The sequence below is a fragment of the Dendrobates tinctorius genome, unplaced genomic scaffold (assembly GCF_039654945.1).
Source record: "Dendrobates tinctorius isolate UK_male_01 unplaced genomic scaffold, ASM3965494v1 ptg000004l, whole genome shotgun sequence".
Classification (NCBI taxonomy): Eukaryota; Metazoa; Chordata; class Amphibia; order Anura; family Dendrobatidae; genus Dendrobates; species Dendrobates tinctorius.
The window spans coordinates 32,096,462-32,240,640 of record NW_027361672.1 but is presented as its reverse complement, the minus strand read 5'-3'; the positions used below and the strand labels follow the sequence as shown (position 1 = coordinate 32,240,640).

The 144,179-nt window shown below is 43.9% G+C and overlaps 2 protein-coding genes across 3 annotated transcripts; one reads left to right on the top strand and one right to left on the bottom strand.

Annotated features, from left to right (window-relative positions):
* Nucleotides 1-31,024: 31,024 nt before the first annotated feature.
* Nucleotides 31,025-44,766, top strand: TMEM14C (transmembrane protein 14C). The gene is made up of 5 exons (XM_073566729.1): nt 31,025-31,217; nt 32,057-32,133; nt 32,801-32,902; nt 34,185-34,272; nt 44,604-44,766. The coding sequence occupies exons 2-5, from the start codon at nt 32,058-32,060 to the stop codon at nt 44,659-44,661; spliced, it is 324 nt and encodes a 107-aa protein (XP_073422830.1). The 5' UTR covers nt 31,025-31,217; nt 32,057; the 3' UTR covers nt 44,662-44,766.
* Nucleotides 44,767-46,529: 1,763 nt separating this feature from the next.
* MAK (male germ cell associated kinase) lies at nt 46,530-131,814 on the bottom strand. 2 transcript variants are annotated; one of them, XM_073566708.1, is made up of 14 exons: nt 131,637-131,814; nt 86,483-86,753; nt 85,334-85,388; nt 82,920-83,041; nt 78,918-79,000; nt 75,553-75,685; nt 75,181-75,352; nt 71,645-71,812; nt 68,936-69,229; nt 63,037-63,218; nt 58,333-58,460; nt 57,620-57,748; nt 54,587-54,706; nt 46,530-49,621 (listed from the first exon to the last, which is right to left on the bottom strand). In XM_073566708.1, exons 2-14 carry the CDS (start codon nt 86,581-86,583, stop codon nt 49,473-49,475), a joined length of 1,836 nt encoding a protein of 611 aa, XP_073422809.1. In that variant the 5' UTR covers nt 86,584-86,753; nt 131,637-131,814; the 3' UTR covers nt 46,530-49,472. The 2 variants fall into 2 exon arrangements, with proteins under 2 accessions (XP_073422809.1, XP_073422817.1); XM_073566716.1 differs by lacking the exon at nt 78,918-79,000 and adding an exon at nt 80,330-80,409 and having other exon boundaries at nt 131,637-131,810.
* Nucleotides 131,815-144,179: the final 12,365 nt, after the last annotated feature.

Genomic DNA, 144,179 nt, shown 5'->3' with positions numbered 1-144,179 from the left:
GCCTGCATAAAAGCATTGTTGCAGGCCTGCATGACAGTCAACTGGAGGTCAGGGGTAAGGTGTTCCGCCGTGTCCCGAGCTATTTGGGTATAAAAATGATGCGCTGGTCTGGCGAGGTCGACTTCCAGGCGCTCAAGGCGACCCTCGATAGACTTGTAGCGTTGGTCCAAAAGGAGGAAACCACTCTCAAGTCTATCGGAGAGTGCCTTGAGGCTACTCTGAAAGACCGAGCTCAATTCAACGAACTCGGGCATGAGAGGCCTGTCCGAGGTCCTCTGCCGCTGCTGGCGGGAAGTGCCCGCAAAACCAGTGGCAGAGACCTGGGACAGGGGAACACCTGAACGACCAGCTTCCTGGTCTCCAGATGACTGTGGTACAGACCTGCAAGGTGCTTCCTCGCTGATGGATGGCTGGGAGGGGTCCGGGGCAGCTTGATGAAGGACCGCTTCGGGCCCAGGTTGCAGGGTGCTGCTCCAGGTGCTGTGAAAAGAAAAGAAAGAAATTACTACCATAAATTAACAATCGCCAACTCCTGTGGAATAGAAAAGCACAGAATAAAACACAATACAGCTAGAAAATACTTACGTTCGGGAGGCAAGGACCGGTCTTAAAAATGCCAAGGCACGATGGTATCTGTACTTCGTGCCGGTCCTTGCCGCAGCACCACTGCGAACCTGCTTCTCCTGACGGATATCCCTGTTGAAGCGGTCCTTCATCGAGCGCCAACGGGTTCTGACTTTGTTCACTGTGGTGGAAAAAGAAAAAAAGTAAGACTATGCACTGGAGGCTGTGATCATCCAACTGTGTGTGATGATAGAAACTCCATGGAGTTAATAGCATCACACACAGTTGGGTGATCCCGGCCAAGATCACTGCTGCATCACACTGCATTTAAATACTTACGAAAATCCTTGCGGACCCGGGGAGAGGCGTTGTCCCAGCCATCCATCAGCGATGCGGCCACCTCGTTCCAGAGCCGCCGGATCACCACGTTGTCCGAGTGCAGTTGGTGACGGGTGTCCCACAACGGGACTCCGCTCCTGGACTAGACGGATGAGCTCGTCGTTGTCCAGGGCGAGGTCCTCCTCCCGCTGTGGAGCCTAGAAAAGAAAGACAAACATTAATCTTTGAAAGATTTTAAAATGAAAAATCTAGAAAATAAAAAATACAATACAATACAGTTCCAAAAAAAAAGAAATTAAACCAGCCTAGAAATTAAGTTTAAAAAAAATCTGTAACCAAAAAAGCAGCAAAAAAAACTAGGAAAATTACCAAAAAATACTAATAAAAATTTACCAAAAACATAAAAAAAATACAATACAATACAGTTCCAAAAAAAAAGAAAATAAACCAGCCTAGAAATTAAGTTTAAAAAAAATCTGTAACCAAAAAAGCAGCAAAAAAAACTAGGAAAATTACCAAAAAATACTAATAAAAATTTACCAAAACATAAAAAAAATACAATACAATACAGTTCCAAAAAAAAAGAAAATAAACCAGCATAGAAATTAAGTAAAAAAAAAACAGTCCGTCTGTACTTACATCACGTCTTCCCGCCCGCACTTGGCCTTGCTGCTCCTGCCGTTCCTCCGGTGGTGGTGGCGTGGTGGAGGGTGAGGTCTGAAAATTAAACAAAAAAAATTAACCACATGTGTTTATTTTTACCAATCCATACGGAAGCATGGTACTCACTTCTTCTGCCTCTTGCCCTGTCCCGGGGACATATTCCTCACCAGATGAAGACATGCTGCAATAAAAAAAAAAGAGACATAAGTACATAGAAATGTATTGAAATTTCAGCCAGACATTAGGTTTTTCATACTTACATTGGTGCAGCTTGCTGTGTGTCCACTCCTTGAGCAGTCTGTTAACTATTGTGGAATCCCAGTGCCCACACCATTTTATCACCTTGTTTTTTGTTTTTTTTTACTGTCTAGACCATATTCCAGACATGTTTATCTTAGAAACGCATGCGCATAAAAACGCAAGCGTGCGCAAGACCATGCGCACGCATGCGCTCCCATAGGCTCCAATGTGGTGTTTTTGCGCATGCGTTTTTTTGACGAGACAGGGCGGAACCAAAAATGCAACATGCTGCGCCTGGCGCAAAAGACAAAAAAACGCATGCGCACGAAAACGCACGTGTGCGCAAGACCATGCGCACGTCATGTTAAATATAGGTGCGCAGTGCGCATGCGCACGATGCGCTGCGCACAAAAACGCTAATGTGAAACTAGCCTTAATGATGCAAACATTGACATGGAGTAAGCACACACCTCAGGTTTTTGAGATCGATTAACCAATTAAGGACTGTGCAATTTTCCATCACATCAGATACTGTTGGTTGCCGGCTAAGTAACACAGCTGGTTACTGTGCCACATGGAGCTGGATCAAGTGAGCCTGGTCCACACAATGATGGCGCAAAGCAGTCGTCACTAAGGGGTCATACAATTTGTATTGTGGCATAATAACTGGTCACTTATAATGAAAGGGGCAGATCTGCTGGCAATGTCTATATAAGGCCACGTTCCCACTATGAGCTTTTGATGTTAAGAATTTCTGCACCTGTTATTTAAATTCTATTTTTCATTGCGTTTTGTGTGCATTTTTTTTTACTATGCGTTTTTGTCGATGTTTTTTGGCTGTTTAATACCAAAGACCAACTACAAATGGTTTGAATACACTTATTTCAGAAAGTTTTTATATACTTTTTCAAGTGATATCTATATTTAGCTCCCCATATTGCAAAGACTGGTGTGGTCATACTTATAAACATATCACCAATACAAAAAAAAGTTTAACCGCAAAAAAATATATAGAGGCTATAATATAGCAAATACAGTATATCAATATATATAATATATTTATATAAAAAACAATGTATGTGTTTATCACCAACCAATCACGGAGCATCTTTCATTTCGCCAGAGCTGTTCAAAAGAAGCTGAGCTGTGAGTGGTTGCTATGAGCAACAGTTTTCCTTGCAACCAATCACTAAGCATCTCTCATGTCACCAGAGCTGGTTAAAAACTGAGCTGTGATTTGGTTGCTATGAGCAAGTTTTCCCACTTGACAACATAAGCTCCCAGCCATTGTCTGCCCCACAGAAAGGAGCACAGAGCACTTTTTGGTTTTGACCCCATTCCTCTCTTAAAGGGATCCCCGGTATGGAAGTTAAAACTGTTCCACTCAACTCTGTGATTCTGACCCCAGGGTCTCTTAAAGGGATCCCCGGTATGGAAGTCAGGGCAATTGCCTTCAAATGCTCTGGTACTGACCCCAGGCTCTCTTAAAGGGATCTCCTGTATGCAAGTCAGGGCAAATCCACTCAGCATTCTGGTTCTGATCCCAGGCTCTCTTGAAGGGATCTCCTGTATGCAAGTCAGGGCAAATCCACTCAGCATTCTGGTTCTGATCCCAGGCTTTCTTAAAGGGATCCCCGGTATGGAAGTCAGGGCAATTCCACTGTGCTCTGATTCTCGCCCCAGGCCTCTCAATGGATCTCCGGTATGGAAGTCAGGGCAATTGCCTTCAAATGCTCTGGTACTGACCCCATGCTCTCTTAAAGGGATCTCCTGTATGCAAGTCAGGGCAAATCCACTCAGCATTCTGGTTCTGATCCCAGGCTCTCTTGAAGGGATCTCCTGTATGCAAGTCAGGGCAAATCCACTCTGCGCTTTGGTACTGACCCCAGGCCTCTCTTAAAGGGATCTCCGGTATGGAAGTTAGGGTAAATCCCTCAGCGCTCTGATTCTTACCCCAGGCCTCTCCTAAAGGGATCCCTGATATGGAAGTTAGGACCGTTCCATTCAGCGCTCTGGTTCTGACATGGAAAAAGGTTGTCCAGCTCCACGATGTAGTGAAAACAAATTTCTTTTATTTACTTCAATCGATACAAGGTAGAGGTTAAAATGCCAGCATAGAAGATATAGATGCTTGCGTTCTCAATGCGTTTCTGGTGTCTTAGTCACTATGCCTGGGCAGCGCCGGACTCTTCAGCTAGTGTTTAATAAAGGACAAACAATTAAACTGAATACACACTAGAGAGCGACAGACCGCAGGAGGAGATACAAATATAATTAGCTGAAGAGCCCGCTGTTGCACGGCCATAGTAACTAACTGTGGTTAGTTACAACAAATTATTATCCTCCATCCCATAGTCCAGTGCCCATATACCCATCATACATATCCTTTATCCCATAGTCCCATACCAGTATACCCATCGCACATCCTCCATCCCATAGTCCCGTGCCCATATACCCATCATACATATCCTCCATCCCATATACCCATCACACATCCTCAATCCCATAGTCCCTTGCCCATATACCCATCATACATATCCATCCCATAGTCCCGTGCCCATAAACTCATCACACCTCATCCCATAGTCCTGTGCCCATATACCCATCACACATCCTCCATTCCATAGTCCTGGGCCCATATACCCATCATACATATCCTCCATCCCATGTCCATGTACCCCCCATACATATCCTCCATCTCATAGTCCCGTGGCCATATACCCACCATACATATCCTCCATCTCATAGTCCCGTGTCCATATACCCATCACACATCATCCCATAGTCCTGTGCCCATATACCCATCACACATCCTCCATTCCATAGTCCTGTGCCCATATACCCATCATACATATCCTCCATCCCATGTCCATGTACCCATCATACATATCCTCTATCCCATACTCCAGTGCCCATATACCCATCACACATCCTCCATCCCATAGTGCAGTGCCCATATACCCATCACACATCCCCTATTCCATAATCCTGTGCCCATATACCCATCATATATATCCTCCATCCCATAGTCCCAAGCCGGGTGGTGCTGAGCAGGAAGTTTCTGGAGATGTGCTGTTATGTAACCTGGCAGTGTGGCTCTGTGTGCGGGCGCTGATGATGTTATTTTCAACACCGGTAGCAATAGAACCTGGCAGTAATAGAGGAGACTATGATTCATTTATATCATGTGCTCTCTGCTCCTTTCTGGGGGGCAGACAATGGCTGGGAGCTTATGTTCCTGGGGATGCTAGATTTCTCCCACCCGGACAGTGTCTGCTGAGGTGTTGTGGACCTGTAAACCTGTTGCTCGAGTCATTGCAACCAATCACAGCTCAGCTTTCATCTTTTAAACAGCTCTGGTGAAATGAAAGATGCTTAGTGATCGGTTGCTATGGGCAACACAGGCAGTGTAATCTGTTGTGGTCAAGATGTGCCTATGCAATAGATATATTAGATATTTATTATATAGATATTTAATATATGTCTTTATTATACGGGGCTTTGCATGTGGAGTGAGTGTGGCAATGTGGAGTGGGCGTGGCTTGATACGCACACATACATACACTAATTGTTATAAATATAGATTTGAGATTTGTATATCTCTATATATAAAACTGAATGTGTGTGTGTATATCACCAACCAATCACTAAGCATCTCTCATTTCTCTAGTCACCTTCCACGACAGCAGTATCGGAGGATGTCTCCCGCCCTAATGGGGGACAGGAAATGCACAAGAGGTTAAATAACCCTCCCCTTCCTATTACCTACAGTGTTTTTCCTGTCCCCTATGGGGCATGAAGACGTCCGATAGTGCTGCCGTGGCCGGCGACCGGAGGCACTACATCACTTACCTCAAGCCGGGCGGCCGACGGTCGGGGACTCCGCTCTCCATGGGTCAAGCCGCTCCCGTCTCCGCTTCGGCGCGACTCGGGACCCTCACCCACCTCTCTTGAGGCCCCTCCGCGGGGTAAAGCAAGGCGGCGACGTGCATCTGGGGTCCTCAATGAGCTCCCTGGCGTCCTCCTCCCCACGACGGCCGGCGCACACGCGCACCGGAAGTGACGCGGCGCTGTACTTCTGGTGAGTCATTTTCGGCGTTCCCGGTGGAACGCTCAGGTGGCCAGCATGGCGGCCACCAATAGAGGTGGGCGTCGGGAACGCTGTCTCCCCCCCCCCGCGATTGACTACAGGACCGGCCGGGGTGCTGGGCGGCATCGGGGGTCGGTGGCTGGATCAGAGGAGCCGAGGGGGATCGAGGGGGCGGATCAACGTCCCAGGCGAGACAACTGCTGACAGCCCTGGAAAAACAGCCGTAAGGAGGGGTGATTACGATTACCCCCACCTGTGGACCAGGGGAGGAGGAGAACAGAACACGCTGTGGACCTCGGCTATTTAGACCCTGGTCTGGGTACGTCCAGGTAAGGCCATTTCTGCACTGGTGACTGTGACAGACTGACCATGGACAGTGACAAGCCCTCGCATTCTGCTTCTGCGGAACCCAGCGTTCACTCTCCTACTGTAAGTAGCAGGGTGGGTCCCCCTTTATTCTGTCCAAGTGGTTTGAGGTGACTTAGTATACCTTCTCTCTCTGTTTTAGGGAGACAAGGCCCCTGACCCCATAAAGAAACCAAGCCGCAAGTGTGTGTGTGGTACCAACCTCTCCTCGATATACAGGAAAATACTATGTCAGCCCTGCACGGATGACGTAATACGTGCAGAACAACCCTCCCTTCTGGACAGTATAAAAACCCTCATCAAACGAAATGCAATCTTCTATGATGACTAGTGCCCAGACCCCGACACCAAACCCCCTCCGGGTAGGAAAAGGAAAGCGCCCCCCTGCGGAGTCGGACTCGGGCGAAATTGAAACCTCTAACTCAGAGGATGCATGGGTTCCACTTCCGCCCCCAGGCTCGATAAAAAAAAAATACTACTTCTCGTCTGAGGATATGGGGGACTTAGTATGGTAAGAGGCACCATGGGATTGGAAGAGGCGGAGGTGGAATACTCGGTTCAGGATGAAATGTTTGGGGGGGGGGGGGCTGAGAACCAAAGACCAAAAGGGGTTTCCCATTCATGAAAACATCCGAAACCTGGTTATGCAGGAATGGGCCTTCCCCGAGAAAAGGCTTACTATCCCATCAGACTTGAGGAATAGGTTTCCTTTAGAGGGAGATTGCTCCCTATGGGAGATTCCTAAAGTAGACGTGCAGGTGTCCAGAGTGACTAGAAGGACGGCTCTTCCATTTGAAGACTCATAGAATCATAGAATCGTAGCGTTGGAAGGGACCTCCTGGGCCATCTGGTCCAACCCCCTGCTCAAAGCAGGATTCGCTAAATCATCCCAGTCAGATGTCTGTCCAGCCTCTTTTTGAAGACTTCCATTGAAGGAGAACTCACCACTTCTCGTGGCAGCTTGTTCCACTCATTGATCACTCTAACTGTCAAAAAGTTTTTTCTAATACCTAATGTGTCTCCTCCCATTCAGTTTCATCCCATTGCTTCTAGTCTTTCCTTGTGCAAATGAGAATAAAGTTGATCCTTCTACAATGTGACAGCCCTTTAGATATTTGTAGACAGCTATTAAGTCTCCTCTCAGTCTTCTCTTTTGCAAACTAAACAATCCCAAATCCTGCAACCTTTCCTCATAAGACAGACTTTGCAGTCCGGTCACCATTCTGGTTGCTCTTTTCTGAACTTGATCCAGTTTGTTGATTTTTTTTTTTTTTTTTAAATGTGGTGCCCAAAACTGGACACAATATTCCAGATGAGGTTTGACCAAAGAGGAGTAGAGGGAAATAATGACTTCACGTGATCTAGACTGTATGCTTCTGTTAATACATCCTAGAATTGCATTTGCCTTTTTTGCTGCTGCATCACACTGCTGACTCATATTCAGTCTGTGATCTATTAGTATACCCAAGTCTTTTTCACATGTGCTGTTGCTTAGGCCTATTCCTCCCATTCTGTATATGCTTTTTTCATTTTTATTGCCCAGATGTAGTACTTTGCATTTTTCCCTGTTAAAAACCATTATGTTAGTTGCTGCCCACTTCTCCAGTTTATTTAAATCTTTTTGAATCCTCTCTCTCTTCTCTAGTATTAGCTATCCCTCCTAGCTTTGTGTCATCAGCAAATTTAATCAGTTTACCCTCAATTCCTTCATCTAAATCGTTGATAAAGATGTTGAACAATACAGGGCCCAGGACAGAGCCCTTTGGTACCCCACTTGAGACATTCTTCCAACTGGATGTGCAGCCATTTACGACCACTCTTTGGGTCCGATAACTAAGCCAGTTATGAATCCACCTAACAGTTGCCTTGTCCATTCCATACTTAGTCTCAGCTCAAGGACCCCATGGATCGTAAAACGGAGAGCCTGCTTAGGAAATCCTAGAATGCCTCCACAACCCTGCTCAAGGCTAATATAGCCTCTACGTGTGTAGCCAGGTCCCTATTTCGCTGGCTGCGTACACTGGAAGATCACCTCTCTCAGGGAACCGCCAGAGAAGAGATCCTCGATTCTCTTCCTCTATTACAAAAAGCAACAGGGTTCCTAGCCGATGCCTCTGCAGAATCCATTCGAGTGGCAGCAAAGTCGGCAGTCCTCTTCAACTCAGCCAGAAGAACACTGTGGCTGAAATCGTGGGGGGAAGATGTCACTTCAAAATCGATACTCTGTGTGATTCCCTTCCAGGGTAAGTACGTGTTTGGCCCAGCTCTGGATGATATCCTGAAGAAGGCCACGGATAAGAAGTCGCTTCCAGAACAGTGGAAACCTAGGAAACGATTTTTCCGTTCCCCCCGTGATCAGCCCTCCCAGAGAGAGTTCAAAGGGAAAGGTAAAACGGGCAGGTGGAGCTACCCGAAGGGAGGTAAAGGCAGAAATATTCTGGCCTCCCAACAACAAAATCCCACAGACAAGAAATGACGGTATTCCGGTCGGGGGCCAACTCTCGAATTTCGTAGATCAATGGCAGTCCATAACCTCAAACCAGTGGGTTCTTCGCACCATCCACGACGGACTGAGATTGGAATTCGAGAGTCCTCCCCCTCAATGCCTGAGAATAACCTCCCTACAGGCACACCTCCATAACCTCCCTACAGGCACACCTCCAGGGTTCCTTGCTATCGGACATAAAAACATTGCTGCAAGCAAGAGCAATCTCCCCGGGTCCACAACGGGAGATAGGCAGAGGCCACTACTCTCGCCTCTTTGTAGTAGTAAAACCCTCGGGGAAACACAGGGTCATTATAAACTTGAAACCTTTGAACCAAGTGGTAAAATACAGGCGGTTCAAGATGGAGTCGGTCAAGACCGCAATCCCCCCTCATAGGACAGAATTGGGTGATGGCTACAATAGATCTGAGGGACGCCTACCACCACGTCCCGATCCATCCATACCACCGAAGATTCCTCAGGTTTGCGGTATCCCTGGGGTCCCAGGTTAAACACTACCAATTCAACGTCCTGCCATTTGGGGTATCATCAGCCTCTCGGGTATTTACCAAGGTGATGGCAGAGGCAATGATTTTCATTCGCCAGCAGGGGATCTGCATTGTCCCATATCTGGACGACCTAATAACAGCTCCGTCCATATCTCACCTGAACCAGGATGTAGAGAAATCTCTAGAGATTCTAAAATCCTTGGGTTGGATCCCCAACCTGGAGAAGTCAAACCTTCATCCCTCAACAAGGAAAAAGTTCTTGGGGATTCTCCTGGACTCAGGGAAGCGAACATCCTTTTTACCCAGGGAACGGCAACTCGACCTGGCTCAGAGGGTCTCCAAGTTCAGGGACCAAAGAGCACCGACCCTGAGAGACTCAATGTCCATGCTAGGTTCACTTACAGCATGTATCCAAGCCGTCTCCTGGGCCCAAGCCCATACTCGGGCCCTGCAGTCCTGCGTTCTTCAGTGTTCAAGAAAACACCAGAATCTACTGAGAAGGAGAACCCCTCTTCCCGGTCATGTGAAAGCCTCTCTTCTATGGTGGCTGAAACACCAGAATCTTCAGCAGGGAGTCAGCTGAGATCAGCTTCTCCTAAAAATCGTCACCACGGATGCCAGTCAGAGAGGCTGGGGCGCTACAGTGGAGAAATCTCACTTCCAAGGGTTATGGGGCCCAGACATCAGATCCAGCTCCTCAAATGCGAGAGAACTAACAGTGGTAGAGGAAGCACTCAAGGCAGCATCAACCCTTGTCCAAAACCATCACGTACGTGTCTACTCAGACAATATGACTACGGTGTCCTACATCCGTCACCAGGGAGGCACGACATTTTTCAACCTAAAGCCGGTGGCTGCAAGAATCTTTTCTTGGACAGAGAAGCATCAACTGTCCATATCAGCGGTGCATCTAAGGGCATTGGACAATGTGGAGGCGGACTTCCTCAGCAAGAAGGACGTTCATCCCGGGGAATGGAGCCTAGACCAGACAGTATTTTTGTCGCTGGTCTCAAGATGGGGATATCCCGAGGTTGGCCTTTTCGCCAGCGGTCAGAATGCGAAGGTGGAAACATATTTCTCCCTCAGCCCCACCGACGGAGCGTGGAAAGTGGATGCCTTCTCCCACCCGTAGCACTTCAATCTAGCCTACGCCTTTCCTCCAATCCCCATGATAGCAAGAACGCTACAGAAAGTAACTTGCTCTGCCCGTACCACAATCTTGATAGCTCCCTTGTGGCCAGGAAGGGGCTGGTACGGAGCCCTAAAAAACATGGCTCAGGATGGCCCAATACTCCTACCCCAGAGGGCCAATCTCCTTCACTAGGGCCCTCTACTGCACCCAGACCCATGCAAACTGAACCTGGCAGCCTGGTTACTGAAGCCAGAATTCTAAAAGCTAAAGGTCTATCGGAGAAAGTAATCCAAACCCTACAAAAAAGTAGGAAACCAGGGACTAATGCCATTTATGGGAAAGTCTGGAAGAAGTTTTCACCTTTGTGCTCCCCAAAGTCTCCAGACCCCTTCCATCCTAAGATTACACAGATCTTAGAGTTTCTCCAGGACGGTCTAGATCTGGGTCTCACACCCAGTACCTTAAAGGTACAAGTGTCATCCCTTAGCTCATACTACGATCAGGACTTGGCAAGCCATCGATGGATTAAACATTTCTTGACCTCAGCGTCTAGGATCCGTCCCAGACTCCGAATCCAGATTCCCCCCTGGGACTTGAACCTGGTTCTCAAAGGCTTGACGGTCGAACTATTTGAACCTCTGGCTTCCACAACTTTGAAAAACTTGACACTAAAAACTGTGTTCCTGGTAGCAATCACTACCGTAAGGCGCATAGGAGAGTTACAGGCCCTTTCAATACAGGAGCCATATTTAACCGTCATGGAGGATAGCATCATCCTGAGATTAGATCCCTCCTTTATGCCTAAGGTAGTCTCGAACTTTCATAGGTGCCAGGATATTGTATTACCTTCCTTCTGTCCATACCCCTCCAACGCGAAAGAAGAAGGGTTCCATACCCTCGATGTCCGCAGAGTAGTCCTCTTCTACCTCCAGCGGACGGAAAGTTGGAGAATTGATCAGAACCTATTCATTCAGATTTCAGGCCGAAATAGAGGCAAAAAGGCGGCAAAAAATACAATTGCAAATTGGATCAAGCAAGCGATCAGCCTCGCCTACCCGTCACAGAACGTTTCCCCTCCTACATCGTTAAGAGCCCACTCTACTCATTCTGTAGCAATATCATGGGCAGAAAGAGGGGACGCATCTTCGGAGCAGATATGCAGAGCCGCCACCTGGTCGTCTGTCCATACATTCACCAGACACTATAGACTAAATTTTAACAGGGATTTAACGCTTGGCAGACGTGTTCTGCAGGCTGTAGTCCCTCCTTAAGAAATTAGTTGTTGGTATTTCTCCGATACTGCTGTCGTGGAAGGTGACTAGAGAAAATAGAATTAGTCTTACCGGTAATTCGGTTTCTAGGAACCTTCCACGACAGCACTAATTTCCCTCCCTACCTGATACTCTACTGGATGATTCCTGCACTTTGGCGGTAACTATACATGCTAAAAACACTGGAGGTAATAGGAAGGGGAGGGTTATTTAACCTCTTGTGCATTTCCTGTCCCCCATTAGGGCGGGGAGAAATCCTCCGATACTGCTGTCGTGGAAGGTTCCTAGAAACCGAATTACCGGTAAAACTAATTCTATTTTCACCAGAGCTGTGGAAAAGAAGCTGAGCTGTGATTGGTTGCTATGAGCAAGTTTTCCCACTTGACAACACCTCAGCAGACACTGACATGGTGGGAGAAATCTAGCATCCCTGGGAACATAAGCCATTGTCTGCCCCCCTGAAAGGAGCAGAGAGCACATGACAGAAATAAATCCCCCCTCCCTGCCCATATCCCCATCACACATCCTCCATCCCGTAGGCACATTTTCCCTCTTAAAGGGATCTCCGGTATGGAAATCCATCCAGCACTCTGATACTGACCTCATGGCCTCTCTTCTTCATGTGGACGGGGAGGGCCTCTAGCTATGGAGGGTGGGGTTGTTGCTATAGAGGGCATGTTTGGAGTAGAGTAGCAGGTTACGACCAGTTCTCATTTCAATGCCATAACACCCCTCCCCTTAGATGTTCTGTTCAGAATATCTAGAAAACCGTGCAAACTAGTGACAGAAAGTAAATTACTTATTGTCATAATTCTGCAGCCCTGATATGTACTGAGATTATGTGAAAAGCCCGGACAACCCCTTTAAAGGGATCATTGGTATGGAAGTTAGTGCAAATCCCTCAGTGCTCTGATACTGACCCCAGACCTCTCTTAAAGGGATCATTGGTATGGAAGTTAGTGCAAATCCCTCAGTGCTCTGATACTGACCCCAGGCCTCTCTTAAAGGGATAATTTTTATGGAAGTTAGGGCAAATCCATCCAGTGCTTTGGTACTGACCCCAGGCTCTCTTAAAGGGATCTCCTGTACAGAAGTTAGGGCAAATCCCTCAGAGCTCTGATTCTGACCCCAGGGTTCTATTAAAGGGATCATTGGTATGCAAGTCAGGGCAAATCCACTCAGCGCTCTGGTTCTGACCAAAGGCCCCTCTTAAAGGGATCCCTGGTATGGAATTGAGGGCAAATCCACTCTGCGCTTTGGTACAGACCCCAGGCCTCTCTTAAAGGGATCTCCGGTATGGAAGTTAGGACCGTTCCACTCAGCGCTCTGGTTCTGACCCCAGGATGACGGGATGATATGGGATATTAGGGGGAGTAGTCCGGTGGCTCTGGCTGATGGGATGATGTGGGATATTAGGGATAGTAGTCCAGTGGCTCTGGCTGACTGTATGATTAGGGATATTAGAGGTAGTAGTCCGGTGGCTCTGGCTGACGGGATGATGTGGGATATTAGGGGGGGTAAGTCCGGTGGCTCTGGCTGATGGGATGATGTGGGATATTAGGGGTAGTGGTCCGGTGGCTCTGGCTGATGGGATGATGTGGGATATTGGGGGTAGTGGTCCGGTGGCTCTGGCTGATGGGATGATGTGAGATATTAGGGGTAGTAGTCCGGTGGCTATGGCTGACAGGATGATGACCCATATATTATAGTAAATGTGGCTATGTGAAGTGGGCGGGGCTCTACTCTCTCTCTGTGTGTGTGTGTGTGTGTGTGTGTGTGTGTGTGTGTGTATATATATATATATATATATATATATATATATATACATATATACACTCACTGGCCACTTTATTAGGTACACCATGCTAGTAACGGGTTGGACCCCCTTTTGCCTTCAGAACTGCCTCAATTCTTCGTGGCAGAGATTCAACAAGGTGCTGGAAGCATTCCTCAGAGATTTTGGACCATATTGACATGATGGCATCACACAGTTGGCGCAGATTTGTCGGCTGCACATCCCTGATGCGAATCTCCCGTTCCACCACATCCCAAAGATGCTCTATTGGATTGAGATCTGGTGACTGAGGAGGCCATTTGAGTACAGTGAACTCATTGTCATGTTCAAGAAACCAATCTGAGATGATTCGAGCTTTATGACATGGCGCATTATCCTGCTGAAAGTAGCCATCAGATGTTGGGTACATTGTGGTCATAAAGGGATGGACATGGTCAGCAACAATACTCAGGTAGGCTGTGGCGTTGCAACGATGCTCAATTGGTACCAAGGGGCCCAAAGAGTGCCAAAGAAAAAATTCCCCACACCATGACACCACCACCACCAGCCTGAACCGTTGATACAAGGCAGGATGGATCCATGCTTTCATGTTGTTTACGCCAAATTCTGACCCTACCATCCGAATGTCGCAGCAGAAATCGAGACTCATCAGACCAGGCAACGTTTTTCCAATCTTCTACTGTCCAATTTCGATGAGCTTGTGCAAATTGTAGCCTCAGTTTCCTGTTCTTAGCTGAGAGGAGTGGTACCCAGTGTGGTCTTCTGCTGCTGTAGCCCATCTGCCTCAAAGTTCGACGCACTGTGCGTTCAGAGATGCTCTTCTGCCTACCTTGGTTGTAACGGGTGGCAATTTGAGTCACTGTTGCCTTTCTATCAGCTCGAACCAGTCTGCCCATTCTCCTCTGACCTCTGGCATCAACAAGGCATTTCCGGCCACAGAACTGCCGCTCACTGGATTTTTTTTCTTTTTCGGACCATTCTCTGTAAACCCTAGAGATGGTTGTGCGTGAAAATCCCAGTAGATCAGCAGTTTCTGAAATACTCAGACCAGCCCTTCTGGCACCAACAATCATGCCACGTTCAAAGACACTCAAATCACCTTTCTTCCCCATACTGATGCTCGGTTTGAACTGCAGGAGATTGTCTTGACCATGTCTACATGCCTAAATGCACTGAGTTGCCGCCATGTGATTGGCTGATTAGAAATTAAGTCTTAACACACAGTTGGACAGGTGTACCTAATAAAGTGGCCAGTGAGTGTATATTATAATCATTACAATTTGTTATAACTAACCATAGTTAGTTACTATGCCCGGGCAGCTTCGGGCTCTTTAGCTAGTAAATGGGTAATAATCAAATAGACAAAAAGAAGGACCAGCACATCTATGCTAGTGTGAATAGGGGCACACCAAAGAAAGCATATACATCAAAAACATTAAGGCTGTGTGCGCACACAGCGTTTTTTTTAGCTTTTTTTTAACGGATTTGCCAATAAATCTGCTATAAAAACGCTAAAAATAAGCTTCCCAATCATTTCTATGCATTTTGCACTTTTTGTGCATATTGATGCGTTTTTTACTGCGAAAAAAACGCTTTGCGGTAAAAAGCGCCGCATGCTCATTAATTTCGCGGATTTTTCCGCATTTCTGGTCATTTCTATGGGTCTGGAACCGAGCGGAAAAAAGCGCATAAAAAAGCGCGTTTTTTGCGCGGTTTCTGGGAAGGGAGTCTGCTTTTTAAGCAGAAATTTTCTGCTACGTGTGCACATAGCCTAAGATTTGCACCGTAACTTACCAAGAATGATTATTCTAGAACATAGGAACTGCATTGCTGCCATAGAAAATGGGGGGGGGAAAGTTGAAAAACGCGCTATATAGTATATATGAAATATGCATCCGCAAAAATTACTATGAAAAAAGGAAGGTTCTTAGCGATAGATTTGCCAATATATTGGCTATATATTACTATATAACGGTTTTTTCATATTTTTATCCCATTTTCTTTGGCAGCAATGCAGTTCCTATTTTCTAGAGTAATCATTCTTGGTAAGTTGTCGTGCAAACCTTAATGTTTTTGACTTGTATGCTTTCTTTGGTTGGCGCATATTCCCACTAGCTGAGGCCGGGTTTCACACATCAGTGTCTCCAGTACGTGTGGTGACATTTTTCACATGTACCGGAGACACTGACACATGTAGACCCATTCAAATGAATCGGTCTGTGCACATATCTTTGTTTTTCACGGACCGTGTGTATGTGTGCACCACACGTAGACATGTCCGTTTTTGTGTAGCTGCACGGATCACACGGACCCATACAAGTCAATGGGTCCATGTAAACACATACTGCACATGGATGCCGTCTGTGTGCATTTTAAAGGTATAGGGTTAAAATTGAATCAAATTGTTTCAAAACTATACTCTGTTACGTATCCACATGGATAGCACACGGATGTGACAAATGGACACACGGACATCTCCGGTACCGTTTTTTGCGGTACCGGAAATATCAGGACGTGTGAAACCGGCCTTAGATGTACTGGTCCTTCTTTTTGTCTATTTGTATCAAAGCCTTTTGGACATGTGTACTACCACTCCTATTAGCCACAGGTGATTTTAACCCCTTCACAACCTTTGACGCCACGTAGGCGTCATGAAAAGTCGTGCCAGAACGACCCATGATGCCTATGTGGCGTCTTGACTTTAAAGCCCCCCTGTGAGTCGGGTGACCTAGGTCACGGAAAGGTCACCCAACCCGCAGATACAGGGGGCTTTGTTCTTCACCACAGGGGGCGTGGCTTCGCCCCCACGTGGCTACGATCGCTCTGATTGGCTGTTTAAAAGTGAAACAGCCAATTAGAGCGATAGTAATATTTCATCAATGAAAATTGATGAAATATTCCAATCCAGCCATGGCCGATGCTGCAGTAGCATCAGACATGGCTGGAGACCGTGATCCGACCCCCCCGGCTCACGGGGCCGATCAGCCCCCGATACCGACTGACGGCGGCAATGTGCCGCTGCCGTCATCATCAGCTCCCCTCCCCCTTCTCTGTGCTCCCCCCCTCACCCCCCCCGGTACCTCCAATGTCCCTCTCCACCTTCCGGTGTCCCGCGGTCCTGCTTCATAGGCGCCACCATCTTGAAAATGGCGGGCGCATGCGCAGTCTGTCCGCCGGCTGCAATTTCCCTTCATTCTATTTTGATCACTGTGATAAACTTTCACAGTGATCAAAATAGAATGAAAAGTAAATAAACCCCCCCGTTTATCACCCCCATAGGCAGGATCAATTAATAAAATAAAGAAATTATTTTTATTTTTCCATTAGGGTTAGGGTTGGAAAGAGGGTTAGGGTTGGAATTAGGGTTAGAACTAGGGTTGGAATTAGGGTTACGGATAGGGTTAGGGGTGTGTTGGGGTTAGGGTTATGGTTAGGGTTAGGGATGTGTTGGGGATAGGGCTGTGGTTAGGGGTGTGTTGGGGTTAGGGTTGGAGTTAGAATTGAGGGGTTTCCACTGTTTAGGCACATCAGGGGGTCTCCAAACGCGACATGGTGCAACCAGTGATACCAGCCAATTTTGCGTTCAAAATGTCAAACGGTGCTCGCTCCTTTCCAAGCCCCGACGTGTGCTCAAACATTGGTTTACCCCAACATATGGGGTATCGGCGTACTCAGGAAAAATTGCACAACAACTTTGGTGGTCTAATTTCTCCTGCTACCCTTGGGAAAATAAAAAATTGGGGACTAAAAAATTATTTTTTTGGAAAAAAAATCATTTTTTTATTTTCACGTCTCTGCGTTATAAACGTCTGTGTAGCACTTGGGGGTTCCAAGTGCTCACCAGACATCTAGATAAGTTTCTTGGAAGGTCTAGTTTCCACAATGGGGTCACTTGTGGGGGTTTCTAGTGTTTAGGCACATCAGGGGCTCTGCAAACGTAACAACAACCGCAGACCTTTCCATCAAAGTCTGCATTTCAAAATGTCACTACTTCCATTCTCAGCCCTTACGTGTGCCCAAACAATGGTTCCTCCCCACATATGGGGTATCAGCGTACTCAGGACAAACTGGACAACAACTTTTGGGGTCCAATTTCTCCTGTTACCCTTGTGAAAATAAAAATTTGCGAGCTAAAAAATGATTTTTTTGAGGAAAAAAAATGATTTTTTATTTTCCGGCTCTGCGTTATAAACTTCTGTGAAGCACTTGGGGGTTCAAGGTCCTCGCCATACATCTAGATAAGTTCCTTGGGGGGTCTAGTTTCCAAAATGGGGTCACTTGTGGGGGGTTTCCACAGTTTAGGTACATCAGGGGCTCTGCAAATGTAACATGACGCCCGCAGACCATTCCATCAAAGTCAGCATTTCATAATGTCACTACTTCTCTTCCGAGCCCCGACGTGTGCCCAAACAGTGGTCCCCCCCACATATGGGGTACCAGTGTACTCAGGACAAACTGGACAACAACTTTTGGGGTCCAGTTTCTCCTGGTACCCTTGTGAAAATAAAAATTGTGCACTAAAAAATAATTTTTTGAGGAAAAAAAAATATTTTTTATTTTCATGGCACTGCGTTATAAACTTTTGTGAAGCACTTGGGGGTTCAAAGTGCTTGCTATGCATCTAGAAAAGTTCCTTAGGGGGTCTAGTTTCCAAAATGGGGTTATTTGTGGGGGAGCTCCAATGTTTAGGCACACAGGGGCTCTCCAAACACGACATGGTGTCCGCTAACGATTAGAGGTAATTTTAATTTCAAAAAGTCAAATGGCGCTCCTTCTCTTCTGAGCCCTGCCGTGCGCCCAAACACCCCACATATGGGGTATCGGTGTACTCAGAACACATTGCACAACAACTTTTGTGGTCCAATTTCTCCTGTTACCCTTGTGAAAATAAAAAATAGCGTGCTAAAAAATCATTTTTGAGGGAAAAAAATGATTTTTTATTTTCACTGCTCTGCGTTATAAACTTCTGTGAAGCACCTGGAGGTTCAAAGTTCTCACTACACATCTAGATGAGATCCATAAGGGGTCTAGTTTCCAAAATGGGGTCACTTGTGGGGGGTTTCCACTGTTTAGGCACACAGGGGCTCTCCAAACGCGACATGGTGTCCGATAACGATTGGAGCTAATTTTCCATTCAAAAAGTCAAATAGCGCTCCATCACTTACGGACCCTGCCGTGCGCCCAAACAGTGGTTTATGACCACATATGAGGTATCGGTGTACTCAGGAGAAATTGCCCAACAAATTTTAGGATCCATTTTATCCTGTTGCCCATGTGAAAATGAAAAAATTGATGCTAAAAGAAAATTTTTGTTGTAAAAATTAAAATGTCCATTTTTTCTTTCCACGTTGCTTTAGTTCCTGCGAAACACCTGAAGGGTTAATAATCTTCTAGAATGTAGTTTTAAGTAGCTTGAGGGGTGCAGTTTTTATAATGGTGTCACTTTTGGGTATTTTCTGCCATATAGACCCTTCAAAGTGACTTCAAATGTGAGGTGGTCCCTAAAAAAAATGGTTTTGTAAATTTTGTTGTAAAAATGAGAAATCGCTGGTCAACTTTTAACCAAAATTGCGCTGATGTAAAGTAGACATGTGGGAAATGTTATTTAGTAACCACTTTGTGTCACATAACTCTCTGGTTTAACAGAATAAAAATTCAAAATGTGAAAATTGCGAAATTTTCTAAATTTTTACCAAATTTCTGATTTTTTTCACAAATAAATGCAAAAATTATTGACCTAAATTTACCACTAACATGAAGCCCAATATGTCACGAAAAAACAATCTCAAAATCGCTAGGATCCATTGAAGTGTTCCTGAGTTATTACCTCATAAAGGGACACTGGTCAGAATTGCAAAAAATGGCCAGGTCATTAAGGTCAAAATAGGCTGGGTCATGAAGGGGTTAAGCAGATTAGCTGGTCCATTCCTGCGCCATAAATTGTAGACTTTTTTGCCCAAGAGATGTGACATACAGGATAGGGACCCAATTTTCGAAGGACGCCTTGACATGGTAAATGGGCTGACATCTATTGGCCAATCTATGCATCAAGAACCATAGCGCTTTTGTAAACATTTTCTCCCATTTTCTATGGCAGCAATGCAGTTCCTATGTTCCAGAGTAACCAACCTTGGTAAGGTATGGTGCAAACCTTAAGGTTTGCGACTTAGATCAGGGTTCCCCAACTCCTGTCCTCAAGGCCCACCAACAGGTCATTTTATCAGGATTTCCTTAGTATTGCCCAGGTGATAATTGCATCGCCTGTACAATACAAGGGAAATCCTGAAAACATGACCTGTTGGTGGGCCTTGAGGACTGGAGTTGGGGAACCCTGACTTAGATAATAATCAATTCATGTCTAAATAAATATAATCAATTCATATGGGACAAATTTGTTATAATAAAGTGCATCAAATGTAAACAAAGAAAAAGATTTAATCCTGCTGGAATGGCACGTAGAGTCGCTTGTGGCGCCATTCCAGCAGGAGGAGATGCCCTCAGGTCAGTTTATATGATTGTTTTCTATACCTAACACTGTACTACATTATGGCCTGTACATATGAGTGATTGTGCGACTACACCTTACATTGTGTGGCTAGTATGCGATATGGATTGTTTTGTAACTTAGTGTGTAGTGCATGGTATATAGGGATTGACCCATTATAGCATTAAATCATAATCTTTGTCTAAATTTGATGCACTTTATTATAACAAATTAGTTCCATATGAATTATCTAGTTATATTAAAATCTTATTAACTCTATGTTCTCCCCGTGTTTGCGTGGGTTTCCTCCGGGTTCTCCGGTTTCTTTCCCACACTCCAAAGATATACTGATAGGGAATCTAGATTGAGAGCCCCAATGGGGACGGTGCCGATAATGTCTGTAAAGCGCTGAGGGATATGATAGCGCTATATAACAATGCACAATAAACTATATTTGTGTCTCTTCCTGCAGTCTGTCGCCCTCTAGTGTGTGTTCATTTTTATTGTTTGTCCATTATTAAAGATTTATATATTTACTATATAATAACCTCTTTGTAATTTTTTTGTGATTATACTCTTTTGTTTGTATTGATGATATGTTTTTTGTCTCTTGCTGGCTTGTTACGCTTTCAATAAAGCTGCATTGTTTATGATACTTCCTGTTTTTGTTTTTTTTTTGCTTTGACAAACTTTACTAACATACTTAGGTGCGGATTACATGCCTTTCTACCACGGCAACGCACTGAAAATACATGTTTCTTTGCTGCATATTTTTTTCCATCTAATGTAACTCTGACTATGTTCACTCGTTTATTTGCAGCGAGTTTTTTTTAAGCAAATTTTAAGCAGTGTTTAAGCTGATACAAACAGTAGGATTTGCTTAAGGCCCTTTTACATTTAGCGATGCACCAGCGATCCGACCAGCGATCCGACCCGGTCAGGATCGCTGGTGCATCGCTAAATGATCGCTAGTGAGCTTTCATACAGAAAGATCTCACAGCGATGCAGCAGCGACGCAGCGCACGATACTTACCATTCACACACAGCGATCCAGACGTCCTCCCGCCCGCCTCCACGCGTCGCTCGTCGTCACAGCAGGAAGTCTCAGCAGGAAGCAGACGACGAGAAATGGAGCCGGACATTCTCGCGCGATCAGCGATGGACAGCGGGGGAGCCGGTCGGAGGTAAGTATCACACACAGCGATATCGCTAGCAATATCGCTATAACGTCACAAAACCAGTGACGTTTTAGCGATATTGCTAGCGATATTGCTTAGTGTAAAACCCCCTTTAGTCTTTGCTGCTTTTTTTTTTGCTCACAGTGTGTTAGGCGTCAGGTTTCTGCGTCTGCTCTGCAGGAATCCAGAGCCTCCCATTCTGCGGTCTCCTGCTGTCTATCTACTGCAGAGGAGATTACTTTGCAGCAGACGGCTCCAGAGACAAAGTCCCTCTGTGCTCCTACTGGGCATGCTCACGAGACTATCTCCCATTGAAGATCGGGAGTCATATGCTCAGGTCCTGTTTCTGATCTCATTGGTCCATCTCAGAGATCTGGAAGGTCCCGCACGGCTATAAAGAGTGAGCATGACTGTTCGGCCATGCACTAGTATAGGCTATACTTGCTAGATGTGTGAATGGTGATGGATGTATGATTCTGGTGACTGACTCATTTGGAACCCCTTCCCTCTGATATTACGCATGTGGATAGGGAATTAGTTCAGCAGTCAGCGCCAGTCAGTGGCAAGCCTTAGGCCACTGTGCTCACCGCACCTCTACGCTAGCGTCCGACATTGCGCTTGCTTTCTAGCTTTGTCGTCGAGCGGCAGTGTCCTGCGCCGCGCTGCAGTTGCAGCCCTTCTTGGTGCTTGCAGTAGCGATGCCGCACACGGTAGGTCTAGACGGATGCAGCTTCTTTGTCTTAGGTCCTGCTCCTGTGACCAGATACCGTGTGTTCATTTACCTAATGCCTGTGACACTAACAGGCTCAGTGTTTTTGTATATTTATGTTGCGGCGCCTCTGTGTGTGAACAGAGCCCGCTCTGCGCACTTCGGGTGAAGTTGAACCCGTGCGCATTATACCGCCATATTGCTCCTGCCACCACTTAGCAGCGGTTATATCACCTACTGCACGGTGGACCCCGAGCAGTGAACGCACTTTATTATTTATTTTTATTTAGTGCCTTCCGCCGTTCCTAACACAGTGGGCATGAGATCTCTATAAATCCCATCCACTTTGCGAGAGCAGTAACTGCGTTTTTCTTGCAGTGTCAAAAACGCACCAAAAGCTCATCGTGGAAACGTCGTCTAATGGCACCTGCAGACGAGCGAATGAAAAATTCCTGGTTTCATCCAGAAAACTCGGGGGGTAATGTTATCTAATTTTCATCAGATTTTCGTCCATTTGCCGTGTGCTATCAGTGTTCATACAACTACATTAAAACACGTGCATGATCACATACAGTTTCTGAGGTTTGTAATAGAAATCTATCCAGAAAACTCGGATGCCACTCAGACGGTCTGTGTGGGATACAATTTTTTTTTTTATCACACACCCATGAATTTCAATGTGTGATTCTGACCTGAAACTCAGATGAAGGTAGTGTATACTGCAGGTTTTTTTTTTACTCGGATAGAGAAAAAAAAATCATTTATCTGAACAACCCTATTGAATAACATGGTTATTAAAAATCAGATGTCACACGTCCGATTTATGTGTTTGTCTGCTTGAGCCCTATGGGTGGTTTCAGTGTACCAGGACTTACTGCCCGTATAAAGGCAACACTGCTAACAGACTGCAGTGATATCCCTTTTCTGCCAGTAGGGGGCACAGTGCTCCTGCATTGTTATATAGAATTCTAGAATGGTAGAGTTGGAAGGGACCTCCTGAGTCATCTGGTTCAACCCCTTGCTCAAAGCAGGATTCACTAAATCATCCCAGACAGATGTCTGTCCAGCCTCTGTTTGAAGACTTCTATTGAAGGAGAACTCACCACCTCTTGTGGCTGCCTGTTCCACTCATTGATCACTCTGTCAAAAAGTTTTTTCTAATATCTAATCTGTGTCTCCTCCCATTCAAACTCTTTGGAATAAAATTCTTGGACTTAAAGTGCGCTGCCGGACAAAATATCAGATCCAAATCATGTAGATGAATTAACCTTTTAATTCCCAATTCATCTACATGATTTGGATCTGATATTTTGTCAGGTAGCGCACTTTAAGTCCAAGAATTTTATTCCAAAGAGTTTCATGTGGCGGTCCCTGTGTGGACCGTTGGACGTGCAGCAGGCTGACAAACTGATCTTATATGCTTGATTCTCTCCTGGAAAGGGTGAATATATTTCTTTGTTATCCCTTTTCAATCACCCGGATAAGACCCTATTGCGCTCTTGTTTCACCTATAGTTTGGACAAATTCTTCCCATTCAGTTTCATCCCATTGCTTCTAGTCTTTGCTTGTGCAAATGAGAATAAAGATGATCTCTCTACAATGTAACAGCCCTTGAGATATGCCCAGCAGGGCCGCCATCAGGGCATTACTGCCCTGACTGGCGTATGGGGCCCGGTCTCCTTTCCTCACCGGGCCTCTGCCGGTAGGTAAACCGGGCCCTTAGTGCGGCGGCTAAGCGCTATTGACATGCGGGCCCACACGTCAATAGTTAAGTTGCCAGCCAGTCGGAGGCTGGCAGCTGACGTCAGCTGCAGCGCGCACATTGCCGGCATCTGACGTCACTGTCAGTCGCCGGCTAGAGCGCGCTTCAGCAGCTTTTTTTTTTTTTACAGCGGCGATCCGGGGACAGAATGCTGGATGGGGCGGAATGCCGGAGACTGGGGCAGAATGCTGGACATGGGGGCAGAATGCTGGACATGGGGGCAGAATGCTGGACATGGGGGCAGAATGCTGGAGACTGGGGCAGAATGCTGGAGACTGGGGCAGAATGCTGGAGACTGGGGCAGAATGCTGGAGACTGGGGCAGAATGCTGGAGACTGGGGCAGAATGCTGGATGCTGGGGGCAGAATGCGAGACACGGGGCATGATTGGAGACACTGGGCAGAATGGAGATTTGGGGCATGATTGGAGACAGATGGTGCAGGGTTGGAGACAGATTGCACAGGATCATGGGGCAGGATGGATACGATGGAGACAGATGGGGCAGAATGGATACTCATGAGGGTGGGGATGTGTGAACATATGGCTAAAGCCAGGAATGAGACACACGGGGGCCAGGATGGGGGATATTATTACCATAGGGGCTAATTAAGGGATATTATTACTGCAGTGATGTATTTAATTTTTTGAGGATACTGTTTTAAATGGGGGGACGGTCCTGTTACTGTGCAGAGCGACACTATGTCGCCTTTTTTTCTTCATGTGGTGTAATGTAGAAGTTGGGAAAAAATAAGCAATGTGTTCTGCAAGCGGAGCTCTAGTTAACTGTGTTATTTCCTGCAGAGACAAGCCCTGGCTGGAAGACGTGATGGCGATCTGTGCTGGATGAATGAAAAGCAAGGATGAAGGACTTCACCTAGAGACATCACTGGTGAGTTAGTGTGTTACCTGCACACTGACACTATACATTGTATACTATATACAGAGGTCCTGTGTATCATGTCACCAGTGATACCTGTACATTATATACAGAGCTCCTGTGTATAATGTCATTGATCACTATATTACCTGTACACAGACACTGCATACTAAATACAGATCTCCTATGTATAATGCCACTTATGGTGATAGTATTATGTTTTTTTTATTAATGATCAGTATTGTAGTATTCAGTCACCACGTGGTGGTAATATGTGGTCTGGGCATGGTGTGGTGGTATTTGTTGCTTGTATGTGGTATTATAGGTCACTGTGGTGGTAATATGTGGTCTGGTCATGGTGCGGTGGCATTTGTTCCTTGTATGTGATATTATTCGGTCACTGTGGTGGTAATATGTGGTCTGGTCATGGTGCGGTGGCATTTGTTCCTTGTATGTGATATTATTCGGTCACTGTGGTGGTAATATATGGTCTGGACATGGTGTAGCGGTATTTGTTCCTTGTATGTGATATTATTGGTCATTTTAAAAATTGAAAAATAAATAAAAATATACCTAAATTGTATTGCATATTTTAACAAATATTTAATAGGTTACAGTAGAGTAGAGCCTGGCCAAAAGTGTCTACCCTGCTATGGTGGCCGCTTAAAAAAATCTTTTGTCCAAAGCAAAAGCTGCCGGCTATATGTGTGATCTGGTGATGGGAACTGTTAATGTGTGATAGGTGAGAAGTGGAGTTTTTCCAAGAGAGAGTGGTGGGACTGTGGACAGTTTGAGGGGTAGAGGCAGGGGCGTATCTAGGGGGGGCAGCCGGGGCAGTTGCCCCGGGCGCAGCCGGCAGGGGGCGCAGTCGTGCTGCCTAATGCAGCGGTCCGCAGTGTCCTCCCTGGTGGCTGCGTTCTGCCGCCCCCCCGGCCTGAGAGTCGGCGGTTCTCTGTGTCAGCTGTCAAGCTGACAGCTGGCGCAGAGAACGTGCACGTGCCGGCTCCCAGGGAACAATTATACTGGCGTCTGTATAGACGCCAGTACAATTGCAGCTCTGACCGCTGGGCCAGAGCGACGTCAGCAGCGTGACATGTCATGTGATCATGCTGCTTACGTCACTCCCCGGCGCCCAGAGTGAACGCTCAGCGCTGATGGTAAGTGTTCTCCGATGTGGAGCTGAAGAAACCACCGAAGATGGGGGGTGTTAATGTGTGGCGATGGGGGTTAATGAGTGGGGATGGGGTTAATGTGTAGTCGGGTTAATGTGTAGTGGGGTTAATGCGTGGGGGGGTTAATGAGTGGAGATGAGGTTAATGTGTGGGGGGGGTTAAAGAGTGGGAATGGGGTTAATGGATGGGGTTAATGAGTGGGGATGGGGTTAATGTGTAGTGGGGTTAATAAGTGGGGATGGGGGTTATTGTGTGGGGGTAAAGAGAGGGGATGGGGTTAATGTGTGGGGGTTAATGAGTGGGGATGGGGGTTAGTGTGTGGGGAGGTTAATGAGTGGGGATGGGCGTTGAGTGGGAATGGAATTAATGTGTGGGGGGGTTAATGAGTGGGGATGGAATTAATGTGTGGGGGGTTAATGTGTGGGAGATTTGGAGTGGGGGGGTACATAATGTGTTGGGGGATTTGGGAGTAGGGACGAGGGGGTTAATGAGTGGGGATGGAATTAATGAATGGGGATTATTGTTTGGGGGGTTAATGAGTAGGGATGGGGTTAATATGTGGGGGATTTGGAGTGGGGGGTACATAATGTGTGTGGGGGATTTGGAGTGGGGATGGGGGTTAATGAGTGGGGATGGGGTTAATGTGTTGGGGATTTGGAGTGGGGGGTACATAATGTGTGTGAGGGATTTGGAGTGGGGATGGGGGGATTTAATGTGTGTGGGGAGATTTGAGGACACAGAGTATGTATGAGGAAACAGTATGGGGAGCGAATGGGTTAATGTATGTGGACACAGTATGGGGAGTCGGGTATGTGTGAGCAGACAGTATAGAGAGTGAGGGGGTAAATATATGATGAGACAGTATGGTGAACAGAGGGATGTTAGAGGAGGGAGGGGAATAGTGTGAGGCGACAGTATATTGCAGATATTTTTATTCAGGAGCATTATAATGACACTTCTATCTTTAAGGGCATCGTGTGGAGAGTTGGTGCAGAAGACCGGAGAAGATGGAAGTCTGCAGAGACAAGATGTGGATGAGAAAACTCATCATGGGGTTTGGACAAGAAGAAAAGGAGAACGACTCCAGAGACGTCATCTATATGTTACCTGGATGTAAATGTTATTTGTGCTACTGACTTATTCTCATGTTTTTAATTGTTAGCAGCATTAAAGGGGTTGTCCAGGTTTGTGCTGAGTCTGCTGTCATTCTATGTGACTGCAGACTTCTGAATTCTCACAGTGCGCACTGAACGCTGTTAGGATTCTCTTGTGCCGGTAATTTACATACATACGGTCGCATGATGACTAGACGTGTGTGGCCTTACTCAATGAAAATGAACTGAGCGAGGCCGGGCACGTCTAGTCGGAATGTGGCCAGAAGTATATAAATCGCATACTTGTGCTGACATGACTGTACAATGGCAAGGGAGAATCCTAAAAGTGTGCAGTGCTTTAGTTGTGAGAATTCAGAAGCTGCAATGTCAGGACTCAGCTCTGCAGGTTCCAGTGGTCATCACATGGACACTTCACTCATATGCGATTTTCATACTTGACAATGAGCTTCTCTTCCTGCTTTCAGTTTTTTACTGAACATTGAGAGCATTAGGGAGAGCAGCTGGTGGGTGCATGGCTAAGTGTGCAAGTCGCATATGTCCTTGATGGGGCGCCAAACCAAATTCTGCCCCGGGTGCCAGGAAGCCTAGATACGCCTCTGGGTGGAGCCTGGGCGGAGTCTCAAGGGGGCCCCGAAATTCCTAGTGGCAGCCCTGATGCCCAGTCCCTATATTTTCCTGCTTAGTTGAGTCACTTGGCCGTGTTTCCATGTTGATGGTGAGGCATCTATGGCCACATTTCTAAAAAAAATCCCTCAGAAAACGTGCAGAGAATAAGGAGCAAATTACTCCAGAAAAATGGAGAAACAACGACGAGTAATGGGGACCCAAATTTGAATTTTGTGGGTCTCATTTGAGGATTTTTCTGCTCCAAAAGGCTGAGGTTACACATGAGAGAAACTGGCACGAGTCTCTCATCTCAATACTCGGCACTTCCGCCGGCACTCAGACCGGAGCGCTCAGCTGCATAGAAATACATGGAGCCGCACACTCCGGTCCCGAGTATTGAGATGCGATACTTGTGCGAGTTTCTCGCATGTGTGACCCCGGCCTTCAAGACGCTCTTCCCATCAGGCCATGTTCACACATTCAGTATTTGGTCAGTATTTTACCTCAGTATGTGTAAGCCAAAAACCAGGAGAGGAACAATCACAGGAAAAGTATAATAGAAACACGTCACCACTTCTGGATTTATCACCTACTCCTGGTTTTGGCTTACAGATACTGAGGTACAATACTGACCAAATACTGAACATGTGAACGTGGCCTTAGAAGATGCTTCAGGAAAAAAAAAACTGCGTTTCGTGCAGGGCTGTGGAATCGGAGTCAGAGTCGTGGAGTCGGAGTTAGTTTTGGTTGGAGTCGGAGTCGGTAGAAATGTACCGACTCCGACTCCAGCTTTAAAAAAAATGTATTAATATTTCATAATTGAACTTTCATATGAATTTTATAAATGTTACTCAAATATATATGTTCTATCAAACTATGAACAACAGTGATAAGCAGTTCTGCTGGAGATAGAGACATTTCTTACTTCTTGTGTGTCACTGTTCTCCACTGCCCTTATCTAATCTTATACTTGGTTAACCTCATGCTGCCCCAACCCCCCTACTTACAATGTATGAAACTGAAAGTGAAAATGTGTTGCAAATTCTTAGTAGTAAAGCTCCTCCTCTAGACTAGATCATACTAGGTGTGTGTCTTCCAAGCATCTCACAGCTGCCTGCTACTCAGAAGAGGAAGACTGTAAGAAGTATTATCCTTTCAACAAACTTTGCATCAGTTTAATGTGAGTACATGAGGAATAATAACAGTATTACTGACCACTATATCAGTTGTACGACCTGGCAATAATTTTGTACAATTGTTTTTAGGAAAAACAATTGTCATTTGGATTGTGAATGCAGAATTAAAAACCTGAGAATGTCAAAGAAGCATCACATTAAATCAGCTGTATTTGAACATTTCACCATCACTCAAGATAGAAAACATTATGTCTGTCAGTGTATGACAAATGATCCAGACGAAAACAAATGCTGTGAAGCCAAGATGAGTGCATATTCAGGCAAAGATAAAAATGCTCCTACCAGAGCTTCTAATCTAAAGAGACATTTACAGCGCTTTCATCCAGAAGTACTGAAAGCAGTGGATGAGAAAGACTGCATCCAAACCAATGAACCAGTGCCCAGCTCTTCCAGCCAAACAAAGGAGCAGAGAACTTTGCAGCCATCAGTTGCAAGATATTTTGTCAGTGACAAAGTTACTGTGACAATGACAGTAGATACATTTAAAAAACAGATCATAGAGTTTGTTGTAAAGGATAGTGTGCCTATTTCATTATTTTCACGACCAGCTTTTATGTGTCTGAATGGGGAAATGGCCCGCAAGCTTGGTGTTTCTCTGGAGAGAGAGAGTATTAGAAAATTAGTAATCGAAGAAGCTTTTAAACAAAAGGAAGAACTTAAAAAAACTCTCAAGGGACGCTTTCTGTTTCTTAAAATGGATGCCTGCACACGTCACAGAGTGAACTATTTTGCCATCAATGTCCGATTTGTTTGTGACAAAAATGAAATAGTTACCAAGACATTGGCAGTAAAAGACACCAAAGCTCATCACACCAGTGAGTTTCTCCAGGTCTTGGTGGAAAAGGTTCTGCAAGACTATGAACTTGAAAAAGAGCAAGTTCTTTCTGTCGTAACTGACAATGCTTCAAATATGATAAGTACTATTAAGCTAATGAATGAGAGTAATGATGGTGACCAGCAGCTAGAAGAACATTCTGGGTCCACAGACACAGAGATGTTTGAAATAGAGGAACACAGTATTGTAACTGAGGAGCAAACTGAAGTTGCTTCAGATGAACAGCAACATGATAGTTTAGATGATCTTGTTGAAACTGTGTCAATATGTTCTTTCATTCATCACATGCGCTGTGTTGTGCATATGCTACAGCTGGCTATAAGAGACAGTCTGCAAGAAGGACATGCTGCTGCACTGATTGGCAAGGTGAGAAAATTGGCTACTGTTGCCAGAACCCCTAAAGTTGACTCAATTTTGAAGAGACGTGCTGGAAAAGGGGCAATTATTGATCAAGCCACACGATGGGGCAGTACTTAATGATTCAGCGCTTGGTTGAACTGAAAACCTTTCTTGTAGACATGGCTAACCCTCAACTGACGCTAAATGAAAGTCAGTGGAATCAGGTGACTGAGCTGGAAAAATTGCTAGAGCACCCATTTACAGTGACTAAAAAATTACAAGCAGAGGACTTAACTCCAGGTATTTTCTTAAAGGAGTGGAAGAACCTGATGTTTCGCCTGTCCCAAAGAGGAGGGTTAATTGCAAGTGGCATTGCTACATCAATGAAATGGAGAGAGGAGCTACTATTACAAAATAACATTCTTTTGGCAGCTGTTTATGTAGACCCAATGCATCGGATTCTTCTAGATGATCAACAGCTAAATAAAGGAAAAGAAGCTCTGTTTGAAATAGCAGTAAGGATGAAAGGGTTGCAGAACAGTCAGGAGGAACAAGAAGAATTTGGTCATCCTGCCACATCTTCACCCTCATCAACTGATGAAGAATTTAATTTCGAAAAATATTTGGATCACAAGGACCGTGCAAAGCGTTCCCGCATAGAAGAGTCATCCCCATCAAGGAACACAGCCAGTACATTTCAGCAGAATTTTTCATGTGCACTAAAAGAAATTGAGAAATTTGACTGTTCATCAAAAATAACAGTGCAACAAGCGATTCCTCTGTATCCTGACATTGTCAGAGATGTTGCCCGAGTGGTTACTGCTTTGCCACCAACACAAGTTAGTGTAGAGAGGTTGTTCTCTGCTCTCAAAATAATTAGATCAGATTTGAGGGCATCCATGAAGGAGGATCTGACAGAGCCAATACTCTTTCTGAGGACAAATTTATAGATTTCTTCTTATTAACTGCATAAAAGTGTTTATTGCATATTTACTTACAGTTTAGAAAAGTTTATAAAAGTTATTTGCTATATTCTAATTGTATTCTAATAAATGTAGTTTTTGCTCTAAGTGGTCTGATTACTTATATGATGGTGAGAAACTGAATAAGCACGATGTTTAATATTTTACAACAGTAAATTTGTTGTTATGAATTGGCCATTTATGAAGGAGTCGGAGCCTGATAAAATCCAGGAGTCGGAGTCGCAACTGTGGCTTACCGACTCCACAGCCCTGGTTTCGTGACAAGGGGTGACGCGGTGTGCACATAACCCAGGGCTGCTGGTTGTGTAGAGCCCTCCCCCTGTGTGAGAGAAGCCGCTGTGGTACACGCGGGCGAGGCTTGTGCTGGGGGACTGCCGGTTTAAGCGGGCTGGCTCCGCCCACAGGGGCGGACTCTATACACACGTGCATCGGGCGGAGATCATGTGACACCATTCCACCATACTGCGCTGCCTGGCTGTCTGTGCGCCAGGATCACCGACCTCACAGGTAACGTTATGTGCTACTATGGCGCCTGCCGCCCCGTCCTCAGTCACATGACCGGCAGCCCATGACACCTGTACTGACCGCCTGCAGCGCGGTGTAGCAGAGTGACCCAGAGCACAGCCCTCACCATTACTGTGCAGGACGGGGTCCTGTCACCACTCGGCGCTCTGCAGGCAGAGCCTGTGCGACCTGTCCTCTATCCGGGCCCTAGTATCTGTTCCCTGTGTGTAGCTGTGTCTGCAGCCGGGTGGCCACTGCCTGTATGATGCGGGGGGCTCCACGTGTTCTGGGGTACCCAGTGTCATCACTGTTCCTATCCTGACAGAGGGGCGGGCTGCTGACCTAGAGCCAGCGGACTGACCTGAGGCCCCGCTACGTCCTCTGACCCTTGTGTCTGACAGTCACAACCAGAGCGCGGCCCACGATGATCAGACACTGCAGACCCCTGACCCCAACTCCATAGCTTCATACCTGCCTATGAAGTTGGGATCCGGAGACCCTCGGCCGGTCTGGACATGGTGGTCCGTACTCTGCTTGTAAAATCGGCATAAGAAAATCCACGTTCAGCGAGCGCGCGGCATTTCTGAGTATTTTCACCTGACGTCTGCTCAGATTTGTCTTTCCGCACCCTCCATGTCCTCTGTCTGCCACTTACTAATATACTATGGTGCTGTACATGTTTGCTGACGAAGCTCCGTAATGTATTCCAAAAAGAAACTCTTTGTTGCCCACCCCCTAGGAAAAGACAAATGTGAACGTGTTCTCCTGAAATGTAGCCCCCCGGACTGTGGGGGGCAGTGCTGGTGTCTGTCCGTTCATCTGTTTCTGCTCTTCTCTCGTAGAATGGGCGTGGAGTGGTTTGGGTTCGGATACGCGGCTCTGGTCGCCTCAGGAGGGGTCATCGGCTATGTGAAAGCTGGTATGTTTGCCAATGGATATTGCGTGTTACGTTGCTCATGTGATACCAATATGTACAGAACATTGTCAGAGGGGCCGGTGTGAGTTCTTCTAGTGATCAGACATAGAAAAGATTGGCAGGAATTAACCCTAAAAGTTAGGAAACCCTGTCTGATTTTTCAACAGCTTCCATCATGAGGGTCGGCATATCCCCTCACACATTAGATTGTCCTCAGCTCTGCCCACCTCAGATCTATAGATGTCTGTACACGAGATAGGTGGGCGAAGCACCACTGTCCAACACTCGGGATGCCACCCTGTGTACCAGAGCACATATAGTACAGACCCCCTGAGCAGCGTTAGTGTATGTGAGACAAGGAGCTGGTTATTTATACAAACATCCAACAGTAGAGTGTTCCATGTTCTCCCTCTCTGGCACGTTTGGTATGGTCCATTTGTGACTGTTACCAGCAGTAGATGTCTGACCACCTGCAGCTTCTCTCAGTGCTTCTGTGGGTTCCCGATTTCTTATTCTATAAATACAAATCAACAAGTGATGTTATTGTCCCGTAAAAAATCAGTTCTTTTTTCTTAATATACATGTAATTCTAAATGGTGTTGTTGTCTGTGTAATCCGATGACTCTACTGCTCCACATTTACTGTCCAAGGGGATTATGTCTCTGTTCAGGCAGTGTGCCGTCTCTCGCTGCCGGTCTTCTGTTCGGAGGTTTGGCTGGCCTGGGGGCTTATCAGATGTCACAAGACTCAAAGAACATCTTGGTTTCACTGAGTAAGTACCTTTTAAAAAATAACTGGCAAGAAGACATCTTACTAGTGATGAGCGTGGGTGCTCAAATGCTAGTAGAGCATCTTTGGCGTGCTCGAGTCGCCCATTCACCGTGTAGCTGATAACTTGCTGACCGGTGGGGGTCCGACCACTGGTACAATTTTTATGTCTGCGCCCAAGTGCCACTAAGGTCATTCTCTATGGAGCTGCCCAAAAAACCCTAGGGCAGAGCTTGGCAGCCCCATAGGGAATAAACGGAGCAGTTGCTCTCTGTTCCGCAGATCAGTGCAGGTCCAAGCATTCGGGCTCCCACAGATCAACACGTTATCGCCCATCATTTAGATAGGTTATAACGACATGTCACCGGACAACCGTTTAATGTTCGTTATCATTTCTAAAACTATTTTAAAAGATGATGTGTGAATAACGGGGGCAGTTCTATCCGGACAACATTGGGGCATATGGCATTACATGGGGGACCTGTGGTGTAAGGGATGTCGCCCTCACTTTCCGCACTGCAGATCTGCAGCTATTTACAGTACAGGTCAATAGGGTTTTCAAAACCTTGTTCACACTTTGTGGAAAAAATCCATAACAAAAAAAAGAGCATGGTGCAGATTGTCCAATCTACAGTACTCTCTTTTTTTTTTTTTTCCTGTATATTTCCACCATTTTTTTGACTCTTTTCAGTGCTTTGTGATGGAGTAGGGTGAGAACTACAGCCAAATCTGTAATGAAATCCACAAGTCACACAAGCACATTTTGCTATGGATTCATTGCAGCTATGTGATGAAATGTTCCATACCATGTGTACGTGGTCTAAGCCATGGCCCCCCTAAATCCATACAAGTACTACGCCCAATAATAAAGCATTACCCCCCTACAGGCAAGCAGTGTACCCCCTGGGTGTATTTACAAGTCATTTTGTAGAGGACATGCTCATCTGTCCTCCAGTTACCCTAATAATGTCACCTTATCACTGGCCACTGTCTTCTGAGGTTTGGCTGATATGCCAAGGACAGATGAGTCTTTTATCTGAAGGCTGAATTGCCCTTTGATGGCAAATTCAAAAGGAAAAGCTCTTCTAGAGATAACTGTGGGTGGAGAACCTCTACCTCCCACTGCCTCCAAAGATGCACAAATCATTCACTAATTTCCACCATGTCTGCAGAATAGCCTGCGACAGAAAACAATGCAAGGTTTTAAATGCTATTTTATCATTGAATACATTGGGTTATATCGATATATTCAATGTTGTCTTTACTTTTTTTACTTTATATTCCAGTTGCTTCAGGAACATTGGCGGGAGTGATGGGTTACAGGTTCTACAACTCCGGAAAGTTCATGCCTGCTGGATTAATTGCTGGTGCCAGGTGGGTACAACCTCATTGGCGATGTAGATTTAACACAGGGTTCCCAACCCGTAGCTCGGGAGCCACATGTGGCTCGCGGTCCCGCAAATTGTGGCTTGCGACTGTCTGCCAGCTTGGTGCATTAATTAGTTCCAGGTCTAGCAAACTGGTATGAAGAGTACATCTCAAAATGGTGAATTTTTGAGTAGCCCTGCACAGAAGAGCACATATGGACACATATATACTGGTCTTGGAGTTTAGAGATGTTTTAGGTATGGTACGGTGGATGATGATACTTCCTGTTAGAGGAGGTGCTCAAAGCTGGATGCGACAGTATGTTGGGAGTCTTTGATGGGAGAATACTGATTGGGGATATTGTGGGAACCCCTGGATCTCAGTGTACTGCTTTGGAGTGATTCCTGTTGAAAAGCTTCAGTTATCATTATACCCGTAATGGGGGCTTTGATTGACACTACTTTGAGAGGGACAGGAGCAGGATGTTGCTCATGACCCCCACTCAGTGCTGAATGTGGCTCTCAAGGTCAAAAAGGTTGAGGACTGCAGATTAAGCATGTAAGCTTTAGTATGTAGGTAATAAACCTGATGCCACGTATTCACTTATCATATGACTGGGACATCTACGGAAAGACCATATGTGTAGGGCACTAGTGCTCTTGTGGCACAGGGGGAGGCGTACAATCTACTCTTTCTTATGGCTATATGTAAAAAATTGTCCTTTTTTTATAAAACTTTGCTTATAGTATTGTTAGATACAACAGTATCAAAGCAACTTTACTTAAAACGTGACATACCAAAAAGAATTTAAAAAAAAAAGACGCAGTCTGAAAAAAGCTGTAAAAATGTAATTAACATTCGCTCTGCCAGCACCATAATAGACTATGGCTCCATCGGCACATTCCTTATCTGCACTCCTGCAGCATTTCTGCACTGACATTTCTGCACTGAGCACCACACCCTCTGCAGAGCTCGCTTTGACCGTTATACTTATCTACGTGTATAGTGACTGTATGGGATTGGTGAGGAGTTTATTCTGAGCTCTCTAATACTATTTTGGATCCTCTTCTTAGATAGTATTATACTATACATTGAGCAAGAGATCTGATTTGGTCCCTGATCCAGATTGTGATATGATGATCTGGTTCAGGTCTTATCCCACCGCTCAGTTTTCAGCATCTGGTAGCCACATCACCACAGGCATTCTTCTCTCTATTGTTGTGACAAGTAACTAGTTCTCGAGACTCCACCAAAAATACTCTGCTGTGGGCATTGTTATTTCTGTGGGGAGGGAGCTGTGGCTTCTTAGGCCGGGGTCACACTGCGTTATGGCAGTCCGTTACACCGCAGTATAACGCGGTATAACTCAGTCCGTTAACACCGCCATGGACCCCCATTATGTGGCGCATCGCGACGTATGCATTAAATCGGCTCGCGTTCGCGACGTGCCGTTATTCACTGACGGAGCCTTGGAGGCGGGCTGCGGCGTCTGAGGCTCCTTCACCGCTAGCGCTGATGAAGCATCAGCGCTAGCGGTATAGCAAAACGCATATCGCGTTATGCTATAGCGTTAACGCAGCCCGTCAATGCTATGCGTTGAACGGGCTGTGTTAACGCTATGTGAACCTGGCCTTAGCTTGTGGTCGCAGATTATCTCCATTGGGAACAAAGGTTCAGTCATATTAAAATCCAGTGTGAAGCAAAAAAAGAAGAAATATGCAGCACTCACCAATGTAGCTGAAAAACTGAGTCTTTATTTCACATAATTTCCATCAAATGTGTGAACATGCAGGACGTGGAGGAATGCTAGGGGAGGGAGGTGCCGGACAACGACCGTTTCGCGATTACTCGCTTCTACGGGTCCACACATTTGATGGACCCGTAGAAGCGAGTAATCGCGAAACGGTCGTTGTCCGGCACCTCCCTCCCCTAGCATTCATCCACGTCCTGCATGTCCACACATTTGATGGAAATTATGTGAAATAAAGACTCAGTTTTTCAGCTACATTGGTGAGTGCTGCATATTTCTTCTTTTTTTGCTTCACATTGAAATATTCATGTTTTTTCATGCAGGCACCTCCATTTTTGACTGAATCATATGCCGCAATACTTCAGATAAATAGCTCCGTCTGGTAATGTGGTGATTTGTGTGCCCTAGTATGCCGTTCATCTGTTTGCTCTTTGCTGGGATCATATTAAAATCCAGCCTTCTTGATCAGTCTTTTATCCAACATCTGCTATCATTGGAAAGGTAAAGGGGTCCCGTATACAGTTGAAACCAGAAGTTTACACACTATATAAAAAGACACATATGCATGTTTCTCCAGTCACCTTCCACGACAACTACATCGGAGGTTGTCTTCCCCGCCCTCCCTGCAACCACTAGTGTTTTCCTGTCCCCTATGGGGCATGAAGAGGTCTACGATGGTGCTGCCGTGGCCGGCGATCGGGAGCACTCCACGTCCAGTACCAGCTGGGATACCTGTCGGGGGCCTTGCTCTCCTCCTCCGGTAGCTGCTCCCTCCTCCGTTGGCTGCTCGCGCCTCCGCCTGCATGGTGGGACTCAGGAATCTAATGCGCCTCCTTCGGGGGTAAAGCGAGGCGGTGATGTGCGCGCTGGGGGCCTCCAGATAGCTCCCCGGCTTCCTCCTCTGTGCTGCTGGTTCCTGGGGGCTCACGCTGGCCGGGGGTGGCGTTCCTCCACTTCGGGCATTACTGGGCTTTCCACTGGGGCGTGCGTCACTTCCGGCGGTCACATTCTGGGGCGTCCTCATGTGGTTCCCCCCATTGGGCCAAAGGGAGGAGGAGGTGCACAAACAACGCTGGACCCTCGATCTTTCAAGGTCCGGGTGAGATCACCAGGTAAGGGTGGTTTCACATTAGCGTTTCAGGGCGCAGCGACGGCCGCCGCTAAGCCCCGCCCCTGCCGCGCCTCCTCCGGTAGCTCCGCCTACGGGCGCATGATGCTGCATGCGTCCTGCGTCCCCTATCTTTATCACTGGGGATGCAGGCCATGCGCAGTATGCGTTTGGCGGCGCACGCGTCCTTTTGACGGTGCGCCAAGCGCAACCAAATTGCAACAGGTTGTGTTTGGCGCTGGTCGGTGCACCGTCAAAAGGACGCATGCGCCGCCAAACGCATACTGCGCACAGCCTGCGTCCCCAGTGATAGGGCACGCATGCAGCGTAATGCGCCCGTAGGCGGAGCTACCGGAGGAGGCGCGGCAGGGGACAGGGCTTAGCGGCGGCCGTGCGCAGGCCGTCGCTGCGCCCTGAAACGCTAATGTGAAACCACCCTTAGACACCTGTCTGACCCTGACTGTAGACGGCATGGAAGGTGACAAGCCCTCTCTCTGCGTCGGCGGAGCCCAGCGTACCCCCTCCTACTGTAAGTAGCAGGCATCGGCCCTGGCTATCCAGCATTTATATACTAAAATGGCGTAGCATACCTCTCTAATATGGGGAGAAAAGGTCTCTGACGCTATGAGGACCAGCCACAAGTGTAAAATGTGTGCTGCCAGACTCCCTCGACATACGGGGAAAGCTCTGCCCGTCCTGTACGGAGAGGTCCTTCGCGCTGAGCAGCCCTCTCCTGGATAGCATCAAATACCTCATAATACAGGAGGTTCACTCCTCCATGGCTCCCTTCTCCCAGACCGCCTCCCTCTAGGAGGAGGAAGAAAGCTCCGATAGAATCTGACTCAGACTCAGGCGAAATTCAGTCCTCGGATTCAGAAGACGCTCGGGAGATTGAGGGTTCCTCTTCCACGTCTACCCCTAAAACTAGGGAACAAAAAATATCACTTAGTTCCGAGAATATGGGTGAGCTAATCAGTATGGTTAAGAGCACCATAGGGGTGGAGGAGGAAGAAGTTAAATACACGGTACAGGACAAGATGTTGGGCTGAAGCCCAAAGAAGGTGTCCGGTACACGAGAACGTACAGAATCTGATCCTCCATAAAATGAGGCCTCCCTCTATCCCTCCACGAGAAGGAAGCTTCTGGGAGTTCTCTCGGACTCAAGGGGAAAGAAATCCTTCCTACCTAAGGTTTGTCAGGTCGACCTTGTCCACAAAAGAACCTGGTTCAGGACCAGCGGGCACTGACCTTCAGAGTCGATGTATGCTCTAGGATTTCTGACCATATGCACCCAGTCGGTTTCTTGGGCTCAGGCCCACACCCAAAGTCTACAAAGCCACGTGCTTTTACATTCCAGGATCTGCCTGGCCTACGCAGCGACAAATTCCATTGTCCTGAAGGATTCCCCTCCCTGGTCAGGTTAAACCGGCCCTGCGGTGTTGGTTGAACTATCGAAATCTTCAGAAGGGAGTCAGCCGGATTCAGCTTCCCCTGAAAACACTCCGCTCAGATGCCAGCCAACGAGACTGGGGCGCAGTAGTAGAGAGATCCTATTTTCAGGGGCGATGGCTGCCGAGCATCAGCACCAGTTCCTCAAATCTGAGAGAACTGAAGGCGGTAGGAAAAGCGCTAAAAGACGTCATCATCGCTAATCCAAAATCGCCACGTCTGCATCTACTCGGACAACATGACCACAGTGGCCTATCTCCAGCCAAGGGGTACGAAGTATGCCAGCCTGAAGGCAATAGCAGCAAGGATCTCCTGGTCAGTGCGTCTGAAAGGATCAGACAACACCTAGCCAGATTTCCTCAGCCGAGAAAACGTTCATCCGGAGGAGTGGCGCCTGGACCAGACGGTATTTGTGGTCCTAGTCGCCAACAGGCAAAATGCGAAGACAGGGGTATTCGTCTCCCTCAACCACATGGACGGAGTGCAAGGAATAGATGCCCTTCACTCAATGGTGGGATTCCAACCTCGCATATACCTGCCCACCCATACCGATACGGGCAAAAAACATCTCAGGAAATCCAGACGGACAGAGTTTCCCTAATACTAATCGCCCCTCTGTGGCCCGGAATAAGTTGGTACAGTGCCCTACTTGCCATGGCCCAGGAAGGCCCTGGCTTCTACCCCAAAAAGGGCGACCTCCTTCACCAAGGTCCTCTGCTACACCCGGACGTAGGCAAATGTAACCTGGCAGCATGGTTATTTTGAGGCCGAATTCCTAAGAGCCAAATGGCTCTCGGATAGGGTAATCCAAACCCTTCAGGAAAACCAATAACCAAGGCCATCTATGCCAAGGTCTGGGAAAAGGTTTACGCCCTGGTGCTCTCCAGGCACCCCTGATCCCTTCCATCTTAGTGCAGCACAAACCCTAGACGTTTACAAAAGGTCTAGAACAGGGCCTTATCCCCAACACACTAAAGGTATAAATATCAGCTCTTGGCACCTTTTTTGATCTTGACCTGGCCAGCTACCGCTGGATCAAACTATTTTATGGCTTCGGCAGCCAGGATTCGTCCTAAACTCCGCAGTCGGGCCTCCTTGGGATCTCAACACCGTGCTCAACACCCTAACCTAAGATCCATTTGAGCCTCTAGATTCCATGACCATGAAAACTTAAAGGGGTTGTCCGGGCTTTTCACATAATCTCAGTACATAATATAAAAAGTTATGGAAGAAGGAGAGGGAAAAAACGAAAAACAGAAAATTGCCCGGAGGTGATGGGAAAATACATAAATTGCAGCTTGTCTTTCCCAGCACTGGCAGAGGTGTCTGGTCCGCGTGCACCGGTTATGTATTTCTGCTAGAAACATTATAAAGTGATAGGATATAGGTACACACCTTAAACAGGCTGGAGGTATGCCAGGGTCAGAAAGGAATAGTGAAAAGCTAGGAAGGAATGGCTCCTCAACACAAACAAGCCCTTTATTTATAGTATCAGAATCCTTAGTATCATATATATCTCCATACATACACCCCCCAACACTTCACACTGTTACAGCTGCTGATTGGACAGGTTGCTCCCATCAGTATTTGTGTCATTAGAGACACTGCTCACACATACACTGCACCAAATCTGCTGCTGTGTGAAGACATCAGTGACACAGAGCTGTCTCATTCACACAGCAGAGGCTTTGTCACACAACAGATTACATCAGTGACTGCCATCCCCTGTGCAGATTAGAAGCTGCAGACCCCCATCACTGGCCATCACACAGTCTGTTCTCACTGCTGCCAGCAGCCTGGGACAGTGAGGGAAGGAATTACTGATAATGAGTTATGTATTGTAATCATAGAGTGGCCCAGAATACAGGACTATTTTCCCTCACTAGATTCACTTTCCATAGATCAGTGTTCAGCATGTGTCTGGGGGAGGAGCAGCTCTCTGCACTGAGGCTGCTAGAGGGGGAGGATTTGTTACTGTGTGATGAGGGCTTCTTCTTGTGGTCGGGGAGGGCCTGTAGCTATGGAGGGTGGGGTTGTTGCTATAGAGGGCATGTTTGGAGTAAAGTAGGAGGTCACGACTAGTTCTCATTTCAATGCCATAACACCACCCCCCTTGGACGTTCCGTTCAGAATATCTAGAAAACCGTGCAAACTAGTGACAGAAAGTAAATTACTTATTGTCATAATTCTGCAGCCCAGATATGTACTGAGATTATGCGAAAAAAGCCCGGACAACCCCTTTAACCGTCTTAGTCGCAATTACTGCGGCTAGACGTATAGGAGAATTGCAGGCCCTGTCAATTCAAGAAGCTTACCTTGCAATCATTACAGATAATATCTTGAGATTAGATCACGCCTTTCTACTCAAACTTTCATAGGGATCAGGACATTGTACTGTCCTCATTCGGCCCAAGCTCTTCCAACTCTAAGGAAGAGACCTTCCACACTCTCGACAATTGCAGAGTGGGCCTGTCTACCAACAATAGAGTGAAGCCTAGCGCATTCACCAGAATTTATTCATCCAGTTCTCAGGATGAAATAAGGGCAAGAAGGCGTCAAAGAACACGATCGCGAATTGGATCACACAATCTGCCTGACCTACGCATCACAGAAGCTGGCTCCACCCGCCTCACTGAGGGCACATTCTACCAGTGCGATAGCAACATCATGGGCAAAAAAGGGGAATGCTTCGTTAGAGCGGATATGCAGAACAACCACCTGGTGGTCCATCCACACGTTCACCAGGCGTTACAGGCTAAATTTCAATGGGGATTTAACATTTGGCAGACGAGTGCTGCAGGCTGTGATTTCCCCCCCCCCTCCCCTAGAGAAATTAGCTGTTGGTATTACGCCGATGTAGCTGTCGTGGAAGGTGACTGGCGAAAATAGAATTAGACTTACCGGTAATTCGGTTTCTAGGAACCTTCCACGACAGCACTAATTTCCCTCCCTATCTGATATTCTTATTGGATGATTCCTGCACTTTGGTGGTAACTATTCATATTGGTGTCCAGGAAAACACTGGTGGTTGCAGGAAGGGGAGGGGTATTTAACCTCTTTGTGTTCCTGTCCCCTGTTAGGGAAGACATCCTCCGATGTAGCTGTCATGGAAGGTTCCTAGAAACCGAATTACCTGTAAGTCTAATTCTATTTTTTTTCTCACTATCTGACATGAACTCTGAATAAACCTTTCTCATTGTTAGGTCAATTAGGATTATCATAATTATTACTATTTGCCGAATGCCGGAATAATGAGAGAGAGAATGTTTTAAGGCATTTTTATTACCTCAAAGTCAAAAGCTTACATACATTTCATTAGTATTTGGTACCTTTGCCCTTAAAGTGAATGACTTGGGTCAAACGTTTGGGATATCGTTCCACAAGCTTCGCACAATAGTTGGTCTGAATTTGGGTCCATTCCTCCTGACAAAATTGATGTAACTGATCCAGGTTTGTAGGTCGCCCTGTTCGCAACTGCCTTTTCACCTTTACCCATTTTCTATAGGATTGAGATCAGGGCTTTGTGATGGCCACTCCAAAACATTGACTTTGTTAGGCCGGTTTCACATTCGCGCTTTTGAGCGCAGCGACGGCCTGCGCATGGCCGCCGCTAAGCCCTGCCTCCACCGGTATCTCCGCCTCCGGGCGCATGACGTTGCATGCGTCGTGCGTCCCCTATCTTCATCACAGAGGGCGCAGGCCGTGCGCAGTCTGCGCACAGTCTGCGTTTGGCGGCGCATGCGTCCTTTTGACGGTGCGCCGAGCAGCGCCAAACGCAACCTGTTGCATTTTGGTTGTGCTCGGCGCACCGTCAAAAGGACGCATGCGCCGCCAAACGCAGACTGCGCACGGCCTGCGCCCTCTGTGATGAAGATAGGGGACGCATGCAACGTCATGCGCCCGGAGGCGGAGATACCGGTGGAGGCGGGGCAGGGGGCGGGGCTTAGCGGCGGCCGTGCGCAGGCCGTCGCTGCGCTCAAAAGCGCGAATGTGAAACCGGCCTTATCCTTAAGCCACTTTGTTACCATTTTGGCAGTATGCTTCGGGTCATTGTCCATTTGTAAGTACCATTTCCACCCAAGCTTTAACTGGCTGGTTGATGTCTTGAGATGTTGCTTCAGTATTGCCACAATCTTCTCATGATATTTTCATTCTCTCTCAACGGGAAAGGTTTATTCTGATTTCGTGTCAGATACTGAGAAAAACATGCATATGTATCTTTTTAAATAGTGGATGTAAACTTCTGGTGTCAACTGTACATAAGCTCATTGGCCCATCCCCTTGAAAGCAGTGTGATTGTCCAATAATTACCCGACGTGTAAGGCCAGGTGCCCACAATCCAGAAGTAGCAGCTCTTTGGACGCAGAGCATGTTTGTTGCATACAAAGCGCTGTCGTCCATTGAATGCAGTTCAGTCTGCATGTGTTCACTGAACAGTGTGGTTTCACCGCATCCAATACATTCTATTGCTGAAATTTCTCTTGAGGGGACTTGTGTTTCTGCAAGATAAATAGACATGCTGCGGTCTGGAGAGACGTGCCTCCTGTCAGTCTACGCGATGATTCACAGGTGTCTATGGACGCATAGTGGACATGGGATTTCTAGAAATCCCATCCTCTATACTGTAACATCTGGCCGATGTGGGTTTGACGCTGCATACGTACACAGCATCAAACCTGCAGCGATTTACTAATTGAATTGAGGAGTCAGAGTTGGAAGTTTGGCTTACCGACTCCATAGCCCTGGTGATAAGACAACCTAGGGTATTTTCACATGACCATTTGAAGAAGATGCACTCCAGAAAATTTTTGAAATATGGTTCATTTATGTTTTAAAACACAAACAATTTTGTTAATACATTCAAGGTTTTGAGCATTTTATTGGCTTTAGCTTTCCAAAATGGCAAGCAGTTAAACAAGGGATGGGGAACCTCAGGTCGGCGGGCCATTTAGGGCCTATGATGACCTTTTCTCCTGCCCATAGGCAGATTCCTGGGGACTGCAGTGGTTGGGCCAGCAGTTCCGTTCGTTACTAAACACTGCTACGTGTGCAGTGAAAGATCACGTCGTTGTGTGTGCAAGCGCCAGGACTTAAATAGTACGCTTCCATCCCAAAGTAGAATACAGCAGCGGCGTCTCTTGTGATCTGTTCTGCAGATCTCCCACTGCTTACATACATCTGTGTTCGGTACGATTCACTGCTGTGAGTTCTTTACAAAACTTACCACAAAGTGTCACCTGCGCTCCACCCTAAAACAAATCTAGAAAAGCAGTTGCAAGTAGCGTCATCATCCATACCACCTAACATCACAACCGCACCAAAGGGAAGCCGCTTCAGCCGTCCCATAAGGTGGGAGTTAATTAAATGTTTCACCAAATGTGGCAGGGTAATTTAAGTTGATGACTTTGTACATCCCCAAAGGATGTTATAAATTTTCAAATGGCCCTTGGCAAAAACAAAAAGGTATACCCACCCCTGGGTTACATGAAGTAACCTGACCATTTTTCAAGTGTATTCTGCTATGAACCAGCTCCATACTTTACAATAGAAGTGTATGGGAGGGCTAAAAACACACAGAAAATGTCAAGGACAGCTATTTTGTAAACATTTTATTCATTGTTCAATTGATTTAAAAAAAAAAAAAAAAAACAGAACCCCAAAAATGCTTAAGAAAAACTTAACACAAACTCTTCAGTATAAAACACAGGCGTGTCTGGAAGTGGCTACTAGTTGTGACTGGATACTCACTACTGTTGGAATAGAAGATACGTTTTCCCTGAGTGCTTCTTTTAGATCTCAAATATGAACCATTTTAGTGCATACTTCGAGGTTACAGGTCACCCCGTTTTGGGGTCCACATTACAGCAATGGTGGTCTCTCATCTGACTCGCAATTGTCTGAGGGGATATTGTAAGTATCCACAGCTTCAATACTACAACTCCTAGTTTGGTATGTAGGTGGATTGTGATTATAAGGTTTTATTTTTCTTCTTTAACTGTTTTTTTTTTTTTTTTTTTTTTTCTTCTCCAGCCTATTAATGATGGGAAGACTGGGCCTTAAGATGTTGCAGAAGCCTCACAAGCCTTGACAGATATCTAGGAACCTGTAAATGCAGTCTGTGTCCCGATCCTGTGCAGCATGTGATGGAAAGATATTAATTTTCTAAGTAAAACAAACATGCTTTCACAAAGTCCTCATGTGAACGGAGTCATTTGTACAACACATTTCTATACGTATGTGGCTAGCCTGACAAGTTTTACATATTCTTTAACACAAGGCTAACTATGTACTAACAACCAAGTGTACTCTGGCCAGAAACTCTATTTTTTTTTTTACATCATCTGAAGCACTGAGTTTGTGTTTAGACCTGCTACAACTTTCTCACTGGCGTTATCTTAAGAGTATTCCAGTGTTTAGGTACCAATGGTGTTATGCCATAAATGTCTGTATCAAAGGCATCTCAGTCGGCCGGCTAATAGGCTGCTCTACTGACGAGAGCAAGAACTTTGAAACCGCTATCTACACATGAATGTCCAGTGTGGCTGGCACCTTTTTCCATTAGCTTACAAAAAGCAGTGGCTGGTAGACGGGGCTCACCCCCTTTCTCCTCCACGCTTAGCATTTCATTGGAGGCTTCCTTCTCAATACTTGGATAATATCTTTATTCAGTTGTTTCCCAGATGTAGCTGTTACATTAAGAGGTCTCTTACCAACACAAACAGAATACTTTCTGTAATATGTCTCTATCTCTTAAACTAAATATGACTGGTCTATGTCCTTTGAAAATGCATGTTTGAGTGGGTGTATAATCCTGATATTATATTGAGCTTTTTTGTGAGCCCAGCTAAAGTCTGAGTCTTCATGATTTCAAGTATATTTAGTCTGTCCTCCACCTAGAAAAAACGCAAAAATTAAGCTTGGTTTGAGTTGGTACACATGCAGCATATAAATGCATGTTCACATGGCCAAGAAGCATACAAAACCTACAAAAGACAGAATGAAAAAACCCCTGCTATAATTAAATAAGTAAAAAGCAAAAGTGCATTTAAATCATACAGAGTTCTTAGTAATACTGTATGATCAAACATAGCATAAAAGCCATCCCACCATCGACAAGGTGTCTCTGTGGTCTGGGCGGTCCTACACTGTCTAGTATTAATAACCTTATCCTGTAACAGTAAGAAATTCAAGACCTGCACCCACATATCACCAACAGATAAGTCCCCATACCCAACACAAATCAAGACTAAGATCATAGACTATTTTTCATGTACATCCTCCAATGTCGTGTACATGATACAATGTACAAGGTGCAATGCAGGGAGAAACGAAGCAAAAACTACAAACAAGGATGAATCTGCATAGACATACGATAAAAAATGAGCTGGACACACCTGTAGGAATACACTTCTCTAGACCTGGACACAGCTTGGCAGATTTAAAAGTCCTAATATTGAAAGGTCATTTTAATAGTGACAGAGAAAGGAAAATTTGGGAGTATAAATATGTTTCATTCTCTAACAACAGGACTGAATTTGACACCCGGATTCATGACTCATTACATGGACACAGTTCATACCTCCACAAGAAGGTCTTCAGATCTCTAATAGAACACCGCCACCTCATTTACATGTGTAACAAAAACCTGATTTTAATTTCCTTGGCCTGTATCACCTCATGTCCTGTTGTAATTTCTTTTTAAATGTTGCCATCTCTTCTCAGTAATTCACTTGTAATCTAGCCTGATGAAGGGGCCTTTTGAGCCCTGAAAGCTTGCTTGCAAATATTATTTCTCTGGTTAGCCGATAAAGGTATCACTGCTTGAATACTTTTCTCAATTTTTTGGGGGGACATAAGTATTTACATCTATTTTTCTGGCTAACACTGTACAACAATATTTTGTATTGTACATCAATTAGTTGTAGAAATTGACGAACACTTATGAAAGTAGAAGACTTCTATATAAATACTTTTATTATTCTGTATACAGTACAATAAGGTTTTAAATACAAATTACATTATCCTATCTTAAAATATTAACAAACCTGCCTTATTTACTTATAAATACTGTACACTACTGTAAACGTCTTTACAGGGCCGTAGGTGAGGTCTTTGTCTTTACTTTCTGGACAAAAAAAGAAAAGTGGAATGACGTGGAAAGTCATTCCTGTGGAATTACCCAAACTAATAGTACTAGGGGAGAACATAGACCCCAAATACGGCCATTACAGTCCATACCCAAAAGAAAGCTAAAAACATCCACTTTAGGCTGACACATAGAATAACAATTAGAACAGATCTAAAAAGGTTTAATTTTATAGTTAAGAAATGGGGTGATCAGCTTCTTTTCAATAAAAAAAAGGACTGCTGGAACACACAGACCACAACTTTAAAGGCCCCCTCATACATGGACTAATGTAGGCCAAACACACCAGTATCAACGGTTCATCCCACAGTTCGTGTGTATGGAGGCACTGGCTGACTGAAAGTCAGGTACGTTGTTGATCAGTCATGTCAGATTTTGGACAGACTATTATTGTTCTCCCAGAGATAGGCCGCTGGCAATTATGTCGGCTAGCGGCTTTCTCATGGAGAACCCAGAAGCGCTCATCCGACTGAGAATTTGTGTATAGGAGTCGACTGACATAGCTGATGGTCATCTTATTTATATGGCTGGCTAAAGTCTATTTAACATTACAGATATGGATACTGTTAAGAATGTTGTAAACATTATAACATTAGTATTTTCATATTTAGCAATTGATGCTACTTGCTGAAAGGGAAAAATCCAAAAATGGCTAGAAGCAAAAGTGCCGTTCTGTAATGTAACAACTTCCAAGTAAATGCAAAAAACCTTATAGTATCAAGGGTTAAACAAATAATTGAAGTAAATGATCAGACTGAAAATGTTGCCTTGTTTTACACTTGATCAATGAAAAGTTGTTTTTCAGGCTGATATGAAGAGTCTGCAGTCACTTGGACTGCCCAGCCGGACGCACTTTTCCCTGGTATGTACAGCGCGAGTTGTGCGAACAAGATTCCACTTTACACCTCTCACTAGAACAATAAAGTGACTGCACACTCATTTTGCACATTCAGGGGCACAGAGTGACTTGCAAACTTTTCATTTCAGTCCAACTCCTATAAACCTGGATTACTATAAAGTATCAGTAGAGACAAGTGGTGTTCTTTCCAGGTGCTACAATGGCAGCATGTTCCCTGCTGATGCTCTAACCAAAGTGATGTCACCACTGCGGCCGGTTATTGGTTGAGGACAGTCATCTTACAGAACCAGTCGGGCTGTAGAAAGATATTTTTTTCACACGTAAGAACATAAATACATCACAGTGTAGAATTGAGCAAATCCGGACTCTGGTCTAGTGGCCACATCAGTGTTCGGTTGCTGCTGGACTGGAGCCCTGGGACCTGCCTCCACTTCTGATTATCCAGCGCACACAATGTCAAGCCAGGCTGGCTAATCAACAGAGGAGCAGGTAGGTGTGAGGCGGTACGCAGGGCTTCTGGCTGGCAGCCACAAAAAAAACTGATGTGACCATTGGAGCACAGTTGACAAATTCACTTGTCTGGATTATTTTGCAATTTTAGCAGAGAATGTGAACATCAGTTAAGAACCTGCTGTAAATAACCTGACAACCTCTTTCTAAAATACCTTTTTCTGTAGGTTCTATTTTATTTGCACTTTATGGTGTGACCAGTAGGGTGCACTACAGGATAACCAGTCCCAATGTGGACCAGCTCTCTGTTTGGGCAATGATAAGCAATTTGTCTGCAAACAGGTTGTATATTAATGTAAACTCAAGTCCAGACTGGCAGGAGGAAGTGCGCTAATTTGCTGCTGCATTCATATGCACTGGTATATAACAGGTAATGGTGGCCACAGTATAAAGGGCCTTCGCCTCCTGGAACAACCCGGTTTGCAGCCGGTGAGGACCAGCATTTCGCCCATCATTTCGGTCCTTCCTGATGAGTCTTGTTCTTTGGAAAGATAACTGCAGGCTTCAGTGTAATACAGATGGAGAAACGCTGGATAATCCTTCTACTTATCTGATCAAGTAGCCATACGAGGTGACTTCAAAAGGAACTAATCCAGCCTTCAGGCCACTTTGGCATTTTGATTTATTTTTTCTTTGTACCATTTGACCATCTCCAGTACTGTGTCCTATTGGGTAGCACTTACACCTTGCTATACCGATGCAGTTGTTTTCTAAAGTTTCTTCCCACATTCCAGAAATATAATACATTTGTTCACAAGGCTTCTTTATTTTGCTATATATTAGAATGGCCTTTTTGCTTTAATAGAAATGACCAACATATTTCCCCTTTTCTTAGAGGGACTCTGTCAACACTGCATGACTGTACAAACCAAGTCCTGCTGCATCATGGCGGGGCCAGTCAATTATTTACCTTCCCACCTGCTTGTTTTCCATTTAGTCCTCACCACTCTACTTTGATTGACAACTCTGGCTTTATAGAGGTAGAGAAGGGTGGAGATGAACGGAAACCAAGCAGGTGGGACGGTGTGTATAAACGATTACCTCCACCATGAAGCAGCGAGCGCCTGTACTGGCACAGAATGACGGTTCGAAACAACAGTCCCTTTAAGAACATTGGATACATGTACACTGCACAAAATCTAGTATCTGTGAAAAACAGCATTTTTGACCACTAAAATTTTTGCTAGTCAACACTTCCATAGCCTCAGAGCCCTAAAACATTGATCTTTTTCATGAACGGGTAATTATATATATCCAAATTTGGTACATAAAACAATACCGCATCCAGGATGAGCATTTTTCCCATGTATTAGTAATGCCTTTTTTGAGAAGTTTTGGCAGGCATATTTATACTTATGCCCAAAACGGATCATAGAAGCTACTTCTAGCGATGCCCACCATACTTGGCAACCCAATCTGTTCTTCCATGAATTGGTTGTTGGCGGTTTAACACAGCAAGGTTTTTTGCAACTGGTTTGTAAGCCGGAGCAGGAAACTGGGTACGCACGGCTTTTGTTTTCCACGTGTCATAATCTGAAATGGAAGATCAAAAGTAAATAGAAGTTACTGAATCTCATGTCTTCTACACACTTCTTAAATCAGTGCTGATGCTGCTGTGATCACAGGACTCAACGTCTCTCTACAGACACACAGGTCCTCATCAAATCTGTATAAGCTTTCAGTCACATAGGCGTTGCGGCACAGCTGCAGTCGCTGCGCACAGCATTGTCAGTACGCCCAAGTACTGTAACTGACAGCCAGCTCTGGGCTGCTGCACTGCAGAGCAAGCTGTCTGGGCCGGAGTGTGGCTACAGCTGCCACTCACTATTGAAGCAGAGTTGGCACGCCTGTATGACTCGCTGAGAGTCGGTGGCTCCTCTCTAACGCTACTTAACTGCAGATTAAAAGGGAATCTGGCAGTAGGATCAACCCTCCTAAGCCATCAATATAAAAGTTGAATAAAATGATACTTTAATATCTGTAATCTGATACCTTATTTCAGAGAAATCCAGGTTTGTCTTATATGCAAATGGCCGTTAAGATCTATGGGGCTGATACTGATCTGCATGAAAATCTGCCTCCAGAGCTTATGTTACCTGAAAGGTGATGTTACCAGTGTGATATTGTATGTAATGGCTGACACGTGGCTTTCATAATCGCACACAACACTGCAGTGAGATCAAAATTAAAGGGACTGTCAGGACAGAATGACTGCTGAAACCAAGTAAAAGGCGCTCGGTGCATCATGGCATGGCCAATCAATTATATGCACCGTTCCGCCTGTTTGATTTATATTTATCTATGCCCGCCTCTGGCTCTATTGAAACCAGAGCAGTGATTGACAGAGGGGGGATGGGTAGAGATAGTTGGAAACACACAGGTGGGAAGGTGCATTAATTGGTTAGAAACTGCATGATGCACTGACCGCCTGTGCTTGGTTTCAACAGTCACTGCTGCCACAGTCCCCTTAAGGCAACGTTCAGTATTTGGCCATTATTTTACATCAGTATATGTAAGCCAAAACCAGGAGTGGGTTATAAATACAGAAGTGGTGACGTGTTTCTATTATACTTTTCCTCTGATTGTTTCTCTCCTGGTTTTGGCTTACAGATATTGATGTAAAATACTGAACTTGTGAACGTGGCTTAACACAGAACTACAGAAATGTCTCATTACAAAAGTTTACAGTAGCACTTGTCTTCTGATAGTACAGTCCACTCTGCTGTAGAGCTGTACCTGATTAAAACCAACGCAGTACAGCAGAGTTAAACATTGTCTCATTGCAGTGCAGTAAGTTCTGCTGTACTGCCCCTACACACTATCTGCCTGTGAGATGGAAGATGAAGCACCATAAGAGGACACTGGCAGTGCAATGTGTTAGTACATCAGAAGTGAACTTTGTCTCATTACTGTGTTCGCTCTACTGTACTGTTTGCTCTCATAATCACACACTGCGCTGCAGTGATATCGGAGCTGACTATCAGTCACTACATGTCTCACACTGGTAGCCCCCCCTCTCATTTACAATAATCTCTGGATCAGATTCTCATGTAGGTCAATGTCCAGCCCATAGATATTAACACCTCACTGAAATAGAAGAAAATTGGATTTTTCTGGAATAAGACATCGGATCACAGATCTCAAAAGGTATAATTTTATTCAGCTTACTGTGACATGCCCATGTAGTCATCTTATGAATGTTGATCGTACCAATAGATTACCTTTAACCCTATGTCTGCATGTAAATAGCATTATCTGATGTGATCGGTTCCCTTTAAAGGCTAAAATCACAAAAAAGGCTAAGAAAGGAATAAACCGTAAAGTTTTAGTAATGACACCCTTTTCTATGCTATGACCAAATACCATAGGATCTAAGGGAATTAAACATCCATCTCTGATATATCTGGCTTAGATCAGGACTGGTGTTTGGGGGAGGTTTCACCCATAAGCTGTAAATATATACAAAGCACATACTACACGTGGGAACTGAACGTACACATTGGATCTACGATACAAGATGGATTCATAGTGTATGAGTGAACAGAAAGAAAGAACGGAATAATAAAAAAAAAACTGGGGACTAAGGATGTGGCAAACAGACTATCAATCTAGAGATTACCTGGGACATTCTCAGAAACTGCTGTTTGGCAGGTAGGTTTTGGTTTGATAATTTTTGGCTTACTGTTTACAGCATCATTGCTGATGGGCAAAGCTGATTGAGTAGAGAGAGAAACAGAAAAAGAAATAAAGAAAAGAAGGTAACAATGGGCAGGTTTCAGAATAAGCTTAGTTTCAGGAAACAACTTTTCTTTGCATAGGAGACCATGATTTCTGCCTTTTAAAAGAGAAGTTCAATGTCCATAACCATGGCCTTTGCAGATTTACTAGAATGTGGTAAATATGGCTCAATTTGAATCAGTTGGTAAACACTTACTTTTTTTTAGTCACTTTCCAGCACATTTTACAAGCGGGTGTGGCTTAATGGCAAAGGGGTGGCCATTAGAGATGAGCAAGCGTGGCTGCTCTGATAAGATGTTGGTGTTATCTGAGCATGCTCATGTGCTTGAATTCTGTATTCAAGTCGCTATGGCCAATTGTGTCACGGTTGTCCGACAGCCGCAACACATGCAGGGATTGCCGGTTGCTGCACTGTATTTCAGGGGCCCGACTTCACCATGGCTGAGCTCACAGCAGCTCATTCTTCAGTGGTTCTCAGCCTGGATGGTCGCATCTTGGCACCATCCAGGTTGAAAACTATTTAGCGCAGACCTGGATTACGGCATCAGACAGGTGAGGGATATGGTGTCTTTTTTTTTTTTTACAGGAGACGACTGATTCAATCACATGGGTGTTAGGTGAGAATAACTTATTTTTAAATAAAAATAAGTTTTTTTATTTCAAATAACTAAGCCGAGGGCTTGATGTCACTGTACAATACAAAGGTGACATCAACCCCACAAATATGAATCCCACTTGTCACCGCCACAGGGCGGTTGCAATATCCATGGCCCCTTACCAGCCCCCAGCTGTCTGCTTTAGCTTGGCTGTTTGTCAAAAATTGGGGGGGGCACATTGGTTTTTTTTATCTAAATATATTTAAAAAAGCATGGGGACTAGTCTATTCTTGATAACCTTGATAATTTTTGAGGGTTGCAGTCCAGAGCCTTCAGTTTTGCTGGCTGGTTATCAAAAACAGAGGGGAATTCACACGTTTTTATTGATCTATGATATCTATGATAAATATTCATCAGCTGCCGTCTGCTTTCGCAGTTATTAGTGGCAGCAGAGTAGTAGTCCCATCAGCAGACGCCTGTGACTGGTCACAGCTGCGGGCTCATGCTGTCATCTGACAGCATGGGAGCCGCGTCTCTCTGACTGGCGGTAATGATCTCACCACCGTTCAGAGGCAGTGTTTGCTGCGCTGTCATGCATATGACAGCGTGGCAAACACTGGATTTTTGGGCCCCCAATTCATGTGAATAGAGCCTGGGTTCAGGTACTGTTCTTGTACCCAAACCGTTTTTTTTTAAACTGTTCAGCCAGACCCGAACATCCAGGGGTTCGCCCATGACTAGTCATGGGAAGTGTTCTCATAGTAAGTTACTGCAGATCTTTCATTGCAATATGTGGGGTTTTAGAGAACCCAATCACAAAGTTATTATAAAATATTGGATTGTAAGGGATTGCTGTGATACCATACAGATCCTACATTAGTGATGGTTTTCAGTGAAGTCAAAACCTGACACCTTTATTCCTAAAGAATTTAAATGCAATTGCATCAAAGGAGAAAACCCCACTCTTTTACTAGGCAGGAATCAAGTGGCTTTCCAGCAATCTTATTGACATGTCTAAAAGATCTTGGTTGTTGCATGCGAATATCCCCTTTAAAGTGGTTGTCAGGGGGTAAGATATTGATGACCAAAGGCTCAGTCCGATGTCAGTTTGTCACACACAGAACTCGTATCTACAGTAGTAAGTATAGAGATGTTCTGAAGTCTGCACTGCAAGTCTATGGGTCTGTGGAATTATCGATCAGCAGTTGGATGCCATCTGTGTGGTGTCTCATTTTCACAGACTGTTTGTTAGGAGAAGCTGGAGTGATTTCCATCAGGTTTTTTTCCTTTCCTTTTTTATCCTAGAAGAACTGATTAAACGCTAACCAAACTCTGATGGTAAAAACGGAAAAAAACTCGGACGATTTTTTACGTTCACAAAAAATTACTAAAGTCTGAATGAGGACTTAGTAGTCGGTCACCATCATCAGATTGGTGGGGTCTGACCAGAGTTGGCACACCACAGCACTGTGTAGTGGCCATTATAGGGTACTGCAGCTGTAGTACACACCTTACTACTGAGCTGTGGTGTTCTCACTCCAGACAGTAAATTTCCAGCGGTTATGGCTCCAGGTATTACCTAAATAATAGGGATGCTATGTGTAGGCTCCCCCATAATTTGATATTGATGACCTATTCTAAGGCCAGTTTCACATGTTATCTTTTTTTTCCTCCTCACACGTGTTGATTTCATTGTTAGTTTTTCCAATTTTTGTTCCATTTGTTTTTCTTCTATGAAAAAACTTAGCTTCTGCTACTTACTATACAGTAAAGTACAGGCCACACACCGGTATTGGCAAGTTTGATCCACAGCATGATTACACCTACATAAGTCGTACATGTTAATACATGTTTATGTGCAAGTTCAATGAAAAAAATATATTTAACGAAAAGGAAGAAAAAAAAAAATGTTAAAGATTAAAATAAATTCTAAAGCATTTTTTTTTTTTCATTTTGCTGCTCCTGTATCCCTCCTGAAAGTGCCGACTGCACCTACACGCTGCCAGTCATGGCTGACATTGTCACACAGTGCGGTAACACACCCCATGACGAGGGGAACGGTAACAGCGGGTACACCGCAACAATGAAAACGGATTACAAGAAAGGATTTGTTACCTAAAAATGAAGTTAAAAAAAGAACTTAATTGCTGTAGCCATGACTTACTTGGTCCAATTGGTGCAAGTTGGATTCTCTGCCCTGCTGAGCCAACTTCCTTCTTATGGAAGGAGGGAGTGTATCCCCCGGCTGCATTGTATGAAGGGCCTACGTGTCCTCCGTAGGTTCCTGCAGAAGACAAGAGAATAATGCATGATCTTTCGAAGGAACCTGGTGAATGAGAAGCAAACCAAAAGTTGCCACAATAAGATACAATTTAATAATTTAAAAAGCATATAATGTGATTTGTTTTTTATTTTTAGATTACGGTATGTCTCTCACATTTGAGGTATACCTACAATAAAAGTTACAGACCTCTCCATTACTTGTCAGTGTATGAAATACTTATTTTCTCACGGTGTATATTGGTGATATGTATAGTTTTAGCATTGTTATTAGATTCTGAAAGTCTTTTTTTTTTTTTTTTTTTTTTAAATAACTCCCCACTCCAGCGTTTTTTTGTTTTGTTTTTCAGCACTGGAGTGGTGCTTCAAATATAAATCCCATGCCCCTGGTCCTATACTCACCCTCCGGCGTCTTCACAGTTTTTCGGCACAGCTCCATTCCTGCGGCGCCATCTTGTGAAAACAGGTTCTGAAAGGCCGGAACTCAGACGCTATGTCACAAGTTCTCAATGCAAGCCTATGAGAGCCAGAACATGGCTCTTATAGACTTGTATTAAAAAGTTACCTCCGCGCCGCTCCATGAAACAATGGAGCTGCTGGCAGGTCACCAATTTTCCAGGGTCGCTCACATCGATCAACGGTGAAAAGTAATCTGCCGGCAGCTCCAGTGTCTCATGAAGCAGCGCAGAGGTCACTGTTTGCTGTTGACAGACAGGAGCAACCCTGGAAAATGATCAATGCGATGGCTGACGAGTATCGGACGGGGCAGGGGAATTACATTTAAAGCACCACTCCAGCAGTGCAATTAAAAAAAAAAAAAACGCTGGAGAAGTTGTGCTTTAAGACTGGGTTCAAATTGCGTTATGGCAGTCCGTTAGACGGACTGCATTACACAGCGGCATAACGCGATGTAATGCAGCTGTTAACGCTGCTATAGACTGTGTCAGCTAGGAGGCGCTGTGTGGATGTCCCAGGAGAGAGGATGAGTGGCAGAATACTGAATGACCATTATGTATCTCAAGATGGGTGGCCTTGGGATGGAGACTTGTGTGTGTGTTGATCAGCAGTGATACTGCTGAGGTGCTGTTTCAATGTGTTTGGGAAGTCTCCAGGTAACTAGAGAGAGACCAGTTACTAACAAACCCACACGGGGTGTGTTTAAGAATGCTATTGTAAAGTGTGTATGAGTGGTTGAAGGACCTGGGATGAGGTCATAGCCATGTGACCCAGTGGGCGTGGCTACGGACCATATAAGGTGGCCAGGGTAGGTCACATGGAGTGAATGCAGGGACCCGGTTGGTCCGTTTTGGAAGGTCCCGTCTGAGAGAGATAGGGCTGTCTTCCTGACAGCAAGTGAACGCTGTGTTTAATGGCTGCACGTGCCTGATAGTTCCCTGGAGGGAATGGACGTCTACAGTGAGCTGAAGCAGCCATGAGGGAACCCTGACGGGTGAGATAACTGTGAGGCTGAAGAGCCTGCGTATGGAACATTGCATAACCTGTGTGACCACAGGCTGGACAGAGTGAAGCTCTGTCATGGACGCTATGCTGTTTTCTATTGCTTTGATGGTTTATGATGCATGAATAAACCGCATGGACAGATTGTTGTATGGAAAACCCGTGCCGGATCTGATTATTTGGCTGCCAAGCGAGTGTCCCCTATCTGAATGACAGCACTACCTTACAATTGCCATAATGCAGCGCATTGCTAACGCATGTCAAAATCTGCACGCGTTAGCAATGTGCCGTCATGCTTTGATGGACCCTTGGACGTGGTCTGCAGCGTCCGAGGGTCCGTCACTGCTAGCGCAGATGAAGCATCTGCGCTAGCGGGACCTCATAACGCGATCGCGTTATGCAGTAGCGTGAACGCAGTCCATCAACGCTATACGTTGAGCGGACTGCATTAATGCAGTATGAACCTGGCCTAAGGGCTTAGTTTCTTGTAGATCAGTTGATGTTTTCATTGGTTAGGGTTTATACACTTTTCATTGCTTTCTTTGAGAATCTGGTTAAATAAAAAACAGCAACTCTGGTATTGTGTGGTTTTATTTCATACTACATTTACTTGGATAAAAAAGACATTACTTTGTTGGTACGAGTAGAGCAATATTAGGTGTTTTTATTTACATTTTTACAAAATAAAAATACTTTTTATAGAAAAATTTTTTGGTCCTGTGAAAACTTATCGGAGGTAGTTTGACCACTTTTACCTGCACCGAATGGCAGCATGGGGGACTTTTCTCTGTATTAGCATTAAGTGGCAGGGTGTAGGCTAGATCGCTGCTCCATTCATTCCTTGTGGTGCTGTAAAGCGCTGCAGTCAGCATTTTCTAACAAACACATGGAGAACTGAGTGGCTGGACCCCCACTGATTAAAAAACTATCACCTACTCTATGGACTTGTCTTCACATGACAACCACTTTTAACTGTGTCACTATTTAGTCCCACTAGTGGATTTCACAATGAGATGGACTGCTGACAAAATAACTGGCGGCTAGTGATGAGCACAAGCGCTCGTTACTCGGGTTTGCCTAGGGAGCTAAGGTATGCACAGAGTATCATGGGTGCTGGTGTGACATGTTCGAGTCCCCGTGGCAGCATATTTCGCAGCTGTTGGCCACAAACCATGCGGGGATTGCCCGACAACCACTGATGTGCACTTGCGCTCATCACTACTGATGGCCAGTCTATCAGGACACACGTTTTCTCCATGCCTCCACCTACTGACTGCAGAATTTAAGCAGTAGTCTCAGGTCCAGAGTCCACAGTTGCACGGGACTCCAGCTGTAATGCAGAGGCTGTGACTGGACAATAACTTACAAATACTTAACACACAATGCCATACATGTATCTGTGTTAAAAGGTTGACAAATTGTTTTGTTCTTTTGCCTACTAATAAGCATATGTGCTTACCTGCATTGTTCCTCTTGAACGTAATTCCAGCTAATGAAGCAAGAGGTTTGGTGGACAATGCACTGCCCCAGGTAGAATGATTTGCTTCTTTATTCGCAGAGATTAGCCCTACGTTCTTCGGGTTCATACCTTAATGTGGTTGACAAAAAAACATATTACTACAACAAACTGAGCTCACCAAGGCAAATTGCAGATGAGTGTAGTATATTGGATAAGATCCCCCCAAAAAATAATTGTTTTCCAGAAGTAGGTAGACGAGGAGGTCATATAGTGCTATATTGGCTGGGACAAATATAAAAGTCAGCCCTACTAGTAAAAGAATTTAGGAATTTGTGCTTAGTTGGAAGGCTTAGCGTTAGCCCGAGCGCAGACATAGCCATATCCCTCCACCAAACTGTGTCCTAAGCCATTTAACAATCTGACAGATATGAAATAATACTCTCAGATGAGACTGCTCTAGATCATAGTTCCTTATGGTCAGCCTGGCCTAAGCAGACCTGAAACAGATTTTCTGCCTACAAGTGAGACATTAGGACATAATGCAGCACTGCAGAATAAATAAGCCCACCACAGATAAAAGATGACCATGGCGTTTCCAAGCATAGAAAATCAGGACCCGCCAACATGCAAGTCTCACATGTATCTAAGTGTGGAGTAGGTATTTTCTAACCAGACAACTCTAATCCTGCTCATCTTGCCACATGAGGACTTACCAGGTAGGTATCTTGACTGTCTAAGGTAGTGTTGTTTAGCAGATGTTGCTTGTCCAGAGTCGATTCTTAGAATTCCCATATTTGAAGAACCTTTATTTAATTCTCCAGTGGGAACTGGATCTGTGAAACTGAAAAGAGAAAAACAATCTCAGAAAAATTACCTGTTTATAAGTAAGACTTTTTTGTTAAAATGTATTTTTTTAATTACCGTATTTTCAATATCACTTCTTTTCATATCACCATCAATATTACATTTAAAAAATCCTGCAATTTTTAAACTGGTCTCTAGGCTATATACTAGACTCATACAGCCTGTTCTGTATGCAAGACTATTCAGCATTCTCATTCTCATTACAGACAGGAAGATGACGCCTGTCATCATACACTGACATACAGTGTAAGGGATTCACGCTTTCCGGTAGCGGATTGCGGTCTGGTCCAAACAAGTGAAGTTTATTGCCTTCATAAAAACGCCAGTCGTTGCAAAACAGCCTCTTCTGGGCACAAAGGTTTAACAGTAAAATAATCATTTCATGCACGAGGAGGTAATGACTATCAGAGCGGGCTCACCCATTCTGAATTCAGTCCTTCTCTCACTGCAGGCTAAACAATGCCAGAGTCTTTCCCACGCAGCAGTGCAGGTTCCACACCAAGCTCAGCATGCTTCACATTCGCTGGTTACTCACCAGCTCCAACTCCTCTCAGGCTTTGGTAGATGTCCACCATTAAACAGTCTTTTTTCCTCTCTTACACCACAGACTGCTCAGCTCCCCAGCTGGCTGACTAGTGAACATCCAGCCTGGCTCTCTAGACATAGCTAGCTAGGTGCAGCTAATTAATAAGACCTGCAGTGCTAGGAATTAACCCAGTCCCATCAGGCTCTTTAACAACAATAAATAACATCTATTATAAGAACCGGTCACAGCGCCCCTCCTCGCTCTCCCTTCACAATGACCTTTGCCCTGATGGGTTTGAGTTAGTTTATTGCTACAAATGTCCATGTGTCCAACAGAGAATAGGAGTATTGTGAAGAAACCAGAGTATATCTTTATTACCTAGACGACTATGTTTTTTTTGCCAACCAAGAACTGATTTTTTATCTGTATATTGGCTTGTGGATTTAAGTGTTTATTTCTGGTAGGTCAAGAAGACAGACTTGCAAGTGGATCTACCATTTAACATACTGTGTAAGTCTGTAATAGTGACATGTACATAGTGTGTGTTTCTCTTTGTTTATTGATGCGTGCTGATATGCTAATAGTGCACTATACTCTGGAATCAGTTTGTTGACTTCGAAAGTAAAGAGGGAAAAGAATGTGAGGGTGGACTGAAGGACACTGGGTAATTCTAAAAATAGCTTACATGCCTCAGGTATAAAAAGACTCAGAGTGCAGATCTCATGACTCCAACTGAAGTAACACAGAGCTACCAGCCGGACATTCTGCAAAACACCCAAACGGACGAGAGACAGGACTGCAGCCAATTCATCATGGCACCATCACGAGGGACACAGATCTATCATTCTATAGGAAACAACCTAGGGGTTTTCGGCTCCGGTTTGAAGGAGACAGATCTGATCCAGTGACCATCTCTGAACCATGGATATATTTGGATAAAGCCAGGTTTTGGGACCCGCTGGTCGCCTGGTTCCATGGAGATGGTCGGATAAGCCAGGTTGTGACTCTCGTGTCAACTGGCTTTGGACCTTGTATGGACTGTTCTCTGTCATCTCCCTATGCTTGTGGTTACCTCCTCTCTGTGTGTGTATCACAGGTGGAGTAGCGACCCTGGGAGCTCTGACGTAACATCTACCATTATCCCGGCGAGTCAGCGGAAGGGTGAGACCCTGTAATGCACACCATCTTTGGGATAATTTCTGGGATTGTTCTGTTTGCTATTGGATGTTGTAGTTCAATAAAGTATTGCCACACTGTTTTACCCTAACTCTGTGTTGTCTGTGTAGTGTAGTGCCCACGGGGAGATAGTGGTATGAGCCCTGGTCCATGCAGTCTTGTTAAAGGCAGCCGGGCCAGTGCACGAGAGCACCCACTGACCCCGTTTCTCCACAAGTATTAACTGTAACCTGTCAGCTGCCTTAGCACCCCTTAAATCAAGACTAGGTCTCTGATCTAGGCAGCACGGTGGCTCAGTGGTTAGCGCTGCAGCCTTGCAGCGCTGGGGTCCTGGGCTCAAATCCCACCAAGGACAACATCTGCAAGGAGTTTGCATGTTCTCCCCGTGTTTGCGTGGGTTTCCTCCGGGTACTCCGGTTTCCTCCCACACTCCAAAGACATACTGATAGGGAATTTAGATTGTGAGCCCCATCGGGGACAGTGATGAAAATGTGTGCAAACTGTAAAGCGCTGCGGAATATGTTAGCGCTATATAAAAATAAAGATTATTATTAAAGATTATTATTATGATCTGTGTCATTACTGCATTCTATTAACCCCTTTTTTAATTTTATGGCTTTGTGATCTCTATATACTTTAAAATCAAGTTATATTCTGCGTTTATGCAATGCAAATATTTTAGGACTAGTCCGGTGGGCCTTTGAATTTTCTAGTCTACTCCTGCCTCTCGCCTTGTTAGCATGTCCCTCTGTTTGCAATTTACATAATTTGCAAGAGAGGTGTCACTGTCAACATTGTTCTCCACTGGGTGCGATGCACTGGTGAAGCTGGGGAGCTCCATTGCACATATGTGCAATATGCAAGGAGCCAACAGTGACCATGCTCTTGCAAATTATGTAAATGGCATACAAGATGGGAGGTAGATCTACGCCGGGGTAATAGACACCCAACCAGACTAATTCTGAGACATTTCAACTGCACAAATGCAAAGAAAACTTGATTTTAAAAGTATATAGAGATTGCAAAGTCAGAAGAAAGGATGTAGTTAGAATGCAGAGAGTTGTGGATAGGGAAGCTGACAGGCCACCTTAAATAAGGCCTAGAGGCAAATGAAGGAAATTACAAGATTTGTTTATGCAATTGGTGATATTAATGATATAAAAAAAAAAAATTTTTTTTTATAAAAACCTGATTTAAACAATAAGTCAAGAGACGAATTTGTAAATCTACGAAGAAAAGTGTGAAGCATTTTACACAGACATAAATAGGCACAGAATTTTTGATCATCAAAAGACAGGCTAAAAAGGTGGAGATTGTTGTGTAACTAGTATTCCAGTGACCATAATGGTTTCATGAAAAAACACCCCATTTATGTTAGTAAGACAAGTACACAGATGTATAACATTACCAAAATGGGTATATAGGTGGACATAACGGGACAATCGCAAATCATGTATAAAATATAAGAGAAACAACAGCGAAAAAAAGTCCAATACAAAAATTGCAAATTTATAACAATAATTTTATTCAAGTGTATCAGTATTATAGAAAAAAGGTGAAGTACGAGTCAATGATGACCATAGAAAGTACATGGGCAAAAAAGATAGGCCATACCAAAGGTACATGGACAGGGGAATGTGCATAATTTTATAAATATATGAAACAAAGTTTAAATATTCCACTTAGTCCCATATTATTATAAAACAACCAGTCACTGTGTCCTAAATAGAAGCTTGGATGGCGCTTTTTTGCCCATGTACTTTCTATGGTCATCATTGACTCGTATTTCACCTTTTTTCTATAATCCTGATACACTTGAATAAAATTATTGTTATAAATTTGCAATTTTTGTATTGGACTTTTTTTTCGCTGTGGTTTCTCATATATAGTATTCCAGTGAGTAGCATGTGATTTTTGTTAGTTCTTCCCGTCAGTGACCACGGTGAGGAGGAGTTTGTATGGAGCGGCGATCAAGAATGCACACTACCACTCCATACAAAACCACAAATGTCCAAAAGCAACTATGGGCAAGATAACATCTATCATCAATTAATAATGATCCCCGTGGATTTAAAGCTGTCTATCCACGAAAACTATTTAATGGATAAAGTAAATGTAAACTCCAGACTAAATATAGAAAAAAGAAAAAAGGAGTGCTATAAATAAAAAATATAAAATATAAGTTTATTTATTAGTTACAAATACATGTATGCAATGATAAAAATTACAAATACCATATAACCCTAAGTAATGTAATGTATTCCCAGAGCAATTTTACAGGCAACCAATATCTTTGATGGCACAAAAAAAAAAAAAATATATATATATATTTATATCCAGTGTTACAACAACCATCAGTGACCATGAATAAAAAAATAATAAAAATAAAAAATAAAATACAATGGCTTTGCACGTGTACAGGGACCAGCCCACAGTGCGCTACCAACAATAGTGCCAAAGAAAAATTGAACAAATACTCCCAAGTGCTTACCCATATAGTATGGTGCCTGGTTGCTCTGGAACCACACGTCTCCCCTTCTGTTGTTTCTCATATATAGTATTCCAGTGAGTAGCATGTGGTTTTTGTTAGTTCTTCCCGCCAGTGACCACAGTGAGGAGTAGTTTGTATGGAGCGGCGATCAAGAATGCACACTACCACTCCATACAAAATCTTCAGTAATCACAGTAAATGCTGGGCACCTCACTCCGCCATTGCCATAACTAACCGTTAGTATGGTTCGCGCTGAAATATCCCTTGGAACAGTTACAAAACCAAATCCTTTACATTGTATACAGCTATGTAAGCAGTCACATAACTCATTCCATGCTAGTGGTTAAAGCTGAAGCTCACCCATATAAAGAGTCGTCATTTTTGTTCTCTTTAACCATAGCCATGCTTGGCTTCTTCGAGAACGAGATGCCGAAGTCGGTATCAAACTCATCCCAGCTGTCTTTTAAAATGGATTGGCCCCAGCGTCGTCTTCCATGTTTAAGGTTCACAATGCCGTTCTGTGGCCCATTACTCACTGTCTTCTACGTTATAAAGAAAAAGAGAAATGATCTGGGTTACGGTCGCAGTGTATCGGATAGCAGCCTATTTTACAAATTTAATAAAAAAATAACATGGGAAAAAACAGTTGCATATATCTAGCGCAACCACAACGCTCCATTCTTGGGTCAGGAAGTAAACAAAAAAAAAAAAAAAAAAAAATGTAGTAACCAAAGCCATAGATTCCTGGTTCTGCTGCGACTTGGTGAAAATAAGAAAGGATATTGTGAAGAACAACTTTAAAGAAAATCTGTCACCACATTCTTGCTACCTCATCTGAGCAGCATGATGTAGGGACAGAGACTTGAATTTCAGCGATGTGTCACTTGTTTTACTTGGTGCAGAAGCTTTGACTGAAGATCTAGCAGTGCTCAGAAAGCTTATTCATGTATAACCCTGCCCACACCACTGATTGGTAGTTTTCTTTCTGCATATGCACAGTGTACACAGCTTCCAATCAGTGGTGGGGGCGGAGTTACACAGAGCAGCATTTCTAGGAGGCACGAGACAGCTAGTCCAGTAGTGATCATTTCCTACTGCTGAAACACATATGTTACTGAACCTACAGAAAACAGCCTAGTAAGTGACAGATCACTGTAATCAGGTCCTCTATGTCTAACTCATGCTGCTCTAACATTACATGGCAAAAAACTGCTGACACATTCCATTTGACTGCATGATGGAAGATTTTGTTGTAAAGATTAAGTATCTCTGAAAGGGGTTGTCCACCTTGCTTTCCTTTTAAAATGTAAAATGGCCCATAGTATGAAAATAAAAAACTATGGGCCTGCTTCACCTTTTTTTAGTTTTGTCTTGTGGTTTTTTTTGCACCTAATTCTTCAAAATGGTTCAAGTGGTTCATGAACCTTGCTCAAAATTTAATAAAAAAAGTATTTCAGCTTTTTTGCGACTTTTGAACGTAAAATGTTACACTAAAATGTCCTGCTAAAATGTTATAAAATTTGTGCAAAATTTAAGATGTACATAAAATCACTCAGAGTTGAAGGAGACTGCAGTACATTTGCACATAAATTTTATTTATTTTTTTTTATGTGAATTAGCTACAACCATCTTGAAACTCTGACCCCTGCCTACAATAACGAGTATATAAAAACAAACCAAACAGGCAAAACACATATAAAATAGACTTTAAAAAAGGCGCAAATTAGTAACAGTTGAAAAATAATAAAATAAGATAAACAAAAAAGACCTCAATACAATAATTAACCCCTTCATGACCCAGCCTATTTTGACCTTAATGACCTGGCCATTTTTTGCAATTCTGACCAGTGTCCCTTTATGAGGTAATAACTCTGGAACGCTTCAACGCATCCCAGCGATTCTGAGATTGTTTTTTCGTGACATATTGGGCTTCATGATAGTGGTAAATTTAGGTCGATAATTTTTGCGTTTATTTGTGAAAAAAATCAGAAATTTGGAGAAAATTTTGAAAATTTCGCAATTTTCAAATTTTGAATTTTTATTCTGTTAAACTAGAGAGTTATGTGACACAAAATAGTTACTAAATAACATTTCCCACATGTCTACTTTACATCAGCACAATTTTGGAAGCAAAATATTATTTTGTTAGGAAGTTATAAGGGTTAAAAGTTGACCAGTGATTTCTCATTTTTACAACAAAATTTACAAAACCATTTTTTTAGGGACCACCTCACATTTGAAGTCACTTTGAGGGGTCTATATGGCAGAAAATACCCAAAAGTGACACCATTCTAAAAACTGCACCCCTCAAGCTACTCAAAACTACATTCAAGAAGATTATTAACACTTCAGGTGTTTCACAGGAACTAAAGCAATGTGGAAGGAAAAAATGGACATTTTAATTTTTCCAACACTAATTTTCTTTCAGCATCAATTTTTTCATTTTCACATGGGCAACAGGATAAAATGGATCCTAAAATTTGTTGGGCAATTTCCCCTGAGTACACCGATACCTCATATGTGGTCATAAACCACTGTTTGGGCGCACGGCAGGGCTCAGAAGGGAAGGAGTGCCATTTGACTTTTTGAATGGAAAATATGCTGGAATATTTAGCGCTTGCCATGTCGCGTTTGGAGAGTCGCTATGTGCCTAAACACTGGAGCTCCCCCACAAGTGACCCCATTTTGGAAACTAGACCCCCCAAGGAACTTATCTAGATGCATAGTGATCACTTTGAACCCCCAGGTGCTTCTCAAATTGATCCGTAAAAAAACTTTTTTTTCACAAAAATTATGTTTTAGCCTCAGTTTTTTCATTTTCACATGGGCAACAGGATAAAATGGATCCTAAAATTGTTGGGCAATTTCTCCTGAGCACTCCAATACCTCATATGTGGTCATAAACCACTGTTTGGGTGCACGGCAGGGCACGGAAGGGAAGGAGCGCCATTTGACTTTTTGAATGGAAAATTAGCTCCAATCGTTATCGGACACCATGTCGCGTTTGGAGAGCCCCTGTGTGCCTAAACATTGGAGCTCCCCCACAAGTGACCCCATTTTGGAAACTAGACCCCATAAGGAACTTATCTAGATGTGTAGTGAGCACTTTGAACCCCCAAGTGCCTCACAAAAGTTTATAACATAGAGCAGTGAAAATAAAAAATCATTTTTTTTTCCTCAAAAATGAATTTTTAGCACGCTATTTTTTATTTTCACAAGGGTAACAGGACAATCTGGACAACAACTTTTGTGGTCCAATTTCTCCTGAGTACGCTGGTACCCCATATGTGGGGGGGCACTGTTTGGGTGCACGGCAGGGCGCAGAAGGGAATGAGCGCCATTTGACTGTTTGAAATGAAAATTAGCTCCAATCGTTAGCGGACACCATGTCGTGTTTAGAGATCCCGTGTGCCTAAACTTTGGAGCTCCCCCACAAATGACCCCATTTTGGAAACTAGACCCCCTAGGGAACTTATCTAGATGCATAGTGAGCACTTTGAACCCACAGGTGATTCACAGAAGTTTATAATGCAGAGCAGTGAAAATAAAAAAATCTTTTTTTTCCTAAAAAAAAAAAAAATTTTTAGTCGGCAATTTTTTATTTTCACAAGGGTACCAGGATAAATTGGACCCCAAAAGTTGTTGTCCAGTTTGTCCTGAGTACGCTGGTACCCCATATGTGGGGGGGAACCACTGTTTGGGCACACGTTGGGGCTCAGCAGGGAAGTAGTGACATTTTGAAATGCTGACTTTGATGGAATGGTCTGCGGGCGTCATGTTACATTTGCTGAGCCCCTGTGTGCCTAAACAGTAGAAACCCCACACAAGTGACCCCATTTTGGAAACTAGACCCCCCCAAGGAACTTATCTAGATGTGTGGTGAGCACCTTGAACCCCCAAGTGCTTCACAGAAGTTTATAACGCAGAGCCGTGAAAATAAAAAATCATTTTTTCCTCAAAAAAAAATGATTTTTAGCCCGCAATTTTTTTTTCACAAGGGTAACAGGATAAATTGGACCCCAAAAGTTGTTTTCCAGTTTGTCCTGAGTACGCTGATACCCCATATGTGTGGGGGAACCATTGTTTGGGCACACGTCAGGGCTCGGAATGGAAGTAGTGACGTTTTGAAATGCAGACTTTGATGGAATAGTCTGCGGTCGTCATTACGTTTGCAGAGCCCCTGATGTACCTAAACGGTGGAAACCCCCCACAAGTGACCCCATTTTGGAAACTAGTCCTTCCAAGGAACTTATGTAGATGTATGGTGAGCACTTTTAACCCCCAAGTGCTTCACAGAAGTTTATAATGCAGAGACGTGAAAATGAAAAAAACATTTTTTTTCCACAAAAATAATTTTTTAGCCTCCATTTTTTTATTTTCCCAAGGGTAACAGGAGAAATTAGTCCCCAAAAGTTGTTGTGCAATTTTTCCTGAGTACGCCGATACCCCATATGTGGGGGTAAACCACTGTTTGGGCACACGTCGGGGCTTGGAAGGGAGGGAGCACCGTTTGACTTTTTGAACGCAAAATTGGCTGGAATCAATGGTTGCACCATATCGCGTTTGGAGACCCCCTGATGTGCCTAAACAGTGGAAACCCCTCAATTCTAACTCCAACCCTAACCCCAACACACCCCTAACCACAACCCTAACCCCAACACATCCCTAACCCTAACCATAAACCTAACCCCAACACACCCCTAACCCCAACACTAACCATAACACTAACCACAAGCCTAACTCTAATTCCAACCCTAACCCTCTTTCCAACCCTAACCCTCTTTCCAACCCTAACCCTAACGGAAAAATAAAAATATTTTCTTTATTTTATTAGTTATGCCTACCTATGGGGGTGATAATCGGTGGGTTCATTTACTTCTTATTTCATTTTGATCACTGCGAGAGTGATCAAAATGAAATAATGGAATCTGCAGCCGGCAGATTCGGGCGGGCGCACTGCGCATGCGCCTGGCATTTTCCAAGATGGCGGCGCCCATGAACCGGACCCGCTGGACACCGGGAGCGACAGGGGGACTTAGAAGGTGCCGGGGGCGGTGAGAGTGGGTGAGGGAGTTATCGGAAGCTGGCGGAGAGCGGAGGGAATGGGAGGGGGGGGCAGATGATGACAGCGGTGGCAGATCGCCGCTGTCATTCAGTGGCGGGGGGGAATCGCCGGTGGTGTGTGTGTGTGGGGGGGGGGGGGTCGAATCGGTGTCTCCAGCCATGTCCGATGCTACCGCAGCATCGTCCATGGCTGGATTGTAATATTTCATCTATTTTCATTGATTAAATATTACTATCGCTCTGATTGGCTGTTTCACTTTTAACAGCCAATCGGAGCGATCGTAGAAACGTGGGGGCGAAGCGACGCCCCCTGTGGTGAATTACAAAGCCCCCTGTATCTGCGAGTCATGTGACCTTTCATTGACCCCGGTCACCCGACCCGCAGGGGGGCTTTGAATTCATGACACAGGGTATGCGTCATAGGTCGGATTGGCACAGACTTTCATGACGCATACGCTGTGTCACATGTCGGGAAGGGGTTAATAGGGCCCTCAGTACTTCTACGGATCCCCTGTTGCTCTTTAGGCAATGTGCACATGTAGTTTTAGGTGCTGCGGATTTGGAAAAATCTGCAGGTAAATCCACAGGTCAAAAGACCTGCGGATTAGCCTGCGGTTTAGCCCTGCGGTTTCACACCTCTACAATGGAGAAGGAGTGAAACTGCTGCGGATTCCGCACAAAGAATTGACATGCTGCGGATTTGAACCTGTAGCAAAACCGCGCGGAAAAATCCGCAGCATATGTGCACAGCGTTTTTCAGTTTTCCATGGAAAACAATGGTACTGTACAACGCACCTAAATCTGCTGTGGCCCCGCAGGGCCAGAAACGCTGTGGATCCGCAGCAGAATCCGCACCGTGTGCACATAGCCTCAGTGCTGCCTGGGTTCCCCTCTGGTCTCTATTTTATTCGGAGTCCACCATAAACCTGCATGCTTGGCTTGGTGGAGCATGCATGTTTATTTGAATGTGCCTAGGGGACTAATTGAGAGTCAGTCAGTCTTATCTCCTATGGGAGCAAAGGATTGGGCATATTGAAATCCAACATTCTCAATCCCTCTTTGCCCCAATATCTGCTGTCATGGGACCCTTCGGAGGCCCCTGTACACAAAAGACGTAGCTCATGGATGAGCAGCTTCACAAGGATATGATAAGATCCAGATCCATCCATGGTCACATTACACGTATGCTACTTACTGGAGAGATGGTTTTGCTGATACTGGGGAGAGCCACTTGGGGGGCTTTGGATGGCAGCTGGCTGTTAGCGGTGCTTTGTGGCAGCTGTATTTGCTGCAGGGCTCTCTGGGGGGCAGGCGAGTCACTTGGTAATGTCTTCTCTGCTGCTTCAGTTGGAGGAGAGAGTTTCTTTTTCATCTCAGATAATGGTTGGGGTTCATTGGAGAGCACCGGTTTCTCTAAAGGCTTTTTCTGATCCACTTGTCCCGGAGGTCCAAGTGCTTGTCCAACTTGAAAATAAGGGTACCTCAAAGCCTGGGTAAGTGAGCAGATGGAAGACAAGCATCTCTATTCACAAATCAAATATATCCATTACCTCTACAATCTAGGCTGCAGGACTGAATAGGAAAAATCCATTTCTCAAACAGCATCTATGCATTTGTAATTCTTAGAAAAAAATACATAACGGTACAACAGAAAAAACACAGGGATTCATAAGCTACTTTCACACAAAGCTGAAATGTTATGGATTTCCCATCTGTAATTGCTTGGAGTAGGGGCAAAGTGAATGAGATCCCAGCAGATCTCATGCAGAAAAATAGATTTTTACATTTTCAGGATGTCAGTGTGTATTAATCATGCACTTATTGTGGATTAATGACTTGTTGAAGAATCTACCAGTGATGAGCGAACGTGCTGGGATAAGGTGTTATCGGAGCATGCTTGGGTGCTAACCGAGTGTCTTCAGCGTGCTCGAAAACTATATTTGAGTCCCTGCGCCTGTATGTCTCACATGCAGGGACTGACTAAGAAACAGGCAATCCCCGCATGTGTTGCAGCTGTAGAATGTGGGGACTTGAACATATTATTCGAGCACGCTGAAGACACTCGGTCACCACCTTATCCCAGCAGGTTTGCTCATCACCAGAATCTACAATCTTTTGTTTGCTTTTTCGTATGTTACATACTGTGCTGTTTTTTTTTGCAGAAAATTCAGCAACAAAATCTGCAAGGTTTGGTGTAGATTTTGCCATTAACTATTTTTGCTGAGTGGATGCCAAATTTTCAGGATCCATTCCGCTACATGTGAACATACCCCTAAGATAATGAGTACCGTAGATGGCATTTTTAATAACAGAAGTAAAACAGGTGCGCTCAAAATCTTCATTCTTAAAGGAATAGTAAAGAGCACACAAAAGGTATTGCCTTCCTGAATTTTCTCATTTTTACTTGGTAGATGGCTAAAGGTAGGGATCATCCAAGGGGGGTGAGACATTATTTGTCTCCTGGTGCAGACAAAGTTAGTAACTTCCATCTGTAGCTGACAGCCTTACTACCCAGACACTGGCTGTAGGACAGAAGGAAAAGGGGGAAAGAGTTGATCTCTCAGGATTTTATATAGCTTTTAGTTTTTATAACAAAAAGACACAGAACTTTATACATAAGGAGGAACGGCATTTAATTTTTCTCATTTTATGTGTATTTTCTATTTGTAACGTTCCTTTAAGAATGACCCTTGTCCAGACCATTGACTACAATTCTAAATTCTTTAAAGGGAATCTGTCACCTCATTTTTGGCCTATAAGCTGCCGGCACCGCCATCAGAGGCTTATCTACAACATTTTGTAATGCTGTAGATAAACCCCGATGTAACCTGAAAGATAAGAGAAACAAGTTAGATTATACTCACCGGGGGGGCGCGGTCCGGTGCGGTGGGTGTCACGGTCTGGTCCTGCGCCTCCCATCTTCTAGCAATGACGTCCTCTTCCTTACTTCTGCCACGGCTCCTGTGCAGGCGTACTTTATCTGCCCTGTTGAGAGCAGAGCAAAGTACTGCAGTGCGCAGGACCTCTCTGACCTTTCCCGGCGCCTGCGCACTGCAGTACTTTACTCTGCCCTCAACAGGGCAGAGCAGTGCACCTGCGCAGGAGACGCGGCAGAAGTAAGAAGGAGGACGTCATCGTTAGAAGATGGGAGGCGCCGGACCGGACCCCCGGGGTGAGTATAATCTAACTTGTTTTTCTTATCTTTCAGGTTACATCAGGGGCTTATCTACAGCATTACAGAATGCTGTAGATAAGCCCCTGGTGGCGGTGGCCGCACCTCACAGGCTAAAAATGAGGTGACAGATTCCCTTTAAAGGAGATCAGGTGAGTGCCGTGTGGCTTCTATCTACAATAATTGACAAGTACGATCCCTACTATACTGAGCAGCCTGTATATCTGACTGCAGTGTCGAACTGAGGTGCCAAAGGCCCACCAGTAACTGCCTCTGGGGACTACTGTTCAGTTACATGTAAATTACATTACCCTCAGTCACATATTTGGCTATGCTTATATATAATGACATATTTTGTTACATGTATGATGAGATGCTACCCTTGTACATAGTGAATCAAGTGTGGTGTGCCAACTATTGCTCACATAGAGGGGGACCACCAGGGGATGGACCTGCTCCACCATGAGCCAGTCCGAGCTTGTCTGACGGTGGCACTGAGACTTTTTATGTTAGGAGGAAGCTGCTATGAAGTGTAGCTTGTATTGTGTTTTATGATGCCCTATTGACTTTCAGCTAACCTCTGTCTGCAGCGTTATTTGCCACAAAAAGAGCACCAGGTAAAACCTTGTGGGTGGAGGCATCCTATCTGATTGCCTTTCAAAATTAAGAAGAAGTTTCAATAATAAAATTACTATTAAAAAAGAAAATCCATGGAATTAATGTCTTCCATACCTGAATGGCTGTTGGACGTTTCTTGGGATCCCACTGCAGCATGTCTCTCATTATTGCTAACGCCTCTTCGCTAGCATTTGGGATGAGAGTTTTCAAATTTATAGGTATGCACTGAGGGAAGCGGAAATTCATGGCAGCTGCAAGCTGATATCCTTCAGACCAGTCATTCTAGGGAGTATAAATATGGGTTATACATGGGCATTCATAGCTTTTACATTTCTTAAGTCGTGCTTGGCTTAATGGTTTGTCTGGTTTATTCGCCATTACTCTAGCAAGAGAAAAGCGAACTGCACTAGTGGGGTATTGATTCCACACCGGTTGATGAGGGATCCTTTTGATTTCTGAAGTACAACAGCAAGTTCAACGAGTGTACGGTGCTCAGCAGGAATGGAACATATTTGTATTCAAAAAAGAAAGAATGCGGCACTCACCATGTTGAAGTTGATTTTTTCAAAGTCCTTTTAATATACCTTTTGTGGCATGGACAATGAAATTGACGTGCAGGTTAGGGAGGCATGCGGAGATTGAAAACATGGACTATGGCCGTTTCGCGGGTGATCGCTTCAACGGGTCCAGGGCATGCCTCCCTATCGTGCACGACCGATTCAGTGTCCATGCCACAAAAGGTGAAATAAAAAGGACTTTGAAAAACTCAACTTCAGCATGGTGAGTGCCGCATTTTATCTTTTTTTTTTAATACAAATTTATTCTCCATTACGTTTGCAATATGTGTCCAGACCAAATGTATGTCCAGGACATGCTACTGTATGCCATAATAACTGCCACTGTAATAACATCTAAACTGCAGCAGCATACATTTTTTTTTTTTTTATAAAATGTCTTTGCCTTCACACTGTAGTCATCTACAGGAATATGAAGACCGCGGATCCGCTGCCCCCGGCCATGTGCAATTCATTGCTGTCTGTTAAAAAACAAACCAAAAACGGAGACCAGAAGAGCATTTTTGTATGATAAAAAGACTGAATTTTGCTATAACATTTGCGGCAATTACAACCACTTTAAAAGGTGTTTTCTGGGTTATATATACATTTCTGCAGCCACCCTAAGTGACTGCAGATTGCTTATACTGACAGTGCAATATGCACACTGTCAGGATTCTCACCACGTGAGTAGTGTCACATGATTGTAAGCATATGAGACAAAAACTGCATATGTCCAGCCTGTAAGAGATCTCATTCAGACGTCTGTTTTTCATGTACATAGCTCATACGCTAACCAAGTGACTTCAGCGTGCTCAAAAATAGGTTTGAATCCCTGCAGCTGCATGTGTCATTGCTTAACAAACAGGGAATCCCAGCATGTGCATATATGTGTGTGCTATATATATATATATATATATATATATATATATATATATATATATATATATATATATATATATATATATATATATATATATAGCTGTGGCAAAAATTAAGAGGCCACCACATTAAAACCCTGGAATGGGCAGCCCATTCTCCAGACCTGAACCCCATTAAAAACCTCTGGAATGTAATCAAGAGGATGATTGATGGTCATTTCTAACCCAAAATGGTAAAAAACAGCACATGGAATAATAGCTGAATAACCCTCATATACAAATAAAGGTGCCTCAGCCTAAAGTTAGGCATAGAGAACATAAATGACCTGATCATCCGAACCCTGACGAAGCCACCTACAGTGGCGACACGCGTTGGGTCCCTGACTCTGCCTGCTCCATTCCACTCCCACATGGGTCTTGTATTGTGCTGACTTGCAAGTGTGCTAATTATTGAGGGTGACATCACTGACCTCAGGGAGACCAGTCAAAGAAAACACTGCGGCAGCCGGCAAAGGCGCTCAATCAGTGAAATCCTAGGTGCAATGCCCCCGTGATGTTGGTCTACCAGGCATTGCTCCCACCTAGCCAGAATCCTACTCCACACTGATGAGGGGCAACACCCCGAAACAGCTGTCTGTGGATGGATACCTGGCCTTGGTATTTCCCTTGTCATATCTGTAAACTCGTAAAGAGCTGGATATTGACTTAAAGGGCCGCTTAATATGGTGGTAATGGTGGTTTCTGAAAGGAGCCACTCCTTGGCTGGGTCCTTCCCTGGAGGAAGATCTGGCTAGTCCTGTGTTTGAGACTCTTAAATGAGGCTCCACGGACTTTATTTAATTATTGAGGGTGGTCATAGAGAATTTCTCTGTCTATTTAACCCCCTCTAGCCCCTATTGGTTCAGATGATCAGGTCATTTATGTTCTCTATGCCTGACTTTAGGCTGAGGCACCTTTATTTGTATATGAGGGTTATTCAGCTTGCACTACTATTTTCTCTGTGCACCTCATTCTGATCAAGATACCTTTGGGGCTATATTATTCCCTGTGCTGTTTTTTACCATTTTGGGTTAGAAATGTATGTTCCACTGTAATCATGTATTGTTGATGTTTTCGACTTATGTATGATTTATTGTGTCTTCTTGTGGTCTTACATACCTTCCATTTGGGTTATTCTGTTTACATGGACCTAGGGTCTTAAGGCCCCGTCACACATAGAGATCTCGCTAGCGAGATCGCTGCCGAGTCACAGGTTTTGTGACACAACAGCGATCTCACCAGCGAGATCGCTGTGTGTGACAGCGATCAGCGACCGGCCCCCCTGCCGGTATCGCTGATCGCTGCAGGAAAGGCCAGGACATTTTTTTGGTCGCTGGTCTCCCGTTGGCCAGCACACATCGCTGCGTGTGACAGGCGGGAGACCAGCGATAAGCTGGTAACTAACGTACACATCGGGTATCTAGGGACGCACGTCCCTTAGATACCCGATGTGTACGTTAGTTACCAGCTCCCTGCATCAGCGCGCTGGTTACTAACGTGCACAGCGACGCCACGCGCTGGGCGTCGCTGTGCTGATCGCTGGTGAAGCTGTCTGTTTGACAGCTCGCCAGCGATCACATAGCGATTCACCAGCAATCCTGACACATTGATATCGTTGTCAGGATCGCTGGTGAGTCGCTATGTGTCACTCCAGCCTTAGGTATTATTCCCGGTGAGAGTGTTTTTTGGTAGCAGGAGGGTTGCTCTATTATGAGCATTGTGTAATTTTTTTATGTGTCACATGTGTGACCATTTTTAATGTTTTTAACTGTTTGCTGTGTCTAAATAAAATTTGTATTGTATATGCTACTTCCTATCCAGGGTGATCCCCTGCTTGAGGTCTATTCCTTTTTCTCTTTGTTGATTACATGTAGCATATAGGTCAAGGTTGGATCCCTTGAAACTTTTCGGCGGTGCTCCCGTTTTTGTTCTCCACTGATGGTAAAATCAGACACACTGACCAAACAGTGGTGAAAATCTGATCCGGCACACAGATTAAAAAAAAAGGGTCTGTTTTAAACAAATATGTAGAGTGTATTTATACAGTTAGTTAATATTTAAGGCAGAGTTTTACTGAAAAAAAAAATTCCATCTTTTCCTCCCCATTTTAAGCTACTCGCATTTCATATTTCCTTATCAAATTCAGTAAATTATTAGGTAAAACTAGTGCACTTACTTTCTTTGGGGTACCTAGAACTTGGCATATTTTGAAGATTTCATCAACCTCGCTGGTTCCTGGGAAAAGCGGTCTAAGTGTATATAACTCAGCCATAATGCTGCCAACAGCCCATATGTCTATGGGAGAGCTGTACACCAGTGAGCGCAGTAACACTTCCGGGGCCCTGTACCTGGAAGAAACACGATCCATGTATTCAGCCATAGAGAGGCTCCAAACAGCTGCCCATGGCCAGACTATGGTAGTGCTAAGGGTAGAAGCCCGAACATGAACGCACGAGGTTGCAAAACTAAAACAGAACTCCAAATATTTCTAAATATCTGTACTAAAGTCTATGAATGATTTCAATACACGTAAATATGTAGAACGTACCATCGGGTAGACACATAATCTGTATAGGGTGGTTGAGATCGCAGCTCCCGAACTAATCCAAAATCAGCGATTTTTACAAGTTCGGGACCCATACACAGAAGGTTTTCTGGCTTCATATCTCGGTGAAAAAACCCTATTTGATATTTAGGAGAAACTTGTCAGTATATTATTTGACTTCATTCAATACACATGAAATATTGACAATATAAAGGGATAAATGTATACTATCAGCAGGGAAGGCACTGACTCAGGAAAGAAAAAGGAGGAAAAAGAAGCCATAAGAAAAGCAAATCTCTGATCAAGAGTACAGAAGGCTACACTAAAAAGCTACTATGATCACTAGATTATCCGAATTGCCGCTTAAGAGTTTTTAGGTTACGACCAAATGGCACAGCAAAACTGACAAGCAAAAACTGCTGTGGATTTAGTTGTGGAAATACTGTGGATTTCTTGCAGATTTGATCAGTTTGCATTGCAAATAGTGAAATCTGCAGTAAAAATTCTCAGGATAAATTGACATCCGTCGTACAGCTCAATTTCTGTTGAGGAAATTCTGAGATTTCTAGACATCCTATCCACTTTGCTGGCACTGTAAAGCACATTAGATTTTCATACATTGGGGTATATCAGAGGGCGATATTTCATTTAAAAAAAAATGGAAGATTACTTGTCTGAGGTGTATATATATTAATAGGGGTCACCTCAAATCACTGAAACTTCCTGCATTGGGAAATTGCATGGACTGTACCACTTGAGTTCTCCCAATGAGTGGACAAAAACACTTATCATAGTTACTGATGATTGTTGCACAGCGCTTCTCACACAGTTATACTATAGAAGATAACAGTTCAACCTCCTTACCACGTATTTAAACTATATTATCTTATTTAGAAGACTATAGAGGGTAGGATAATGAGAATGTTACTAAAGCAGGCAGAGATGGTTCTGGTTATGGCTGCACATATAACGCTGTGCTGATGCATCATGGGATTATTAGCACAATAGAAAAATAAAATGCAGGATGAAAGCTAAAAATCGAGGTGAAGCTAAAAACAAAAACGAGGAGGCTCGAATATGTGAAAGTAAGTACACCACATGTAAAAGAAGCGCAGTGTGTGTCAGAGTGTAGGTATGGAAAAATTAAATTTAGCTAAACTACTTCTTTAAGCCCTATTTTGAAAAGAAAGTGGCATTTACTGTATGTACAACCTGATTGCCCCCCCCACACACACACACGACTTGTGGCTTCTGAGATCAGCAATAATGCTTATAATATATGCAATATTTGAGCACTACAGTAGTCTGCAGACACCATTTAAAGAGAATTTTTCAATAGGATTTACTCTCCTAAGCCGTCTATATGGGCATGCAGGTCATAAAAAGTTTAATATAATGATACTTTGATATCTACAATTCAGTGTCTTATTCCAAAGAGATCCAGGTTTTTCTAATACAGTGATTTAAAAATCTATTAACTGGACACAGATCTACATGAGAATATGCATGTAGAGCAGAACAGGCCCTCTGGCTGTCTCAGTCCTGCCTACGGATCAAGAGTGTAGAGGGACTGGAAAACAGAGGCCCACGGGCCGCACTGTGCCCGCCCGCTCACTGTCTCCATCTGCGCTGACTTCATTGGTAGAAGAGGGGCCTCCGTCCACTTCCTCCACCAGTGTGTGAAACAGCTGATGCAATTACGTCATTTCATCATGTCAGCTATGTACTGCGGAGAGTCAGCGCACCGGAGACCGGAACCGAAGCAGAGTACCCTGGGAATGTGACCGAGGAGAGTATGTGGTGTTCAATGTTTTCATGTGTATGGGATGTTTGGGTGAACATGGGAATGCTATGGGTGCCTCATCCAGAACATGAAGAGGCTATGGGGGCCTCATTCAGAATATGAGGAGGCTATGGGGGCCTCATCCAGAACATAGGGAGGCTATGGGGGCCTCATGCAGTATATGGGGATGCTGTGCGGGGCTCATGCTGCATATGGGGGAGCCACTGTGGTGCTCATGCTGTATATGGTGGGCTCATGCTGTATATAAGGCGCTGTGATGGGGCTCATACAATGTACAGATGGGGCTGTGGTGCGGCTCATACGATGTAGAGAAGGGGCTGTACTCAGGTTCAAACTATATATAGGGGTGGTCTGCATACTTAATTATATTAATATTAGATGGCGGCCCGATTCTAACGCATCGGGTATTGTAGTCTCTCTCTCCGAGCTGCAGATCTCCCAACGGAGGCGTGGCGCGACCAATCAGCGCCGCGGGATTTCCGTTACAGACAGACAGAATTAGATGATTATATAGTAGATTAATTGTATCACTTAGTATTGATAATTCTGCTCACTATTATAATAATTATAATATATTGCTATTAATATTGAGTATAATTAATTTCAGCCTATTGGTTCGGCCCTCCACAACAGTCATGGTCTCTCATGTGGCCCATCAAGAAAATTAATTGCCCAGCCCTGATGTAGAGCTTAGTTTAAATAAAAGATGACTTACCAGTGCGAACCCAGAAATAACCGACACTTTGCATCATAATCACACAGTTATGCAGTGAGATCACAATTAACACAGTATAGCAGAAGTGAATTTTGTCTCATTACAAACATTTGCAGCAGTACTTGTTCTTTCATAGTCCTGACAGATCTGCTGTGAAGCTATGCTTGATTATAACTATCACAAGACAGCAGAGTTAAACCTTGTCTCATTACCAACACAAGAAGCACATTTACAGTTGTGCCCTCAGCTCTGCTGTTCTGCCCTTCCACCACACTGGCTGCCTATGCGATGAAAGCTGAAGCACTGTTAGAGGACAACAACTGCAGTGCACATGCGTTTGTAATGAGGTAAACTTCACTTCTGCTGTACTGTTCTGCTGTATGGCTCATAGATCTTAACTGCTCACTTACATATTAAGAAAAACATGGATTTCTCTGGAATAAAACATCGGATTACAGATATCCAGGTATAATTTTATTAAATTTTCTATGACCTGAATGAACATAAAGACTGCTTAAGAGGCTTGATCATATGGAGAGATTCCTTTTAATTACTACACATATTTGAATTTAATCAAAAAATGATCAGCAGTCATTCTGCAAACAGATTTCTTGTGTTTCTGAATTTACATGTTTGTACAAGTGGCAAAGCTGTAAGAAGTAAATATAAAAACATTTTGATAAAATACACGACACCAGTGGGAAATGTGACGACTATACAATAACGCAGATCAGCAAGCTGAGGCAGGCAACGTCGTCTAGTATAGAGTCCAGGACGGTTCATAAAAAAAAGGCATTATGATAGTCAGACATATAAAGCAAAAGCAGGGAGCAAATAGAAAAAGCTTACCATGCTTGTGTACAAAGGCTAAACCAGAAAGCACCTGAAACATAATGTTCCTTATTTCATTCTCAGTGAACATCTTATTCTCTCTGGCAGGGCACAGAAATAAGAAAGCAAAGAAAACAGAACAAAAAGAAAAAAGGTAAAGAAAAGAGAATAATCTTCAAAGACACTTGATACCATTTCCCAATTTGTGTCACCAAATAGACACATGAATATATATGGACTTCTTGGCCAGATGTGATCGTGGTGGTCAATGAGTATGATAGTCACCCAGTGGCCCCCCTCTATTATCCTGTGAAAAGCGTATAGTATTAATGTCCATTGTGGGATAATCCTTGACCACTTCATACAAAGTTAAAGTTATAAGTTTCCTTGGTTTTTTTTTGGAGAAAACTGCTGAACATTTTAACCATATCTGTGTTTTTAAAGTAGGTTTCCAGGTTTTTTTGTTTAGTTAATTTATCCTGTCACTAGTCCACCAATAATTCAGCTAGTATAAGGTTATTTAATTTTTTCTGCTCCATTTGAAAATTCATGGAATACTTTTCATAATTTAGGCAATTTGATTTTTTTTGGTGACCATCTTGGAATAACAAAGCTTTTCGTGCTTTGTGAAAGGAGTCACTTTCTCAATCAAGTGATGTTCTTATATGATGAAACTGCATGGCCTGTGCCACTGAAGTTCACCACCAGGGAAAGAGGAGACAGAAACTCCTATCAGAGGTAATGATGATGATTAGACAACTCATTTCACACAGTTGTAATGTAGAAGATTAGAGTTCAGCCTTTTGACTGTATACTTAAAATATATTTGTCTCTGCAAAAACATAGATGGTACTGGCTCTAACTAAACCAATAAACAGGGTTAGCTAATAAGTAGCCATTTTGTGTATATGCTACCGTTATCAAAATGGTATCAATGATGCGCTTTGAAAACTAAGGCATGCAAGAAGTATTGTTCAAACAAGCATTTAAAGTGATTTTCTCGGAGGACATAAAAGTAAATAAAACAAATGTCAACTAGACTAAATGTAATTTATTATTTTGTTATAATTCAATCACCAAATGCAGATCTCAGGTGAGGAAATTACAAGAATATGCCTTTAGGACTTTACCAACCACTGAAAGCACTCAAATAGCATTGGTTCTCAGTAATTTCAACTCATTATTTATATTCTCAGAAAATCACTTTAAGCAGATTATGGACTGTGAATGATCTAAATTATATGTAATCATTCATTTAGTATATAGCTGAACTGTGCTGTCCGAAAAAGTAAACCGGCTATCTACAGATGCTTCTGGGAATGCACAGGCCTGAGAAGCCCAAACATGGTTGCTCCAATAGTGGCACCAAATCAAGACGTTAACCACCTGAGGGCTTTGTAAAGGTGATGTGTGACTGTGTACAAACCTACCGTGTTTATGGATAAAGGCTAGCCCTTGTAATATTTGATACATAATGTTTCTGATGACTGATTCAGGAAACAACTTATTTCTGTGAAGAGACAAATTTAACAGTTCAAGCAATGCTTCAACGTAAACTGGATCCAGATTTCACCCACAACTGACAAGCAAGAAACTATATATTGTATCCATTTTTACACTTTGGGAAGTTTTTCCCATTTTTTTTATCCATTTGCTGCAAGGAATATTACTTTCCTGTAAAAATAGTCGATTTTATCTGGAGCTGACACAACTTCACACATTTGCTTATCAAGGGAACCCTTGGAAGTGATACTGTATCTACAGGAAATTAACATATCTGATTAAAAGATAATGGCCCCAATTAATTTAATCAAAGTATTTACAGTAGAATTTGGGTTCTACTTTCTCCCAGCTTTGCCAATGTGGATGGAGCTGGGTACTAGCAGCAGGGCTGTGGAGTCGAGAAGCCAAACTTTTGACTGACTCCTCATTTTCCCTGACCCCACAGCACTGGGCACTACTGAGCATGTGCATAAAGTGCAGCACAGATTCATCTCAGCTAAAAGCCGAGATCCTTAGATCAGGAACAGAACAGACATTTATAGGACATTTCATAACTTTCCCAAAACATTTACAGCACATTCTGCATTGTACTGCTGTACCCAATTTATTATAGATTTTAGGAGTCAGTCCATGTTATGCGACTTCACAGCTCTGATGAGCGAGGTGAAATGCTTCAAAGGTGGCAGCACTTCTTACGCTAGAAATGTTGCTACTTAAGTCACATTTCTAGCAAAGCACATGTAGGCACACGCCACTGATAAGATTAGCCAAATTTATTAAAGCACCACTCCATTTTTTTTTTCTTGAACTGAATTTGTGCTTTAAGTCTCATACTCACCTGCCACTGCCTTTATCGTTTTCCAATTTCGCTCCTGATGGTCTCCTGTGAAAAGTAACCTGCCGGTAGCTCCAGTGTTTCCAGGAGCATGCCGGAGGTCACTTTTCAATACAAGTCTATGAGAGCCTCGTTCTTGCATTGGGAGCTTGTGACGTAACTTCTGACATCCGGACAGTCAGAAGCTGCACTCTCAAGATGGCGGCACAGGATCGGAGCGGTGCTGAAAAACGGGGAAGACGCCAGAGGGCAAGTATAATACAGGGGGCAGGGGACTTACATTTAAAAGCTCCCCTCCAGCTCTTAAAAAAAGACAACGCCGGAGTAGTGCTCTAACTGGTAAGCACCTATTAATTAATTTGCCACCTCTTATTCCTGCGTGCCCCTGGTTCAGACTGGTGTATGAAACACCAGTATAAATGAACTGGAATTAATAGGTTTTATGCATAAAAATTCAATTCACTTCTCTCACTTTTAGACCTATACACAGCTTTATTTAGGAAAACACCATTTTTCTGGGCGTTACTTCCAAAGTTGTTCTGGGCAAAAAAAAAAAAAGCTGTGGCAAGATATTAGCTAGTAATTAGGGAGTTCTAAAACACTGTATTTTTAGTATTTATGGGTTTTGTTTTTTTTTTTGAAAGCCATTTGTTCACAGATTTCTGTACAAACTGTCTATTCAGAGGAGAAGAGGACTAGAACTCTAGTGCCACCTATTGGAAGTAGCAATCCTAAAAGTCAATATAGACTCTCCAACAAGCCTTGTCACATGACTTAGGATAAAAGCCAAAATCAAAATCTCAGTTTGCAGACAGTGTTTCAGGGTACTGCCCCTCATCAGTGCGAAGTGTGAGATCCGGTTCGGCTGGGTGAGAGGCATCTGACTGGGATCCAAGGGGTAGCGTTTCTCCTTGCGGAGAGTGAGGCTATGTGCACACGCTGCGGTTTTTGCTGCTGCAGATTCTGCTGCGGTTTGCCACCTATTCCATTGTCCAGGTGTTAAACCGCAGGGGAAAACCGCAGGCCAATCCGCGGGAAAACCACTGGTCAATTTACCTGCGGATCCGCAGATACAAATCCGCGGGTGAATCCGCAGCGTGTGCACATAGCCTGACATGTCAAGCCTGACATGCCAAAAAAAACAAACAAACAAAAAAAACAACCCTTCAAGCTGTTATCCAAAAAGTGTAAAGAAAGCAGCAGTTTGCTTTCAGCAGCCACTTATCTAACCATGAACATCATGGCTTCCACCACCGCTGAGGTGTGATGCCAATAGTACACCATGTGATCACTGATGGGCGGCAATGGTTACGTTCCAGTTGGTTGTAAGCAATGACCGGGACCACCACTGAAAAATACTGTGCTGGCTCGTCGGGGGCAACAAAGAAGTGAGCATAGTTTATTTTGTTATTTTAGAAAATTTGATGCCGTTTTTACATTTTGTTTCTAAGATTAGATAACCACTTTACAACAAAACTACAGTAGGAAGCCACCTACAAGGGACCAGGTAAGAAACAGTGTCAATGTAGGCGACAAACTGCTCAATAACAGAAACCCTGCAGATGTTTTCTAGCATATATTGCACTAGATCGATGAAAAACACGCTCATTGGTTCCTCTGGAGATAGATCATTCTACTGAAATTAGGAATACCCACCAAGGTGTGAGGGTGGAAGATCTTACCTGTCTTTCATTAGTTGATAAAGATTTTCTTTCATATATTCAAACACAAAATACAGCTGGTCATTCTCTCGGATCACCTCCTTTAGCTTGATCACATTAGCATGATTAAGTTTCTTCAAGGACTGGAGAAAATAAAAAACAGAAACACACTGCTGTGTAAAAATACCAAAATATACTAATCCAACTGGATAGCGACATAATGAGAAAAGAAACATCATAACAGAATTGCTGTTTTTTTGGTGGCCGCAACATAGCAAAAAAACATAAGAAGTGATCAAATCATTGTAACTTGTCCCCCCCACAAGCTCTTATATGGCTACAGTCAACAATAATTAAAAAAAAAAAATTATAAACAAAAGCAGAACAATGGGAAATCGCCAGGTTAGGAAGGGTAAACTAATACCAAAAATTGCTATAAAATCATTGGCAAAAAAAAAAAAACAACCTCACAAGCTTGTGTTGTAGTTGATTGTGGCAGATGAATTTTGCACATCTTGTCCTATTATTTTACATCACTTTTTTGTTTAACCCTCTATTTGTATATAAAGTTTTAAGCTAAGTGATTTCTGCATCTGATAAATAATTGGCTTGTCATAAAGTCGATAACAATGGATATGGCTCTCAACAGCACATCAAGTCATGGACAACAACTGTCGGCTTTCAGGAGATATATAACGTGGGGCTGCACTTACACACTGAAATGTAATACCGCATTTTGAGGACTACAAGACGCACGTTTTAGCAAGAAAAACTCTTGCGCCTTATGGTCCAGAGGCAGCTTCCTGTGATGGAGGAGAAAGCAGACACCGCGTGACCTGATCACAGAAAGCACCGATCTCTGTCCTCCTGTCCCTCACTGATATGTGCTCGGTGCAGAGCGGTAGAGGAGGCTACCGGAATCTGGATGGAGGCAGCATGTCCTGAGCAGCTGAAGGACCTTCCACCCGATTAGCCCACGAACCTTTCAAGTCATGTGATCAGTCACATTCCTGGAAGGAACTGCAAGATGTGGTATTGTACAGTGTGTGTCTATAAATGTGCAAGTAGCAGAGCGGTGTGTGGTTGTGTCTATATGTAAATGTTTAATACACACTACAGAGTAAAACACTAAGGCCGGCGTCACACTACCGTAGAATAAGGGTGAGTGACATGCAAGAAAACATCGCACAGTATTCGGCTCAGTGTTACTCTATGGGGCAGCTCACATCACCATTTATTTTCTCGGGCCTACTGAGCGTGCGTACAAAATCTCAGTATGCTGTGATTGTATGCGTATATCATCCGAGACTCGCCAATGCAAGCCCATGGGTACATTTAAAAAAAAAAAAAAAAGCCCAGCACTCGAACCATGCGAGTGCTGTCCGATTTTTACGCACAAGTTTCCTTTGAAAAGCCGGTAATTCATGTGCCGTGTACTGTAAAATCACTGCAGGAGCCAACAGGATAACATACAGTAAGTACATATAGAATAGGTAGCTATATAGATGTCAGTGACAAATACAATTAGTACAGTGTGTGCAACTTACTGTACATGTATTTAGTTATTTTTTTGAAAAAAAAACGGTGTTGGCTCCCGCGCAATTTTTGTAACCAGCAGAGGGAAAGCCGACGGCCGGGGCCGATGTTTGTATCCTGGGAAGGGGGTAATACCCATGGAGCTTCCCAGGCAATTAATTTCAGATTACAGCTGTATAATTAGGCTCTACTAGATATTAAAATGGGGGACACCCCGCAAAAAATGACATGGGGTCCCCCTATAATTAATAACCACCAAAGGCTATGCAGACAGCTCCGGGCTGATATTAATAGCCTAGGACGGGGCCAAGGATACTGCCCCCACAGACTAAAAACATCAGTTCTCAGCCACCCCAGAAAAGGCCAATTCTGGCACTTAGCCTTGTTCTTCCCACTTTCCCTGTAGCAGTGGCAAGTGCGGTGACAGCTGCTGGGGGGGGCAGTGATGTCACATTTGTATTGTCAGGTGACATCAAGCCCCGAGGTTATTAATGGAAAGGCATCAATAAGACACCCCCATTACTAACCCCATAGTCACATTGTAAGAAAACAGACACCCAGAAAAAAGGTCTTGCGAGTTCACAGCCAATGAACTCACTTCACCTATGTGACGTCGGAGCGAGCGCTGTGGTAAAAGTTCCCACAGCACTCGCGCTGACGTAGGAAAGGTGAAGTGAGTTCATTGACCGTGAACTCACAGGACATGTCTGACAGCATCGCGAGCAGGAAAACTCTCTCATGCTCGCGGTGTTTAAGATTTATTTGGACATTTGGAAAGTGTGAAAATTGTCCTGGTATCTGTGGCGCAAAAAGGTCACTGGAAACATAAGATGTTAAGGCACTTCCTAACCCCCTACGTACAATTTCTACAATGTTAGTTCAGCTTTTATTAATCTTACCTTCACTTCTTTTAAATTCATGCACTCATCCCAAGAATAGAATTTTCTTTTCATCCTGTAGCAAGGCAAAAGCAGGGACACAATTTACTTTACATTGAATTGTAGAGCAGTAAGTACAAACTAATGCCCCTACGATGGGCACACAAGTAGGTTGTGATCACAAGTTATTAAGGTTTTAAGGAATTTTAAATAAGAATATTTTTGTATTGGTTTGTTACATTCATTAAATGTGTCCATTTGTTACATAGGTGGAAAGAAAAAAAATATACAGCTCCATCTAGTTCAAGCTTGCTTGATCAACTATGCATTGTTGCACGATTAATTATAACGCAAAATGAAATGTATTGCATAAAAAGCATCTAGTCCTTTTATGTATGTGGCTATAATATCACACTTCTACCTCTTGTGATACACAGTCTGTGTAATGCTCTAACTGTAAAGAATCCTTCTCCGACGTTCTATGTATGCATTGATTTTTTTTTTTGCTCCAGACTTTCCCTTAAGCATTGCTCTCTAGCGTCTCAAGTAGAGATGAGAGAATAAATGTGAGTGGAATGGAATTCTGCTCCAATTTTACAAAAACCCACATTTGCCCAAATATTGTCAATATGTCACGGTGTGCGCCATGAGCACGCATACGCAGAATCCTTCGAAAGCGGGAACTCCCGACCCAGAGTGAGAAGCCCGGGGATATCAGCAAAAGTGGCGGCGATCCAAAGGTGCAGCAAGGACTGATCAGGTGACATTGAGGAGCGGAGGGGTTGGAGAGATGAGTATAAGGATTTTTTTCATTTTTTTACATTACGTTTATCATACTCTGAGGTCTGAAGAGACCCTATAACATAATAAGGGATATTACATGTGTGGAATACTTCTCCGTGAATCGAATTTTCGGGGAAAGTCTGCAAAAACAGGAAACTTCAAACATTTGCCTGATCCCCCTCATCTTCATAGAAGCCGCGCTGTGCAGAGAAAATGCCGCAAAGTTCACATCCCATTCATTTTCATATCTAGAGGAGCTCGGATCACAACAAAACAAGCAAGCGACAGCATATACCATCGATAGGCATCGATTACTACAGCTAGAATATACCATTATTCCTTTATTCGTGTTAATGAGAAAAATGATACACTGATCTGTTCACTTACTTTTTAATAGCCACAAGTTCCCCAGACTCATTGCTTTTCCCCATCAGCACACTCCCATACGTGCCATCTCCAAGCTGCTTGAATGTTGTATACCGGTTCATCTTCGCAATCTGCTGTTTTCTGAGAAGCCGAATGAATGGTCTACTGAAAGTGGCAGCTGAGAGGAGGCGATAATGTATGATGGAGTGTATGGATGTTCATGAGATGGCTCATTTAATGATTAAATGAGAATATGCGCAGCCCCCCGATGTTGCCATTCCTCCAATGGAACCTACAAGGAAACAGAAAACCAAGCACCCAGTAAACAAACGATGGATCAGGTCTTCTCGTAAAGCATTTTTGATCAGTTTCATTCTGTTTCTGGTAGGTGAGATGAATTAAATATTCTGACATTATTTATCCTGCACAGTGAGAAAAAAGATAAAATGCTATAGTACAAGTCATTAAGAATGTGGCAATAGCAATTTTGTATTATTTTTCTCAGCAGTGCATCGTCCAGTGGAAAAAAGACGAGAACAATGGCAGTCTATAGGCACCGAGCGATCTAGAACAGATCACCCAAGTCCACATCGTTTACTTTGGTCTGGCTGTTTAAACAAGATATTAAACGGAAAAAAATAAACAGTGGTAAAAATTAGTATATGCCAAAACGTAGGAAAAAAACTACAAGATCGCCCACAGTTGCATCTACAGAAAAAAAAAAAAAAGTTCTGGGTGTCAGAATATGGTGACCCAAAAAAAGTTTGTTTTTTATTTTAGAAAAACAAAAAACTGATTTCTTATGCAAAAGTAGCAAAATCAAATTAAAAAAAAAAAAACAAAAAAAAAAAACCCACACACTATAAAAATTTAGCATTCCCATGATCGATAACATCAATTATATCAAAAACTGTTTTTTACAAAAAGGAATAAAAAATAGAATTGCTGCTTTTTGTACTTTTTGCTTCCTGAAAAGTTTTTAAAAGTTGATCAAAAAAGTCGCACCTGCCACAAAATGGTACCAATGAAAACTACAGCTCGTCATGCAAAAACTTAGCGCTCATCCAGGTCCACTGACTGAAAATTGTGAAACTTATGGCTCTCAGATCATAGCAACCCCAAAAAACAAAGAGTGCAGTTGTAAAAAGGTAATAAAACCTAGATCAAATTGTATAAATTTTGGTATCGTCATATTTGTACCGACACATTGAACAATTGAGGACTTTATGCAGCAAGGCGAATAGCGTAAAATAATAATAAATTTTATTTCTATAGCGCCAACATATTCCGCAGCACTTTACATTATAGAGGGGACTTCTACAGACAATAGACATTACAACATAGCAATAAACACATAGATCAAAACAGATACCAAAAGGAATGAGGGCCCTGCTCGCAAGCATACAATCTAGAAGGAAAAAGGGGAGACACGAAAGGTGGATGGTATCAATTGCTTTTATTGTTTTGACCATCCCTAGTGTAAGAATCGGGTGTTCCTGTTGCTGCATGAACTAGTTAACAGTCTAAATATGTAACAGTACAGACACAGAGGGCTATTAAATGCAAAAAGCATGTGAGAACATGATGCGAGGAACCTGGTTATGGTAAAAAATTTTGAAATGAGCCACACAGGGATATTTAGGTTAATGCGTTGAGGCAATTGACCAATCTGAACAAATGCGTTTTTAAGGCACGCTTAAAACTGTGGGGATTGGAGATTAATCGTACTAGCCTGGGTAGTGCATTCCAAAGAATTGGCGTGGCACGTGAAAAGTCTTGGAGACGGGAGTGGGAGGTTCTGATTAATGAGGATGTTAACCTCAGGTCGTTGGCAGAACGGAGGGCATGGGTAGGGTGGTAGGCTGAGACAAGGAAGGAGATGTAGGGTGGTGCTGAGCCATGGAGGGCTTTGTGAGTGAGGGTAATAAGTTTATATTGAATTCTGGAGTGGATGGGTAGCCAGTGTAAGGACTGGCACAAGGTAGAGGCATCGGTATAACGATTGGTGAGGAATATAATCGTAGCTGCAGCATTCAAGACAGATTGGAGAGGGGAGAGTTTGGTAAGAGGGAGACCGATTAGAAGAGAGTTACAATAGTCCAGACGAGAATGAATAAGAGAAACAGTAAGAGTTTTTGCAGAGTTGAAAGTAAGAAAGGGTCGAATTCTAGAAATGTTTTTGAGGTGCAGATAACGAGCGAGCCAGTGATCAGATGTGGGTGGCAAAGGAAAGCTCGGAGTCAAGTATGACCCCCAAGACAGCGGGCATGTTGCTAGAGAGTAATGGTGGAACCACACACGGAAATGGCAATGTCGGGCATAGGTAGGTTAGTAGAGGGAGGAAACACGTTCAGTTTTTGACAGGTTCAGTTTCAGATAGAGGGAGGACATGATGTTCGAGACAGCGGTAAGACAATCACTGGTGTTTTCCAAAAAAGCAGGTGTGATATCAGGAGAAGTGTATAATTGAGTGTCATCAGCATAGAGATGGTACTGGAACCCAAATCTACTGATTGCTTGATCAAAAGGGGCAATATACAAAGAAGAGGAGGGGGACCTAGAACCGATCCTTGAGGAACCCCAACAGTAAGGGGAAGATGAGAGGAAGAGGAGCCAGCAAAAGATACAGTAAAGGAGCGGGCAGAGAGATAGGAGGAGAACCAAGAGAGAACAGTGTCCTTGAGGCCAATGGAACAGAGCATAGTGAGGAGGAGCTGATGATCCACAGTGTCGAATGCTGTGGAGAGATCCAAGAGAATTAGCTTGGAGTAGTGACCATTAGATTTAGCTGTTAGAAGATCATTAAAGACTTTAATGAGGGCAGTTTCAGTCGAGTGTAGAGAGCGGAAACTAGATTGTAGAGGGTCGAGGAGAGAGTTATCTGAGAGATAGCGGATAAGACGGGCGTGGACCAGGCGTTCCAGGAGTTTAGAGATGAAGGGAAGATTAGAGATAGGTCTATAGTTAGCGGCACAGTTTTGGTCGAGAGATGTTTTTTTTTAAGTACTGGATGTATGATGGCATGCTTGAATGAGGAGGGAAAGATACCAGAAGAGAGAGGTTAAATATTTTAGTTAGGTGAGTGGTGACAGCAGGGGAAAGGGACTGGAGGAGATGTGATGGAATGGGGTCACTGGTGCAAGTGGTAGGGCGAGAAGAGCAAAAGGAGCCTGCTTACTTCTTCTGTTACTGGTTCAAAATCAGAGAGTGAGCTAGATGCAGTGGGCGAGGGAGGACAGTGCATGGTATGAGGGGATTGGGAGATAATTTCCTGTCGGATATGGTCAATTTTTTCTTTGAAATAATTAGCCAGATCGTCAGCATGAAGATCCGTGGTTGGGGCCTGCACTCTTGGGTTAAGTAGGGAATGAAAAGTGTCAAAGAGACGTTTCGGGTTATTGGATAGTGAGGTGATGAGGGTGCTGAAATAGTTTTGTTTTGAGAGGTGAAGGGGGGTGTTGTATGTTTTAAGCATAAACTTATAATGGATGAAATCTTCAGGTAGATTTTCTCCACAGACGTTCGGCGCACCTGGAGCACTGCTGTGGGAAGCGTGTTTGCAGCGTGTGCCAGGGTTGTCGCCCTCTGTGCCTAGTTGTTTTACTTATAGGAGGTGCAGTTTCATCCAGGTCACTTTGAAGTGTTTCATTGTAATGCTTCAGTGCAGAATCAGGACATGAGAGGGAGGAGATGAGGGCCAATGATGACTGCAAGTTCTTCATAAGTTTCTGGGTGTTAATGGCCTGTATGTTTCTAAAAGCGTGGAAAGTGGGGGTGAACTAGGCGGGATAGCCGTTCTTGATAGAGAACGATAGAAGGTAGTGGTCAGAGAGTGGGAGAGGGGAGTTTGTGAAATCATCCACTGAGCAAAGCCGGGAGAAGACCAAGTCGAGGGAGTATCCGTCTTCATGCGTGGGGGAGTTAGTATGCTGTGAGAGGCCGAAAGGGGAGGTTAGAGATAAAAGGTGAGAAGCAGATGGTGAGAGGGGAAGGGCAATGGGAATGTAGAAGTCTCCCATGATGGTGGGGATGTCACACGAGAGATAGTGTGGAAGCCAGGTGGCAAAGTGATCCAGAAATTGATGGGAGGAGCCCGGAGGACGATATACCACCGCTACTCGCATGGAGAAGGGGACGTAGAGTCTGACAGCATGGACCTCAAAAATGAAAAAAAACAAGTGGGAAAACTGTTTGTTTATATTCCTTCCCATAAAGACGTCACAAAAAATTATTAATAAGCGTTCTGAACCCCAGATTGATACCACTGAGAAATGCAACTGGTCCTGGAAAAAAAACAAGCCCTCTTATGACTAAGTCGCCCAAAAAAATAAAATACAAAAAAAGTTATGGCTCCTGAAAGGAGACGATAAAACATTGGAATAAAAGGGCCGAAACTGTGATGTGAAGGAGTAATCTTATGGGACAATGTGACTACTTAGTGAAATAGACATGTCCTCTTTATAGCATTAAATATTCTAGTGTTATACGGAGACCCCATTTCTACATTTCGATTTCCCTGGAATTACACAGCACCAGCTGCTGGGCCTTATGTTGTTTAGCTCAGAGCACAGATTAGAGGAATGATCTCAATCACATTAAGGTCTCGCACACGTTAACTTATTATGGTTGCAGTAAAACCTTTGAGTTGTGGGGGGCACACAGACTCCTATGGCACTACACTGTACCACGGTGCATTTCATTCTCACATGGAGACATACAGACCTGTCGTTTTCCATTACTTTAATGAACATACACAACGGGCAGCTCAGTTTCGTCAAATTTAGCTCTTAAAAGTCAGTCTGTAGAATGCTAAACAATCTGTAAATAAATCACATTTCCAAAACTCTTCCAACCACATACATTATTGTGTGAAAAGGTTATTAAATACTTAAAGGTATTGTAGCAGCCCCTTCTTGATCTAAACATTTGGCCCTGGCAATATAAAAAAACCCTATATCCCCCTCCCATGCCGGAGCCGTTCCAGTAGTCCCGGCTTTCATGCGGTTGTCATAACATGTGATTCCGGCGCCCAATCAGCGCTGGCGTCCCTGTCTCCGCCTTCATACGAATGGAACATGAAGAGGAAGTCCAGGCTGCAGCTGATCCCTGACTTCCTCTTTACGTTCAGTTGGTGCGAAGGCGGAGACAGGGATGCCAGCGCTGATTGGGCACTGGGTGTTAGGAACGGCGGAACACACTAAATAAAAATAATAATAAAGTGCGTTCGCCGCTCGAGGTCCACCGTGCAGTAGGTGTTACAACCGCTGCTGAGTAATGGCAGACGAGCAATATGGCGATATAATGCGCACGGATGCAACTTCACCCGAAATGCGCAGAGCGGGCTCTGTTCACACACAGAGGCTCCGCAACAAAAACAAAGAGTCACAGGCCTCAGGTAAATGCACAAACGGTATAAGGTCACAGGAGAAGGAACTAAGACAGAGGGGCTGCGTCCGTCTAGACCTACCGTGTGTGCGGCGTCGCTACTGCGAACGCCAAGAAGGGCTGCAACTGCAGCACGGCGCAGGACACTGCCGCTGGATGACGCAGCTACAAAGCAGGCGCAATGTCGGATGCTAGCGTAGAGGTGCGGTGTGCACAGTGGCCTAAGGCTTGCCACAGACTGGCGCAGACTACTGAACTAATTCCCTTACCACATGCGTAATATCAGAGGTAAGGGGTTTCATAATAAGTCAGTTACAAGAATCATACATCCGTCACCATTCACACATAGCAGTATAGTCTATACTAGCGCATGGCGGAACGGCCATGCGCACTTTTTATAGCCGTGCGGGACCTTCCAGATCTCCGAGATGGACCAATGAGATCTGGAACAGGATCTGGACACATGACTTCCGATCTCCAATGGGAGATCGTCTCGTGAGCATGCCCAATAGGAGCACAGAGAGACAGCCTCTGGAGCGGTCTGCTGCAAAGTAATCTCCTCTGCAGATGAAAGACAGCAGGAGACCGCAGAATATGAGGCTCTGGATTCTTGCAGAGCAGACGCAGAAGTCTGACGCCTAACACTGGGGTCACATGTCATAACCGCACGAGATCCGCGGGAACGGCGCCAACACGGGGGGGGGGGGGGGGGTTGTATGAGCTTTTTTTTGTTTTATTGGGGCCAAACTTGTGGTAAAAGAGGGGGCTGTCCAAGTAGTGGACATCTTCTTTAAAGAGTCATTACCATCATTAAATGCTATGACCTGCAGAATTGATGATAACTTGCTGCTCAGTAGGGATCTGACCACTAAGATCATCACAAAGCCAGGTCTAAAGAGAGTGTCGGCCATCATGTGCACCTCTACCCTATTAATTTTCTATATGAGAGTGAGAGAAAAACAAGTATCAGGCTCAGCTTCTTGAATGAGGCGGTTGTGCACATGTCTGGCCATTCACGCTGCACACCAACGGCCAGATTCTCAATGCTCAATAAGCTTTCTCCTACCCCATGGATAGGTGATCACTTCTAAAGATGGGAAAAACCAATTTACGTAAAACAAAAAGAGCTCGACACTATGGTAAAATTAGTAATAAACTGTTGTGTTTCATGTCATGATTCTGTATACTAGCTCAATACTTCAGATCTTTATGTTAAGGGCTCATTCACACATTTTCCCCCACGCATGAGAATGTACTGATTATTCTGTGCTATTTCTCATACTTGGGAGCAATAAAAAAAAAAAAAAAAAAAAAAAAAAATTCTCCACCTTCTCCATTATTACAGATTGAGAAAATTGGACCACACTCGGATGTCATCGGAGTGTGATCTGATTTTTTCACAAACCCATTGACTTAAACTACTGATTTTGTTCCAATGCTCGGAACAAAAACAGGACATTTCTCCGCAATTTTCGGACATGTGAATGGCACCTTAGACCAGGGTTCCCCAACTCCAGCCCTCAAGGCCCACCAACAGGTCATGTTTTCAGGATTTCCCTTGTATTGTACAGGTGAAGCAATTATCTCCTTGGCAATACTAAAGAAATCCTCAAAACATGACCTGTTGGTGGGCCTTGAGGACTGGAGTTGGGGAACCCTGCCTTAGACTATTACAGGTACGAGTGCCATCTGTGAAAAACACAGAGCCTAAGGCCTCATTCAGACTTCTGATCTTTCACGTACGAGTGCTATGTGCATATGTAGCGGAACTCTCTCGGAAGTTACCACGAGAATTCCGGAATTCCATTCCACGGGAAAATCGCATTTTAAATTCCTGCGATTTTCCCGCGGAAAAACTAGCGATTTGCAAGCGTAATTAGCTTGCAGAATGCTAGCGTTTTCCAAGAGATCTGGAGCATGCTTGGAGAACTGATTGATTGATGAGTGTGACCAACCTAACACAGTGTTTGACAAGTGTGACCAACTTTTTACTACTGATGCTGCCTATGCAGCATCAGCAGTAAAAGATAGGATGTAAAAAAATAATAATAAAAAAAAAAAAAAAAAAAGTTATTCTCACCTTCCGGCGTCCCGCGCATCCTTCCCGCCTTTCTCCACGCTCCCGGCATCTTCCGGTCCCAATAATCCTTTGCGAGAATGACCGCGATGACGTTGCGAGACCGCAACGTCATCGCGGTCATTCTCGCAAAGGATTACTGGGACCGGAAGATGCCGGGAGCGTGGAGAAAGGTGGGAAGGATGCGCGGGATGCTGGAAGGTGAGAATAACAATATTTTTTATTTTAATTCTATTTCTTACAGGGATATGGTACCCACAGCCCGGAGGACAGTCTCCTCTCCTCCGGACCGTGGGTACCATCTGCAAATGTTCTGCTTACTTTTCGCATGGTGGGCACAGCCACATGCGGAAAGTAAGCAGAACAATGCATTCCTGTGTGGGTGGAATCGCCGCAATTCCGCTAAATTAATGAGCATGCTGCGTTTTTTACCGCGAAGCGATTCCGCCGCGGAAAAAAAACACAGCATTAGCACAGCGGAATCCCATAGGAATGCATGGGATGCTTATTTTTCGCGGCAAAATCGCGAGTTTAAAACCGCCGCGAAAAAACCGCGACGTGTGAACGCAGCCTTAGACCTCTAATGTCCGTGTGAACATCTGATATAGAATTCTCTCCATAGGAATATAGATGGTGGCGATCACATAGATACCCATGTATACATTGGACACGAGATACACGGACACGTGATACACATACCCGTGACCACAGTGACTGAATGCAGCGAGCACATGCAAGAATAGAAAAGCAAAATCACCTGTATCCATGATGGAGTCGGGGAACACTGGGGAAGGGATCACGTTGGTGTATCAAGTCAGCACTGGCATCTCAGCACTCACTGAGTCCAATGTTTACAAGAGCATCAGAAAGCCATGAAATAAAAAGTTGAGAGCACTGAGATTGTGTTTATGGTAGTAAATCCCCCTATACAATCAATTGTGACCCATTACAAGTAGCCAACCCCATTTTACTACACATCTCAATGTTCTGCTCATTCTATCAATGAATTTAAAGAAGCACTCCTCCCATCAAAGTTTTAATCCCTTTAATATATTGCAATCATATTATATAGCACAGTGTACTTATAATTGCTCATTTTGCCTTTCTACCCAGCTAATTCTTCATTTTTCTCTGCTCTATGTAGAAACAGGAAGTCTCTTGTCCCTGCATTTGTCATCCTCCTCTTTACCTTCTGACCCAGCTGCTCCGTCTCCCCTGCCTTTGACATTTGCAGTGACTTATGACTCATACAGGGATAACTGACCTCCTGTATCTACATAGAGCTCAGAAGAATTCAGCTAGTCAGTTATTAACCACGTGATGCCATAGACCTAATAGAAAAGAGAAGAATTATTGGGTAGAAAGGCAAAATGAGCAATTGTAAGTACACAGTGCTAAATAGTATGATGACTGCAATATATTAAGAGGATAAAAACTTTGACGGGAGGAGGAGTGCTTTTTTTTTTTTATTTTTGGCCTTTGTTAGTACGGGATGTCATGAAGTCATACCGAGTGTAGACAAACAAACCACAAATCTTAGGAATGTGGTTAAACATTCACCCATAGATACAAGCACACTGGATACTAATGCTGGACAATAGCTTTACCCTGCTGCAAAATTACCATGTGGAGGACATAAGCTAGAAAGGTGAAACACGAGGACACGTGCCCAGACGATGTTGCCAGGTTACACTGTAAATAGAAATGCAGACCATAACTCGACAATACATAGTAGTCAGTATTTTATCCAGTAATCCGTTCAAGACGGTGCAATTTACCGACGCTCCTGGCCAGCACATTTTTCTGGTTTTTTTGCACATGCAGTTTAAAAAAACGTTTCCGGATAGCCTAGTGATTTTTGCTTCTTTGCATGCGACAAAACTTTACTTTTATGCAAGTTCTATTTTCTCCTCTTTTTTTGCTTAGATAAAAGATAAAAAGGGAGTGCCTGCGTTTCCCCCCCATTTATTTATGACAACAAAGAATTAATAAAATATATTTAATCACTCGATCCCAATAACAAAAATATCTGTATGTACGGGACATTGGGTTTTTTTTTTTCCCAGTGGTGGGGCTAATAACAGCAATTTGGATTGACAGTGCCATTTTTTACAAATTAATTTATTTTTATTTAACTTATTCTTAAAAATAGCGGCAGATGTGTAGTCCCGGTCACGGCCATTAGCGGAAGACGGAGCAACTAAGCAACAGAGTATTCCTGTTTGGCGCCCACCGCCAACACCGGCAAGGGTGCGATGTGTCTGATCCCGACCGATCAAATATTGATGACCTATCCTGAGCAGATAACCTCTAATAGTTCTCATATTAAAAAAGGTCTGTCTACCATAGATATTGAACTTTTTGTTCTCCACAGTGAGGAAATACCCCTCTTTCTGTTAAAGGAGGTTTTACATGGATGGAGCCGCCTTCCAATATATTTTTTATATGAGATATATATATCTCTTGTACAAGTTAATCATGTCCTCTCTTAAAAAGAAGCCTGTCACCTTTAAAATGCATAACAACCTCTTCCACATTCCAACAAACCACCGTATATATACACAGTGCCGTGATCACACGGGCTCACGATGAGTGTCGCCGCAATAGAGTGTGGGTGTCAGCTCTATATCTGACCTGATACCCTGCAGCAACGCCCATGATCGGTGCTAGCACCGATAGCGGGCATATAACCACTATGATGCCATGTCAATAGTGACAGCGACATAGAGGAGCATTGCAGAGGGAATGAGCTCCCTCTCTACTTCCATCTGCACAACTTGATGCAATCGCATTGTGCCGCTACAATCCATGGTGAACCCAGGCTGCAAGACCCTTCAGATAAGGTGGCCTGTGAGCGCCTGCTCAGAGCAGGAGCAGACGCGCCTCTTCCCTGAATGTCAGGTGCTGCTCTGAAGCCCTGCAGGGCAGAAGCATTGCAGAGTATCAGATCAGCGATCTGTCAGTGTAAGGCCGAGGTCACACTTGCGAGTGCAATGCGAGAAACTTGCACGAGTCTCTCGCATCAATACCCGGCACTGTCACCGGCACTCGGGACCGGAGTGTGCGGCTGCATGTATTTCTATGCAGCTGATCGCTCTGGTCCGAGCGCCGGCAGCAATGCTGGATATTGATGCGAGAGTTTCTCACGTTTCACTCACAAGTGTGACCCCGACCTAAGGATGATGTCCCATTGTGGAAAAATGAAAAAAGGTTTTAAAAAAAAAAAAAAATTATCCAATAAATACATTTATGCGAAAATAAGTAAATAACACACAAGGCAAAAAACTATGCCTTATACCGCTGAACAAAAAGTGCAATAAAACACGATCAAAAAGACGAATGTAAAAAAAAAAAAAATATGGCACCACTGAAAAAGTCATCTTGTTCCGCAAAAAAACAAGCTGCCATAAAGCTCAGTCAGCGGAAAAATAAAATAAGTTATAGCTCTCAGAATAAAGTGATGCAAAACTAATTTTTTCTATAAAATATAGTTTATTGTTGTGCAAGCGCACCAAAACATAAAAAAGGAATATAAATGTGGTATCACTGTAATTTTACTGACCTTAAGAATAAAGCTGACATCAATTTTACACAGCCGGAATGGTATTAAAAAAAAACAAAAAACAAAACACAATTCATGAATTGCTTCTTTTTGTTCATTCTACCTCCCAAAAAAAGGAATGGAAAGCGAAAAATGTCATGTGCCCAAAAATGGTACCAATAAAAAGGTCAACTCGTCCCGCAAAGAAGAAGCTCTCACATGACTCAATGGGCCAAAATATGGAAGAATGATAGCTGTCTAAATATGAGGATGCAAAAAACTAGTTTTCGCAATAAAAAACGGTCTTTTACACCAAGCATAAAAGCAATATATAAGCCTGGTATCGCTGTAATCGCATCGACCCAAAGAATAAAGTCAGTAGAAATTGCACTACAAATTTTGGGGTCAATTTTCTAATGTTACCCTTGTGAAAATACAAAATTTGGGGCAAAAAAAAAAAAAAAAAAAAAAAAAAAACTTTGTGGGAATTTAATTTTTTTTTTTTTTAATTTTCACAGCTCAATGTTATAAACGTCTTTGAAGCACCTGGGGTTTCAAGGTGCTCACCACACATCTAAGTTCCCTAAGGGGTCTAGTTTCCAAAATTGGGTCACTTGTGGGGGTTTCCACAGTTTAGGCACATCAGGGGCTCTCCAAACACAAAATGATGTCAAATGGCTTTCCTTCCCTTACGAGCCCTGCCGTGTGCCCAAACAGTGGTTTTCTCCATCATATGAGGTGTCGGTGTGCTCAGGAGAAATTGTATAGTCCATTTTCTCCTTTTACCCTTGTGAAAGTAAAAAAACAATTGGGTCAAAAGGAAAATCTTTGTGAAAAAAAAAAGATAAATGTTTATTTTTTCCTTCCACATTCCATTAATTTCTTTGAAGCCCCTGAAGGTTTAATAAACTTCTTGAATGTGGTTTCAGCACTTTGAGGGGGTACAGTTTTTACAATGGTGTCACTTTTTGGTATTTTCTGCAATATACACCCCTCAAAGTCACTTCAAATGTGACATGGTCCCTAAAAAAAAAAAAATAAAAAAAAAAAGGTTTTGTAAATTTTTCTGTAAAATTGACAAATTGATGGTCCTCTTTTAGTTCTTATAACTTGCTAACAAAAAAAATTATGTTTAAAAAATTGCGCTGATGTAAAGTCAACATGTGGAATATGTTTACTATTGTGGGACATGACTGATTTAAAGACATAAACTTTGCCAAATTTCTAATTTTTTCACAAATAAATATAAAAAAAAAAAAAAAAACAATCTGAGAATCACGATCCATGGAAGCGTTACAGAGTTATTACCACATGATAGTGATCAGAACTGGAAAATTTGGCCTGGTCAGGAAGGTAAAAAACAGGTTTCGGGGTGAAGGGGGTTACAGTAGTTGTAGTGATAAAATGGATTCACAAAATATCTTTGTGGGCACACACAGTGTGTGCTTCTCGGCTGCTCACCACTGTACACTGATACACTTGGAAGTGGCTTCAGAGAGTAGAATGCACCGGCATACATTGTGCGCACACAGCCAGGCTAAGGCCTCCTTCCGTATAGAACCGGGTGCAGTGTGACCAGTATTTGCCATCAGCGTGTCATCACTGTTTCTCTAGTATGGAAAACGAAAATTAAATTACAAAGCTTCTCCTATACTTTGTAATGTTAATCCCGACCAGCACATGGATGTCATCCGTGTGTTGTACGTGTTTTTCACAATCCCATATAGACTTGTTGTTATAATAATTGTAATAAAGTTCTTTCTTATGTGTGCATGGGTGTGTATATATATATATATACCCATGCGTGTATGTATGTATGAGTGTGTGTATATGTATGTACTGTATATATATATGTATGTATATATATATCTATGCACATGACTGCATATATGCCATTTATTTTTGCTTAAGACTTTGAAACTCTTTTCAGCTGATGTAATACATGGGTGTTACTTTTGGGTGTTACTTTTTGTGAACGTTAGCAGGTTTCCTTGTCTTACATGAGTTCTCTGGTAACTGTAGATAAGGATTTCTAACAAGCTCAGCATATTGTATGTACTCTTTTTTGCAAACGCAATGTTTCAACACCCTTTGGGTTTTGCTATTTAAACTCTTAAGAATATGTATTAAGTTAGACAGAGGACTCCTCACATCTTGTGTGGTCGTCATTCTCTCTCCATGCCGGCATGTCCAATAAAGAAGCATCTAAGGGTATGTGCACACTTTGCGGTTTCTGCTGCGTTTCCGCAGCATTTTTGGTTCTGCAGAAACGCTGCAGATTTTGCTGCGTTGTACAGTACCTTTATTTCCTATGGAAATAAAAAAAAGCTGTGCACATGCTGCGTTTTTTTCCGCGCGGTTTTGCTGCGGTTTACAATCCGCAGCATGTCAATTGTTTGGTGCAGAAACGCTGCGGTTTTACATCTCATCCATTATGAGGTGTAAAACCGCAGGGCAAAACCGCAGAAAAAACGCAGATAATCCGCAGATAATCCGCAGAAAAACCGCAGCACTTTGTCCTGCGGATTTCCTGCGGTTTTCTCTACAAAATCCGCAGAGACTAAAAACTACGTGGGAACATACCCTTACTTATTCAGGTCTGGACGATTTCTAATTGGAAGACTGAAACTCCCCTGACATTTTGGTGCGTTGGCCGGGAATCCAACACCTTTCTCTCACCGGTGAGTACTGTAAACCGTGCACGGGGGGAGTCTGGGACTCCTTAAGTAAGTCCTCCGCCTTGACATTAAGCGTCACCAGGGGCATTAATCAGTTATACCGGTTTGAGGGAAAGTGACGGATTTCGTATAGTCTAAGGATCTCTGGGAATCGTCTGTATCTGAATACAGGTAAGAACATTTAATAATTTTCATTATATTATGAATGTTATTTTAGGAATTGAATAGGGAACTGGTAGACTTTTCCAATTGGGGTTTGTGAGAGGCTCCTGTAAGTTGAAAGTTTACATGCAATTGGAGCTCCATAGATTTGGGGTTTGTTTGTTCTTTTAAGATATTCCGCTAAATAACAATAATCTCTATTTATTTTATTTTTTTATTTTTTGAATGGGTACAAAGCCAGTGTGAGAAGGCTACTGTGGAATAAAAAACTCTGTGTGCACGTTAAATTGATCTAGATGGGAGAATCGAGGGAGATTCTCGTTAGATTAACCCCTTAATGACAGCCAATATATCTTTTTTCTGACCTGAGATATAAGAGAATATCATCCCCACACAGGTGACGATCCAGCAGCTGTCGGCTGTCTACTATAGCTGACAACTTGCTGTATCCTGCTATACCACTTTGCATTAATTCCTGTAAATCACCTGAAGGGTTAATAAACTGACAGAAGTTTTCAATATGTCAGGGGGTGCGGTTTTTAAAAAGGGCTACTAAGGGGTTAAGGAATCCGGTATAAGATGAATTTTTGCCGGTATTCTGTTTTGTCTTCTGTACTTTGTTGAATGTTGTTTTCTGTTAAGTGTGCTGTTTTGTCTGTCTTTTAAAACTACATAGAACTAAAACGCCATAAATATATGTTTTATGTTACACATGAGACTCCTTGAATGTTATCTTGAGTGAATGTATGAGGATTGCAATATAAAATCCTGACTGTATTAGGGAGTCCAGTAGGCGTGGTCAACAGTCATCTGTGGACTGGAGACAAATCATAGGTTATTATAGTGGTATAAATCACCTAGGTACATGTCACCTGATCCCCATAGAGAATATTCTATGTTGTTTTGTTATGTTTTTCTTTTAATAACACAGTGTGACTGAACCCTCCTCGTTTCACTGAGGAGAGTCTGCGCCTGTAGTGCTCTGAATACCTGATATTAAGAACGGGAACGTCTCTGTATATAAAGAGGCGGTGTCATTGGACTTTATCTCAGCACTTCAGGAATAGGAGTACGAGGGAACTTTACTCTCCTGTCTTATGTCTCTGTGTACGTGTGTCTGTCCAATCCCCAACTGTGAAGAGTGTTGTATGTTGTGTGTTTGCACTGTTACACTGGTCAGAAGTCCCTGTGAGCATATTTATCTCGTTCAGATCAGTGACCACATTGATCATCGTGACCCCATTCCTTGGGGACCGTTCGCGTTTGTCACACTGTGTTGTCATACTAGGCCGTTACAGGCCTTCATTGGACGGAGGTGGCAAGATATAGAGATAGAAGCTGGTAAATATCTGGGACATAGTGTAATCAGTGAGGATTATTTAGATCCTGGATATTAGGAGCAGTAATTGAATTGTTGCTATTGGTGTTTTATCTTCTTGTTGATATATGAATTTCACTGATATTTGTCAAACTTCTTATAAGTGGGTAGAAATCCATTGTGCTCCAGGGTTTATATTGTGTATAGTCCTCATCTTGTTTGTCTATTTGTGTTTAAGACTTTTATGTAACATCATTATGGGACTTTATCCCATAGATATATATTTTAAGATCTTGTCCTCATTGTAAGGCAGAATTGTTATTGACCATTTTATCTGATGGCTGGAAAGTTATTAAGATTGTACCAAGAGGGTATCCCTGGAATGAGACTGGATATGGTCCTTTCTCATCAGGTACCCAGAGAGAACAGTCTTCAGATCAAATGTGTAATGTGTCCTTATTGGTAACTTATAGGCCTAACTCTTATATATTGTAACAAATAGAGAGTAAACATTGTAGATCCCTGACAATGTCTTTTTAGTCTTGACAAACTAGGAGTAGGCACCACCCAGAGCACACAGTCCTGAGGTGGGAGATAAGCTGTTAACATGAGGATTATTGTGGAATGTGTTTGTGGTTTGGAGATAAGAAGGGGCCACTAGGAGACCCTGAATGTGTCTTTTGACAGATGGGTCGCATTTGATGATAAACTTAGTTTAAAATTTGGTACAAGAAATGTGTAATGAGAGGAAATATTTAATTTGGCTAAAGTAGAAATACATTTATAAAAAACACTGTATTTCCAGAAGTAACCATCCTTGTGGGAAGCCATGAGGTCACTTTTCTTGTTGATTCAGGAGCCACTAGAACCTTAGTCCATCCAGAAGAGATACCGACTATTGGACTGTCTGCTGCCTGCATAGTGGTAAAAGGAGCAAGTGGTAAGACACAGAGCCATTGTCTACGCCTGTGGAGACACCGGTCTCTCGGCACAGGTAAAAGTGCAATTACACAAATTATATTATCAGCTGTGTGGGAGTGATATGATGCAGCCATGAGCCTGGGAATAATTCCTACTGCTGCAGGACAATAGGTGAAATCCATGGCTGAGACAATGGTGCTCCAGGGGTATGGAGAATCCAGATATTATTACAGTCTAGATCTAATAACTGCAGGACCATCCTTTATTACGGAGTCCTTCATCAAGGAAGCAATAGATAAAGGTATACAAATGTAGATTTTCACACACCTGAAGAACTACACTGCTCCATGTACTACAGGTATTTCAGGGGTCCTGATGTAAAATATGTGAATTTCCATGCTCTAAATTGTTCTTTGCACACCATATACTGGAATTATAAAGGGAACTGTGTTGTCAGTTGTAAACTGTCAGAACAAATTAAATTGTTGTTTTTGCTTTTTAGAGGCACCGAGCCACATATTTCCCTCTCCAGATGTAAAGGTAGATCATGGAAATCCCTTGGTGATTTTGTTGGGGTGTAAGGAAAGTAACAATGGGAGGATTTGGGTGATGGCTCATTTTACAATACCAGACTGCAGGCATATTCACAAGTACTAAAGTGGAACACCATTTCTAAACCCAGTGTCCACCTGCAGCGAGGCAGGGGAATTAGTGAGAAATGCTGATCCTTTCCTAGGATTAGAGGAAGAATTGACCACATACCCAGAATCTTTGTGGTCCTCATGACCTGCAGATGTGGGATCGATAAAAGGGGTGATTATACCCTGTCCAGCTCACCTTGTAACGCAGCCTTGTTTCCAGTAGGGAGGGCGCCCCCATCTGTAAACAAGGCGGTGATAACAAGAGCCCCCACAGTGCCGGACCCCCATACTCTGCTGAATGACTGGAGGCCGGAACATAAGGTTTTTACAGTGATCTCAGTAATGTCTTCAGCATCCTGGTACATCCAGATAGCCAGGTTTGGTTTGTATTCACATATAAGGGGAGCAGGTATACATTCACCAGAATCCCACAAGGGTACTGTGAATCACCTACTATTGTTTACCAGGTAAAATCGGCTAACCTAGCTCAATGTGAGTCACCAGAAGGGAGCCAGATACTCTTATATGTGGATGACATGCTATTGGCATTAAAAGAAAAAAAAAAAAAAAATTGGTAACAAAAGGGGTTATCTTTAAAGATGCCCTATATGTATGAACTACCCAGTGACCTCCTAAGATATGTCACAGTATTGAGCCATGGCATAAGCTATGTCTCAACAGGGGGGCTGGTAGAGGTCATATCTTACGTATTTATGATGTATGGCTTTACTAACTATTAAATTTTTTGTTTAATCTGCATTACTTGTGCAAAAATAATTCCTAAAGGAACCTGAGACCAGAGAGAGGACAATGTCCTCACCCTGAATACTTATTCCAACACATTTGTATGGATTTTATTGAACAAGTGTGAGGGAAAAAGTCCGGCCTTGTTATTATGGATGCTTTCAGCAGGTGGATTGAAGCTGTCCACCCTGATGCATTAATGGTACCAAAGGTCCTTCTAAAGGAAATCATACCCAGATTTGGGGTTCCAGAAAATATATAGTAAACTAAGTAATGTTGTTATTACCTAAAAACATTGTCAATTGAGTTAGGAAACCGCTGTGCTTGTCATCCTCAGTCAGCCGGACTGGTTGGGAGACACAGTGGGATCTTGAAAAATAGGTTGGCAAAGACCATGCAGGAAACAGGAAAAATTGGTTGCACTGTCTCCTATTGGTTGTACTATATATGTATGTCACACGGACATCTGTAGTGCTGACAGCCTTTGAAATCATATACGGGAGATCTTTTCTGTTACCTCAGCTAAAATCCTTTAAAAGAATAGATGCGGAAGTTGATTGTACATTAGCAGAATATATGGCTAAGATATTAACTCACAAAGAAGTTTCTACTCGTAGTTTTGTTCCAGGAAAACCCACTAACAAAACCTGAGATCGTGAAACCTGCAGACTGGGTCCTTGTGAAGGTGATAAAGAAGAGACATCAGCACCATCCTAAGTGGGAAGGTCCTTACCACGTCCTGTGGACTTCTCCTGCTGTGGTCAAGATTGCTGAGCGCAGTTCCTGGATCCATCTCTCATACTGTAAACTTGTCAGACAGGTAGGGACAGAGTAGGATCTGACTTGCTTGTCAAAGTCCAGCTACAAAGGGAGGTTTTCCACAAGGGAAAGCTTGTCTCAAACTGGTGAAGTCTCCCATTCATCCCCCTACCCGGACAAGACGGTCAGATCTAGGATGTGTACATCAGGGTTAGTCACATGTATATTCTTCGTGACCATAGTGATGGGAGAGTGGAGGGTAATGGACCCAGCAGGAGAGGAAAGTCCAGGGTGGTAGAATGGTTTCAGATTTAGGACTTTCAATCTTACTTTTGAAATCGGGCAGGAGGCCGCCATGTTAGTGGATTTCTGTCTGTTGTATAAATGATGCAGAGACAGGGAACAAGCTGTGAAACTAGCAGTCTGATAAGTATGTTTGTGTTATGAGCTCTAATAGCAGAAGGGATGTATGTGTGTGACTGGAGTAAAGCAGCATGGACAACTGCAGCCCGAGACTATGGGTATAAGCCTTATGGCTATATAGATTTGAAGCCTGATTCCCCAGTAGGAAAAAGGAGATCCCCTTACACAAATAAGAATAATTGTAATCAGCTACTGAGAATTTTTAAAAAAACCCTAAGATGAGGGATCAAAGGTTAGAAGAGCTGATATGTCAGGATTAGAGCCAATAGGACATTTCTACATGGAAGTTCAGAATAATAGCATACATAGACCCAAGGAAGGTATGCCAGAGAGAATCCACAACAGAGTCCATAGGGTTCATAGTTAGATTGTCTAACCTAACTTATGAAGATAATCTAGCTTTAGAGAGAGGCTGTGAGGAGAAGAATGAATGGTTAGAATGGCTTAAATACATTGCAGAAAGCTTAAAAAAATTTAAGCTATATAGTAAAACTTATGTCTGCTCAGTAAGGGAAGGAAAATGTAAAATGTTATCATTTTTATATCCTCCACTTGAGAAACCGGATATCCCACCACAGGTGATTGCTAATCCTGGTAACTATACTTGTTTTAGTCTTCCAGGGCATGGGCACGACTTTGGAGAGCTCCAAGGCGATTCTTGTAGAGAATGGATCATTGTCTCCCACAGGGCCAAGTACTCAGCCATATGGTCAGACCACACTACCCTGAGAGCAGATGTATGGTGGTTATGCGGTGATAAAAGCATAAGAGCCAGACTACCACATGGTTCCCGAGGGGATTGTGCGGTGGTCCAGCCAATCATGCCGTTCCACCTGTTGTCAACAGGGATATGGCCAAAGGTACGTAGTGGAAGAGACAGAAGCATGAAACTCCGCAAGGATCCTTCCATTCTAGTATCTACATAGATGACATTGGAGTTCCCAGGGGAGTGACCAACGAGTACAAGGCTAGGAACCAGGTAGCAGCCGGGTGGGAATCCATAATTTGGTGGGTGATTATAAAAATGAATGTAGATTGGATAAACTGCTTATACTATAACCAGCAGAGATTTGTTAATTATACTCGAGATGCAGTTAAAGGGATAGCTGAGCAATTAGGACCAACTCCTCTCATGGCTTGGCAGAATAGGATGGCATTAGACAAGTTAGTAGCAGAAAAGGGAGGTGTATATAAAATGTTTGGAGGATTTTTGTTGCACCCTTTGTCCCTGATACAGATCCTGATGGAAGTATCTCCAAAGCTCTTGATGGACTGACTGCTCTGTCTAATGAATTAGCAGAGAACTCTGGATATGACGACATATTCCTGGACTGAAGGATGGTTTGGGAAATGGTCCGGATTATTCATTTCTGCGTTGACATCTCTTACCATCGTGGCCGGAGTGCTGATTGTTTGTGGACGGTGCGCTATTCTATGCATTAGAGGACTTGTTCAAAGACTGATTGACTCTGCCATAACAAAAACCTATGTATCAAGGAATGGAGACCTTGGAATCCAACGAAAGAATGAAAATTTTGGGACTTAATGATAAATATACATATTACTCTCCCTCTAGATTATATGAAGATCTTATGTGAAATCTGACAAAAAGAAATCTGTCCCCAATGTGTACAGATAAATGATTTCATTACAAGATGAGGGAATGTTATAATAATGTTCTTTCTTATGTGTGCATGGGTGTATATATATATATATATATATATATATATATATATATATATATATATATATATATATATATATATATATATATATATATATACACACATACACCGAGATTTTCAGCCCGTTTTTTTGGGCTGAAAGTCCCCCTCTCGGCTTATATTCGAGTCATATACACCGGGGGGTCAGAGGGGGAGGGGGGGCGGGGGTGTCAGGTCATACTTACCCGTCCTGACGCTGTGTCTTGAGCCCCCATCTTCTCCCCGTGCTCTCTCTTCCTGCCTTCAGCGGTCACGTGGTGCCGCTCATTAAAACTCATGAATATGCGCATATCATGAGTTTTAATGAGCGGCACCACGTGACCGCTGAAGGCAGGAAGAGAGAGCGCGGAGAAGCTGGGGGCTCAAGACACAGCGTCAGGACGGGTAAGTATAGCGATACTCACCTGTCCTGCGTCCATGGCTGCTTGCTGCTGTCTGTGTCTGTCATCGGTCAGTGACGTCAGACAGCAGAGGGCGCGGTGACGTGGTTAGTGCGCGCCGCGCCCCCTGCAGTCTGAACGTCACTGACTGATGACGTAGCAGATAGCGGTGAGCAGCCATGGACGCAGGACAGGTGAGTATCTGACACCCAGCGACGGAGAGGTGAGTATGTCATTTTTTTTATTTTTACATGCTGCAGCAGCGGCAGCACATGGGGAAATAATCTTAAGGAGCTTCTAATGGGGGCAGCACATGGGGAAATAATCTTAAGGAGCTTCTAATGGGGGCAGCACATGGGGAAATAATCTTAAGGAGCTTCTAATGGGGGCAGTATATGGGGGAACAATATGGAGCTTCTAATGGGGGCAGCATATGGGGGAACAATATGGAGCTTCTAATGGGGGCAGCATATGGGGGAACAATATGGAGCTTCTAATGGGGGCAGCATATGGGGGAACAATATGGAGCTTCTAATGGGGGCAGCATATGGGGGAACAATATGGAGCTTCTAATGGGGGCAGCATATGGGGGAACAATATGGAGCTTCTAATGGGGGCAGTATATGGGGGAACAATATGGAGCTTCTAATGGGGGCAGCATATGGGGGAACAATATGGAGCTTCTAATGGGGGCAGTATATGGGGGAATAATCTATGGAGTATTTCCCACCCTAGGCTTATACTCGAGTCAATAAGTTTTCCCAGTTTTTTGTGGCAAAATTAGGGGGGGTCGGCTTATACTCGGGTCGGCTTATACTCGAGTATATACGGTGTGTATATATATATATATACCCATGCGTGTATGTATGTATGAGTGTGTATATATCTATCTATCTATCTATGCACATGACTGCATATATGCCATTTATTTTTGCTTAAGACTTTGAAACTCTTTTCAGCTGATGTAATACATGGGTGTTACTTTTGGGTGTTACTTTTTGTGAACGTTAGCAGGTTTCCTTGTCTTACATGACTTCTCTGGTAACTGTAGATAAGGATTTCTAACAAGCTCAGCATATTGTATGTACTCTTTTTTGCAAACGCAATGTTTCAACACCCTTTGGGTTTTGCCATTTAAACTCTTAAGAATATGTATTAAGTTAGACAGAGGACTCCTCACATCTTGTGTGGTCGTCATTCTCTCTCCATGCCGGCATGTCCAATAAAGAAGCATCTTACTTATTCAGGTCTGGACGATTTCTAATTGGAAGACTGAAACTCCCCTGACACTTGTATTGGCCCTGGTCATCCGTGCTGCAACGTATGGGTGGTATCCGTGAAAAAAAAGCCAATGCCAAACGTACATATGAAGGGGCCTAAGGCAGTGTGCACTCACAGACAGAGAGCTGGATTCAGGCACTGCACGCTCTGGGAAAGCGAGGGAAGTCCCTAAAGTGCAAACTGAGGAGGCAGAACGGTGCACTGAGCCTTTGGACACGCCAAAAGTGCAATGAAGCTCTCTCATTTGTATTGGAATTGAAAGCACATTTCTCAGGCACTTTACCCAATAAAGTGTCCACTAGATAACTCACTATATAACTAGTTTAAATATGCATTTTGGGGCTATCAGAGGCCCTTTAATTGTGATTTCCAAAGACTACATAAATGTCACTCTTAATCTTTCCTCCCCTTACCAGTTGTCACACTTCTTTGTAGTTTTTCTAACTCCAAGGCATCTGATCTACGAACTGGTGCCCAGAGCCGAATTGTATATTGCAGATGAAGTCGAACTAAGGTTGTGCTCACACATTTAATTTTCGCTGAATTTTTACAGTATTTTTTTTCCGTGAGGAAATGCAGCATTTGATTCTGTACCAGTAAAGTGAATGAGATTTCTGAAATCCCATGCACACGCTGCTTATTTTCTCCTTTCAGATTTGTAGCAGTTTCAGATCTGCAGCATGTCAATTCTTTCAGCGGTTTTCACCTATTCAAATAAATGAAAGGGGGGGGTGAGGAGCTCATTACCAGTGTGAGACACGTTATGACTGACAGTCCGATTTCATTGCAGGGCTGTGTGTGGTTATAACTGACACATCTGCAGGTTCCTCTCAGCTTTCAGCTCACATGCAGATAGGGTTACAATACAGCAGAGCTGTGAGAGAAATGTAAGTTCTGTGTTAGTTACATGTCTCACACTGGTTGGTAACTCTCCCTTTTACTTATGATAATCTCTGGAGGCAGATTCTCATGCAGATCAGAGTCTGGCCCATAGATCCTAACAGCTCATTTACATATAAGAAAAATGTGGATCTATTTGGAATAAGACATCAGATTGCAGATATCAAGGCATCATTTTATTTAGCTCCCTATGACCTACATGCCTCTATAGACAGCTTAGGATGCTTTATCCTACCAATAGATTCCTTTTAATGCAAATTGCCACTATAAAAACTGAAGCAGCAAAATTTGTTTCAATCTCAAAGAGAAGGGAAGGATGCAACCTGTTGAATTTCAATTTCCAATCCTTAAATCCTGGAGAGTATCTGATGGCAGGGGTGATTGTCATTGGCTCTCATAGACAACACAAGAGGGCTCAGCCGTGTCAAGTGCTCATGTGTATGGGGAAGTCGGGAGAAATAGTTGCCGACTAGACATCAGTTTCACACTGAGGACACATGATAACTGAACTGTGGGCTAATAAAGTTATCTTTTACTGAAAATCAGTTTAATTGCCACGACTCAGTTTTTGAGGGACCTGAGACCAGGGGCTCCTTCTCTGTTCCTAACGCTAGGGGGCGCCCTAGCTTGCCCTGTTCCCCGGATTACTTCTGAAGGTGAAGATGCCAGAAACCACGTACTTTGCGTTATTTCCTGAATCCGCCCTCTGTCTGTACCTTTCCCCCACCCAAGGAAGAGGGGAGTATCAGTGCAATGTAGTACACCAACCAGAGGAACAAGGTAACACGAACAGGGGAAAAGGAAAATATCAGGCAGACAAATAAACACTCACATATAACAGAGGAATGCACCGGGGAGTGGAGGATGGGGAAAAAACAAAGTAGGAAAAGGAAAGGGAATTATCACATTTACAAACCCACGCAACAGTCACAGATAAATCCACCAAACTCCTCTCATACAACCAATAACTTCTATCCTCCATGCAGCATAAGCTATCTCTGACGATGTGTGTCAGTCAGGACCCAGATTACATAAGGGACAGGAGTGGCTAAACGTGATCAACTGAGAGCCCTAGCTCCCAGAGTGCTCAACATGGCCGATTAACCTCTGAACTTCCAAAAGAAATTGACGCCGTTTAAAAAGGTGAAGAGCTTCTTTTCAGCACAGGAGTAGGAGCACTCAGAAGTTGCGGTCTTCTAGCTCCTCTGTCGAGCAACCCCGTGACATTCATAAAGAGGATCAGACTAATACAGAAAAATACTAGTTCTGTAGTGCCACTGGTTTTACTCAACTGTAAACCAATGAGTGTGATGTGACAGATGTCAAGCTATATAACAGATAAGAGTAGGGGCATGCTACGCCCTAAAATAGTACAACAACCAGCTTCAACAGGGCGACTCATGACGTTTTGCTTTATAGGGAGTATGTCACCCCCAAAATGCATTTTAAATGGCCTATACAGTTGTAGGGGTCTTAGGCCTCCTTCACACGTCCGATTTTTGTGTCCATATGTGGTCTGTTTAAGGGCCTCAAGTGCAGACACACGCCAATCCGTTGTATGCAATGGTGGTGCACAGACATGTCAGTTTTTTTTGACCAGCACAGACAAAATGCATGGCGCACACATCAGTGTGTCATCAGCGTGACACGTACCAGCAAATAGGAACAAGCGGTACTGCTCTCATCATTTCTTGCTTAGTCTCCCTGAGATCAGCGGGACCAGGTGACAGTGATGGGAGTGTATTCAGCACTCACTGTGAATATTCTGTGTAAAATAAAGAAATAAATTTAAAAAATAGCGTGGGCTCCTGCGTAATTTTCATACCCAGCATAGGGAAAGCCCAGCTATGGGTTGATGGAAGACTATGGGGTGTACATTATACTATATGTAGGGCTATGAGGGAGGATTATAGTATATGCAGGGCAATAATAATAATAATAAATGGAGGGCTATGTGGGAGTCATTATACTATATGCAAGAAATTATAAAGTGTGAAGGTTTGTGTGGGGTCCATCATACTGTGTGTGCCATTATACTGTTTAGAGGGCTAGTGTGGGGCCATTATACAGTGTTGTGAAATGTGGGGGCCATTATACTGCATGTAGAATAGGGTAATCATACTGTGCGTGTCAGGGGTATTGTGAAGGAATTCACTGTGGGGACCAACCAAAAAATATTGTGTAATAAATTAAGTCATTATACCAAAATCAGATTATAAGTTAATTAATATACAATGAAAATTCAACAACAGAAGACAAAAACTATAAAAAATCCCCATAAAACCTTTAAAAAAAGGCAGTGTGGTCAGATGGAAAAAAACAGCATGATTTATCATAAATAGTATTCAGGACAAAAAATTAATATTTATAGAATAGGGTATAGAATTAAATATCACAGAAACCAGGAAAATGGGATCTGCATAACAATGCTGTAAGTAATCATATATGAACGACCAATGCCATTTAGACAAATCACTAAGAAGTATCACTATAAGTAGTAAGCAGACCTCCCGCATTAGTGTCCATATACTAGAGAGATCAATAATGCAGACACTTATACCCACCATGTGTCATCACGGATAAAAGAAAGCACACTGCTTAATACCCCAGGGGGGTAGTCAGGATTTAGCCCAGAAATTGATATCCATCATGTCAGTGTGAATGGCTGACGTCTGGTAAAATAAGTGCCAACTCATCAGGACCGGTGGTTTTCACACAAGTCTTGATTAGGGGGCAGGGCTCGATTCCTTGAGAGGTGTATACCTCTAAATAAATCAGGTGAAGCGCAAAGTGGCCTATGCCTGGCCACAAATCTTACTCCAGTCAGCCTGGAATAAGAGTTCTGGCATAAGGAAATCCACAACTCGTCTTGAATTAGGCGAACTGTGGCGTCCTTTCCCAGCTCCGCTCATTTTAGCAGAGCTGGGCAACACTGGCGTGAAAATGCCGAGAGTCGCTACATATTTACACAACTCCGAGTTACCCAAAACCTTTGAGGCTTTTCAAAAGTTTACATTTTTTTGTTGGCATAAAAGGTTTGATGAATCAGGGCCTGTATATATTCAATTTTTCCACATACTTGATGTATTTGTCAATAAAAGTATAAAAACCTGTAAAATGTTGATAGTTGTACTTCAGTACTCATAAAAACATCTGACCATAAGATCTAAAAACACTGAAGCAGCAAACTTGGCGAAATCCAAAACTTGAGTCAGTTTCACAACTTTTGGGCACAACTGTATACAGTAGTATATGGTTGTAGTATAGGAGTTGATAATGTTACATACAGTAGCATATGGTTATAGTATAGGAGTTGATAATACGTAATGTTACATATATCATCCTTATAAACACTAGTACATAGGCTTAATATTGGAAGCCTTGTTAGAAGAAAATCCAATAGTGAACAGACTGCCTTCAGTCCGACACAATAGGCAGTAAATCGCTTTACATAAGATTAGAGAATTATTCCTCCAGAGGACACCGAGAGGACATTGAAACGTAAGAGAAAAACAATGGACACTAGAACTGCGAAATATAAGACAAAGACTGAAATCAGCAAGAGAGAAGAAGTCATCATATGGTGCACGAATTAACTCACACCAGCCCCTGGGTAAGTAGCAGAGACAAAAAAAAAAATGTTGCTTTCATGTGCCCCTAAAAATGCAGGCTTAGCGCCGAAGCTGGCAACAAAGGGAGGTAGGCGACCTTGAATGTACTTGTACATCCAAGGTCATAAAGGGAGTTGAGATCTCTCCACAGGTGTTCAGTTGAATTTACATCCGGCCTCATTGCTGGCCACCTCATAACTCTCCAGTGCTTTGTCAGCTGTCATGTGCCAGAAAAGATGCGGGCTCAGGGCCAGAGCCCGCATTAAAGGGGAGACCCTACACATAACATATTTGTCTTATGCACTGAAGGGGCTACATCCGCCATACGATTCCAGAGATAGTGGTCTTTTCATTTAGTGGTTATTTTTATGGTCTTCACCATTTGTGGGAACCGACCATTCTGGCAAAGGAATGTTATCATCAAGCAGTCAATCTAATCCATCTTTCCATAAGAAATAGAGCAATGGCACAAGGCCTCATCCATTGGTGTCTGATAGCAAAGACCAACTGAGGACGCTACATACATGAGCAATAAGCTCACAGCGGAGCATAAGGAGGTGAATATATACGTGAAGAAAGGAGACCTTACTGTGACGATACATCATTACTGACTTTGTAAACTGATTGATGTGGTCATGGTTGAAAGTGTTGGCACCTTTGAATTGTTCCAGAAAATGAAGTATTTCTCCCAGAAAATTATTGCAATTGCACAGGTTTTGTTATGCACGTGTTCAAATACACACAAAGTAAATAAATTACATCACAAAATAGATGAAAAAGGCAGGTTGGACATAATTTCACACAAAACTCCAAAAGTGATCAGAACACAATTTTTGGTATCTTTCCAAAATTGTGGGTAAATAACTTTGTTTCAATGTGATCATGTGATGCTCATTCACACTCACCTGTGGCAAGTAACAGGTGTAGGCAATAAAAAAATGTCACATCTGAAACCAGATAAAAAAGGGGGAGAAGTTGACTCAATCTTTGACTGTGAACTGTGCAAGGTATCATGAAATCTGAACACAATAACAAAGGATTTTGGGTATCATTGTAGTGCCCCATGTATGAAATCTGGGTTTGTGTTCCAGGACATGGGATATTCTATCAGAAACAATGACCCCAAACATACTTCAAGAAGCACCCAGAAATGGATATAAACAAAGAACTGGAGAGTTCTGAAGTGGCCAGCAATGAGTCCGGATGTAAATCCTATTGAACACCTCTAGAGCGATCTTAAACCCCTTTAGGACCTTGGATGTATAGGTACATCCAAGCTCGTCTAAGCCCGCATTTTTCCAGGCAAATGAAAGTTGACCAGCTGTTATGTGCGTCTAACAGCCGCAGGTGGAATTGGAATTTGACTCGAGTGTGCTGGAAGAGTGTCATAAGACCCACCCATCGGTGCCCCTGTCACATGATGCCGATGGGTTGTCACGATAGCCGGGTGTCTGCAGAAGACCCCTGTGCTTCTCACTGCAGATTCCCCATGAACGCCACCCCAAAGCCGGAGTTCATAGGAGATCTTGGGAGATGAGATCCGAATCTGAGATCGGGCAGGGCTCCAGTGGCCATCTTCCCGGAGGCCACCGCATCGCAGCAATGGAGCTGACAAGGGCCTCCGGGCTTTGGCCATATGCCGGCGGAGCTCCGACGCAGGACATAGAGCCGCCACCATCACCATCCCCCTGCTGCACAAAGAGGAGCCGCCGCCGACCCCCAGCACAGAGCCCCCATGCTACACAAGAGGAGCCGCCCCCGCTGCCGACCCCCAGCACAGAGTCGCAGATAGCACCGCTGCCACCAATGAGGTAAAAGGGGGATGATAACTCCAGTTACATCTTCCCTGTTAGACGCCCTCTCCCTTCGTCATCGGGACCACTCCCCCACTATATGCAGAGATTGGTCTGCACCCGGCGCATAAGACGACCCCTGACTTTTAAGAAGATTTTCAGGGGTTAAAAAGTCGTCTTATACGCCGGAAAATACGGTACAAATGATAGATGTTGGTCAAACCCTTTGATTTTGGCATGGTGGTTGTCATAGAAAATATTACAAATCCTTGAGGTCCCTCATGTCCCCCCCCCCCCCCCCCCCATTTGTCCTGAGGAGCTGTGAGCTAGTAGTCACACCTGTATTTATGTAAAACTAGCTGAAGAGCCCGGCGCTGCCCGGGCATAGTAACTAACTACGGTTAGCTATAACAAGTTATAATGACTATATATATATATATATATATATATCCAAGTAGAAATGAGGTCGCATTCAACGAGCTGTGAAGATATTGCTTGATTTATTGGCACATGTTACACATATCGGGCCAGGGGAGTGACATCAGGAGTGCAGAGGGAGCTGACAACGATCGTTTCGCGCTATCCAAGCGCTTCGATAGCTACCGGACTACTACCCCTAATATCCCACATCATCCCATCAGCCAGAGCCACCGGACAACTACCACTAATATCCCGCATCATCCCATCAGCCTGGAGTCAGAACCAGAGCGCTGAGTGGATTTGCCCTCACTTCCATACCAATGATCCCTTTAATTGAAGCCTGGGGTGAGAATGAGAGTGCTGAGGGATTTACCCTAACCTCCATACCGGAGATCCCTTTAAGAGAGGACTGGGGTCAGTACCAAAGCGCAGAGTGGATTTGCCCTCACTTCCATACTGGGGATCCCTTTAAGAGAGGCCTGGGGTCAGAACCAGAGCGCTGAGTGGAATTGCCCTAACTTCCATACCGGGGATCCCTTTAATAGAAGCCTGGGGTCAGTATCAGAGCGCTGGATGGATTTGCCCTGACTTCCATACCGATGATCCCTTTAAAGAGGGAAGATGTGCCTATGGGATGGAGGATGTGTGATGGGTATATGGGCATGGGAGGGGGGATTAATTTCTGTCATGTGCTCTCTGCTCCTTTTTGGGGGGCAGACAATGGCTGGGAGCTTATATTTCCGGGAATGCTAGATCTCTCCCACCATGTCAGTGTCTGCTGAGGTGTTTTCTGGAGAGGGAAAACTGTTGCTCATAGCAACAAATCACAGCTCTGGTGAATTGAAAGATGCTTCGTGATTGGTTGGTGATACCCACACACACACATTCAGAAATATATATATAGAGATGGCAGTGACACAGCTATGTGAAGCAGATTAATTAAAATGCGAGGATTCCTCTTGATTTCTACGTGACTGAAGAAGATGTGCATTCTTCACACAGAGATAGTCAGGAAAAGCCTGAAGTGGATTAAAGAAAATCTGACATCTTTACACATATCTGTGGTCTCTGCAGTACAATGAGACATCACGTCTCTGCGAGAAAATATGGAATATCGGAATTTCTGTCCATCCGATATTAATGATACGTATATTGTTGGCACCGAGATAACTACGCAATAATACACATATTTTCTCATAATCATAACCCCCACCAAAAGGCCCCAAAGCCATAGGGGGCCATATAACCACCAGTAGCTAGGCAATGTTTGGTCTCTGAGCATAGATAAAATCCCGATACAAAAGAGGACATTGGTCTAAAACTTCTGTGGTCATCTTATGAGGAGTTATTACATAAATTGGGATTTCCTAAAATTATAAGGGCTGAATCCAGCCCACAACCGGGACCTTGTGAGGTCATCGTAGATGGGGGTGTGGGTGGGACTCAGCGTCTGATAAAAGATCAATCTCAATTATGATCGGTGTTCGTACACAGAGGACCAGGTTTATCGACAGACCAATCGAAGCATTCGCCTTCCGCTAAACTGAATCGTTTCTGCGATTTGTTTAATAAGTCTCCTGTCAGTCCCTTTTATTTTATGTAACTGTTTGTGCTGTATTGTTTTGTCCCCCTTGTAAAATCTTTTGTATATTTTTCATAAACACTGCCTCCCTTTGGATTAAATATAAAATGTAATAGTTCTGTTCTGTAAACTACGCCTCAAAGTGATAGCTACTGTTTAACGATGTCTAATCGACCGAAACAGATTAGTGGTGGCAGCGGGTAGTCACGGGTCGTCAGAGTTAGCTGTGACCGGACAGGAGGTGTGCACACATTCCATGTGATGGAACCCATAGGTGTATACGCCATACATTCACACTTAACTTTCTGAGAGCCGGCCTAGTGGTGCGAACAGGCTGCAGCCTTCTCCGTTGATCGTTGGCCAATCTTGTAATTGTCCGGATGATACAAGGCAGCAGAGAGCTGATTGCCCCAGAGATGACAGCGGGTGGTACTGGTGACATCAGGGATTTGTGGGATTAGGAAAGTCATATCCCTGACAGTGGTACAGAGGGCTGTTACAATCACTGCTCACTATACAGGCGGTCAATCAATACGGTGCGGAGTGATTAAAGACGCGCTCATTGTATAGTGAGCGGTGACTGTTACAGCCTCCTGTACCACCATGATGACTGGAATTGAGTGGCTGCACGGAGAGGACTTCATTTTCTCACGGTTGCCGCTTTTCCACTCCAAAAATGTTTTAAGAACTGCAGATTAGTACAGGGGTAGCAGATAGAGTTTTTTTTTTTAAACTGACAAGTTGCCTTTAAAGGGACTCTGTCACCCATATTTAGTGATATCATGTAAAGATATCACCCAATTGTGCGTCTCATAAGGATTCTATTAGGATTTTTTATTCCCCCTGACCCCGCACGTTTGAGGCATAAATACCTTTTTTATCTTGTTGGAGTGTGTCCTGCATGTGAAGACTTCCGGGGCATAGACCGCGCTGGAAAATACCGGCGCATGCGCAGTAGCGATTATATGCTTCACCCACAGTTGGGCAAAGCATACTGCGCAGGCCTTTACAATGCGCAAGCGTGGAAACCAACGTTATCTGTGATATTCACAGATGAAGATTACGTTCAGCAAGCCGAGGAGGGGGGCGGGAGAAGGCAACTATGCCACGCCCATCGCACCAGACCGTGGCAATTTGCATACATCTCCAACAAGATAAAAAAGGTATTTATGCCTCAAAGGTGCGGGGTCAGGGGGGAATAAAAAATCCTAATAGAATCCTTATGGGACGCACAATTGGGTGATATCTTTACATGATATCACTAAATATGGGTGACAGATTCCCTTTAAGTTGTCATTGTAATCACCTATAGCATAATTTCCTCTCATAGGCCCAAGCAGGAGTGAAAATGAGAATATTGTTACCCAACTTCATGAGAATTTCTGGGAAATCTGTGTTATGCAGTAATGAGGGATGTGGGGGCTTCTTAGTACATAAGTAAAAAGTTTTACTATTTAACCTTTTAGGAGCCCTGGACAGCGATATCTTTAGGAATTACAAGGTACCCACTTAGATTTTGCATAAACAGGTATAACAATGAAAAGGATAGTACAGGCTTTGCATTTTGACAAAAAAAAAAAAAAATGGATGTCTTTGTCTATGGATATTTTCCATGCTTCCTGCAATAGCGCGTCTTATGAGTCTAATCCTACCAGAAGAGGAAAAGGATCGGACAACTTGGATTTCACCCCACCTGATCCTATTGCCTTTCCTAGATAAGTGGCATTATGTGTCTGGCGGCCGCTTATCTCTTTTCTCTGAAGGAATAACATCGCTGTGTCACTGCTCTACTTATGGGGTAGTTAGAGAAAACAGATGCCCGCCGAGCTATAGTGTTATGTCTTAAACAGAGAAAAAAGGGGAGTACAAGTCCAATAACATAAAAATAATAAGCAAAGTTTATTAAACATGTAGTACTGACAGTTACATAAATGACAGAAGATATATAAAGGATCAGATAAGTATCTGCTGCTTGTTAGTCCTAAGAATTGACAAAATAAAGTGCTTAGTGCCTGTAACAAATATGGGCCATACTTGAGGGATATAAAGGTAAGAGAGATCCTAACAGGTGCGCATCCTGAAAAAAAAATCACTATCCCAAGCTATAGTGCTTACCCATATTGAACTCTGCCAAGGACCACAAGCAGCGCCGCCACCGACGCGCGTTTCGCCTCTTTTTCAAGGTGCCGTACTGTGTTGTGTAAGGGGCCGAGTTATATATCCTGTTACCAGGTGCTCCAATCAAGCGGCGCGTATGTCCGATGTCCTGCCCCGGAACCTGCATCACCACCGGCGACAGCGCGGCGTCGCGTCTCAGACGACGTCACTGTGACGTCACTGACCCGCAGACGCCACTGATGCGCCTCAGCAATGCTCCATGGGCACACCCCGCAGACATGCGCACTGGAGCCAACAATCTAGGTAATACATCCAAGAAAGGGAATTGGGTCCTAAATATAACAGATTGCACAAAGTGTATATATATATGAACGAATCCAAAAGATTAATGAATACTAGCTAATAACAACTATATCATTAATAATAGTGAAAATAAAAAATATATAATCCCTTACAATGGACATTAATGTGATTATACTATCAACTATGTATTCCTTTTATATATAAAGGAGAGATGGTGCATGTGAAATGCTTCAAAAAAGGTGCACACATAAATGTGATTATACTATCAACTAAGTATTCCTTTTATATATAAAGGAGAAATGGTGCATGTGAAATGCTTCAAAAAAGGTGCACACATCATACATGTGACATATATAAAATGATGCACCAACGTGAATAAAAGTATTTATCTTCTTTTCTTTTAATTATTCATCTTTTTTCTTCTTTTTCTTGTTAATTAAAAATAGTCCCATAAGCCTAACTTGATATGATGTTCTTGAGCCAGGATATAACACCAAAGGTCCCTCCAGATCTTCCCCACTAAACGTCCTAGAAATTACGGTGTTCCATTAAAGATGACTGAAGGGAAACAAACCAATACAGTAAACATACAAACATATATAATAAAAACAAAACCATATCACAACACAAAAATTACAGATATGAGCTAAAACTCAACTGCTCATTGAGTCCAGCCGGTGTGATGGTATCAAGAACTGTGATCCACCGGCATTCCCTTTGAGCTAAGACACGTTTGGTGTCACCCCCCCTTATTCCCGCACGGATCCTGTCAATACCCCAAGCTTGGAGTCCACTCGGGTCACATTTATGTTTCAACCGAAAGTGTCTCGGAATAGGTTTGAGAGCATTAATATCCTCCACTTCACGTGCCGCCATTATATCTCTCACATGTTCTCTTATGCGAACGCGTAGTTCACGTGTAGTTAATCCAACATATATTAGCCCACACGGGCAAACTGCATAATAGACCACATATGTGGTACTACACGTGATGTAACCTCTAATTTTGAATTCACGACGGCCATCCGATGAAGTGAACGATAATGCTCTCCGAAGATTCCTACATGCTAGGCACACACCACATGGAAAAAAATCCATTCCTGGGTGTGCCAGCCTGAAAGAAATCTATACTTTTGGTGGTATAATGACTCCTCACTAGCATGTTCTTGAGGGTATTACACCTCCGCGCAGTCATAAGGGGGCGTTCAGAAAGGCACTCACGTAAAATTGGGTCAGTTCTCAGAACCGCCCAATGTCGGTTCAATATAGATCTCATCAGGTCCCATTTATGATTGTATGTTGAAATAAATCTTACTTCTCCATCCATTTTAGGTTTGGATTTTTTCCACCTGTTTCCCAAGAGATCAACCCTAGAAGCTCTTTTGGCCCGCCAATAACCTCTCCTAATGCTTTTACCACTGTAGCCTCTTTGGGAAAATCTTTCCCCAAGGTCCACCGCCTGAGCCTCAAATAAAGCATCAGTTGAGCGGATCTCCACCTGTTTTCCCGAAAGATCATCCTTAGAAAATTACATTCACGCCCTCTGTCAGACCAAAGTTTATCGGTCTCAGAAGCTGAGGCAATACGTACTCTAGAAGAATTGGAGAATGAGTCTCATGGAGATTCGGTAAGTGGATCTTTACCTCCTATTGCAGCCAGATGTACCACGTTTCCCCCTTTCTCACTTTGTCCCCAGGTCGAGATATTTACAAGGTTGGTGACTGAAGATCTTAAGACCATCACCAATTATAAAAAAAGCGATAATTTGACCCCACAACAAAGAGTGGCTTTATGTGAAATTGGAAGTTGGGATGACATTGTTATTAAATCGGCTGACAAGGGGGGGAAAACGTGGTTCTCTGGCCTGTAGATAAATATGAAAAAGAGGCCTTCAGACAATTGAGAAATAAAGAAATTATTCTCAGTTGCCAAACAGTCCTCTTAAGATCTTTCAGAATGAATTACATAATATTCTTGAAATGGCATATGAAAGAGGTATTATAACTAAAAAAGTCTTGCAGGGCCTTTTGGTTCATACTCTGGTGATTCCCACTTTTTATCTTCTCCCCAAGGTCCATAAGGATCCTGTGCTTCCTCCTGGACGTCCCATTGTGTCTGGCATGGGGGGGCTATGCGACCCAGCCTGCAAATTCATTGAATACTATCTACATCCGCAGGTTGAGACGCTGCCCTCCTATGTCAGGGACACTAATGATGTCCTCAGGAGATTGGATGGCCTGTTTGTGGATGGGGACATGATTTTGGTTACAGCAGATGTCGAATCGCTTTACACCAGTATTCGACACGTGGATGGATTGAGGGCTTCCAGATTCTTCCTGGAAACGAGTAATTTAGATCTGGACATGCGTGAGTTGGTCTTGGAGCTGTTGGAGTTCGTTCTTACCCACAACTTCTTTACCTTCAAGGACAGATATTTTCTACAGAGACAGGGCACCACGATGGGGGCGGCCTGTGCGCCATCCTATGCTAATCTTTTCTTGGGTTATTGGGAGAGGGAGATTTTCTCGGATGGCGCACTGGCCGCTCCCCAGATTGCAGGATGGTTCAGATACATTGATGATGTTCTATTTGTCTGGCAAGGCCCTGTCTCTGAGTTACATGACTTTGTGGGGGTTCTGAACCAGAACAGCTTCAATATCCATCTCACGTATGCTTTTCACCATCATCAAATTACATTTCTTGATGTTATGTTAAAAGTACAGGATGATGGTTTAATTCACACCGATCTATATAGAAAGGAGACTTCTGTGAATGCCCTTCTGCATGCATCCTCGTCACATCCGCATTCCACGATCAGGTCTATTCCAGTTGGACAATTTTTGCGTGCCAGGAGGATTTGCTCAACTGATGCTTTATTTGAGGCTCAGGCGGTGGACCTTGGGGAAAGATTTGCCCAAAGAGGCTACAGTGGTAAAAGCATTAGGAGAGGTTATTGGCGGGCCAAAAGAGCTTCTAGGGTTGATCTCTTGGGAAACAGGTGGAAAAAATCCAAACCTAAAATGGATGGAGAAGTAAGATTTATTTCAACAATCATAAATGGGACCTGATGAGATCTATCTTGAACCGACATTGGGCGGTTCTGAGAACTGACCCAATTTTACGTGAGTGCCTTTCTGAACGCCCCCTTATGACTGCGCGGAGGTGTAATACCCTCAAGAACATGCTAGTGAGGAGTCATTATACCACCAAAAGTATAGATTTCTTTCAGGCTGGCACACCCAGGAATGGATTTTTTCCATGTGGTGTGTGCCTAGCATGTAGGAATCTTCGGAGAGCATTATCGTTCACTTCATCGGATGGCCGTCGTGAATTCAAAATTAGAGGTTACATCACGTGTAGTACCACATATGTGGTCTATTATGCAGTTTGCCCATGTGGGCTAATATATGTTGGATTAACTACACGTGAACTACGCGTTCGCATAAGAGAACATGTGAGAGATATAATGGCGGCACGTGAAGTGGAGGATATTAATGCTCTCAAACCTATTCCGAGACACTTTCGGTTGAAACATAAATGTGACCCGAGTGGACTCCAAGCTTGGGGTATTGACAGGATCCGTGCGGGAATAAGGGGGGGGTGACACCAAACGTGTCTTAGCTCAAAGGGAATGCCGGTGGATCACAGTTCTTGATACCATCACACCGGCTGGACTCAATGAGCAGTTGAGTTTTAGCTCATATCTGTAATTTTTGTGTTGTGATATGGTTTTGTTTTTATTATATATGTTTGTATGTTTACTGTATTGGTTTGTTTCCCTTCAGTCATCTTTAATGGAACACCGTAATTTCTAGGACGTTTAGTGGGGAAGATCTGGAGGGACCTTTGGTGTTATATCCTGGCTCAAGAACATCATATCAAGTTAGGCTTATGGGACTATTTTTAATTAACAAGAAAAAGAAAAAAGATGAATAATTAAAAGAAAAGAAGATAAATACTTTTATTCACGTTGGTGCATCATTTTATATATGTCACATGTATTATGTGTGCACCTTTTTTGAAGCATTTCACATGCACCATTTCTCCTTTATATATAAAAGGAATACATAGTTGATAGTATAATCACATTTATGTGTGCACCTTTTTTGAAGCATTTCACATGCACCATCTCTCCTTTATATATAAAAGGAATACATAGTTGATAGTATAATCACATTAATGTCTATTGTAAGGGATTATATATTTTTTATTTTCACTATTATTAATGATATAGTTGTTATTAGCTAGTATTCATTAATCTTTTGGATTCGTTCATATACTGTATATATCCACTTTGTGCAATCTGTTATATTTAGGACCCAATTCCCTTTCTTGGATGTATTACCTAGATTGTTGGCTCCAGTGCGCATGTCTGCGGTGTGTGTGCCCATGGAGCATTGCTGAGGCGCATCAGTGGCGTCTGCGGGTCAGTGACGTCACAGTGACGTCGTCTGAGACGCGACGCCGCGCTGTCGCCGGTGGTGATGCAGCTTCCGGGGCAGGACACCGGACACACGCGCCGCTTGATTGGAGCACCTGGTAACAGGATATATAACTCGGCCCCTTACACAACACAGTACGGCACCTTGAAAAAGAGGCGAAACGCGCGTCGGTGGCGGCGCTGCTTGTGGTCCTTGGCAGAGTTCAATATGGGTAAGCACTATAGCTTGGGATAGTGATTTTTTTCAGGATGCGCACCTGTTAGGATCTCTCTTACCTTTATATCCCTCAAGTATGGCCCATATTTGTTACAGGCACTAAGCACTTTATTTTGTCAATTCTTAGGACTAACAAGCAGCAGATACTTATCTGATCCTTTATATATCTTCTGTCATTTATGTAACTGTCAGTACTACATGTTTAATAAACTTTGCTTATTATTTTTATGTTATTGGACTTGTACTCCCCTTTTTTCTCTGTTTAATATGTTATGCTGGAGTGTCCATTTCCCATTGAGACGGCACTACATAGTGGGCGACTCTACTGGGATATACATTTGGTTCCGCATGGTTTTGTTTTATATAGTGTTAGGTCTGTGGCGAGCTATACTGGTTACATTAGGGGCGACGAACCTCAGGCCCGTGGGCCACTTAAGGCCCTTGATGACCTTTTATCCGGCCCCTGGGCAGATTTCCAGGACCACAGTGCTTGGGCCGGCAGCTGTATTTTGGCGGCCGCCGCCCGATTAATTTCTTCTTACCCTATGAGTACGTACAAGAAACGTTCACTACTGAGCAATGAAAGACTCTGTCCTAACACCAGTGCCAATCGAGGCACGAAAGGTGGGGGCACCTATTGCCTAACAAGCCCCCTCTCTCGCCAACAGGCAGCTGGGGTCTACAGAGGGCAGAAGTCTCACTGACAGCTGGTGCTGCCTTCTGCCATCAGCTTAATGAGCTGCTGTCACCGCTTCTGATCCACTTTATTCTGAAGCTTCTAATCAAACTAGTACATTACTATAAACCACTGAAGGTCCAGTTACAGGGAAGCTGCACCAACGGAAAGTGTGTCCAAACCCCTCCCCTTATAATGTATATGGGGGTGATAGAAGATTAGTGGATCGGGCCCAGGTTCTTGCCCAGTGTCCTGGATCCCCTGTGGCTTCCTGCCTGCCATCCTCTATTTCTTGCTGAGCTTTGGCTGCTGTAGGTTTGTGGCCAACAGGACGTCAGTATCCTGGCGCAGGCAAGACAATCAGCTGATTATAAGCCTCATTTTTTGCACTGACTGCAATATTACTGTATGGGGAACTCAGAAGGCAATATGACGTGAAGTGGCACTCGAGAGGCCCTACTATGGCATTATAACTGAGGAGGGAAGTCAGGGGCAATATTAATGTAGATGGCATTATAACTGAAGGGGGTACAGAGAGGCAAAGGGAGCATTCAGGGATTAACAGGGACTTCTGTATAGTTTTCTTATGAGGATAAGAACTATAGGCAGGCTGCCTGTTTTCCCCTCAAAGTGGTCACAGACCGTTCCTGACGGCAATTCTGTGGCTTCCGTTGATGTCAAGCAGAGCAGCCTCCTCTTTTCCATTGACAGGGCGTCTGTCATCATGCCAATTGACAGCCGGCTCCCCGCTGCTTAAGTGCGGGAAACAGACTGACAATCAGAATGACGTCGGCGGCAACTCTCCGTTGACAGAGCAAACCAGAAGAGGAAGACTGCTCTGTTGATGCGAGTTGAAATAAAGCAGCATAGTCGCCGGCAGGACCGGTCTGTAACTCTTCTGAACCGGCAGAGATCGGCGCCGGACTGAACAGGCAGGCAGATAGGTAGTAAACAACAACCTGTCTGTAAGTTCTTACAATTTGTGTAGGTTATTAAAACATAGGGACAGTGCAGGAAATGTGAAAAGTAAAATGTCTTTGTTACAAACTCTGCAGACAAAAGTGGTCAAGTAATCATGGCGGTCTGGACAAGACGGGAAAGTGAACTCCAATCTGAAAGATCATCATCTGTAAGTCTGTGTATATAAAGGTCCTGTAAACACTTATACAGTGGTAGATACCAGTTCTGAGACCATATAAGTCACTGGGTAGTGGGAATATTCAACTTTTTATTAGTATTTTTTTAAACTGGTAAAAGTTTAGTGGTAGAATTCAGTCCCTCAGTAGTGGTATATAGTATAGTGGGGTGTACATTACTATGATCGGTAATATTGGTCTTTGCACAATGTGTTTTCTTCCACAGAAATACAATTGATTCATTATCTAGTGGTATTGGCATTACTTTGGCCTCGTATAGTGGTATTATTGGTAACAATGGTCTTTGTGTAGTGTAGGTATTATCTAGTGTTTACATGATGGGTGAACGTATAGGAAGATATAACCCTTATTAGAGCGTGGGATCTTGATCTCTTAAAACCCAATTAAGACTGCCCAACCATGCCTGTCGTGTGACCACCGATCACACGACAGGCATGAGCCATTGGCAATCGTTTAATAACCTATTTCCTCAGGCTCCAGGGCCGGCCCGAGAGATTACGGCGCCCTAGGCGAAACTATTTTGTTGCGCCCCTACTATTCTTGGCAGTAGATGAAAACTTGGGATATAAATTTAGGAGCAAAATAAACCACAACAACGATTAATTAACTCTCTCCTAACTCTAATCTTCTGAGAAGTTGTATAGGACAAATATATACAAAGTAATCAATAACACAAAACAGAAACGACCATAGGTAATTAATTTTTCGTTTCCTTGCCTTTTTTTTTTTTTGAAAAGGATGACACTAAGTCACCGAGATTAATTTGTTTAGCAACCTCAGATTCTATCGAAATTGTTGCCAACCCAACCAACCTCTCTTGCGTCATATTTGCCCTTAAATATGTACACTTTTCTTTCCATCCCTAAAACTTTTTGCCTTTTGAAAAGATTTTTCATAATTTTTTCTATTTTTTCTCTGGCGCCCCCTTTGGGTCGGCGCCCTAGGCGGCCGCCCAGTTCGCCTATACGTTTGGGCTGGCCCTGTCAGGCTGACCACTCTTCCATGCGCACAGAACAATTCAGTGCGCACAGAATAGCACTGTTCTTGGCAGCACGTCTGGTTTACAATGTGCTACCATATATGAGGATTTTTGAGAAAGTTTAAGAGCACAGTCAGACGGCCGTATAGCACTGACACCGGTCACATTGCAAGATGCATGGAAACACAGGCTGGCATCACGAGAGCCGCCAGACAGTCCGAGCACTGGATTGACATCGCCGTCCATATTTAACAGCTGTCTGACCGCGCCCTGATAGCAGCGGATTAATCCGCGTAACATCCAGAGTCAGCAACACAGAATGTAGATTTATTCATATCCAGGTTGAACAGCATGAAATGAGATCAGTCTGGTATCTGCTGTGGCTTGCAGCATGGGAGCATTACAACAACAAGAAGGGAAGAGAAGGAGGGGGCTTCCTGTCTGTTTTTTTTTTTTTGTCACTGAACTTTGTTAACAGTCTCACAATATATCAAACAGTACAGTAGTAGTTGTTGCAATACATACAGATCAATATGCATTATTCCAACACGCCCTAACAATGATTTCATCAGATGCAAAATGCCGATTCATTGGGTGACTAGCGACCTGTATAAAGTTACACTACATTCTCCTGATTGCGGACACTCAGTGAGGAGGAAGTGGGAGCTGGGGATCCCCCGTTCCTGCAGCAGTGGGCTGGGGATCCCCCGTTCCTGCAGCAGGGGAAGTTATCATGGTGAAATCCACGTTAACATTTAAAGGGAACTTGACAGGAGATTCATGATGCTTATGCAACTGATGCAGCGTTTCGATAAAAACACTTTGAAAAGCCAAGGAACATACCGTACATTGTGGTTGACTAGTCCAGTAGGCCACCGCCCTGCTCCACCAAACTGACAGGTATGTATAGAGAGATCTGTCAGTGATGAGGAGCAGGGCAGGGAACATGCCTTCCTGCCTCTGACCAGTTATCCAAGACACATAGTCCCCAGCTGCCTTTTCACAGTAATCTGAGCACAGTATAATATAGGGAAAGATACGCCGATACCAATGATGTATCACTTACTGTTCTGCTTGCTGTCATTTTGATAAAATCCCTGTTTTCTCCAGGGCTGTGGAGTCGGTAAGCCAAACCTGCGACTCCGACTCCGACTCCTCAATTTCCCTTACACCGACTCCGACTCCGACTCCCACACATATTGCTTATATTTAAGTGAAAAATTTATTGTAGTACAATGTGAACCTCAGACATTTAATCATTTCTATGATACAATAATCAAGACATTTAGATAGAACAGAATATATATTGGTGTACTACCCGGTTTTCATTCTTTTTGGTACAGATACGATATGGATAGACAGATATGGATAAATGGATAGATAGAGCAGATTTCTAATCTGCTTTTGCTATTGAAAACATTATCTATGAGCTCAAAAACCTTTCAGGTGATGCAGTTTTTTAAAAAGATGATCAGCTTTTGCAGCTGAAAAACGTATCCTCAAAAAACACAGGAAAAACGCTGTGTGTGAATGTAGCCTTAGATCAGGAATAGAACAGCCATTTATAGGACATTTCATAACTTTCCCAAACTCCTATGAAAAAATATTCAGCACATCCTGCATTGAATTACTGTACCCAATTTATTATATATTTTAGGAGTCGGAGTCGGTCCACCAAAATGAGCTCCGACTCCGACTCCGACTCCACGACTCCGACTCCACAGCCCTGGTTTTCTCTAGTGAAAATCTAGCAGTGCTCAGAGCTCTGCATAACCTCACAACCAGAAAGATGCTAAGCTAAAAGCTCTGATTATGTCAGAAAAACTAAGTAAACTAAGTGATACATCATTGGATTCAGCTTCTCTTTTCCTACATTATGCTGCTCTCAGATGGTGTAGCAAAAACCTGATGACAGATTCTCTTCAAGGATCTTTTTCAATGCATTTGTTTACATCAAAAAACAGTAATGGATCACACACTGCCTAATATCCATAGGTGAGGTTTCCGCTCTACTTTGCACTATGGATCTAATCTGATGACACAAACGATAAATTTTGGTGCAAAACAAATCAGCGAAAACCACAAATCAAAACAGAAAAGTGAGTAAAAAAATGGAAATGATGATTCAGGGTCATTTAGAATACACAGATTGCAGGATAGACAGACACTAGCATAAATGACAATATATTCCAGAACTTCCTGCCAGTAACAAGTCATGCAGAGATTTGTAGTTCCACTCCAGCTACATGCTGCTACCTGGCCGGGATGTAATCAGCCGATGCAGTAAAGAGCATTTAGTAAGAGGAGACCTATGTGCACTGTTACCGTCAGGGGGAGGCCAGGACACGGGGTACAGCGCCGGAACACTAGGAGCCAGAACTTGCAGGGAGCGGGGTACAGCGCCGGACACCAGGTGCCGGGACCGGTAGGGAGCGGGATACAGCACCGGGACACTAGGAGCTAGGACTGGCAGGGAGTAGGAGCCAGGACCGGCAGGGAGCGGGGTACAGCGCCGGACACCAGGAGCCCAAACCGGCAGGGAGCGGGGTACAGCACAGAAACACTAGGAGCCAGGACCGACAGGGAGCGGGGTACAGCACCGGACACCAGGAGCGGGGTACAGCGCCGGACACCAGGTGCCAGGACCGGCAGGGAGCGGGATACAGCACCGGGACACCAGGTGCCAGGACCGGCAGGGAGCGGGATACAGCACCGGGACACCAGGTGCCAGGACCGGCAGGGAGCGGGATACAGCACGGGGACACCAGGTGCCAGGACCGGCAGGGAGCGGGATACAGCACGGGGACACCAGGTGCCAGGACCGGCAGGGAGCGGGATACAGCACGGGGACACCAGGTGCCAGGACCGGCAGGGAGCGGGATACAGCACGGGGACACCAGGTGCCAGGACCGGCAGGGAGCGGGATACAGCACGGGGACACCAGGTGCCAGGACCGGCAGGGAGCGGGATACAGCACGGGGACACCAGGTGCCAGGACCGGCAGGGAGCGGGATACAGCACGGGGACACCAGGTGCCAGGACCGGCAGGGAGCGGGATACAGCACGGGGACACCAGGTGCCAGGACCGGCAGGGAGCGGGATACAGCACGGGGACACCAGGTGCCAGGACCGGCAGGGAGCGGGATACAGCACGGGGACACCAGGTGCCAGGACCGGCAGGGAGCGGGATACAGCACGGGGACACCAGGTGCCAGGACCGGCAGGGAGCGGGATACAGCACCGGGACACCAGGTGCCAGGACCGGCAGGGAGCGGGATACAGCACCGGGACACCAGGTGCCAGGACCGGCAGGGAGCGGGATACAGCACCGGGACACCAGGTGCCAGGACCGGCAGGGAGCGGGATACAGCAGGGAGCGGTGTACAGCGCCGGACACCAGGAGCCAAGACCAGTAGGGAGCGGGGTACAGCGCCGGACACTAGGAGCCAGGACCGGCAGAGAGCGGGATACAGCACCGGGACACCAGGTGCCAGGACATGCAGGGAGCGGGAGCCAGGACCGGACACCAGGAGCCAAGACCAGTAGGGAGCGGGGTACAGCGCAGAAACACTAGGAGCCAGGACCGGCAGGGAGCGGGTACAGCGCTGGACACCAGGAGCCAAGACCAGCAGGGAGCAGGGTACAGCGCAGAAACACTAGGAGCCAGGACCGGCAGGGAGCGGGGTACAGCGCCGGGGACACCAGGAGCCCAAACCGGCAGGGAACGGGTACAGCACAGAAACACTAGGAGCCAGGACCGACAGGGAGCGCGGAACAGCACCGGACACTAGGAGCCAGGACCGGCAGAGAGCGGGATACAGCACCGGGACACCAGGTGCCAGGACCTGCAGGGAGCGGGGTACAGCGCAGAAACACTAGGAGCCAGGACCGGCAGGGAGCGGGGTACAGCGCCGGGGACACCAGGAGCCCAAACCGGCAGGGAACGGGTACAGCACAGAAACACTAGGAGCCAGGACCGACAGGGAGCGGGGAACAGCACCGGACACTAGGAGCCAGGACCGGCAGAGAGCGGGATACAGCACCGGGACACCAGGTGCCAGGACCTGCAGGGAGCGGGAGCCAGGACCGGACACCAGGAGCCAAGACCAGTAGGGAGCGGGGTACAGCGCAGAAACACTAGGAGCCAGGACCGGCAGGGAGCGGGTACAGCGCCGGACACCAGGAGCCAAGACCAGCAGGGAGCGGGGTACAGCGCAGAAACACTAGGAGCCAGGACCGGCAGGGAGCGGGTACAGCGCCGGACACCAGGAGCCAAGACCAGCAGGGAGCGGGGTACAGCGCAGAAACACTAGGAGCCAGGACCGGCAGGGAGCGGGGAACAGCACCGGACACCAGGAGCCAAGACCAGCAGGGAGCGGGGTACAGCGCAGAAACACTAGGAGCCAGGACCGGCAGGGAGCGGGGTACAGCGCCGACACCAGGAGCCAAGACCAGCAGGGAGCGGGGTACAGCGCCGACACCAGGAGCCAGGACCGGCAGGGAGCGGGGTACAGCGCCGACACCAGGAGCCAGGACCGGCAGGGAGCGGGGTACAGCGCCGACACCAGGAGCCAGGACCGGCAGGGAGCGGGGTACAGCGCCGACACCAGGAGCCAGGACCGGCAGGGAGCGGGGTACAGCGCCGGGGACACCAGGAGCCCAAACCGGCAGGGAGCGGGGTACAGCGCCGGGGACACCAGGAGCCCAAACCGGCAGGGAGCGGGTACAGCTCCGGACACCAGGAGCCCAAACCGGCAGGGAGCGGGTACAGCGCCGGACACCAGGAGCCAGAACTGGCAGGGAGCGGGTACAGCGCCGGACACCAGGAGCCAGAACCGGCAGGGAGCGGGTACAGCGCCGGACACCAGGAGCCAGGACCGGCAGGGAGCGGGTACAGCGCCGGACACCAGGAGCCAGGACCGGCCATGTACAGCAGTTGCTCACCTGTAGATGAATTCGGGGGTTCAGCTGACAGGTCACGTGATTCACCCTTCTGCTCCCCTGGTCCTGGAAGTGTGTGAGGGACGTCTCCTTGGTAACAGCAGCCAGGGATAGGGGGCGGGACGCATTTAGGAACGCACTGAATGACGTCTGATTGTCTGCGTCCTAATATGGGAAGGGGCGGGAGAATGCGCGTGATTAGCTGCTGTGCTGCTCCAATGGAGAGAGTATGAGGCATAGCCGTGAAGTCCCCGGCAGCGGCATAGGCGGTCGCTATGACAACGGGAAACATACAGGTGCTTCTCACACGTGCGGGAGGCGGGGATGACGCTGGAGGCGGGGATGACTCTGGAGGCGCGGTGACTGTACGGTCACCGGGAAAACAAGGGGATGGTCAGAGCTACGGAGGAAGAAGACTGTTCAGCGGGACGGTGCAGTTGTGCGTTATTTGGGGCACCTTCCTGTGCACATCACTACTGTGTGGGGGGAGGCAGGTGCAATTACTGTGCGAGGGGTCACTAGTGTTTTTTTTGTTTTTTTTTAATGGGGTTGTCTATAAATTTAGTGATGGGCTGTCTGACTCTTTTTTGATGATATGGATGAAGCTCTGCTCACCAAAAAGATGTGTCAGTTTTGGATCTCCGTGTAATACGTGTTCACCTCCAGATGGGTCGCTATGACAGCAAGGGGTCTGCTGAAGAACCCAATGTTTGCCACAGAGGCGTAGCTAGGGTTTTGGATCGGGGGGGGCAAAACTTCTGAGTGGACCCCTAACCAGAGAACCTCAGCAGATGACCGCGCTGTTGCCAAAAATATATATATATTCCATTATTGCGGCGTCAGCGCGGCCCCCCAGTGCGCGCCGCAATAATAAATATTTTTTATTTTGGAAAAAGCTCCAAAACATTAAAAAAAACATACATGTAGTATCGCTGTAATAGTACTGACCCGAAGAATAAAGATGCCTTATCTATTTTACCACACCAGGAACGGCATAAAAAAACACAAAAAAACAATTCCTGGATCGCTTGGTTTTGCTCATTCTGCTTCCTAAAAATCGAAATAGAAAGTGATAAAAAAATGTAATGTGCCCGATAATGGTACCAACAAAAATGTCAACATGTCCCCAAAAAAGATGTTGCATTACTCAGTCGGCCAAAATATTAAAATATTATAGCTGTCTAAATATGGGGATGCAAAAACTAGTTTTCGCAATAAAAAGTGTCTTTAAGGCCGTAGTCACACTAGCGAGAAATACGGACAAGTGATATGCGCAAAAACAACGCATTGCACTCGGACCAATGTTAATCTATGGGGCAGCTCCTATCAGCCGATTTTTTTTCTCAGCCGTATTATATGGGCTGAGAAAATCGCAGCATGCTGCGATTGTCAGCGTATTACGCCCGTAATACGCCAATGCAAGTCTATGGGGGCGAGAAAACTACGGATTAGACACGGACCAGACTTGTGACTTGCGAGAAATACACACCGGTGTCCTTTAACAAAAGCCGGCAATTCCTTTTGCGATACAGTAAAATCACTGACATGTTTAATAAAAAATACAAAGAATAGAGATATATATATATATATATACACACATCATTGAGACACATATATATTTATATTTCATAGAGTTCTACATAGCATAAATGCCGCTAAATCAATTACCAGCTTCTGTAAAATCATTACAGAACCCGACATGAAATGATACATGGTTTACATACAGTAAACCATTTAATTTCATTTAGTTTTATATATGTCTTTGACTAATAGTTAGATTAGTGTATGTGTGTAAAATTTTGGACATGTAGGTGTTAAATTAACGGGTACGTTTGTTGAAAAAAATTGCGTGGGCTCCGCGGTAATTTCTCCGCCAGAGTCGGAAAGCCAGTGAGTGAGGGCAGATATTAATAGCCTAGAGAGGGACCATTGTTTTTGGCCCCCTCTGGCTAAAAAAATCTGCACCAGCCACCCCAGAAAAGGCGCATCCATAAGATGCACCTTTTCTGGCACTTAGCCTCTCTATTCCCATTGCCTTTATGGGTGGCTCATGGGTTAATAATGGGTTAATGTCACATTGCTATTGAAAGGTGACATTAAGCCGGGTTAATAATGGAGAGGTGTCAATAAGACACCTATCCATTATAAATCCTATAGTAGTAAAGGGTTAAAAAAGACACACATTAATTAAAAATTCTTTTAATGAAATAATCACACAAAGTTTTTGGCCAAATTTATTATCCTGCTAATCCAACAGAATCCCTTGTTTTCCTGAAAAAAAAAATGAAAAACCAACAATATCCATACCTCTCCGCCGTTCAGTCAGGTCCCCTGCTGCAATCCATCACAAAGAGTTAAGTAGTTTACAACAGGGACCGGTGCTAATGCTATCGGCCCGCTGTAAACCACTGCCGAATGAATGAAATCATGTCTGCGCAGGTGCCCCGGTTGACCGGAGATGAACTAATAAGCTTGGGAAAGTTTCTGAACTTTTTCCCACGCTCCTGAGTTCACTTCAGGTCAGCCGGGGACTCCGCGCAGCCTCACTGACTACCGCTGACGTCACTGAGGCTGCGCGGAGTCCCCGGCTGACCGGAGGTGAACTGACAGCGTGGGAAAAAGTTCACAAACTTTCCCACGCTTATTAGTTCATCCCCAGTCAGCCGGAGTGCTTGCGCAGACATTGTTAGGAGTCGGATTCCTACGTTTACTCAGCAGGGATGCAGATCCTCACATTCTGCACTCTCCTATTTTGCCACTGCAGAGGAGATTGCCTTGCAGAAAATCTCTCCTGAGGCGAAGTCCTTCTGTCCTCTTACTGGGCATGCTCATGGGACGATCTCCCATTGGAGATCAGGAGTCATGTGCTCAGGTCCCGCTCCAGTTCTCATTGGTCCATCTCAGAGATCTAGAAGCGTGCAGAAGGTCCTGGCTACTATAAAAGGCGCGCATGGCTGTTCCGCCATGCGCTAGTATAGTCATACTTGCTGTGTGTATGAGGATGGATGCATGATTCTGGTGAACGACTCATTTGAAATCCCTTCCCTCTGATATTACGCACGTGAATAGGGACCGAGTTAGTTTCAGCGCCAGCGCTCCTCTGCTTCAACTCGCACAGCTGCTAGCGTCCGACATTGCGCTTGCGCCTTGCCTTTGTCATTTGGCGGCAGTGTCCGCGCCGCGCTGCAGTAGCAGCTTCCTTTGCGTTTGCTGTTGCAACGCCGCGCACATGGAAGGTCTAGACGGACGTAGTGCCGCTGTCTTGGGCTACTCCTGTGACCGTATACCGTGTGTGCGTTTTTTACTGAGTTCTGTGACTACAACAGGCTCAGTTATTTGTGTTTGTACTTTTGGCATCTCCGTGAGTTTAACTGAGATTGCTCTGCACACCTGGGTGGAGTTTAACCCCGTGTGCAATTCTGCCATATTGCTCCTGCCACCACCTAGCAGCGGTTATTTCACTTACTGCACGGTGGACCCCGAGCAGCGAATGCACTTTATTTACATTTTTATTTAGTGCGTTCCGCCGTTCCTAGCAGACACGATTTCATTCATTCTGCAGTGGTTTACAGCGGGGCCGGTAGCATTAGCACCGGTCCCTGTTGTAAACTAGTTAACCCCTTGTAATTGCAGCGGGGGACCTGACTGAACGGCGGAGAGGTATGGATATTGTTGTTTTTTTATTTTTTGGTTTTTTTTTACAGGGCAACAAGGGATTCTGTTGAATTAGCAGAATAATAAATTTGGTCAAAAACTTTGATTATTTCATTAAAATAATTTTTAATTAATGTGTGTGTCTTTTTTAATCCTTTATCACTATAGGATTAATAATGAAGAGGTGTCTTATTGACACCTCTCCATTATTAACCCGGCTTAATGTCAATTTTCAATAGCAAGGTGACATTAACCCATTATTATTAACCCATGAGCTACCGCTAAAGGCAATGGGAATAGAGAGGCTAAGTGCCAGAAAAGGCGCATCTTATAGATGCGCCTTTTCTGGGGTGGCTGTGGGCAGATTTTTTTTAGCCGGGGGGGGTGCCAAAAACAATGATCCCTCTCTAGGCTATCAATATCTGCCCTCACTCAGTGGCTTTCCCTCTCTGGCAGAGAAATTGCCGCGGGAGCCCACGCAATTTTTTTTCAACGAAATTACCCGTTAATTTAACACCTACATGTCCAAAATTTTACACACATACACTAATCTAAATATTAGTCAAAGACATATAAAAAACTAAATGAAATGAAATGGTTTGCTGTGTGTAAACCATGCGTCATTTCATGTCGGGTTTTGTAATGATTTTACAGAAGCCAGCCATTGATTTAGCGGCTATTATGCTATGTAGAACTCTATGAACTATAAATATATATATATATAATGTGTGTCTATATCTATTCCTTTATTTGTGTTTTAAAACCTGTCATTGGGATCCATTATGTGTCCATTTTGCAAGCCGGCGAGAAAATCTCGCCATACGGATGCGATACAGATGTCATATGGATGCTTACAGGCTCAAAAATCGCATGCTAGCCTTGCCAACGGATGACATATGGATCACTGTTCAGGGAATATTTCTGCGTTTTTCGACCGTAAAATACAGACCGTATTTTTATACGTTGTGTCTGACTCCAGCCTTAGTGTGTGACAGCAGCCAAACATAAAAACCAAATCTAAATCTGGTATTGCTGTAATCGCAATGACCTGAAGAATAAAGTTGCCTAATTACTTTTACCACACTAGAAAAGACGTAAAAAATAAATAAAACCAATTCTTCACCTTCTGTTGATTGGTTCATTCTGCCAACACAAAGATGGCAGTAAGGCTCGGCCCACATATATACTGCGTTGAACGCTTACACTGAGGTTTCCGTGTAAATATCTGAAATATGTGATTCACACGGAACCCCTATCGGAAGATTCCCTATAATGATGCAGATAGAGGCACTGTGCACTTCTGAAAAGGACACCTCTGAGCAGAGGCCAGACAGAGTCCAGATTAACTCTGCTGCCTCATTAGCTCGAATGGTTCAATTGAGAGTTTCATCTGTCATGTTACTCGGAGATTTAGATGGAAACCCCAAAGTAAGTGCTCAACGTAGAGCACCGGATAAATGTGATCCTAAATGTTATGTAAAATGTTCCCAATAAAAGCTTCAACACAATCCACAAAAAAGCAAGTCCTCACTCAGATCTATCATCTGTTAACGGAAATATAGGGGGCTTCCATGTTACTGGTAGTAGAAAGGCTCTGGAAAAGCAAAATGGCCTCAAAAAGAAATTCAGCAAAATCTGTGCTCCCAAATCCACATGCCCCCCTTCCTTCTGAGTCAACATGTGTCTAAACCACATTTAGCGTTCACATATTTGGCATTTCTGCAGAAATCAGAGACCACCTAATTTATGGGTGCGTGTCTCCAGAAGCATGAGCTGGTCACTACAATGTACTGGGCACTACAACATACTGGTCACTACAATGGCAGTTTGCAATTTTCACTCAGCAACATCCACTGCTGCTTGTTTATGGAAAACACCCAATGGAATCAAAACACTGGTCAACAGCATTTTTGGTGCCAAAGATATTTCATCGAATTTAGGGTATTTTTGGGGTGCTGATTCTGAATATGTCATCAGTTTTGCCAGATTGGCTCAAGTTTTTGAGATTTTTGGTATCTTATTTATAGCACTTGTTGGTAAATGCGACGCATCATCTCATTAATTTCTTTGGATTAGTACTTGAACTGAGCAGTTCTCAATATAGTTTTGTGTTAATTAGTGTTCTAAAAGTTTGTTCATAGCTTGATTTTTGCACTAACTTTATGTTGTTGTCTGTTTTCCAGTGAAAAGCATGAACTCATCAAGAAGAAGTTGTCTTAACGATCCAGACTCATTCTGTTACATTTGTGGTGAATACACACTGCCAAAACATAGAAGAAACATAACAGACTTCGTAAAAAAAGTGTATTTTGCCTATTTTGGGGTTATGCTTGGGGACCAAGACAAGTTTTGGGCACCACACATAGTGTGCAAAGCATGTATCGAATTATTACGAAAATGGAGCAAAGGACAAAGAAAAAGCTTCAAATTTGGTGTTCCAATGGTGTGGAGAGAGCCAAAAAATCATCATGATGACTGTTATTTATGGTAAACACAGGTACAGGCACATCTTCACAATGAGGGACAGGCCTTCTTGCAGATTCCATGTTACTCCCATTTTCGTTTCTTATGCTTATTGAATCCTTGCACTTGCACTGCACAGAAATAACAGTCATCATGATGATTTTTTGGCTCTCTCCACACCATTGGAACACCAAATTTGAAGCTTTTTCTTTGTCCTTTGCTCCATTTTCGTAATAATTCGATACATGCTTTGCACACTATGTGTGGTACCCAAAACTTGTCTTGGTCCCCAAGCATAACCCCAAAATAGGCAAAATACACTTTTTTTACGAAGTGTGTTATGTTTCTTCTATGTTTTGGCAGTGTATATTCACCACAAATGTAACAGAATGAGTCTGGATCGTTAAGACAACTTCTTCATGATGAGTTCATGCTTTTCACTGGAAAACAGACAACAACATAAAGTTAGTGCAAAAATCAAGCTATGAACAAACTTTTAGAACACTAATTAACACAAAACTATATTGAGAACTGCTCAGTTCAAGTACTAATCCAAAGAAATTAATGAGATGATGCGTCGCATTTACCAACAAGTGCTATAAATAAGATACCAAAAATCTCAAAAACTTGAGCCAATCTGGCAAAACTGATGACATATTCAGAATCAGCACCCCAAAAATACCCCAAATTCATTAAAATATTTTGGACACCAGAAAAAAAATTTTTTTTCGTTGACCTGTGAAAATCGTCAATATACCTGTAGATAAATTCTCAAAGAGGTATAATTTCCAAAATGGGGTCACTTTAGGGGGATTCTTCTTTTCTAGCACTTTATATGGAGTCTGCAAACTATTCCAGGGAAATCTGTTCTCCAGAGGTAAATAGCGTTCCGTCCCTCCCAAATCTTGCTCTGTGGCTAAGCAGTACTGTACAGCCACATATGGGTTATTTCTACATTCAGCAGACATTGTGGGACAAATTTTGCTGCCATTTTTACCCATTTCCCAAAATGGAAATGTAAAATCTGGGGCTAACACAACATTTAGGTGGTAAAAATGTAATTATTTTTTCTTCACTGCTCATATAAAATTTTGTGACATACCTGTGGTGTCAATATGATCACTGCACCCCTAGTTGACTTCATTGAGTGGTGTAGTTATTAAAATGGGGTCACTTATGGGGGTTCTGTTGGTCCAGCACCTCAGGGGCTCTACTCGTTGACATGGCACCCTCAAACCAGTCTAGCTATGGTAAATCTGAACTTCAATATGGCGCTTCCTCCTTTTTGAGCTTTGCACTGTGCCTCAAAAGTAATTTTTGGCCACATATAGGGTATCGGTATACTCAGGAGAAATTGCACACTAAATGTTATCCATTTTTATCCTGTAGCCATTATGAAAATGCAAAATTTGGACTAAAAAAGATTTTTTGGGGAAAAATTTGATTTTTTTTTCAACAGTTAATGTTGTAAACTTCTGTGAAGTATCTGGAGGCTCATGATGCTCACCACACATAATAGATAAGTTCCCTGAAGGGTCTAGTTTCCAAAAAGGTGTCACATGTGTGGGATTTCTACTGTTTAGGCACACAAGGGGCTCTCCAAACACAGCATGGCGTCCACTAATTACTGTATGGCAGAAAATTTTACATTCAAGAAGTCAAATGGCGCCAGGGTATGTGTGCTCACAAGAAATTGTGCAACAAATTTTGGGGTCCATTTTCTCCTGTTATCCTTGTGAAAGTAAAAAAAGGGGTCTAAAGAAAATTTTTTGTGAAAAGTTAAATGTTTTTTTTTCCTTCCACATTCCCTTAATTCCTGTGAAGCACCCGAAGGGTTACTAAACTTCTTGAATGTGGTTTTGAGCATCTTGAGGGGTATAGTTTTTAGAATGGTCTCGCTTTTGAGGAGTATTTTCTGTCATATGGGCCCCTCAAAGTGACTTCAAATGTGATGTGGTCTCTATAAAAAAATGGTTTTGTAAATTTTGTTGTAAAAATGAGAAATAGCTAGTAAACTTTTAAACTTTATAACTTTGCTACCACGAAAATTATGTATCAAAAATTGTGCTTATGTAAAGTAGACATGTGGGAAATGTTATTTTTTAACTGTTTTGTGTGCCATGACTCTCTTATGTAAGGGAATAAATATTAAAAGTTTGAAAATTGCAAAATGTTTGCCAAATTTCCGTTTTTTTTTCACAGATAAACGTAAGTCAAATCAAATAAATATTACCCCTATCATGAAGTAGAATATGTCACAAGAAACAAACTCTCAATCAGTGGGCTCCGTTGAAGCATTCCAGAGTTTTTACCTCATAAAGTCACAGTTGTCAGAATTGAAAAAATTGGCCTAGTCAGGAAGGTGAAAACAGGCTCCGGGGTGGTAGGGTTAAAGCATAAACGCTGGCAAAACGCTCTAAATGTTGTCTGGACAAATGGGTGTCTCTTGAGCTGTCCCTTTGTCTTGTATTGGATGGCACAGAGCGTCTTTTGAGTGGAAAACTCCAAAATAATGGATGTTACTACTTTTAACTGCTTGTTTTTAGAGACCCTAAGCAGTTGAAAAACTTTAAGAAGCCTAAACATAAGCACAACACTTTTTTTTAACATATAAATGCATGTGCTCATTCTTTCATGCAGTTTCAGAATCAAAATTTGCCTGAAAAAGGCTTTGTTGTGCTGTAACACACTTGGGCGTTGTAGGGTATCGTGGCAGTGACTTAGACAGACACAGTCCATATAAGGAAAACATGGAGGTTTTGTTTCCAGACAAAAGGTAAAAAACATACGGTAAAGAAACCAAAACACAACAAAGATTTGCCTGGCACCTGGACCCGTTGACGCGACATTTGGTTGCGAAACGGCCGTTGTCTACACGGTGACCCTCTCCCCCCCCCCATATCCATGTTGTAAGTCTTTCAATAAAGATTTTTTGGACGTGGAGTGCCATTCGTTCATCCTTACTTTTGCACTTCTGAGGCTGGTTTCACACTAGCGTTTTTAGCGCTGCGCTTCGTGCATGCGTCTTGCGCCCCTATCTTTAACATGGGGGCGCATGGTCTAGCGTATGCACGCGTTCGTACGCGTTTTCGTGCGCATGCATTTTTTGTAGTGTGCTCCTAGGCGCGCCGGACGCAACCTGTTGCATTTTTGGTCCGTCCGAGCTGTCTCAAAAAAACACATGCGCACGCTTGCGCACGGAATGCGCAAAAAAAAAATCACATTACAGTCTATGGGAATGCAGGCGTGCGCATGTCCATGCGCACGCCTGCGTTTAAAATCGCAGGCGTTTTAAGAGTTAACATGGCTAGAAACTGGTTACAACGCATGCGCCAAAAAAAGCAAATGTATACAAAACGCATGATGCGTTTTTTGTATGCGACTCTATTGCACATGAAGCGCAGCGCTAAAAAACGCTAGTGTGAAACTAGCCTAAGATGCTGCCTGTCTAGTATGTTGCACTGGAAGCCATGAAGCTGCCTTCAGATCCACATGCTCAAATCAAGGCATAACAGCTTTGAATAGTGCCGGTGTTTACTTTGTTGCTATGAAACCACCTTGTCATCCTAGCAGTTTTTACTTATTGTGCTTCATCCATGACAGCGGGGCATGATCTGACACAAGCTTAAGTTTCCTACCCAGGGGGTAAGACTTCAAACATTCCAGTGCCCACTTTGCAGCTAAGCATTTGCTCTCTACGATGGCATAGTGTCATGGTTTGGACAGTGTTCTTGCCCTGCACTCACAAGGTTAAGTGTACGTGGCCTCTTTCTGGATCTAGGAGGGGTATTTATACTCACTCTTTACCCGGGTTCTCTGTCAGCTATACTGTTGTTCTGATTGTGTGTCTGACCCCCCTGGTGGGCATGTGCACTGCATTGCTTGTTTGCTTCCAGTGTATGACCTGGTCTGTCCCCTCACTCTGTACTCCGTCTCTCGTTTTTGTACTATTGTCTTTTCTGGTTCTGACCTCCTGGCTTGGCTATCGTTACTCCGTTACAGTTTGTCCCTATTGTACCGTCTATTGCCTGTTCTGGTATTCTGATCTATTGCTGCGTCCTGACTATCCATTCTGCCTAACCCTTTGGTACTGTCGTGCTATCTTGTGCTTTGCCCTGGCTTGATCTGGTTTCTGTCTCTGTCTATGCCCCTTGGTAACATTGTCCTGTAGTTACCTTTCTAGGAGTTTTCCTCAGCTCCTAGCTCTCTGGAGTTTAGACCACGCCCTCAGCAGTCACATGCTTCAGGTCCTGTGAGCCTGGAGCATGCATCGTCACCACTGCTGCCCCAATTCACAGGTATCTTTGTGCACAGTTTTGTATTCGGGACACGCGTACTGGCTCAGTGAGCAGGTGCAGTGTGGTGTTCCTGACACATAGTTTTTTTCCGCCGCAGTTAACTTCCTCCTCAAATATAGTACTGGGTGTCCTTCTTTATAGTTTGAGACAAAACTGCTCCGAACAATTTGTGCGAGGCCCACTGATCGCATCTAGCATGACTTGCACTTTACGCAGATGGCTTCCCCAGTCTGTACTGAAAATGACCACATCATCTAGGTAAGCTGCTGCATAACTATTATGTGGACTCAAAATTAAATCTTCAGTCTCTGAAAGGTTGCGGATGCTCCGTGTAGACCAAACGGCATGTTCTTGTACTGGTACAAACCCTTTAGAGTGAAAAAAGCCATTTTTTCTTTAGTCCTCTTGGTTAACTGAATTTGCCAATAACCCTGGGCAAGATCCAGAGTCGGTATGTATCCAGCATTACTAAGTTTGTTAATTAGTTTATTTACCCTGGGCATGGGATATGCAATAATGATGAGTGAGCAGGGCCGGACTGGGACAAAAAAGCAGCCCTGACACACAAACCCCACCAGCCTACAAACTATAACACTCCTCACCCCGATCAGTGAATTTTGCTATACTTTGTCATGCACCTCACTCTCCTAAAAGGAGATATTTGAAGACCCACATGTGAATGGTGCCACAGTGCGTATGATCGACCACAGCAGCATTTACATGGTGCTCTACAGAGCTCTGATTTTCAGGATCATGGAAGTCCCAGCAGTCGGATCTCCAGCAATTGGAAAGTTATCCCCTATCCAGAGGAGAGGGGATTACTTGGGATAATCCATTTAAACAGCTTTTCCAATATTTTATTTTTATTTGGCCATAGTAATATTGAAAATACTAAACCAACATTGACCCTTCCAAAGTCCAATGTTGCCTCTTCGACAACAGAACAGGAGAAGTGGTATTGTGCAGTGTATACATGGCCGGCTCCAGGTTTCTGTGGGCCCCGGGTGAACGTCTCAGTGGGCCTCTTTAACATGTACCACAATTCATAATGCACAGATACAGCAAAGAAATATAGGTATACAATGCCAAAGATTTCACTTCTTACATTACATGAGTGATAACTATTGTACATTCTACAACAGGTCATAAATCAGACAGTATAGTCCTCCATACAGTATTCTGGGCACCACATAACCCCCATACAGAATAATAAACCCCATATATTGCTCCATACAGTATAATGAGCCCCATATATTGCTCCATACTGAATAATGAGCCCCATATATTGCTCCATACAGTATTATGGGCACCACATAGCCCTCCACACATTATAATGAACCCCATATATTGCTCCATACAGTATAATGAGCCCCATATATTGCTCCATACAGAATAACTCCATATATTGTTCCATACAGTATTATGGGCACCACATAGTCATCCATACAGTATTGTGGGCACCACATAGCCCCCACACATTATAATGAGCCCCATATATTGCTCCATACAGTATAATGAGCCCCATATATTTTTCCATACAGTATAATGAGCCCATATATTGCCCCATACAGAATAATGCGCCCCATATATTGCTCCATACAATATTATGGGCACCACATAGTCATCTATACAGTATTGTGGGCACCACATAGCCCCCACACATTATAATGAACCCCATGTATTGCTCCATACAGTATAATGAGCCGCATATATTGCTCCATACAGAATAATAAGCCCAATATATTGCCCCATACAGTATAATGAGCCCCATATATTTCTCCATACAGTATTATGGGTATCACATAGCCCTCCATACAGTATTGTGGGCACCACATAGCACTCCATACAGAATAACAAGCCCATATATTGCTTTATACAGAACAATGAGCCCCATATATTGCTCCATACAGTATTATGGGCATCACATAGTCCTCCATACAGTTTTGTGGGTACCATATAGCTCTCCATACAGAATAACATGCCCCATATATTGCTCCACACAGTATTTTGGGTACCATATAGTGCTCCATACAGTATAATGAGCCCCATATATTGCTTCATGAGCCCCATATATTGCTCCATATAGTATAATGAGCACCATATAATGTTTCATACTGAATAATGATCCTCA

What these genes read in the sequence shown, in the direction of transcription:
- TMEM14C (XM_073566729.1), top strand. Translation starts at nt 32,058, where the DNA reads ATGGGCGTGGAGTGGTTTGGGTTCGGATACGCGGCTCTGGTCGCCTCA. An exon ending in CATCGGCTATGTGAAAGCTG is followed by an intron (nt 32,134 to 32,800) that starts GTATGTTTGCCA and finishes GTCTCTGTTCAG; the next exon opens with GCAGTGTGCCGTCTCTCGCT. An exon ending in GGATTAATTGCTGGTGCCAG is followed by an intron (nt 34,273 to 44,603) that starts GTGGGTACAACC and finishes TTTCTTCTCCAG; the next exon opens with CCTATTAATGATGGGAAGAC.
- MAK (XM_073566708.1), bottom strand. Translation starts at nt 86,583, where the DNA reads ATGAACCGGTATACAACATTCAAGCAGCTTGGAGATGGCACGTATGGG. An exon ending in TTCTAGGTACCCCAAAGAAA is followed by an intron (nt 71,813 to 75,180) that starts GTAAGTGCACTA and finishes TATACTCCCTAG; the next exon opens with AATGACTGGTCTGAAGGATA. An exon ending in ACTTGCACCAATTGGACCAA is followed by an intron (nt 49,622 to 54,586) that starts GTAAGTCATGGC and finishes CTTCCATTTCAG; the next exon opens with ATTATGACACGTGGAAAACA.